This window comes from Mustela nivalis (assembly GCF_964662115.1).
Source record: "Mustela nivalis genome assembly, chromosome: 1".
Classification (NCBI taxonomy): domain Eukaryota; kingdom Metazoa; phylum Chordata; class Mammalia; order Carnivora; family Mustelidae; genus Mustela; species Mustela nivalis.
The window spans coordinates 144,840,136-144,964,813 of record NC_139020.1 but is presented as its reverse complement, the minus strand read 5'-3'; the positions used below and the strand labels follow the sequence as shown (position 1 = coordinate 144,964,813).

General features: G+C 44.3%; 1 protein-coding gene across 1 annotated transcript; it reads right to left on the bottom strand.

The window, feature by feature from the left end:
• Positions 1 to 13,237: 13,237 nt before the first annotated feature.
• CMTM8 (CKLF like MARVEL transmembrane domain containing 8) lies at positions 13,238 to 119,743 on the bottom strand. Its single transcript, XM_082724274.1, has 4 exons — positions 119,075 to 119,743; positions 27,020 to 27,193; positions 15,295 to 15,411; positions 13,238 to 13,681 (listed from the first exon to the last, which is right to left on the bottom strand). The coding sequence occupies exons 1-4, from the start codon at positions 119,219 to 119,221 to the stop codon at positions 13,598 to 13,600; spliced, it is 522 nt and encodes a 173-aa protein (XP_082580400.1). The 5' UTR covers positions 119,222 to 119,743; the 3' UTR covers positions 13,238 to 13,597.
• Positions 119,744 to 124,678: the final 4,935 nt, after the last annotated feature.

The window sequence follows — 124,678 nt, the reverse complement described above, 5'->3', positions numbered from 1 at the left end:
TTTCACTCAACACTGCATTTAAGATCTTCCTGTTGTACCTAATAAAGCTGTGGTGAACATTCTGGAAAGTTTTGTTCGTTTTGGTGGAGGTAAGCTCTCATTTCTCTGAGGTAAATACCTGTGAGCGGACTTACTGGGTCACAAGGTGAGCCTACGTTTACTTTCATTAGAAGCTGTGTAACAGGGGCGCCTGGGTGACTCAGTGGGTTAAAGCTTCTGCCTTCAGCTCAGGTCATGATCTCAGGGTCCTGGGATCCAGGCCCACATCAGGCTCTCTGCTCAGCAGAGAGCTTGCTTCACTCCCCACCCTATGCCTGCCTCTGCCTACTTGTGGTCGCTATCTGTCAAATAAATAAATAAAATTAAAAAAAAAAAAAGCTGTGAAACATACTGGGTTGTTTCCCTTCTGGATTATTATTTTTAAGATTTTACTTATTTATTTGAGAGAGAGAGAACAGGGGGAGGAACAGAGGGAGAGGGACAAGTAGACTCCACACTGAGTGTAGAGCCTGACACAGGGCTCTTAATCTCAGGACCCTAAGATCATGAACTGAGCCCCTCTGGGTTATTTTCTGAATGAAGACAGGCCCAATGGGGGTTACCACCGGCAGATATGTTATCAATGTTCCCTTTGAGCAGAGTGTTCCTTGTGACCAAACTTCTAACTTCATTTGTAAATCACAAAAAAAATCTGCCTCTCAGAAATTACAGGTTGCCTGCGCTGTCCAATTAGAAGACTGCCACCAGGCGCACCTGGGTGGCTCAGTGGGTTAAGCCTCTGCCTTTGGCTCAGGTCATGATCTCAGGATCCTGGGATCCAGCCGCGCATTGGGCTCGCTGCTCTCTACTCAGCGGGGAGCCTGCTTCCCCCTCTCTCTGCCTGCCTCTCTGCCTACTTGTGATCTCTCTCTCTCTCTGTCGAATAAATAAATAAAATCTTAAAAACAAAACAAAAAAACCCTGAGCAAGGTGCTTGGCAAATGTGCCGGCCTGGTGTGCAAGAAAAGACTCCATAGATCGGACCTGCTACCATGAATACGGAGATTTCTACGCTAGTGTGATGCCTCTTGGTGGGAAGGGCTGTCCCTTGGAGGAGCAAGGGCTTGGGCAGAGGACTCCCTAACCCCACTTAAAGATTTCACACCCTGGGAGAAAGCCAAACAGACTCATGATCTCCAAGGAGCTGGTGAGAATTCAAGAATTCCCAAGTTCTTCTCTGTTCACCTGCCCCGAGGGAGTATAGGTTCCAAGGCTTCAATTATTGTGTCACTGTCTGACTACAACTCATTTACACCAATGTAATTATGATGACTTTTCTGGTCATCATAGATTTGTTTTGCCTGTTTCTGAAAGAACATAATAAAATGAGAGTTGACTCTGTATCAGTCACAGTGCTTTTGGTTGCAAGTGACAGAAACCAAACTCAGGCAAAAAGAATTCATTGGCTTGTGTAAGTGTGGTAATGCAGACATGAGACCTAGTTCAGGCACAGGCAGAACCAGGAGTTCAAATCAGGCATGCTCAGGACTTCTGTTCTTATGGTTCTGGAGGCAGGAAGTCCAAGATCGAGGGGCCATCAGAGCTGATTTCCGGCAAGGCCGCTCTTCCTGAATCGTAGATGCTCACCCTCTCACTGGGTCCTCACATGTCCTCACCCCTCTGTGCATAGGGACTGGGGTTGAGAGACAAAGAGTTGGGTTGGGGGGAGGTCTGGGGTCTCTTCCTCCTCTTATAAGGACACCAATCCTACGGGATTAGAGCCCCACCCTTGTGATCTCATTTAACCTCAACTATCTCTCATAAGGCCCCATCTCCAAATACAATCACATCAAGGGCTAGGATTTCAACATATGAATTTTGATGGGTAGCATAATTCAACCTATAGCAGTCCCTCTGATTGGTCCAAATATAGGTCATGGTTCTCTTAAATATAATGATTATTAAATATAATGATTATTATATCCAGGGGGTAGATACATTCATTGGACAGGGCAATTTCTACCTACCCAAGAAGCTGCATGTGGGTGGTTCTCCAGGACCACAGGAACTGAGTGGGGAAGGGAAGGGTTGGTTCCCAAGAGGAAAGTCAGGGTGCAGGTCCCAGAAAGGGGAATGAATATTAGGCAGTGTTATACACTGAAGGCAGCTCCCACAAATTCATACACTGAAGTGCTAACCTCCAGTGTTCTAGTATTTGGAGATGGGGCCTTAGAGATGTAATTAGGGTTGGATGAGGTCATGAGAGGATTAGTACCCATGGCATTAGTGACCTTATTAGAGACACCAGAGAGTTCTTTCCCTCCCTCTCTGCCATGGGAAAACACAGCAAGAAGGCTGCTATCCGCAAGCTAGGAAAAGAGCTCTCAACAGAAACAGAATTGGCTAACACCTTTACCATGGACTTCCCAGCCTCCAAGACTGTGATAAGAATCAATGTACGTTGTTTAAGGCCCCCAGTCTATGGTATCTCGTAAGGGCAGCCCAACCTGAGACAGGAAGGCAAAAACATCCATGTCCATGAATACTTCAAATACCTGCCCTTTTTAAAAATAATAATAATAATATTTTATTTATTTATTTGACAGAGATCACAAGTAGGCAGAGAGGCAGAGAGAGAGGAGGAAGCAGAGAACCCGATGTGAGGGTCGATCCCAGGACCCTGGGATCATGACCCGAGCCGAAGGCAGAGGCTTTAACCCACTGAGTCACCCAGGTGCCCCTAACACCTGCCTTTTAAGTCCTTTTTGAGTTGAAGTTTTAGAAGTTTCTTAGGCTCTGAGACCCAACTGGACTTTCAGACCCTTCTGAGGAACATCAGACGTCCCTAACCTCTTGGCAACATCCAGTTGGACCAGGATGGCCCATGAGCCAGGAGCAGCCCATTATGGGGTCGGCCAGCAGCATTTGGAGTGGCCTGACATGAGAGTTTTGCCCAACAGAAGCACATCAGAGCCTCTGTGTTGAGAAGTCTGACTTGGAGGCACTGGGAGGGATTAGCAGTTGGCAAGGAGAGGCAGCAGAAGTCACAGGACCCCAAGAGATGAGGCAGAAGTTGTGAGGCTGAGGGCCATGGGAGGGACGAAGGAGGGTTCAGTGGAACAGAGTGCCTGAAACCCAGCGGATGGAGAGCAGTGTATGCCCATTATTGTGGGCCAGTAAGAAACCTGGTCCTTGGCTCTGGGTGGGACCCCGAACTCTTGTTCCTGCTACCTGGCTGTGTGGCTGAGGGGCAGGACTTGGGACCAAAGCCCCTGAGTTTGGCTCCCAGTTCCATCCCTTGTAAATATATGTCCTTGGGCAAGTTACCCAACCTCTCTGAGCTTCCATGTCCTCATCTATAAAGAGGAACAGCAGCAGAACTGACCCCCAGGGCAACCGTGAGACATGAATAGGATAATATAGACGGACAGCGCCTCCAATAGTGTTTGGCTCATAGTAATAAACGTTTTTTTTTTTTTTTTTAAGTTATTATTCCAGGAGTGTCTGAGTGGCTCTATCAGGTAAGTGTCTGACTCTTGGTTTGGGCCCAGGTCGTGATCTCATGGGTCATGGCGAGGAGCCCGTCAGGCTCTGAACTCAGCAGTCTGCGTGAAGAGTCTCTCTCTCCTCCTCTACCCTCACTCACACACACATGCACACACATGCTCTCTCGAATAAATAAATAAATCTTTTTTTTTTTTAATTATTATTTCAAGGGGTGCCTGGCTGGCTCAGTTGGTAGAACATGCAACTTTTGATCTCCAGGCTTTGAGTTTGAGCCCCATGTTGGGTATACAGATTACTTAAAAGTAAAAGAAAAAAGAAAGATAAAGAAAATTCCACGTCCAAAAGGTTGCACTGGAGAGGCCCACCAAACATTCAAAAGTAATTATTCCTTATGCCCTTGTGTATTTAAACAAGAAGACGCCACCACCTGGAGGCTGGGGGACCCCCAGTGGGTTGCTGTTTCCGTTAACCATAAGCATCAGAGACCATTTCTAAGGGTGAAATAAAAGACTTCTTGGATCTCTAATAAGATGTCAGACAATCTGAGTAACTGAGAGTTTCTGGGGGAAAATTTCACTGGGAAGGGGAGGAGAGGAAGAAAGAAGATTTACTCAGTTATTTGTGACTCATGTGTCATGACCCTTCCACATGCCAGGCAGAACAATTCATAGAAGAGGAATTCCCTTACCCAGGGAGTTTGTAGCCAGTAACAGTATGGGGGAATGGAGTCAGGTAACAGAGGGAGCTGTGATTGTCAACTCAGGAAAGACTTTCTGGAGGAGGGGCCATCTTAACCACACACGAAAGGATAATGAGCCGTTAACCAGCCACTGGTAGCTGAAGAAGAGAGTTCAGATAAATACTCAGAGGCATGATGTATCAGAGGACATGAAGTTTATTGAGGCTTGAGCACGGGGGTCCAAAGGAGGGGAAGCCCCATCATGTTAGATGAGGCTGAAGAGGTGGCGAGACATGGCAAAGACAGGCAGTTCCCCTCCTGTGTGTGCACCCAGTCCTGCACGTACATTGCAAATGTCTTTGTGCACCACACTTCAGGCTTAGCTCAAGAGCCTAGCGGGAAGAAATTACTTGTGGCAACTTTGCAGTCAAGGTCATGCTGCCTTGGGTTTGAATCCTAACTCTGCCACCTACTAGTCTGAATTTGGGAAGTTTCTGAGGCTCCCTGGGACACTGTTTCCCTATCTGTAAAATGAGGATGAAAACTTGGACCTATGCTTCCTAATCCAGTTATCACCTGTAGCATAGCCAGCAACCCAAAAGGTTAGGGACTTACAGGGGTGCCTGGGTGGCTCAGTGGGTTAAGCCTCTGCCTTTGGCTCAGGTCATGATCCCAGCATCCTGGGATCGAGTCCTGCATCAGGCTCTCTGCTCAGTGGGGTGCCTGCTTCCTCCTCTCTCTCTGCCTACTTCTCTGCCTACTTGTGATCTCTGTCTGTCAAATAAATAAATAAAATCTTTAAAAAAAAAAAAAAGGTTAGGAACTTAAAAAACATTCATTACTATCTCATATGGTTCTCATGATTTGACCTGGCTCAGCCGTGCCATTCTCCCTTGGAGTCTCATGCAGTGGGAATCAGATGGGAGTCAGAGCTTGAGTCATGTGAAGGCTCAATTGTGCTGGATGTTCTAGAAGTTTCTCTCCCATGTCTGACAGTTGATGCTGGCTGTGGACAGGGAGCTCCAGCTACGGCTGTCACATGGAGTGCCTGCATGTAGCCTCTCCATGTGGCTTGGGCTTCTCAGATCACGACAGCGGGGTTCTGAGAGGGAACACTGCAGCGAACATTCCAGGAGGCAGGGCAAGGACGATGCCAGGCCCATTAAAGGCTACACCTGGGACTGGCACATAATCGATTCCTCCATATTCTACTGGTTAATGAATTCACAGGACCTGCCCAGATTCTAGAAGTTTGTAAAATAACCTCCACCATTTGATTAGGAAGTTGTATGGTGACATTGCCAAGCCATCTTTTGAAAATACACCCTGCCATGCCTTCCATGAAGATTCGATAAATTAAAGCATGGAAAACTCTCGGCACTATGCTAAGCACACAGCAAGTCCTCTGAAGTACGCAGGCTCTTCTTGGCCTTTATCCTGACACCCCCAGCAATAATCACAATGCCCGGCACAAAATAGTGCATCTTTATTATTTTTCTATTTGATAGTAGACAAACTATTTACCACTTATTTATGTTTAATTGCTAGGCAGCTCAAGAATAATTGTGATTCTCATTAAACAGGTCAGATCAATTTCACTGTTGTATTCAAGCAAAATCAAGTCTGAACACGCATGCCCCGTCTGCATTCTTCGTTGTGCATACAGAATCATCCTCTACTTGGCAATGGGGAAAAAGTGAGAGAAACTATGTCTAGAGAGTCAAGAAAAGAGCAGCACAGAAAGAGCATTGGACTCAGAGGTAGCTGTCCTTGGTGTCTAGGCGCCTTGGAGCGCTCTGAGCATGAATCTCCGTATCGGCAAAGCGGAGGGCAACGCAGCTTTCCTCCCAAGGCTGCTGTGAGGCTACACTGCAAAATGAGATTATGCTTGTTTGGACATTTGGCACAGGTTAGTGGAATGTGAAACAGGCTGGGATGAAAGCTGGTTGGGGCTGGCAGGTTAGGGCGCTGGCAAACAGGTGCAAACAGCATTGTAAGCCAGGACCTAGCAAAAGAAAACAAAACAAAAGCAAAGACCCAAAAACCCCCACAAAAAACAAAAAACAAAAACCTCAGGGCTGCCTTTGGTTCATGATTGCCCACTTGCTTATAACCCTCATCCCATTCAGGTGCCTTGTCCCACGTCCTACAGAAAACCAAAAGAGAGGTCCGTGCATAACTGAGGGACAAGAACGACTGCTTGCGCCTGCTGGCCCAGCTGTTTGTCCTCCATTCCAGCCTGCATTTGAGAATTTGGCTTGAAACTGCACAAGTGGCTTCTCATTCTCTCCCCCACCTGCACAGCGTGTTTCTAGAAAAGCCACCATATGGTGGGTTGTCATTGAGCAGACTGATAGCCACTGATATTTGTCTACAACAATATGATTGGCGAGGTGAGGTCTGCTGTCGGCCAGTGCGCACACGGTGACATTTCACACATCAGGCAGTGAAGCCCGGTCTGGGAGAGTTTTCTCTCATTTTGTTGATTTCCTATGTGCTTGCCATGCCTCCTTCGTACGGCTGTAACTTACAGACGAGCAGGTTCCCCATGCTTTGCATCTGTGCATTTTAGGAATGGTCGGGCAGGGGCAGGACACCTTATTTCCTTATGTAGTGGAGGGTCTGCACAAAGCTCCTGGTTTTGTTTGCTTGACCTCTGGAGTAAGGGCATGGGAGTCTGGCTGCTGGTCTGCCCAGAGGTGAGGCTGTCTGAAGGTCAGCGTTTCTCTTTGTTAAGGGGATGGGTACCACCTGTCTTTGGTAATAAAGTAACATAAAAATACAAGGAATAGTTTGTTTTTCATGCTAATGTTTTCTACAAGAATCACTATTCTTTCTATGAAGTTATCAGGGGGAGGGGGACGGGAGAAGAGGTGGGAGCAGGTGGGAGCATCCTACCTTCTCCATGGAATCGTTCATAAATGAGAGACATGGTGGCCAAAGAGGATTCTGCTTCCCTTCAAATGGAGATGGACAATGCATATAGTCCCCTGAATGGTTTTCATGCAATTGGTCTGGGGACCACAGGTCCACCTTCATAACCAGGCGGTGAAGATGTTAATTCTCCCACTAATCATGAGGATCCTGGTTTTCCCAACCCCCTTGAAACCGTTGCCTGCTCTTGTTCTCGATTGAAAAATATTTGCTATTTCCTGATTAAGAATGTATTTCCTGCTCCTTATAGAAAATTTGGAGAGATTCAAAACAACGAAGAAAATGAAAATCACCCCATGATCCCACCACTCTTTATAATTTGGTTTGCTCTGCCTTTTGTCAACTCCAAGTGATACTATCGATGCACTCTAATAAAAATTCCCCAGTTTTCAGTCGCAGCATTGATTTGTGTGTTCATAAAGGACTTATTTTTCTCCATTATGTAATTTTAGAAAGACAGCCCTTTAACAACTGATCTTCAATTTAATAACCAATTTAGCAAGCGCAGTTCAGCACAGCTTGCGAAGGGTGTTAAAAATACAAAGTTAAATCATTAATGATGGCGCTAATCAATTCTGGTTTGGAATAAATTTGAGAGGGAGTGGGTTGTAGTGCATTCATTTCTAAAGGCTCATTCAATGGACTTATTTATTTAACCATTCTTCTGTTAGGGTTTTAGGCTAATGCCTTTTTAATTTTTGTTTTTATTTTAAGACAACTGTATGCCACATGCAGAGCTCAAACTCACGACCCTGCAAACAAGAGTTGCACGCTTTACCAACTGAGCCAGTCAGGCACCCTGTAGTTTTTTTTTTTTCCTGCCATACATAAAGCCAGGATTAACATCTTTGTGCATGAACCTCAGGCTCTTAAGAGAAGCATGCCCAAATCCAAGGGAGAGAGTACTTTTAAGGCTCTACATACATACTGCTAAAGAGATTTCTGGGAATGTTGTACCACCTCATTCCCCCACGCTGTGCCGTTTCCACCTTCTTCTTTTCCTCCCACTACTGATTTTTTCAGGTGGCTGGGCTGGGGGAGCTGCAGACTAGGGTAAGAAGGCCTGCAAGATGTCAGCCCAGGCTCTTCCAATTACTCGCGGCGTAACCTAGGACAAACCGCGGATACCTAATGAAGTCTCAACTGTCCTTATCAGATAAATGCGGCTGTGGACACCTGCTTTCTCTAAGACACAGATGTTCTGGGGACAACCGACACCTGTATGAAAGCAACTCATCAAGTATAAAATTGTAAGCTGACTCATATGAAATTTCTGTAGGTCAAAGAGTCTAATTTGGCAAGTTCATGAGTTCAACCCCAGGCTGTATCATTAAGTGGTTGGAGATTATTCGGTAATTAGTCATTTATGCCTTCCAGAAACCAATCAGCTTGTTGTGTGTTTTCCCAGGTACCTCGCCCTAACCTAACCAGCCAGTGGCTCTCATGACTAAAGCGCTTTCTGACATTAGTTTTCAGGCACCATGGGTGGAGCCACAGATTCAGCTCTTCACCTGCAGGGAGGTCCCTGGCTGCCCACTCAGTGCTGGGCCCCCTGCATGCGCAGAGCACTCACTTGCCCAGCCTCTCCCCTCTCCTGCCCCCACCTCTTCTCCCGCACCATCCCCTGCCCCCGATAATTTCACAGAAAGAATGCTGATTCTGGTAGAAAACATTAGCATGAAAATCAAATTATTCCTTATATTTGTAAGTTACTTTATTACCAAAGACAGGTAGTAACCATCCACTTAACATTGACAGCCCCGGCTTCATATGGATCCTTCAAGGTCTTCTGAGACTCTGCAGTCATGTCCCAGCATCTTCACTGTGGCCGGCATTTACTGAACATGTACTATGGTCCACACAACACGCTGAGCTCCAGAGGGTAGATGGAGATGAAAATGTACTACCTTGCCCATGCAACACATTGCAGACCAGATGGGAGAAAGACAGGAATAAACCACTCAGCAGTATAGCAGAGGAGGACAGGGGCCTCAGGACATTTCAAAAGGCCCCCTAGTATTTTTCTTTTAAAATTAACTTCACCTTTTTAAAAATAAATATAATAATAATAATATATAATGTCAATATAAATAATGACAGAGAGAAAGAGAGCACAAGCAGGGGGAGTGGAAGAGGGAGAAGCAGACTTCCAATCAAGCAGGAAGCCCAACACAGGGCTCTATCCCAGGACCCTGGGATCATGACCTGAGCGAAAGGCAGATGCTTAACCAACTGAGCCACCCAGGCTCCCACTAACCCTTACTCTTACTGGGTTAGTTTCTTTGGCACTAAGGGCCAACTTACTTCCAGAGAAGGAAGCCATCTCTCGATGGCTAATTAGATGACTATTGTCTTTGAGATGCAACAAAGGAGAGTTTTCATTATAAGTTAAAATGATAGGGGGTCATACTGTTCATGTTTCCTTCATAGGCGGTCTTAATATTGCAATGACCAAAGTCAGGTCAAACTCCTTTGAGTGTCCATTCTCCTGCTGTTTTCCTCTTCCTAGGATCTTTCCATGTTATCACCATCCTTAAACAACAGCTTTGGAAAGGCCTGAGTCAGTCTCTCAAGCAGATTCTCAAATCTTCCTTTTTCTCCCCCCACCCTTCTTTTAAATATTTATTTATTTGAGAGCGAGAGAGAGCTTGGGCACATGTGGGGAGGGGCACAGGGAGAGGGAGAATCCCAAGATCTCCGCTGAGCACGGAGCCCATCCTGGGGCTCAATCTCATGACCCTGAGATCATGACCTCAGCCAAAACCAATAGTCAGACGCTTAACTCACTGTGTCACCCAAGGAGCTCCCTTCTTCTACCTTTCTACTGCTAAATAGTACTGGAACTAACATTGACCTACACCATCACTACTGTCATCTCCTTAGAGCCTGTGGCGACTACTGGAAAGTACATCAGAACCAAGGCGTTACACATTTGCTTGAAAGCCATGTGCCAGGACATCCTCCTGTGCATTGGTTAGGGTGCCTGCTGTTGGAAGTAACAAGAATTAGTTTAAGCAAAGTGAGTATAATTGCTCATGTCATTGCAAAGCTCAGAGTCTGACAGCATGGATTCAGTGGCTCAATGATGTAACCAAGAAGTTTCTTTCCATCCCATTGCCCTTCTTTCCAGTCACCTTCATCCTATGACTGGCTCCCCCTTGTGCTCACAAAATATTTACCAACAATTTGCCCACCTACTCATTTCCTCAGAAAGCCCTGAGTCACATGCCCATCCCTGAACCAATCGGTGTGGCCAGGGGGTACAATTAGCTTAGAGCCACACGTCCCCCATTCCAGGGTCCTGGTGGAGTCAGCTTCCGCCAAGAAGCTGGGGCATAAGTGGGTGTGTGTTTACTGAATAAAAAAACCTAAGACGACAAGAGGATGGAGAAGAGATGTGGGCCAGGCAGTGATGAGGTCCACTACTTCCCATATTTAGTTACTCTGAATATTCTAGGGAAAAAAAAACCCCTCTGTCATTGACATTCAAGTTTTCTCAAAACATACCTTCCCAACTCAATGTGTCTTCGGTCAACAACTTTCTTGTTGGCCACCTTCCTCAGTTTCTGAAGTCATCACCTGTCGGTTGCCAAGCTTTTCCCCTCAAGCCCAGTCCTCTTCCGTATAGCAAACACCTAAGTTTACCTACCCTCTAACTTGTAAGCAGATTTGTTCTAATCTTGCCCATTACTCTCAGTCAGCCACATGGGGACAGTCCTCCTACCTTCCTTCACAGGAACCCAAGGCTGGCAGCAGCACACTGCCAGAAATTCCACGTAAGGCCAAGTGAGCAAATGCTTCTTAGGTTGTTGTCCTACAGAGTATGTGCCTGCTCACACGTCCCAGCTTTATACATCTGAATTATTTTTTTCTGCGAAAAATCCATCTTTACAATTAAAATGATAATTGTCTAGGGAATAGAAATACAGACTTTAAATTGATTTTTTACCCAAGGCTGTATCTTCCGTTAGTATTTCTGAGTGTCTGTGCTCTATGCAGAGATCACTTTATGTATTTAAATGCTTTTGTGTGCTGATAGCTTGAAGGGATTTTTCTGTGAAAGCAGCAACTTTCAAATGTACAAAAATAATTGATATTGAACAGTCCTGTCTCTAGGTTTTCTTATAGTTTTCAAATATTGGCTAAATATTTATCCTTTGAGGGCTATGAGTTGGACCTTGCAATGGAGAGAGATTAATTGCCCAAAGTGTGTCATTGATTGGCCATAAGTGAGTAAATACATCAAACTCAAAACCCACCCAACTCCACCAAAGAGGACATGATGGTTTGGGGAGGGCAGCTGGTGAGCATGGATGACCAAGAACAGTTTGAGCACATTTTATACTGTGCCTGCACTAATACTTTTCAAACTCCAGAAACCTATTCTTTTTGTTATGTTGGCTGTATTGCATGTGGCTGTTTGTTTTTCTTTCTTAGGAGAAAAACTGAAGCAGTTCAAAACTTACAGCTTTCTCTGAACAACAGAGAATCATTTTGTCTAAAAACCCACACTTAAAAATTCAAGAACAAAGTCAGTATTCAAAAGAGGAAATAAGAATTTCCTTTCAGTTAAAAAATCGTGTATTTCTGGGTTTTGTTCTGTTTTTGTAGCAAACGTTCAGGACCACACAAATAGTCAAACTCCTGAAAAACCACGAATACAAACACCAAGTGCCTCCGCATGGACACAAACAAGTACTGTTCTCTTGAAATCAATCTCCTTGGTGCTACTGGTTCAAGAAAGACCTATAGCTGTGGTCTCTTTGGAGAACATTTCAAAGTGGTTTATGGAACTTGTCACTGCAGAAGTTACTGCCTATCAATGGGGCCATGATTATAGAAATCACACACACACACACACACACCCCACAGCGGGTAGGGAGGACATAACACAGGCTTCTTTCTTGATGGCTGTTTCCAGAAGTTTCCAAAAACAGGCACATCTGGAGGTTACAGTTTGTCTGCCTTGTGTGGAGCTTTGGTTGCAATGTGACATACTTAAAAACACCCAAAGTATATGGAAGACGGATATGCCTTTGTGAGTGAGAGAGAGAGAGAGAGAGAGAAACAGAAAGGCAGAGCCCACCAATTCTGGCTAGTGATTTCAGCTTTTCTTGCAAAATCAGGCAAGTTGAGAGGGTGTCCTGGTGATAGCTGGGGATGCAGCTTCCCTTGGACTGCAGCCCAGGTCATCTGCATGTTGGACTCAGAGTGGCCCCCTGTATCCCCCCAACACCCACCCACTCCCACCCATTGGGACCCCACACTCACCTTATGCCGGATGCCCCCCCTCCCCACTAGCTATTTGGGTCCAGAACTGTGGGTTGGTCTGTGGTGGGTGTTAGTCACTGAAGCAATCTCAACTCTCCTATATAGAGGTAAACAGAACTGGGAGAAGAACTTAAACAGGAAGACCCACCAAACAACTGACAGGGGAGAGAAGAGGCCATGGGAGTTGTGCCCACAGAGAGCGAGCAACTAAGACTTTGCACTGTCGTCAACTATACTAATGTTTCTGTGGTTTTTTGTTTTTCAACAGAAGCCCACATTGAAAAAAATCACCCAAGATACACTGCCGTGCCAGCAAGAACCACCTTGCTTCAACACACACCTGCCTAGCTGCCTGGGGTTCTTCCCGTCATCTGACAGTCTCTAACAGCGTGGCCACAAAATGTAAGTTGTGGAGACTGGAGACGTCTTGGTCAGGTATTTTCCACAAAGTACGGTACACGTGTCACTGTGGGGTCAGCAGGTACCTTAAGGTACCTGCAAGTATTTATCGGTTTAATGGTTATACACTTATTTTAATATATATTAGGAAACAATAACCACACAGCCCATCAGTCTGGGCACTCGGCAGCATCACTCAGGGGGAGCTTGTTACTGAGCTCCAAGGCCACGTCTCATTAGATGCCTTCTGGGCCAGCTGGTTGGCATGTGGGAATTGTGGCCGCTGATGACCCCCCCCACCCCGGCCTTGGGGAGACGGGTCTCTTCTACTATCCTGGCCTGGTGGCTGTGGACAAGGGTGTCTGGACAATACTACCACTAAGCAGCCTTGTGAGGATAAAGATTTCCCACAGCCCCCAACCCTGGGCTTTGGCAGTAGGTCTCCTTTCTCAAATCAGACACCTTACCCCAGATTTTGAAACATTTAATTCAGAAAAGAATCTGGCATTTTAAAAGTTAAGTTTACAAACTCGACATAGTCTTAACATCAGCAATTTACCTATTTATACATTGTCTAAGAAAATAAGGTCCATGAAGACATCAACAGGATATTTAAGAGTTCATTATAAGCTACAACAATTTGCAAGTAAGTATCCAGTTTAATTGTAACAAACCACTGTAAGCAAATTTAACTAAGTATATAAAAACTTTAGTTAAATACAATTCTCTGGAAATATACATTATACCTACAGTTTGTTGTTGTTGTTGTTTTTTACAGTGAGATTCTTCTTGTTTTCTCCTTTCTTTTAAAATTCTCAAAATGGCAAATCACTGTATGGTCCTGGATCTCCAAGCTATAAAACTGAAATATGTGTTTCCAGCATAGCAGATGGTGACCAAAAAGGCGAAGAACTGGAGAAAACAGAGCATAACAGAAAGAGGGCTTAGGGCACATTCTAATTAGCAGAAGTTATCATTTCGCCTCCATTGAATCAGGCACTTATAGCATCCCTTGACTCCAGGCTTTCTTATCTAAAATTGCTTTATTGGTTCAATTACCTTCCTTCTGAAATGATCCCTGGCTATGTTGGTTGTTTCGGGGTTTTTCTGTTTTGGGGCTTTGCTTTTCTTTTTTGGAAACATATCTGGAAAGCTTGTAGTTTTGCTCAAATAACCACAGGGTGTTCACTTCAGGGTAAACATGGTGGTTGTGTATCTGAGAAAAACACATGTATTCCTAATTTAGTACAGACAGTTTTAGACCAGGGCTTAACCTCAGATTGCTATAGGGTCAGTTAAATAAAGGAGTCAAGTGTGTGGGAGGAAGTGATGAATCCACGGGGTATGAATGGTGAGCAGGGAAAATGCTGGCCCTTTGGAAGGGGCAGCCATAAGGCATTTCTGGCTGGTTCTTGCTGCATGATAGCTGGAACCCAGTGCTGTTAAACTTGTGATTTAATTTTTTTTTTTTTTTTTTTAAGTCGGCTCCATTCCCAGCATGGAGCTCAGTGCAGGACTGAACTCACCAGACCCTGAGATCAACACCTGAGCTGAGATCAAGAGTCAGATACTTAACTGACTGAACCATGTGCACCATGCTCTCTACCTTTAAATAGAGGCTTTCAAATATAAATATAAGACTATAAGAAACAGAGGAGGAGGGTTGCCTGGGTGGCTCAGTCGACTGATCTAGCGTCCAGCTCTTGATCTCAGCTCGGGATCATGAGTTCAAGACCCATGTTGGGCTCCACAATGGGCATGGAGCCTACTTTAAAAAAAAAGAAGAAGAAGAATATAATGAACGGCTGTATATCATCAATCAGTTTTAACATGATCATTTTGGTATTCCTGTCTAACCTCCATCCCCCCAACACCATCCCCACCAATTACTTCTTTTGGGAATGGAATATTTTAAGGCCAATCTTAGAGAAACTTCTAAAACTCATTTTTAAAATCGAACTACAATACACATTTATGGTATAAATATACAAAGAGTATGGAAGCACATAGAAAAAAGGCAGAAGCCCCTCAGGCTGCTCCCCCCACCATCCACCCAACCGTCTCTGGAAGGAACCTCTGCTGGCGTGTGCTTTCCTAAGCATTCTCATTGCATAAACAAACATCTCCACTTCTTAAGTAAAAATAAAATCATAGTGTGCTTTTTTTTTTTTTTTTTTTTTTTGCAACTGTCTTCCCACTTGAACTGTGGTCAGTAGAATTATTCTCAGGCTGTCTCCAATATTTTTTCTTCCTCAAACACTTATCTTGTTCTGCCTATTTGACTTTCACTCCAGCTGGATCATTTAGCCCCTGCTCACTTCAGGCCATCAGGAGGCCCCAGTAATTTTTGCAGCTTTCCAACTAACAAGATAACTGCCAGAGTGTTAGAAGCACAGGTGAGGCTTCCCTGCCCCCACAGATGGCTTGGTCCTCCTCCTGGATCACCAGCCCCTCTGGGAGGAGAAGACTGTGACCCTGACCACATGGGAGGGGGGCAGGGCAGGTGAAAGGGCTTGGTCACTCACCGATGAGGCTGCCCAGCTGTTGAAATTGTGGCTGTCCCTCTCGGGGGAGACAGAAGATGCATCCACCACAGCTGCCGAGAGGTATAAGACGAAGGCACTGCCATTAAAGCACAGACCCTGGGGGAGACAGGGAGGTGGGGAGGTCAGGGAGCGTGGAAGGGCTGGCACCTCTGGATTGCTCAAGAACTGCACACCAGGTCTGGTAAGAGGTGCATCTGGACACTTGGAGGGGGCAGGGATGAGGGATCTGAGAAGCAGCTTATCTGTGCCTCCGGGCAGAGGGGGCTTCCCACCAGCTTATACACGGCACACCCAGACACCCCTTACCTGTCCCCAAGACCCCCAGGCTGCCTTGTCCTTCGGCCACCTCTCTTTCAATTTGCTCTTGATCCTTGCTTCATCCAGATTTCAGACTTGGCAACCTACTGGCTGAGGAAGGCTGGCAGCTGGCGGCCTCCCTGTGAGGATGGTGGCCCCAGCTGCCATAGCACTTCAGCACCTGTCCCTGACCCAGAGCTGGGAGACAGCTCTTCCCAAAGCAGCCCCAGCTGATCTTCTATTCCCCTCAGGCTAAGCAGCAATCCTAGCAGCAACTTCTTAAAAATGAAGAGAACACTATACATATTAATAGAGCCCTCTGGGAACTAATCTCACCCCTGGCTTCATCTAATTTTTTCCTATTCTTAGAGAAGAGAGAGATGTAAATCCAAGTAGATATTTGGTTTTCGGTTATAGTTAAATTTCAGGAAATCATACTGTGAAATGTGCAAAACTTGATCCTGTCTGTAGAACAAGGGGGAGAAGTGGGGATGGGATGGGGCAAAACTAAGGCAGAAAACCAATGCTTTTTACAGGTAGGAAGAGGATGGCTCCTCTCCGAGGTCGGCCACCAAGGGTCTAACAGCTCTCCCTCCGTAATTCAGAGAGACAGGAATGGGTAGGGGTAAGAGGGAAGCACTATCTTTTTCTTTTAGAAGAAAGAGGCAGGTCCTCACATTCTGAGGTGGGCTGTGTATCCCTCCGACCACCTCCACACTTTGCTGATATTGTTCTGGGTTAAGGAGATTAACCTTTATGATAAGGGTCAGTCCCAGGATTCAGGCTGCCCATGAAGCTCGCCTGCCATGAGAGACGTGCCCCCTGGGGCGTCTGGGTGGCTTAGCTGGTTAAGTGTTGACTCTTGATTTCCACTAGGGTCATGATCTTAGGTATCTGGGATCAAGCCCGGCACTGGGCTCCCCACTAAGCAGGGAGTCTGCTTGAGATTCTCTCTCCCTCTCCTCTCCCTAATAAAGAAGACTTAAAAAAAAAAAAAAAAAAAAAAAAAAAAAAGTCCCCAGGAAGCCCTGGTTTCCCTGGATGATTCATTATGTTTGCTGGTTGTGGGGTTTTCTTGGTCCAGGAACACATCTGTGCCTTTTTTAAACCTCTAGTGTTTTTTTTTCTTTTTTAAATTGCACATTACCTCTAGAGTTTTGCACATGTATTATTTGCCAAGTAAAGGACTTCCTTTTTTTTTTTTTTTTCTTAAATGCTGAAACAGTTCGATGTCATTATCTTTGAGGGGTGTGAGACTTCAGTTTCCATTTTGCAGCATTTTATGGGTAGCAGTTAAGCTTATTCATTTAATAAATTAGCCATGTAGTACATTTAAAACATTAAAATGCATAAGAGAAAAAAAATGAAAAAGTAATGCACGTTCATGGTAACCAAACAAAATCCCATCTGGACAGAATAATCTGGAGTAGAAAGTCAGTCTACTCCTTTCACCTCAACCCTTTCCTCTGAGGTCTACACAAACACGCACTCTTACACAAACAGAGCCATAGAATCAGGAAACTCAGTGGGGTTTCTCTGTTTTGTTGGGATTTTTTTTTCTTCATTGAGAAAGATACCAGGGACAATTTCACACATCAGTACAAACACAGGGACCTCAATTCTTGTCATGACATGAACACCTTCGAATTGAACTTTTCACCTGTTGATGGGCATTTGATGTTCCTAGTTTTCCCAGGATTATAAACACTGCTGTGAGGAATGTCTTTACACATGGATTTGGGGGCACTCCTGCATGTCCAGTCCCCATACAAGGGGAGACAAGAGTGAGCGAACTCCTGAGAGGCCAGCCTGGCCAGGACCGCCCTGACACAGGCTCAGGCCCTTGTCCCCGCTGCTGCTGGGCTGCACAGGGAGTGGGAACACGACTCTGTACTAAGTGTGGCCCAACTGATTTTCGCAAGGAAACAAGAAATTCTATTTCCCTTGGAGAGAAGTGGGGAAGAGTTTCCTTCCCCCACACACCACCCCAAAGGGTCCCAACGGGTTTTCACAGCCTCTGTTCGGCTACTTCAGAGCCAAACCTAATGGCTCCCCCCATCTTTCGAGGACTCCCAAAATAAGTATGTCTGGGGGAACACCAGGTGTGGGAAACTAGTGAAAATAGGTGGAGAGAGGAAAGAAAAAAGAAGGGCAAAGAACCTGGATCTGAGATTGTTATAGAGGTTGGAAAAAGAGATCTGTGGGACTACAGAAGGGAAGGAGGACAAGGCAAAGCTTCAGCGGGTTCTGGAACAGCCCAGAGTGTTTCGGAAACACGAGCGTGTACTGCTCCAGAGCAATAGGACCTGAGTTGGAGACTGTTCCAGCTGAACGACCATTGAGCTCCTCCAACTCAAATGCCAGTTCTTGCATCCCTGGACCCCAGGGGTCATTGAACAAATACAGTGCCTTCTAAAAGGTTTCCAACTGACAGATGATGGCGAGGATGCGAAGAAAGGGAAACCCTCCTACACTGTTGGTGGGAATGCAAGCTGGTGCAGCCACTCTGGAAAACAGCATGGAGGTTCCTCACAAAGTTGGAAATAGAGCTACCCTACGACCCAGCAATCACACTACTGGGTATTTACCCTAAAGATACAAATGTAGTGATCTGAAGGGGCATGTGCCCCCGAATATTTATAGCAGCAATGTCCACAATAGCCAAACTATGGAAAGAACCTAGATGTCCATCAACAGATGAATGGATAAAGAAGATGTGGTATATATACAATGGAATACTATGCAGCCATCAAAAGAAATGAAATCTTGCCATTTGCAAAGACGTGGATGGAACTAGAGGGTATTATGCTGAGTGAAATAAGTCAATCAGAGAAAGACAATTATCATATGATCTCCCTGATATGAGGAATTTCAGAGGCAATGTGGGGGATTTGAGGGGGAGGGAAGGAAAAAATGAAACAAGATGGGATCTGGAGGGATATAAACTATAAGAGACTCTTAATCTCACAAAACAAACTGAGGGTTGCTGGGGGTAGGGGGAAAGGGAGTGGGTGGTTGGGTTATGAACACTGGAGAGGGTATGTGCTATGGTGAGTGCTGTGAAGTGTGTAAGCCTGACAATTCACAGACCTTACCCCTGAGGCTAATAATAATTATATATGAATTAAAAAATTAAAAAAAAAATAAAAGGTTTCCAGCTATTCCCTTTTGGGGAAGGTGGAGGGAGGCTATTCTTTTCTGAAATTTGATCCCTCTTTGGTATAAAATGTCCTCCCCACCCCATAAAGGCACCCATAGATAAAAACCCTCAAACAGCTAGCCCCTTTGTTGACCCTCCACACTGTGTTATTGGGATCTGCCACTGACCAAACCTAACTGTCAAGAATGCTTCATTCCTTCCCAGTAGAGGGGAGGCAGTTTCTTCCAGCGAATTCCTAAAGACTAGAACCAGGGCACTTGTGTCCCCTGGGAGCCAAGCAGACTCCAGGGCTGACAACTGTGGTTGGCCTCCCAGGACCTGCATCCCATTCCTACAAAAATCCTCTAATGTCTCAATTTCTTTACCCGCCAAACAGAAATAATCCAATCCCTCTTTGCAGTTAGTGGGAGGTGAAACACTTTAAGATCTGAAGGATCCAGCATGACCTCTGGCACCAGCAGGGATTTCCCAATGATGGCTGCTACTGCCCACAGCAGGAGGCCACGCCCACCGGCCTCTGCCCTGTGACCCCTGTGGTTTGGAGTTCTTGCAGCAAAGCCAACAGGGGTGAGGTGCAGAGGACGAATCCTCAGAAAAAGCTTTTGTGGAGGTCCTGGTGCTCAGTGCTCTGAGGACAAACTGTTTTGTTCTGCCTTGAAGTTTGAGCTCAGACCAGATTTGTCAGAAAGCACATCGCAGCCTCTCCGGTAGATGATACTGCCCAGGAGCTCAGAGGTGCTCTCGGGAACCCGCTGTGGTTCCCGCTCCATGTTAAGGAAGGAGACAGTAAATGTGCACCTGTATTCTCTTCAGATGTGTTAAGGAAAATGCCTATTGTCAAGCCAAGTCCAGTGCAAAGCTCATGCCTTGTCAAGCAAAGAGATATAAGGCGAAACTACCACTCTGTTTTTTGTAGTGTCCCTTGGGAGACAGTCAAGCTTCCAGGGGACTAAAAGGAATCTACTGATCCCTTCTCTGAAATCTTAGATATTCCCCAAATGCTCCGAAAGACCAAAAGTAAATCCCAAAGTCACCTGACAGCGAAAACTGTCTAGCATGGACATGGGAGCAATGCAGTCTTTATCATTTCTTTTAGCAGGAAAATGCATGTATTTTGCAGAAATATTAACATGTCTGATTACAGTGCTGCCCCCAGACTCAGGAGGAGGGGTCAACTTATGTAATGAATGCACCAGATTACTTCTTCCTAAAATTGGAAAAAGAAAAATCGTGATTGCAAACATATCTGGCCTAAAGGTTCCAGGGAAGAGGTGTGGACCCGTATTATCTGTAAACCTGTGTTTTCTACACATTAGGTGCCTAAGAATTATCTGGAAAGCTTATAATAGAGATTTCCAGACCCTCCATAGAGCTTCTGATCCAGTCGGTCTGGGGCAGGGCCAAAGATTTCCAATAAGCTCCCATGTGATGCTACTGGTCCAGGGGCTGTACTTTGAGCAGTGAAATTCTAGAAGGCTCAGTCTGGCACCAGAAGCCTATTGGCTATCTCTGGAAAGTCCCGGTCCGCCTGACCCCTGTCATGCTTCAGTTAGTGTGGGACATACAGTGGGGGCTAGCGAGCGTCCAAACTAGTCTGTTTCTACATGAGCCCCTGCTGGGCATAGGTAATAAAAGACCTGAGACCTCCACTGTTACACGTGAAAACTTTCCGCAGACCCCACTCAGGATGTCCAGTTAACACTGCTCAACCCACTCGCGACTGCTCGGAGAGGTCGCAAAGGGGCTTCTCAAAGCAGGAAATAGAAACCCCCTCAACCCGAAGTCAGACATGTTTGACCTGTAGCATCTGCCAGTAACAAAATAAGTTTTTAAAATTTGGCTATAAATATTTTAAAAGTGAAAGAGTTCACACAAAAGCCCAGATTTCTGGATTGCCTTAGGGAGGGAAATAAACAACAGATCTAACAATTCTGAGAGCCCGTTTGCAATTTATTTCTTTGGGAAGTGAAGAATATTCCCCATTTGGTTAAGATGCCTCCAAACTGTTTCTGGGTGGTGAGAATTCAGCACTCACTGAATTTACACTCACTTGCATGACCCGTCTGGTCTTGGCCCACATGTGAGTGTGCAACCTGTAGGTGGAGGCTGACGGGCTTGCTTGATGAGATGAAGGATTCAATAACTCTAATGGGTCTACAAGTCCTGGTCTCCTGACTGCTGGTTGGGTTCTTATACATTACTCAGGCAGAGGCATGCCTGGAATGGAACAAGATCAGAAAAAAATGCTGGATGGAAATAGAGAGAGATGGACCCCAGCTGAGTGTGCATCTGGGAGAAGCCATGAGGCTCTAAATCTCCATTTTCTGGCTTATAAAAGGGGGACACACTTCATTATGATGAATTCTGATCAAGCAAATCAAAGCATTTTAAAACTAGGAAGTGCCAGAAAGGAGCATTGTTAATTAAAAAAAAACAAAAAAAACAAAAAAACAATATTTGAGGGTGCCTGGGTGGCTCAGCTGGTTGAGCAACTGCCTTCGGCTCTGGTCATGATCCTGGAGTCCCGGGATTAAGTCTCAAATCGGGCTCCCTGCTCAGTTGGGGGGGGGGGTGAAGATGTGGGGGGGGAGTGTCTGCTTCTTCCTCTGACCTGCCACCTCTCATGCTCACTCTCTCTCATTCTCTCTCTCAAATACATAAATAAAATCTTGAAAAAATAAAAAATAAAAGCAATACTTCAATTTTTTTTTTAAATTTTAAATAATCTCTTCACCTAACATGGGGCTCAAATTTACATACCCAAGATTAAGAGTCTCATGCTCCACTTGATGGAATGAGCACTGGGTGTTAGAGGCAAATGATGAATCACTAAATTCTCTCCCTTAAACTAATAATACAGTACATGTTAACTAATCTGAATGTAAATAAAGAATTAAAAACTTCAAAAATTATATATTTATAGAATTAAAAATATATAATTATATATAATGTATAATTAAATATAATCCATATATTTATATACAAAATTATATATTTATAATATATAAATGTAATTAATTATGTAATCATATAAATATATATATGTGTGTGTGTATATATATATGCCAAGCCACTGGTCTGTGGACCATCCAAGCAGGCTCACAGAGAGGCCAGAGCAGTATCAGCTGCCAGAGCAGTATCAGGCCCTGGCCAGAGCAGTATCAGCTGCTAGTCATGTGATGACTCCAGCCTCCAGCCACCTTCAAGCCATCCCAGCTGATGAGGGAAGCAGAGCTAGACTAGCTAGACTGTCCTATTAAGCTCCTCCCAAATCACAAATTTATGAGCAAATCCAATCTTGTTATTGCTTAGGGGGAAAACAAAGTCTCATGCTCTACCGACTGAGCTAGAGCATTCTTCTAATTTTTAAATATTTTTAATATTAAAATTATAATTTTTTTCAATTTTTATTTTAAATTCTTTTTTTAAAAAAGATTTTATTTATTTATTTGACAGACAGAGATCACAAGTAGGCAGAGAGAGAGGGGGAAGCAGGCTCCCTGCTGAGCAGAGAGCCCAATGTGGGGCTCGATCCCAGGACCCTGGGATCATGACCTGAGCTGAAGGCAGAGGCTTTAACCCACTGAGCCACCCAGGTGTTCCTCAACTTTTATTTTAAGTTTAAATAAATAATTTAAATTTTTAAATTAATTTAAATTTTTATTTTAAATTTAAATAATTAAAATTTGAATTTTTATTTTAAACTTTATTTTTAAATTTCAAAATTTTATTTGAATTTAAAATTTACATTTTAAATTTTAAACCACTGGGTAGCTCAGATGGTTAAGCAGCTGACTCTTGATTTCGGCTCAGGTCATGATCTCAAGGTCTTGGGATGAAGCCCCATGTAGGGCTCCATTCTTAGTGGTGAATCTGCTGGGGATTTTCTCTCTCTCTCCCTCTGCCCCTTCCCTTGTTCTCTCTCTCTCTCTCTCTCTAAAATAAGTAAATAAATCTTTAATTTTAAAAAATTTTAATGTAGTAAGACATTTTAAATATTTTTAAAAATATAAAATAATAAATTAATGAAACATAAATTAAGACAAAAGAAACTATTTTAAAATATTTTGAAATTTTAAATTTTTAATGTAAAAGTCAGTGGAAGTACTTTTGGCTTAGAGAAGAGAGAGACCAGAGATGATATGGAGCAGAAGTCAGCAAACTATGGGCATAGGCCAAATCTGGCCCACAGCCAGTTTGTGGGAATAAAGTTTTATAGGGAAGACTATCACGTTCATTCATTTGCAAATTGTCTACAGCTGATCTCAAGGTGCAAGCAGAGCTGAGTAGTCATGACAGATTGTATAGCCCCCCAAAGAGAAAATACTTACTGTCTGGTCCTGTATAGTGGAAGTTTGCCCAGCCCTGATCCAGATAACATCCCTAGGAATTGAGACTCCGCAGGAGTGGAATGCAAGGTACCGCTCATTCCCGCATTTACCCACTTCCTCTCCTGTGACAGTCTCCAAGTTCTCTTCTTCCAAGTTCCAAGCACTTTGCTCAAGACACCCTTTTAAGACCCCTCTTTCTCCATAACAGCATTCCTTACATGCCCTCGCCCCCCTGGGCTGTATGCTCTCCCTGTGACTGCTACTTCAAGGGGCTCCCCTTTTTTGATTCCCCACATCCAAATGAGTCTTTCCTCCCAGTGCCCACCCAGGGAGGCAGGACCCCAAATCCAGCAAGGCTGGTTGTGCCGCCCCAGGTGGCTCTGGGCACATCGACTGGTTTTACTTTCAGAACCACATTTCTGAGAATCGTAGTGGAGAATCCTCCCTTTTGTATTTGGGAAAACCGTCCAGAGGCAGTGACTGTGCTTTGTGAAATCGAATGAGACCGGCTTTCTTGTGGGTTGACTTAGCTCTGAAGGCAGCTCCCAGGAAGAACAAAGCCAGGTACATTTTGAGCAGTGATGGTGCTGTGTGCAAGGCCTGCCAAGTTCATTTCTGTCTACAACCCACAAATACGCTATACTTCAAATCTGGTTTATCAACTAGTTATTGGGAGCTGGATATTTTTCTGATATATTGGTTGAAAACAAACAAAAAGAGAGTATCACTCTAGAGGTCTGTTTCATACAGACACGTGTGGCACTAAATGGGGTTCTTTTGTTTCTTAAATCATGCAGCTACTTCAAATTCCCCAACAAGACTGCAAATGCTCCAAGGCAAGGGAGACCTCACCTTTTATCTCTGTGAGCTCCCCTTAGGATGTGCATGCTCAGTCTTCAAGATGACACTAAATGCTGGCTCCTCCTGGAAGAGTTCCCAGCTGTCCCAGCTAAGATGGTAACTTCCGTCACACTTTCTACAGGGTACCATGATGATGGGATGATTTCATATGTTAACCTGCCTGGGCCACAGGTACACAGATATTTGGTCAAACCTTATTCTGGGTCTATCTGTAGGGGTTTCTGGATGAGACTAACATTTGAATCTACAGAGTGAGTAAAGCAGACTGCCCTCTCTAAGTGGGTGGGCTTCATCAAATCAGTTGAAGAACTGAATAGAATAAGAAGGCTGAGTAAGTGGGAAGTGCTCCTGCCAGACTGCCTTGAGCTGGGACAGCAGTCTTTTTTCCTGCCTTTAGGCTTGAATTGAAACATCAGGTCTTCTTCAGTCTCAAGCCTGGTGGCTTTCGGACTAGAACTTAGAGCATCCCTAGTTCTCAGGCCTTTGAACTCAGCCGGGAACTACACCATCAGCATTCCTGGGTCTCTGGCTTGTGGACAGCAGATCTTGGGACTTCTCAGTTTCCACAATCATGTGAACCAATTCCTTCTAATAAATCTCTTTATACACACACACAGCCTAAAGCCCGTGCTTCTCTAGAGAACTCTGACTAATACAGAATTTAGATCAAGAGTGGGGTAGAGAGATTTTGGAACCAGGAGTGGGATGTTGCTGTAACAAAGATCTAAAAATATAAAATTGGCTTTGGAACTGGATAATGAGTAAAGGCTGTAGAATTTTGAAGAACATACTAGAACTATGGATGTTGAAGCTGATTAAGACTTTATCTATTTGTCAAAGAGAGAGAGAGCACAAGAAGGGGAAGCAGCAGACCGATGGAGAAGCAGGCTCCCTGCTGAGCAAGGAGTGGATGCAGGACTCGCTCCCAGGACCCTGGGATCACGACCAGAGATGAAGGCAGATGCTTAAATGACTGAGCCACCGAGGAGTCCCAAAAACTGGATATTTAAATGGGGAGATTTTTTAAGCAAAGTGTTCCTCCTGTTTATAGTAAAATGCACAAGGAGAGAGATGAATTAAAGAAGAAACTGTTGAACTTGAAGGTTTGGAAAGTTCTAAGCCTATCCATATTGCAAAAAAAATAAGAAAGCTTGGGGTGCTGGGTGGCACAACTGGTTGAGCATCCAACTCTTCTTGGTTTCAGCTCAGGTTGTAATCTCGGGGTCTTGGGATCGAGCCCCGTGTTGGGCTGTGCACACTCAGCATGGAGTCTGCTTAGGACTCTCTCTCCTCCTCTCCCTCCATTCTTCCCCCCAACTCTCTCTCTCTCAAATAAATTTTAAAAAAAAACTACTAAAAGAAAGAGCTTGCTCCAAAGAGAACAGTACAGGTGTGGCCAAACAACCATTTGATAAAGAGATCATGGATGCAAACCACAGATCTAATCATGTGTCAGCAGAAGCCAGGAACGGGTAAGGGATTATACCTGTGAAATGCTGCCATTTGAACGAAAAGGGTGGAGATGGGACAAAATAAAGAATTGCTGCCGACTTCGAACCACAGAGCCATTTGACTGTGAATACATGCCAGTCTTCCAGAAAAAAAAATGAATCACCGAGAGGCTGATGCAGAGATGATCAGGCCCCAGGGAAAAGTTGGTTACTCCTCAGTTTCAAAAGGTTGGTCTGCCTCTCTGGGTTCTGTGTCTCAGGGGCAGGGTCACCCAACAGATGCATAGGGGTGACAATGCCACCCCAGGAGGCCTAATGGCAGAGCACTGAACCAAAGAGACTTATTCTGGAGACTTAAGACCCAATAGAATTTGTCTTGTAAGTTCCGGGTTTGCCTGGGACTCGCCTCCCCTTCCTTCTTCTCTATTTCTCCTTTTGGAAAGGGAACATCTATCCTGTGCCTGTCCCACCACTGTATCCTGGAAGTACATAACTTGTCTGGTTTCACAGGCTCGCAGCTGGAGAGGAATTCTGCCTGAGGATGAACTGTACCTCCACTCTCATCATACTTGATCTCGATGACATTTAGGCGAAACTTTGGATCTTAGACTTCAGTCAATGCTGGAACGAGTTAAGACTTTGGGGGAGGCTGAGATGGAATGAATGCATTTTGCACATTCGAAGGGCATGATTTTGGGGAGGCAGGGGCAGAATATTATGGACTGAATGTCTGTGTCCCCCCAGGTGCACAGAAGCTCTACTTGACAACATGGTGCTATTTGGAGATGCAGCATCTGAGAGGTAATCCAGGTTTGATGAGATCTGGAGGGTGGGAAGAGATGAAGGAGAGCTCATACTCTCTTTCTCTTCCATGTGAGGCCCCGGCAAGACAGCAGACACCTGCAACTCAGGAAGGGAGCTCTCACCAGAGACCAGCTCTCCTGACACCTGACTGCATCCTCTAGAAGAGTGAGAAATCCGTTTCTGTCACTTAAGCTACCCAGTCTGTAGTGCTTTGTTATGGTGCCGGAGCCAACTAAGACAGGTGCATTTGCTTATCTATATCTATTTCATCCCACACCATGTGTTCCTCTTAGTTTATCCCACACAAGCATCCAATCATCCTTGACTGCACTTGCTTCCAATTATGAAGACACCCATTTATTTGAACAGCAATTCATTTTTCGTTCTAATTCTGCACACACTGTGCTTCCCAACATCAAAGAGGTCTGTGTGCAAAAGGCTAAGGTTATGGCCCCAGGAGGGGTTCGAAGGAAGTGAGGTCTGCTGAGGCTGATGCCGTGATGTGCCTGTTTCTAGGTGATGGTGTTTATGGGGAATGAATGAAGAAGTGAACTTCTCTCTTCATTCAGTCTTCCGAGAACCGGTTTGCTATTTTGACTAAAAGAAATTCCTGGATGTTCCAGCATGGCCAGTTTCATACCCAGGTATAAAACACCTGCTGCACTGGGTTCTCCCTGGCTTTGTCCCCTGCTTTGCTGGCAGAGCAACAACCCTGAATTCCAACACTAAGGACTAGGAAGGACTAAGTTCCACCCTACCTAGTGGGCAGTGGACAAGACGACGACCCCTGGCTTCCTTACCACCGTTGTCCAAGGCACCTGGGGAATCCTGGTGTAGGTCATTGTAATGTAGATGATGAGGAAGAAGACGGTGAGGACCCAGTAAAATACAGCTACGAACATGACCCAGCCAAACGCAGGGACCCGGAAGTACTCGGTTCCAGCAATCAGCGTCCACACCAGCAGTCCCAGAACCTGTAAAATGGCAGAGGCAGTTTGAAAGAAAAGGAAGACACAAGAGGAAGGTAAAGAAGGAAGCAGGGAGAGAGAAAAAAAATGTTAGGGTGCCATTTACAGCTTTTGTTCATATTCACACACACACATGACTTACGAATACAAAACAGGGGTTGCAGACTCAAGTTTGCAGACTCACGTACCCACAAATGCCAGGGAGGTACAAGAGATGAACGTGGTTGGCTGAACAGAGACCAGAAAACAAGAAAAACTGTATCTGTTGTAAGGGGTGGTCTCTACTCAGCTCCAGCCAACTGCTCTGGGCCAATCTTTTATTAAGTAAACTCTAGCCCCCAAGGTGGGGCTCGAATTCATGACCCCAAGATCAAGAGTTACATTTTCCACTGGCTGGACCAGGCAGGCTCCCCTATTGTGGGTCAGTTTTGCTAGATTGTCATCTTTATTTTCCCCTCAAGAAAACACAGAAAATCAAATTTGTACAGGATCATCTTGATTTTTAAATGTCGGCACTAATAAGGAGTTCTGAAGCACTACGAGGGGAGAAGCTACACACACCTGCTCATAGGCTGATGCTTTCAAGGAACAAGACTGCAGGTCCACTTGAGGTGGTCCACGGAACTATCTTCTCTCAAGGGACGAACTTCTGAGGACTCCCCACCTGCCACCGCTGCCCTCTCCCCCCTGTCCCCCGGCAGATGGCAAATAATGCATGGCCTGAGAGAATTTTCAGAAAGGAGAACACCCAAGGGCCTAGTGCAGATGCCGGCATTGAGCATTTTAACATAAGCTGTGCATTTATTCCAGGAAGAGCCATCCAAATCTTCACGGCCGATGAATAAGACCAAGCCCAAAGCCAAATCAATCTCCAATTGACTAAAGGAAGATTTCTTTTTTTTTTTTTTTTTTTTGTTAAAGATTTTATTTATTTATTTGACAGAGAGAGATCACAGTAGACAGAGAGGCAGGCAGAGAGAGAGAGACAGAAGCAGGCTCCCTGCTAAGCAGAGAGCCCGATGCAGGACTCGATCCCAGGTCCCTGAGATCCTGACCTGAGCCGAAGGCAGCGGCTTAACCACTGAGCCACCCAGGCGCCCTTAAAGGAAGATTTCATCAAGGGAAAGGAAACCGATCTGAACTGTGGGCATCTTTAGTCCTGAACAAAGGAAGGCCAGCACAAAGGATGCATCTCATATTCCAGCACCTTCCAGGGACCAGGTCTTTATTCCTAGGTCATGAAAAAGTTAGTATCCCAACCATATCCCCACAGGAGTCCAGGGCTGGCTCTAGCTGTTCAGGCTCAGGACAAATTATTTCATTTCTCTTTTATCTTTCTTTGTGGCATATGGAACAAAATACTACAGGAATTTTAATCACAAATCTAGGAAGATTGTTTTCACTTATTTGTTTATAGCCTTTGAGAGCAATAAACTCTGCCAAAGCTTCCTGCTGTGAGGCCCCAAGGATGGGTGGGACACACATTGAACCAACCCTGTGGTTCATAACTTAAAGTCTAGTGGGGAGACATATCTGAATAATTGTGATTGTGGAAAATGCTATGAAGGAAAATGAAGTATGAGTGTATAATAGAGAGATACACCCTTGTTGCAGGCATGGGGAGTGTCAGGGAAGGCCATACTGCAGAATATCCTGAAGACCCAGGAAAAGCTAGCGAGACGGACAAGCAAGAAGACAGCAAGGGCAAAAGGTCTGGGGGGGAAGGGCTTTGCTGTATTCTAGAACCTGTAAGAAAGTATACTAAGTTAGGACACTGGTGCAAAATGTTTGAGAGGTCGGAGAGGGTGAGATTATATGGGCCCAGGAGGCCTAGGGATTTTGTACCTTCTCCTAAGGATGGTGACAGGTTGGAACAAGACAGTGATAGGACCAGGGTAAAGTTTTAATAGTGTCACCAGCTAGACCCCAAGACCTGACCTTTACTGCTCAGCTGCTTGTAGCCACTGACCTCTGTCCCACATTTTTCCTTAAGCTCTGCTTTCTAGCTTATCTCTTAACTGAGAAAAAAGACCGAACGGGTACAACATCCTGTGATGAAAACTGAGACTACCCCTCAAGCAACAGCGAATGCTTGGACCCAGAGTTCTGGTGGCCCAGAACCCCCAGATCAGTTTGAACTTAAACCCCACTCATGCCTCTACAGAGAGCCCACAGAGTGACCCAGGGAATGACTGACAGATACCTTTATCTTATTATAATACTAAATCTCCAGGCACCTGGGTGGCTCAGTCAGTTAAGCATCTGCCTTCAGCTCAGGTTGTGATCTCAGGGTCCTGGGATGGAGCCCCGCATTGGGCTCTGTGCTCAGTGGGGAGCCTGCTTCTCCCTCTGCCCCTCTCCCCTGCTCATACTCATTCATGTGCTCTCTCTCACAAGAATAAAAAAATCTTAAAAAAAAAAAAAAAATCTCCCCACAAGCTCCACAGAGGAGCCCCAGCCTCATTTACATAACACACAATGTATGTACAGGCAGGTTTCCTTAGGGCACACATGCAGCCTTACACTCCCCTCTACATGCAGTGACAAATCTAAATATTCATCCTCACCCTAAATAAAAGGAACCCCTCCACCCTTGCCTGGGGAGTCACGGCGTTGGAAGTGATTCCCCGTGATCTCCTTATTTGCTGCACGAGACCTCTGCCTGGTGGGGTTTCCATCCGTGTCTCACCATGGAGAGAACGCACATTAGTTTGGCTACAGTACTACTCTGGCTGCTTGGGGAGGATAGGCACGTGGAAGGGAAGGGAGTATGTGTGAGGAGACAAGCTCACAGACTGTCACAATAGTCCCAGTGGGAGAAGATGATGTATTCAAGACCAAGATGGTGGCAGCGACTATTGGGAAGTGAGGGAATTCCAGACACACATCCGAAGTGGCCAGGGCAGAACCTGAACAAATTTAGTAGGTTAGGACAGAGTGGAAAGATATGCAGTCTCTGGAAAGATGTATGGTGTATAAGAGGGCTGTCACTTCCTCACCTGAACAATGAAACAATAACAGGTGAATGGGCGGATCTACACCACAGCTTCAGAGCTCCGTTTTCAACCAACCCAGCCTGAGGCGGGCAGGACCTCCAGATAAGGATGACAAGTGGATGCTGCAGGGACAAGGGTGCAGGCCCTTACTGTGAGGTCATGAAGCCCGCAGACAGGTTTCCGAGGGACACTGCCCACTGCTCACCGCGAGGAGACCACCTATCTGCTACAGTTTGGATGCTGTGCCAGGGAGTTCAAGACAGACTCTCAGTGTTGCTGCTTCCCCTTTGGAGGCGAAAGCTGCGGTTCCTTTTATCCATTTGATACTGTATATGATTCCAAAGCAATGCTTAATGGAGACGTGTTTTTACGCTTCCATTCGTGGCAGCAGAATTGATCAAAAGTGAAGACGTGCAAAATGAGATAGAATTCCAGAAAGTGCTAAGCCTCACACAGACGGGGTTTCGGGCCTGAATTCATTTTAACTGACAGGTAATCTACACACAGAGAGATCCTCATCGGATCAGTGAGACTGATAATAGATGTAATCCAGCACGGTGGGGTCTGAAAGAACATCACGGGATTCCTGATTCCAACTGAAGGGGTCAGAACAGCCTTTTGTTGGTGATGCACAGAAGAAACATCACTGTGTGAAGAAACACAGCAAACAGGGTCAGGTTGTCCCCCAAGGGGAGTGCAAGAGTTTAAAAGTCTCCAGCATGAGCCTGTGTCCAGGTCGACCGGCTCCGCTAACAGCTCTTGGCTCTGAATGCAAAGACGTTTTTCATTATTAAAGCAAGCAGGGCCCACTGTCCAGAGACGCTTTGTTTAACGGGCTAGCAGTGCTCACCTTTTACACACGGGGACAATTTCGTTAACTGAGTCATCTCTTTAAAAGCAGGAATACCTGACCCATGACCTTACCCACAAACACAGTTAAAAGAATGCCCCCGTCAAGAAAAGAATTCTACCCAAGTGAATTTCCTAGATAACAGAAACAAGAAGCAAGCCTTTCGTCTACCACTATACCAATACTGACGAAAATCACTCTACAAAAATGTTAGTACTCTCCTGCTGGCTGTGCATGTCTGTGTTTAAGACAAACTCTAGATCTCTAGATCTTTATTTGCTTAAGACAAACGCTAAATCTTTATTTGCTTAGACTACAAAAATACTGTTTGTTTTTTTCACTGATGAGCATTTTTTTTTTTTAGGCTAAGACTTTTTTGAATAGTAAAGCTAGGACTTAAAAAAAAATAATTCCCAAAGTGATCAATGCAGGTAAAAATTTAAAAAAATATAGAAAGTATATATAAAATACACAAACAAGCAACAACCCCCAACCACTTACACATTTTCAAGAGAAACCAATACAAAAAATTTAAATCTACTTTTCTTAACTTCTTTTCCTTGCATCTGTAACTACCACCTGAACATCCTTTTCTTTCTCTCTTGAAAATATGGATCAGGCTGTACACGGGGCTTGTGACTGGCTTCTCTCTGTGAATAATATCATGAGGGACCTCCTTTCACGCCACTACATACAGATCTACACCAATTTTGACAGTTGCCCAGTTTTCTATAACTCGTGTAACCAGTTCCCGATGGAGAGAAATTGAAGTTATCTCCTTTACGCTTGTATAAAAATGCCCAGGGAACATTCTTATAATATACACCTGAATTCCAGGAAGGATTCTGAGAGGCAGAACTTCTAGGCTATTTTAAGTATTAGAGATACTGCCAAATTACTCCTCAAGGCCTTGTGCTAACTGTACTTATACTAAAGCATGCTTTTCCTTTCAACCCCAGGTACCCATGTTTTAAATAATTTAAAACCCAATTTAAAAAAAGAGATTATTGAGGCATCTGGCTGGCTCAGTTGGTACAGCATGCAACTCTTGATCTCGGGGTCATGAGTTTGAGCCCCACATGAGGCATAAAGAGGACTTAAAAATCTTTTAAAAAGAGAGAGAGAGAAAGATCTCATGTTTAACCTTGCCCTGCTTCACTGAATTGCAGCATAGAGAAAAATGTACAAATCCACAATGAACAACTCAACGAATTTTCACAAACTGCACAAACCTGTAGAACCAGCATCCACGCTAAGAAACGGAACGTGACCAGTGCCCGGAAGCTTCATTCTCACTTCTAGTTACTCCTGCCCTCCTCTAAGGGTAACAATCGTCCTGATTTCTAACACCTGAGTGGTGCATGTTTTTGAACTTCATATACATGGAATCCTACAGTAGGTATTCTTGTGGTTTGGTTTCTTTCACTGAGCATGGTGCGATTCAAGCATGACACTGAATGTCACTGGTTCATTCTCCTGGTTACGTGGAATCACTGGCCCTGCTTGTGAAACCACAGAGGGCTGGGTCCCAGTCTCTGAGTTTTTTCGGTAAGTCAGCAAGTCCCAGGTGGTGCCAATGCTGCCAGTCCAGAGTCCACACATTAAGAATTGCTGGTGTATGGGGTGCCTCGGTGGCTCAGTGGGTTAAGCCTCTGCCTTCGGCTCCGATCGTGGTCCCAGGGTCCTGGGATCAAGCCTGACCCTGCCTCTCTGCCTACTTGTGACCTCTGTCTGCCAAATAAATAAATAAAATCTTTAAAAAAAAAAAAAAGAATTCCTGGTGTATGGGGTTGTGGGGGGTGGGTAGGGAGAGGGTGGTGGGGTTATGGACATTGGGGAGGGCATGTGCTATGGTGATTGCTGTAAAGTGTGTAAACCTGGTGATTCACAGACCGGTACCCCTGGGGCTAATAATATATTACATGTTAATAAAAATTTTTAAAAAATCGCTGGTGTACAGCACTCTTTTTGTTTTAGCTTACGTTTTCCTGATTAGTGGTGAGGATGTGATAGCACTTTTTCAAATGCTTATTAGCCATCTCGAGTTCCTTCCTTATTTATTGATATGTTTTTAAAAAATCACTTTCTTGGGGCGCCTGGGTGGCTCAGTGGGTTAAGCCGCTGCCTTCGGCTCAGGTCATGATCTCAGGGTCCTGGGATCGAGTCCCGCATCGGGCTCTCTGCTCAGCAGGGAGCCTGCTTCCCTCTCTCTCTCTCTCTGCCTGCCTCTCCATCTACTTGTGATTTCTCTCTGTCAAATAAATAAATAAAATCGTTAAAAAAAAAAATCACTTTCTTCCTGATTTGTAAAGGTTTTTAGAGAAGAGGCATGGTAACGCCACATGTGGCAATATTTTCCCCACCCAAGTTTGTTTTTTAACGGTTTTGTAACAGTCTTTTGTCTTGCGGAAGTGTTAACCTCTTATGTAGTTAATGGGTCCCCCTTTAAGCCTTCTTCTATTCCCATCTTAGGAAGGTCTTCCTCAACCCAGGATTACACAAATATTCTCCTGTATTTTCTTACAGCTTGTATACAGGTTTAGGTCTTTAATCCAACTAGAATTGTGTTCTCTATATGGGGCAAGGAAAGGCCAATTTTATTTTTTCTAGCAGCTAGTCGATTGATCTGTTACCACGTATTGGTGACTTTTCATATATTGGGTTAGTTTCTGGAATCTTTATTCTCTTCCACCCATCTGGGAGACGGCGGTACCAGTGCCAGCCACGGTAGCTTCAGCATGTATTTTAGGCTTCTGGATAAAGATGTCAAATTGAACACATGAGTCTAATTTTGCTCCTTCCCCAAACCCTTCTAAAATTATCACAAGAATGGGATGGTTAGGAAAGGAGACAAAAGCGACACAGTTTCAGCAGCTTGGAACACGTGGATGAGGGATAACGAACTTGGCCACTGTGAAAAAGCTGGGGTCTAACTAAGCTGGTTGATGGGGAAAGGCAAGAACCAAACCATGGTCGCTGCAAGGTCTGAAAAGACTCAGGCACCTCTGGGACTAGAACAGTGACTGAGAGAGAAGGGGGGACGGCTAAAGTCATCGAGTTGCAGAAAGCTGTTTTAAAGTAGCTGGGTCCTAGATCGCTTTAAAAAAAAGGGGGCGGGGCACCTGGGTGGCTCAGTGGGTTAAACCTCTGCCTTCAGGTCATGATCTCAGGGTCCTGGGATGGAGCCCTGCATCAGGCTCCCTGCTCAGCAGGGAACCTGCTTCCCCCTTTCTCTCTCTGCCTGCCTCTCTGCCTACTTGTGATCTGTCTCTCTCTGTTAAATAAATAAATAAAATATTTTAAAAAGGCGGGGGGGGGGCACCTGGCTGGCTTGGTCAGTGGAGCGTGTGACTCTTGATCCTGGGGTCATGAGTTCGAGACCAAAATTGGGCACAGAGATAAGAAGGGGAAGGGAAGGGAGGGGAGGGGAAGGGAAGGAAGGGCTGAAATGACTCTTCAGTGTGAAGACTTCCCCATCCTTCCAATCCCTAACATTTCCCCTCCATTGGGTTCTTAGGGCACTGGCAGTGAAGCCTTCACTCACACAAGAGAAAAGACCTTGGGGATTCACCAACACACAGCTTGGCCCGGCCAGTCCACAACGGAGTTCAAAGTTGATAAGCCCCACCTATGTGCTTAAAGCATCCGAACAGCTTTGCATTTTCAAAACGCAGGCAGACAACCAAGGTTACCAGATCTATGATGACAAAAAAGCCGTATAATGGGGCAGGGAGCGGAGACCAAAACACAAACTGGAAGAAAGTAACTTTGAAGAGGGAGAGAAAAAAAAAATCGGTATCCTCAGGGAGAAAAGATATTACAGTAGTGAACCAGAAATAGGTTATAGGAAGGACACAAACAGTCCTGTGGGAAGAAAATTCACTTTTGAAATTACAAATAGGCTAGCAGAAATTAAAAACGCCATGAAAGTGGGACATAAAAATGAGAAAATCTTCTAGAAAAGATGACAAAAAAGACAAAAAGATGAAGGAAAAAAACAAACAGGAAAAGAGGACAATTAGAGGACAGGTTCAGGAGGTCAGGTGTCTGAATGATACATTCCAGGAACAGAGACAGGAGACAAAGGAGGGAAAGAAGTCAACCACAAGATAACTCAAGAAACCTCCAAATTTAGGACATGAATTTCTACATAAAAGAACTCCCCTGAGAAGCCAGCACAATGGATGAAAATAGACACAAATGGAAAAGGTACAACATGAAATTTCAGGATATCAGGTACAAAGAAAGGATTTTTTAAACGACCAAAGAACAAACAGGTCACCTATAGACCTGAATAGCGTCAGAAAGAAGAACAGCTTTTTTTTTTTTTTTTTTTTTTTAAGAATAGCTTTTGAACTTTACTAAAAGCAATAGGATACTAGGATATTAGAAGACACAGGCAAATGCTTTCAAATCGGAAAATGACTCCTAACCCAGAAACTACCCAGAAAAATTATCAATGAAGAACAAGAGGAGAATACATTTTTCTCCCCAGACATGCAGTGTTGGCTATGACTCACCAAAATGAGGGCACAAACTCTAAAAAAGGAAACATGTGTAGGCTGACCTGTAGACTTAGAGTTAACACAGGAGGGAGGTAAGGGCAATCCCCGAGAGGAGCGGAAATCAAGCAGGACAGGCGCCCCGGGCCAGGCTGGGACGGTGACTCAGAAGACCGGCATTACAGATGTGATCATCTCCTGCTTTATGTCACTTTACTTTCTTTTTAACCTGGCAAGGCAGCTAGGAAACGAGCTCCCTGAAAATGAGGGAGGAAAATAAGAAACAGGAAGTGAAGTGATGCCAGGAAACAAAAAATTCAGCCCAACCCAAAGGCAGAGGGAATTCCAAAGTGAAGGAAGATCCCCGGGAGAAATTCATCCAGGATAAAAATTAAACTGTGATGATCTGATGTGACTGCCCTTGGGGGAAACCTTCCTGAGAGGCTGTTATAGGAAAAATTGGGGCAAATTAGCTACCAAAAAACCCCCTAAGCAAACAGAAACAGCAAGAGAGACAACAGTACTACTATTAACTTCGGTAAAGAACAAAAGAAACTACAAAAGTGGTTTGTAGTTAGATGTTCACTACAATACTCCATCCTAAATGATATTTGCATAGAGATAATAGTAAACACTAAACATTGACTTAAATGAATTATAATACGGAGAAGGGAAACAATGGGGGTGGTGCACTGGACGGACTTGTGTCCCCCTGCCCAAATACCTATGTTGAAGCCCTGACCCTCAATGTGATAGTATTTGGAGATGGGGGCCATTAAGAGGTACTTAGGTCTAGCTGAGGTCATGAGGGCAGGGTCCTCAATGATGGGATCAGGGCTTATAAGAAAAGGTACCAGAAAGCACCCCCAACCCCACCTGCCTCTGCTATGCACTGAAGAAAAGTCATGCAAGGACTCAGGACGAAGGCAGCTGTCTTACAACCCAAGGAGAAAGGTCTCACCAGACACCAACCCCACCAGCACCTTGATCATGGAATTCTGGATACTGGAAGCCACCCAGTCTATGGTCTATTGTTATGGTGGCCCAAGCTAAGGCAGATGGCAACAGATAGTTACCAGTTAACATGTAACATTGAGTCAGAAGATGGCACTGCCCACATTATTTGCAGCTATGGATATGAGTAAAGGCAGAGGTGTCCCAAGTGGCAGTCTCTGGGGAGGGAGACCCTGGAGTAAGGAGGTATGGTGGTGAGAATGTTTGTTATAAGCCCTTCTGATCTCAATTGCTTCCCAAGAATTTTCTGGCTAAGCCAACTACAATAACCAGTTCTGATGTTCTCCAATATTTCCATTACTTGTTTTTCTTGTGTTGCATTAACTGGAATCTCCAGAGCCATCTTCTACCACATGATAGTGACCATCCTTTTTATTCTACTTTATTGTTCATTTGATGTTTACATTTGTACAAGGTCTGTTTTTGACAGTGGATGTATATACCCTTGGTCAAGCTGAAGAGTTTCATTTTTTTAGCAAACTAAGATTTCTTCTCCAACCTCCCCCACGAACAAGAAGGCAATGCACTCAGTTTAATGGATTTTTTGTATCTCCCTTTTACAATTAAGTGGAGTATTCCTAACACAGCTAAACCTTTTAATGACCCAACCCAGGTCGTTAAGAGCACTATTTTGATTACTGCCTTGTGCTTTGGCATGAGCTTGCCCATCTCGACTCTAAATGGTACCAGACACCTGTGATTTATTTTCATTGAAATCATCAATGATCACCTCTTGAGGCTCTTAGTGAGCTGATTCCAACAGCCCCTCCCCTGCCCTTCATTTGTACATGCCCACACGTTATCTTTATTGAAATATCCTATGAACCCAAGAAAATCACACCGAGGGGCACCTGGGTGGCTCAGTGGGTTAAGCCTCTGCCTTCGGCTCAGGTCATGATCTCAGGGTCCTGGGATTGAGTCCCACATCGGGCTCTCTGCTTGGCAGGGAGCCTGCTTCCTCCCCCTCTCTCTCTGCCAGCCTCTCTGCCTACTTGTGATCTCTCTCTGTCAAATAAATAAATAAAATCTTAAAAAAAAAAATCACACCGAAAGGCAAAATAAAGTTTGTGAGGCTTCTCCTGTGAAGTCAAGTCTACAAAGCCTGTGAACTTTGGGACAGTCATTCTGCCACTCAGAGGAATTACCGGATGGTGACGCTAACGGCTTCCATTTATTCAAATGTCCACTGGGCATCTAAGATGAGCTGGGTTTCTCTAGTGCCTCTAGTAGGGCAGGGGCACAGGTGGCGGGATTTATTTCTGCAATCAGTCTTGACTGGTACAAGCACCATCACTGCGTCTGTATTCAGCCTCGAAGGCAGATAGGTGACTTCTGATGATTAACGAAGCTACCCTAGGAGCAAGGTACTGGTTGTTTCCGGCTGGCTCTGCCCTAGGGGGGGCTGCCTTGCTCCAGGCGTGAGCTCAGCACACCTGTGCTACACCTTGCTGCGCTTTCAATCATTTACCATTTTAATTCCTTGCAATGGAGTGGCACTGGAAATCTGCTATTGTCCATCCACCCGCTGACCCCAGAGTAGATGCCTCAGTGAGTATTTAACTACAAACTGTGTGAGTCCTATATAACAAAGGAGGCTGATACAGCAATGTCAAAGCCTAAGGACCCAGCCAAGCCTGCACGGTCAGAGGAGATCTGACACTTATCAGTGAATGGGAGTCAGCCAGGCAAAAATGTGTAGGGTAGAGGGCCTGTGAACACGGAGACAGCTACCCCAGCTGGCCTAGCGCTGTGAATCTCCCAGAGCTGTGAATCTCCCAGAGCGTCTGTCCGAAAGCAGGAATATCAGCGGGAGGTCCAGCTCCAGAGCCAGCTGACCTGGGGCCCAGCACTTGGATAGCAGTCTCCTCCAGACAGCACCCTTTCTCAAAGTCAAGGCTCATTCTGAGTCTGCGGGCCAAAGAACGCTTGCCCTGGAAGAGAAGCGTAGGAGATGCTCAGAAGCAACGAGCTTACGATCACAAAGCTAGGCAGCGGTCAAAGCAGAACCAGCATTCAGTTGGGACTTCCAGTCCAATGATGCTTTAAATTAATTGTACTGTAAGGTCTTGATTTCTTTATTCTCCCACTTCTTCCTTCTCCTTCCCCATTGTTAGAGTGACGCTACCACTCGTGGTAATTCAGACTGAGAGGCAGAGTACCTCAGTAACGGAATCATGGACTCTGGAGTCAGCCAACTGACGTGGAGAACCAAGGCCAAAGAAAAAAAATTAAATCTCCTTACACTTTACAATCCGCTGACAAGTCCTGAGACAGGCGGAGTGACCTTCCTTTAAGAGCTCAACTGCCTCAATGTTGATCTTTGCTAAGTGCAAAAGGCAATCTTAGCTTAACATTAGCCTGACTTCCGGGATCCTCTAAGTCTTCTTTAACATATAAAAATTCCTTTGGGAAACTTCATCTCCTCCTCCCCCTCCAAGATACCTGTTGGCAATCATGCCCCAAGCATGTGACCCACTGATACATATCTGAAAGGTCTCATAACTCAGGTTTTACTAGGCAGTAGTAAATGACCTTTTCCTAACAACAGTGAGATCCTGGTCCAGAAATCTTGCTTCCAAATTCCTTAGAGACTTACGCTGTCCCCAACCCCCTCCCACCTTAGAAGTATATATAATCCGACACTCCTTACAACCCCACTGCAGCTCTTTCTACCCATGGGTCCTGCCCCCATGCTTTACTAAAACCACCCTTTTTGCACTGAAGACTCCTCAAGAATTCCCTCTTGACCATTTGCTCCAAACCCCAACATTTTCACATCACTAACCAGAGCCTCGGTTTTCTAATCGATAAAATGGGGATACAGAAACACGCCTCACAGAGGGTGGGAAGACAAAAGATTTAAGTAATACCCACACAACAGTGCTTGGTACAAGCTAGGTGTTGTGTCTGTTATAGCCATTATGCGAGCATAATGTTAGGAGGTTTACAAAGACTCAGGAGTGCCATCTCTCTTCCTTTCTTAGGCAAGAAGCAGCTTTTTCTCTGTAATTCAGGATCTTTACACTTGCATGGAGCCAAGGAGCCCTATCTCTCTTCCAGCTCCCTGGATGTATGGCTTGAACTTGAGCGCTCTCCCATAAGCACAAATACCAACAAGATGGCAGGCTAAGTGGACTCCAGCTCTGTCCTCCCTGTCCAGTGTGGACACCTTCAGTGTCACCATTACTGTGTCCTGTGCGGTTCACTAGTATGATGCCATGGCTGTCTGGCCTGGTAGAAAGATTCAGGCTTTGAATTCTTACCAGCTGTATGACTGTGCAAATTAATTTATTTACCCAGTATATATGGAGCAGTTACTCTATGCCGGTCCCGCCTCCCCCCCCCGCCCCCCCGCAGGAGTGCCATCATGAGGTTGGCACGGAGCTGGTCAAGATCAGGCCTTTTTATCTACTTAAGTCTCACATGCGACACCTTGGCTCATCTTAAAGAAGGAAAAGTAGGAAGAAAATAGGGATGGCAGCAAATCCTATTTGCTCTGATGGTTTAAACTCCCAATTCAAAGAGTGTGCTTTTAACTCAATGAATTCCAAGAAATCCTGGAAGAAAGTTGCTACCCTATAGAGGTCGACAAAAGAGCCAGCTTGGGTCAGCAAATGTGCTCTGAGCCCTTATTACATGCCAGACCCAGTGCTGGGTGGAGGGTCCAAAGGTGGGCAAGGCACGCAATCACTGCCCCTGAGCAATGTACCATCTAGCGTGAGACAAACACAGCTCAGTACACTCTTCTTCACCAGGGCGTTGAGAACTATGGCCTGTGGCCTCATGCCCCCCACCCCGGTGTGTGCAAGACTTCAACACAGCCATGCTATTTAACCTCCATGTTACCTATGGCTGTTTTCGTGCTATGATGGCAGAGTACCATATGTGGTCCTTGGCTGCAAAGCCGAAAGTATTCACAATTTGGCCTTTTATAGGAAAAAAACAAAAACAAAGAACGAAAAAACCTAGACACTCCTGTTGACCAGCACCCACACCACCCTCTGCCCCGGAAAGATACATGCACTTAACAGTTTTGGTTCCTGCACTGTTTCAAAGAAACAAGATTATTACTATGTTGAGCCAGAAGAGACGATAGGATAAAAGCCTGTACCCTTTCCTGCATCATCAAAGAATGACATTACCCTCAAGCTGACTGCTGCCTACACCTGCTCAGTATTTTCTTTATGGAGTCAAAGGTATCTTTAACCCAGGCATTTCCATGCCCCCTCCAGATTATAATCTGCCTCCGAAAAGCAAACTCTTCTGTTCAGCAAGCATGTGATCTTCTCCATTTATCCACTAGAGGGTGGCCAGACACTGCTTATGAAAGATGAAGGCGCTATGCTGCCTGTTCCTCGGAGAGCCAGCAGAGTCACCATCAGTCTGCATGAGTCCCTACACTGACAGCACATTCCAGAGGTGGCAGGACTTGGAAGAATAAACATGGTCTGGTACTCACCCATTAGAACCAGACGTTGCCTGGAAACAGATCTGACAAGAAATGTAGCCACCCAAATGAGATACAGATTAATTGGTCAAAGACTCAGAAGGACAAATCCACCAGCTCATGGCCTTCTTCGTATCCCCTGGAGATTCTATACGCAGTGTGTTTATTATTCTCCAGGAGGAACTGTGGGGAAGTACTCGCTAGTGCCGCCAAGGGGGCTCAAACTCTGCCGCTTTCTCCAGGAAGAAACTTGGCCTCTCTGGGCTTCTTTCCAATCAGGGAAATGGGAAGAATGGAATAAGAAAAGCAGCTTTTCCATGGGAGTGGGGAGGCCAGCATGGAGGAGGAGCATATCTGAATCACCTGGGGAACTTCACAGCATGTGGTCTTCTTCCTACTTTCACACACACCATCGGAGTGTCTCCTTCGGCCCTCCTTGAGCCTTCCTCAAGTAGCATGGTAGGAAATCCCTGGGTGCTCCAGAGCAAATCAAAGCTTGAGACCTAGGTGTGGCTAAGATTTGGTGACTTGACCTTGCTCTTACTTAGAACTTCATTCTATGATCAACTAGACCTGCCTAGAGATAAGAACTCAGGACCCCAATATTCCCAGCAGGCAATGGAATGGAAATCTGCAAACCAGGCTGGCTTTCAAATACAACCACCAATTTTTTGACACACCCCTAGAGTGTAGGCTCCTCTTGAACGTAATGACTTGCTTCTGATGAACAAAGCATAGTAGACATGATGCTATGTGACTTGGGGGCACTAAGTCATCAGCTGTCCCCCTGTGGTCTCAGTCTCAGAGAGTGTGCTCTACAGAAGCTAGCAGTCACGCCAGGAGGACACTCAGGCAGCCCTGTGGGCAGGCCCACGTGGAGAGGAACTGAGGCCTCCCACCAACAGCCAGCACCTACGTGCTCCCCAGGTGAGTGAGTCGCCTTGGAAGGGGATCCTCCAGGCCCTAGATGACATCCGACTGAGCCTTAGGAGAACACCTGAGCCCGAATGGCCCAGCCACACTGATCTCGAATTCCTGACCCATGATAAAATGTAAGCCGTAATAAATGTCTACTGCTCTTTAAAGCTAAGTTTGGGGGTAACTGTTACATGTATTAGATGACTAATACCCCAAGTTAAGTGCAATTTGGGCTCACACGCAAGAGGCAGTGTGGTAGGCAGAAAGGACAGAAGACTTAAGTTTGTCACTAACTTGCTGTGTGAACACAGGTAAGCCATTTCTCCTCTGGGCCTCAGTGTGCCCCTCCATAGGATGGGTACAGCACCAGCTAGGTTGCTGCGGGATCTCGAGGTGTTTTGTGATATGCAAAGATCTAGGTGAACAGCAATGACTACCAGTCTCATGGTTTTTATTCCAGGAACCATGACTTCATGGTCAGGATCCCTGGCAACCTGACAGTGAGGGACCTAGAGCACTAAACCAGTGAAGGGGATGGGGGGGCCTGGGCCTGTAACCAGAACCAGGGTACTCAGGGTACTGAGGGGACTGCTAGCGCAGGAGTTGGCAGACCTTTTCTGTAAAGGGCCAAATAGTAAATATTTTTGGCTTTGTAGGCCATATGGTCTCTATCCCCACCACTCAATCCCACCACTGTAGCAGGAAAGCCACCACAGACAATATGCAAATGGATGGAAGTAACTGTATCACTAGAACTGTATTTACAAAAACAGGACGGGCCGGATTTGGTAGGCAGGCTATCATTTGCCAACCTCTGCCCTTGAGCCTTTGCCTCACGAAGTGTGTGGTCCCCGCAGCGGCAGGATCAGCATCGCCAGGAGCTTGCCAGAAAGGCCGACACTCGGGCCCACCCAGCTCTGCCGAATCAGCCTTCGTGGGGAGGGGGCCACCCAATGGGTTTTCCCAAGCACCCCCAGCAGCTCAAGCTTGAGAAGCTCTCGCTCCCATCCCTGCTTTCTGCCTGGAGTTCCAGGCACCAGGGACTTTAGAGGACTCTCAGATGGCAATGACCTGACCAAAGATCTTTTCCAGTCTCACCAAGAACACAAAATATCTCAATATTCTCCACGAATCACTGAAAAATATTCATGGTCCCGGGGCCACCAAAGCAAGGCAGAAGCCAATCCTAGCCGAACAGCTTAGTCTTCAAGGAGCCAGAACAAGCTTTGGGGTGGAGACACTCTGGAGGCCAGGGGATGGGAAGTGGTGATGGGTCAAGGTCATCTCTGACCCCATGACCTGGAGGCAGCCCTTTGTGGTCAGGTGTCAACCTGGCTCCCCGCCCAACTCGCTTCTTTAGGCAAATTTAGGGGAAGGCTGGTTTCCTTCTGTTTCAGTGAAGTGTGGGGATATTAAAGGCAAAGAGGGAAAGGACAAAGGATGTCTTTTAAGGAACAGGAGATGAAAGGTTGATAGGAAAGAAGCAACAGGAAGGGGGATGAACGAGAAACCAGGGCAAGTAGAGCCATAGTAAAATCACATCTTTCATTCTCACGTAGGAGATGCTGGATCCCAGGACTCTCACCGTCTTGCCTCCGAGCATTGGATCTACCTAAAGTATGTTACACACTCTCATCCCATTTAGACACACAGCCGCCCCATGATGTATACAGTCACTGTCTCCATTAGGGCTCTGGGGCTCGGCAGTGATAGGCCACGTCCAACACCATACTCCACACAGCGGGTGGCGCCCTGGGTCAAAGCCAGGTCCAAGGACTCCTTTCTGAGACAGAACCTCCCGGCACTGCCCACAGGCCCACAGCTCCCTCGTAGGTCAAGGAGAACGCTTACAGGCACACACCTTGATCTGTGCCGCCGGCACTCCATCACAGGTGCCCTGCAGGGACGGCTGGCAGGGTGAGCCTGCTTCCACCGGGGACAGCTCCACCCCTGGCCTTACCTTTAGGCACCAGGGAAGGAGGAGATCAGACCGAAAGGTTCAGAGGCAGAGTTAAACAGTATGATATCAGAAGTCACACAGCCACACTTTCAAGTTGATCTCAAAAGGACTGAAATAAAAATCAAACAGGGAGGACTAGAATATGCTTCCCTGCACCAAAGATGCTGGGTGTGAAGGGCCGAGCCCTCAAGTGGAGAACTACCGTACCCCAGGCAGGAGGCTCTCTAGCCCTCTCTGTCTGGGCTGCTGTTGTCTGGGCTCTGCTCACCCCCAGCCCTTTAACCGTCTCTGAGTGTGGAATAGAAGATGGTTCTTCTTCGAGTGGCAGCTCTGGTTTCCTGTCCTGCAAGCCTCCTTGCCTCCATGGAGCTGAAAGGGCCCTAGCCAACACGCTTGCCTCTCAGGAGTCTACACTCCTTTGTTGTGTCCGTTCTTCTTAATTCTGTGCTTCCTGGATTAGCAGGCCTTTCTGTTTCAAACAGCAGGAAATGTAGGTAGCCCTAAACCATATGGTCTGTCCAGGAAACACCTGGAAACAGGCCATCTTCAACACATCTGTGCCATCCATCTCTGCCCCAATGGCAGCAGAAGCAGCAAGCTCAGTGGGGCCAAGGGCATGTGCAGTTATGTCACAGCAGATATGGAGAAAGGTAGCCATCTGGCCCTCCAAAACAGGTTTAGAAATGTCAAGGTGTGGATTAAGGTGAGTCTGACCTCCGTATTTTTATACAGCTGGTTTGCTTCTGATGGGAGGGCCCCACTCCTTGCCAGCTTATGCTCCTGACCCCAAAGTAATAGAATTCTTCAGTGAAGCCACTGGGCCCTAGACTTTATTTTTGTTGGGAGGTTTTTGATTATTGACTTAATCTCCTCACTAGTCACAGGTCTGTTCAGGTTTTTAATTTCTTCATAATCCAGTCTTGGAAGGCTGTGTGTTCCTAGAAACATATCCATTTCTAGGTTATCCTAAACGTGTTGACATACCATGGTCCTGTCATCCTTTTCATTTCTGTGGCTTGTTTTAATGTCTCCTCTTTCATTTCTGACGGTTTTATTCGAGTCTTTCCTCTTTTTTCTTAAGTCTAGCTAAGGGTTTATCACTTTTGTTGAACTTTTCACAACACTAATTAGGTGCTGCTTTCTTGATGGCAAAGATCACATGCCTTTATAACACAGTTATCTGTACATACCCACAGGTTCTAATGTTCGGGCAGGAGAGAATTGCCACGAGAAATCAGAATCTGTGTGGAGAAGGTGGCCAATTTGCCATATTACTGAAGACTGCCCAGGCAGTTTCCTGTAGTCATATATTCCACACTTCAGTCTTTTCGACCTGCCATAAAAAATGCGATTTCTACCTTCATTAAGGGCTAGGAGAGGCTTCGGTATGGTTTACACCATTTTGTAGTTCAGAATGGAAACCCCCCAGTTGCCCTTCAAAAACACCTCATGTGCCAAATCTTCTAATTTGCAACTAAGAAAAACTCAGTTGGGGGCACCTGGGTGGCTCAGTGGGTTAAAGCCTCTGATCCCAGGGTCCTGGGATTGAGCCCCATATCAGGCTCCCTCCTCAGCTGGGAGCCTGCTTCCTCCTCTCTCTCTGCCTGCCTCTCTGCCTGTTTGTGATCTCTGTCTGTCAAATAATAAATAAAACCTTAAAAAAAAAAAAAAACCTCAGTGGGGTAATTTTGGCAGTTTTGCCTGAGAGTCTCAAATTCAAACTTCAGGGGTACCTGGGTGGCTCAGTCTGTTGAGTGTCTGCCTTCAGCTTCGGTCATGATCCCAGAGTCCCGGGATCAAGTCCCATGTCAGGCTCCCTGCTTAGTGAGGAGTCTGCTTCTCCTTCTGCCTCTGCCACTCCCCCAGCTTATGCTCTCTTTCTCAAATAAAATCTTAAAAAAAAAAAAAAAAAAATCAAACTTCACTCCCAGAGTGAAAAATCAAACCCTTCAGGCATTCAAAACAAAATAAAACAAAACAAAAAGTCAAAGTAAGACAACCTCCTTAAAGATAAAATTCTCCTTGGCAGATAATGACTAAAATAAGCAGGCAGCTTTTCACATTCAGACAAATGGTTCCCCTACATACTACTTCCCGGAAGCAACTAGAGACAAAATTTTATCTTCTATGGCTCCCGCTGTTGCAGGAGGGGACTGCCAACAAGAAACTGAATAGTCACGGGCTGAGGAGGGGACCCACCACGATGGCGGGCACCACTGGATTCTCAAGGTGAAGGGTAGCATGACACTTGACAGAGGAGGCATTCGCCCCCAGCACATAGACTGGTGAGAGCCCCAGGCGAGAGGCCCACCTTCCCCATGCTCTATACTCCAGCCAGCATTCGGAAGTTCAGACAAGCCACAGCTCTGCAGTGAGAAGCCAACAGAGCCTCCACCAGGAAAGGAACATCTCCCACAGCGGTGTCTTCCGGATTCAACACTGTCCTGATTACAGACTGGCTTGGTTTCTCTCTGCTGGGACCTCGACTGGCTGTGAGCCCCAGGATCTTGTCAGGTAGGGCTTCTCTGGCTGGCCATTTTGTCAGACTCAGCACGTGCACCCCGACAACTTGTGTGAGTTTGGGAACTTTGTTTTTACTTAGAAGGGAGGCAGGCAATGATACGGTAGAAAACTTGGAAAATCGAGGAAAGCATTAAGAAAACAAAAACTAATCTTCCATAAACTTTTTGAGTCGGAGAACACTCTGGAAAAGGCGCTTCAAATGCTTGAGAATGTTTCCAATAGGGAACATTAGGAGCACAATACTTAGTGCCACTCTGAGAGGTAAGGGCTGGTATTTGTAAGGCTCTTGGGAACCACGTCCAGTATGGCCACTTGCTGGGAGATAATGGGGGCATTATTAGAAATGCAGATATCTGGGTACACCCCAAACCACCAAAGCAGCATTTCTGAAGGCCTGGGCATCTGCATTTTTTTTTCTTCCCTTTATCATCCTAACAATCAGTTGAGTTGAAGCGTTCAGCATTCAGGCTGCTACTGGAAGCTACTGTTGGCAGCTTCCTAACGAAGTCCTTTATCTAAAAATGCCTATTTTGCCTTTATACTGCAGTTACAATCTGGCTGGGTAGAGAATATATTTTGCCCCCAATAACAGCTTTGAGCTACAATTCACATAACACAGCACACAACTAAAAGGAGCCTACAATCCAATGCAGTTTCGTATATTCACAGAGCTGTGTCAGCAGCACCACAACCGATTTTAGATCATTTTCGTCAGGCTAAAAGGAAATCCTGTGGCCACTAGGAGTCCCTCCCCATGGCCCCTCAACCACACTCCATCCCAGGCCCCAGTCAACTTTCAATCTACTATCTCCACCCATTGGCCTGTTCTGAACCTTTGTCCACATGGTAGCATGTAGCACTACTTTCCTCCTTTTTATTCAAGAATATTCTCCCCCACCCCCATGGACATGCCACATGTCATATATCCATTTATCAGACAGCTGATGGACACTTGGGTGGTTTCCTCATTTTGGCTATTAGGCGTAATGCTGCTATGAATATTTGTGTGTACGTGTTTCAATGTGGACAAATGTTTTCAATTCCCTTGAGCATGTGCCCAGGAATGGAATTGTTGGTCATTAGTAAGTAACTCTATATTTAACCTTTAGTGGTAACGAAAGTCTGTTTCCCGAAGTGCCTGTAGCGTTCTACATTCCTACCCCAGTCAGTGGAGGGCTCTCATTTCTCTCCATCCTTGCCAACACCTGTTGTCTTTTTGATTCTGGCCATCATAGCGGGTGTGAGTGCGATCTCACCATGGCTTTAATCTGCTGTTCTCTGATGGCTAAAGATGCGAACACCCATCCTTTCATGTGCTTACCGGCCATTTGTTTATCTTTGGAGAAAGGACTCAGGTCCTCTTCCCATTTTGTAGTTGGATTGTCTTTTTATTATTGAGTTGTAAGAGTTTATTTTTAAATTGAATGGTCATTAACATTTTCCTCCTAATACCTTTCAAAGATGCGCCAACAGCTAGGTTTTAAATATAGGGGAGCCCCAACCTTTTAAGAGCATTTTTCCTTGAAGATGTTTACAGGTTGCTGTAAATCAAAATTTATTTTTAAAAGCCTTAGTGAAGTGTTATTCACAAGAGGATGCATAAAACCCTGTTTGGGAGAATAATTGCCTTTCTAATTTAGCTCCTATGTAAATTCAAATTTTCCTGGATGGCATCTATTTATAGCACATCTGCATAAAACTCTATTTTTCATTCTCCCAGCAGCTGAAAGGAGGTCACAGAGGTTACCGGACACCAGGAGAGCCAAAGAGACAGGCCCTGCACGTGGGCTGGGCACTTGAGAAAGAGGACATGGTTCTTTCCCTTGAAGAATGCACAGTGTGGTCAGGGAGATAAACAGAAAACATACCTCACCTGTGGCACAGCCAATGGTAAGGATCAAAGAAGTACAATCATGTCATGAAATGCGGGATGATTCCTTCAAGGGGAGCAGAAGAGCAATAAATATTCTGGATGCTCCGAGGGGACTAAGGGCATCAAGGAGGACAGACCTCACAGGAGTAGCTGCTCTCTAGGCAGGGGTGAAGCTGGGAGGTACCTATCTGCTTTAAAGATATGGGAAAAAGACCAGAGGGTTGGCGACACTTGGGAAGGCAGTAGGAGTTGTAGACGGAGAGGGTGGTGGGGGTCACCCTATGGAGAGCTTGGAATGGCAGCTTAAGGAGTTCAGAATTCATTCACCAGGGGCACCTGGGTGGCTCAGTGGGTTAAGCCATTGCCTTCGGTTCAGGTCATGATCTCAAGGTCCTGGGATCAAGCCCCACATCGGGCTTTCTGCTCAGCAGGTAGCCTGCTTCCCTTCCTCTCTCTCTGCCCGCCTCTCAGCCTACTTGTGATCTCTCACTGTCAAATAAATAAATAAAATATTTAAAAAAAAAAAAAAAAAAAAGAATTCATTCACCAGAAAGGCATGATGGACCAGAGGCAATTTTTTGAAATGGGTATTTCTGGCATCAGCTTTTCAGAATTAGCACATCTTTAAAGGTTTTATTTGAGAGGCAAAGAGAGAACCATGAGCACAGGGGGTGGGGCAGAGGGAGCAGACTCCCCACTGAGTAGGAACCCAGCATGGGGCTCGATCCCAGGACTCTGGGATCACAATCTGAGGCAAAGGCAGATGCCTAACCGATCGAGTCACCCAGTCGCCCCGGCACGTCTTTAAAATCTTCTTTGGCGGGCGCCTGGGTGGCTCAGTGGGTTAAGCCGCTGCCTTCGGCTCAGGTCATGATCTCAGGGTCCTGGGATCGAGTCCCACATCGGGCTCTCTGCTCAGCGGGGAGCCTGCTTCCTCCTCTCTCTCTGCCTGCCTCTCTGCCTACTTGTGATCTCTCTCTGTCAAATAAATAAATAAAATCTTAAAAAAAAAAAAATCTTCTTTGGCAATGGAAGAACCAGTCACGTGACTGAGGGTGGGCTAGTCCTCAGGAGGCTTTGTTTTCATGCCATGTTGCCTCGAGGGCCAATGGATGGGCAGAGTGTGAAGCGGGAGCTCTGCCAGGCTGGCCTCTAGACTTCTCCTGCCTCTGCAGACATGAATTCCTGAGAGAAGGTTCTAAGCCAGATGTCCCAGGTTGGCTCATTTCACAGGTCCCAGTAAGGGTCTCCACTCCGCTCCTGGGGAAGTAACACTCCTCCGTCTGGTGGGTTCAGATGCTCAATCAAGCATTTTATCATGAGCCCCCGGTCTCTAGAGACTTCCCCTGAGACTGGGTGATGAGAAGGAAGAGCGTGCAGCACACAGCTAACCTTTGGGAAGGACCTGACAATTTGCTGGGAGTATGGGAAGCCACATCAGTGTCAGTTTAATCCAAAGATCTGGGGGTGTGATGGGGAAGAAGTACCATCGCAGATAAATCCCTCCACAGCATCTCCTCAGATGGGATCTCTGTGCTTCTCTAATGGTCCCAAGTGGATGCCTAATCCCCAGCAGGACAGTGCTTGGAGCTGGGGCCTTCAGAAGGTGATTAGGCTCCACCCACATGAATGGGATTAGCGTCCTTGTAAAAAAAGAGGCCCTAGGAAGCTCTACTCTCCCCTTCTGCCCACAAGGACACAGTGAGAAGATGGCAAACATGAACCAGGAAGTAGGCCCTTTTTAGACACCGAATCTGCCTTCCTATTGGACTTCCTGGGCTCCAGAACTAGGAGAGGGACATTTCTGTTGTTGGGTGCCTGGCTGGCTCAGTGGGTAGAGCATGCTACTCTTGATCTCAGGGTTGTGAGTTCGAGCCCCAAGTTGGGTGCAGAAATTACTTCAAAATTTAAAAAAAAAAATCTTTTTTTTTTTTTAAGATTTTATTTATTTATTTGTCAGAGAGAGAGAGAGAGCGAGCGAGCGAGCACAGGCAGACAGAGTGGCAGAGGGAGAAGCAGGCTCCCTACAGAACAAGGAGCCCGATGTGGGACTCGATCCCAGAACACTGGGATCATGACCTGAGCTGAAGGCAGCCACTTAACGAACTGAGCCACCCAGGCGTCCCTAAAAAAAAAAAATTAAAAAAAAAATATTCTGTGGTTTATAAGCAACCCAGTGCATGGAATTCTGTTACAGCAGCCCAGACTAAGGGCCTCTTCATTGGAAATCAAAACCAGAAATATTGCCGAGGCAAAGACAGCTCACAAGAATTTAAAAATAAAATACCAACTCCCTTCCCAAGATTTTACCTGGGCAGCTTCGGGCCTCATCGTCAGATCCCTGAGAGAATGAGTTCACTCTCAGAGGTTTGGGATATTTTGGTTGAAAACCGTGATTAAACCCAGGCTTACAGAAACAAGACTCGTTAATTTAGACACCTGCTGTGACATTTTTCTCCCACTGAATGTGGAGAGAAGACAAGCCCCCTCTCCGACTGTAGGAGCAAGCTTATTATTCATGGCTCAGCACAGACTTTTCTCAGAAGAACAGGCGATCGTGGGGGCTTTTTCCAGCTTGCCAATGACAATGCATCTCTATTATTGGAACTTCTTTCTCCCCCTGTGACTGAGTTACACCTCAACACCCCTGGCTCTGCTTCACAATTTAAATAGGCATGTAATGACCCACTGGGGATGATCATAAATCAGTGCTCCCATTAAAGCTGAGACAAGATGCTGCCGCCAGCTGGGTTGAGATTTTAAACGATTTGCTAAACTCCTTCCTGGGCAACACAGTGGGGGAGACCCCAGTCTCCTTCACCTTAGATGAGTTTAACAATAAGAATTCCCTAAAGGAGGGAGTAAGTCCCGAAATGAGACTGCTATCTTCTTCCTCTGTCTCTGAGAAGCGTGGGGCACAGCTCCGTGTCAGAGAAGGGCCACCCCACAATGAGCCAGGAAACTCGAGATGACTACACTAAACGGTGGCTTGCCCACTGGAGGCAGAGGATTCTAACAAATACATAAAGCAAATACATTTAATGCTGTTGTATTTCAGAACACACGAAGTACAGGTACAGCTCCCAGACTGGAAACAATGGTTTTATGTTATAAGCAAACAGCTTTACAACCAGACTCCGGACACCATACTTTATTGTTCTTTGTTTTTTTTTTTTTTTTAAAGATTTTATTTATTTATTTGACAGACAGAGATCACAAGTAGGCAGAGAGGCAGGCAGAGGGAGAGGAGGAAGCAGGCTCCCCGCTGAGCAGAGAGCCCGATGCAGGGCTCCATCCCAGGACCTGAGATCACGACCCGAGCTGAAGGCAGAAGCTTAACCCACTGAACCACTCAGGTGCCCCAATACTTTATTGTTCTTAATGGTACAATACCACCGGTGAAATTAGAAGTCTGGTCATTGTAAACAATATAGACATGAAGGGAAGCAACAAGGGGGCTGGCATATCAATCAAAGTTTGCCAGAAATCCTCAAAATTCACTTCACAGGTTTCAAAGTCATTCGTGACTGCATCCACCTAAATGTTTGTAACTAGCAAAACTGGTCAGCCTTGGCCTTGGCCTGCCTCATTCTATAGAGGAGGAAAAAAGAAACAGCTAGCTATTCCCTGAGTCCATACCATTAACTGAGGATTTCCAAGTATCACCACCACTTACTGCAAGAGCTTGACAATGTGGGTAATTCTGTCCACATTTTAAACATGGAGACGCAGAGGCAAAATTGGCAATTTGCCCAAAGCCAGCAAAGGTGGAGGATCTGCACCTGATTTTTCTGACCTCTAAAGGCCATACTCACGTAGAAGATCTTTGACCACCTCTTCTCAGTTATGCTCAAAAGCCAGAAAGGGATATAGCAGTGTAGACTTCTTGGGTAACAGACACCATTCAGGGCAAACTCAAGCAGGAAGGGGACTCTTGCCACAAAGCTCTCAGAGTCTCTGGGTTATAGAGCAAAGCTTGGGATAACTTGGTCTCTGGTTCAGGAACAACAGGGAACTATTTACATGCAAGCATGATTAGGAATAAAAGCCATAGGGGGCACCTGGGTGGCTCAGTCGGTTGAACATCTGCCTTCGGCTCAGGTCATGATCCCAGGGTCCTGGGACTGAGCCCTACACTGGGCTCCTTGCTCAGTGGGGAGCCCGCTTCTCCCTCTCCCTCTGTCTGCTGCTTCTCCTGCTTGTGTTCTGTCAGATAAATAGATACAATCTTAAAAAAAAAAAGAAAGAAAGAAAGAAAGAAAGAAAGAAAGAAAGAAAAGCCACAGGCCTACATTACGGACAAAAGCTACCAAGTTTGAGAGTCAAAGTCTGGCCATGCTGACAGTAACTCAAAAATTCATTTTATACACCTAAACATAAACAAGCTTGTTTTTATGAATTACCTAAGATAGAGATTGAGAATCGGGGGGACATGGGGAAATGGTTGTTTCATCACTGCTGTTTACTCCTGGAAATCCATGCCAGGAAGCAAATGAGCCAGGAGGCCTGACCAACAAGTGGCTGGTGGAAAGCTCTCAGGGCTGGCCCACAACAGCCACCCAGCTGTCCCTATCACTCCTGTTCACACATGCTGGCTTCGGGAGCTCAGAAGCTGCCAGACATGCAGCCAGAAGGACTCCCCTCTCAGTCTTCCAACCAGACCATCTGAACACCCTCTGTCTTGGCTTGAGCATCTCCGGGCCACTTGACAACCACTTCGCTGGAACTCACTGACTCCCTGCTTATAGGAAAGCTCAGGGCTGGCACCTGGACCAACATCTTTGGTGAGAGCGCACGAAGTTCTCCACGAGGTCTAACCCCACCCAGCACCCAGAATGTCTAGACTGGAGAAGTAGGAACCAAGATCTACCAAGATGCTGTGGGGAACACAAGACGCTCCCTCTACTGTCTCTGCCTTGGGATTTCTCTGTATCCCAGCCACACGGAAGAAAAAGGCCACCTGACTTGTCAAGGTCAGGGCTCTAGCCACTTAGGGAGAAACTATAGCAACAGTCTCAAGTTCAAATTCCTGGGGCACACTGTAATTGGCCCAGGGTCAGGGGGCTGCCCCTCCACCATAAAACTGTAGCCTGGGCTGGGGCAGGATCTGTGGGGGGATATCACAGTAAGTGAATGTGGCTGTTCCTGCTACCACCCTGTGAAAAGAGAAGGACTGACAACTCCTAGAGACTCTATGAGCAAAGAACTCAACAGGTTTCCATGACCAGGACAGCATCAAAAGTGGCCCAGACAAGAAGCTATTTACCTACCTATGAGGAGGTTAAAATCCTTATGGGAAAAATAGTAAACTTGGGTCATACAATATTTAAATTATTCTCATATCAGCCAGCACAGACTCCAAATGCTCCCAGTAAATGATGAGCACACTACTAAAGAATCTTTGGAAGATGACCAAATACTTGCCTTCCAGACCACTCCACAAAGGGAACCCTAAGAAACCTTCTGATTAATACAGAGCTAGTATGCCATGTTGGAGTAAAAATGGATTGCAGGTTGACTTGGGTTCTTGAACCCCTGGCTGTAGAGCTCTGAGACCTGTGGGTTTTTTGGGTTTTTTTTTTTTCTCAAACACATACTAGGCTCACGTTCTAAGTACCATGAATAAAGGCCTGTTCCCCAGGAGAAGGGAATTCTGGCTTTTAGCACTGAGGTCAGCAAACTTATTCTGTAAGGGGCCAGATAGTAAATATTTTAGGCTTTGCAAGACAGTTTCAATAACTCATCTCCACGGTGGAGGCCTGAAAGCAGCCAATGTGTAAACAAATGGGCATGGCTGGGTTTGAACAAGAACTTCTGAAAACAGGCAGTGGGCCAGACCTGGCCCCTAGGCTGTAGTTTGCTGACTCCTGATCTAGCAGATTCCAGTCTCCCTTCATATCCCATGAGAAGCTGGGGATAATGCGGTGGGGCTCCCTCCCCCAGGAAGGCACATTCCTCCTCACAGCAGCATTTCAGGGAAGAAGTCAGGACTTGCCTCTCTTTATTCCTCCCAAGGCTCTGGAGAGGGGCCTGTCCTCATATTCCGTCCACACTCACACACACTCATGTGGTACACACACTCATGTGGTACACGCACACTTTTGCCAGCTCTGTTTGTCCCTCTCCTCCTACACTGGTCTTCTGTTTTTGGCCAATTTTCCAGTGGGCATGCTGCTGTATGACCCGAGCCTCATGCAGGTCCCCAATGTTTAAACAGCGCCACTGCGTTTTCCTGGGAAACCATGCTGGCGTGGTGGCTCTTTTACCAGCAGGAAACTACCCCTTTGACTTGAGTGTTGTTTTTACACCCTTCCTTCTGGTTGGGCCTTATAAATAAAAGGGCCCATCCTTAGCAGATTCCAGTACTGGTTTTTGAAGACCAAAGCAATTTTCAATGCAGGAAAACTCCAGAAAGGACAGTCATTGGCTGTCATCCAAGAAGGATAATGATGCTTTAAAGTAAGTTTGGCGGGGGCAGGGGTGGGTAGAGAAGGAAGGAAGTTATTATCTGCTAAAGGAACTCTCGTAACCCCAGATGAAGGACTGGAAGTAAAATAAGATGCTGGGGTCAAATAAAGTCACTACTGTTTTCCAGGTGATCTTTCTGGGAGAGAAACTAAGTTTACAAGGAGTTTTAAAGGTGAAAGGAAACCACACCTCCTCCCTCACCCCGGGAATGCACCACACCCCAACTCCAGGAAAAAACAAAGACAAATGCCAAGAGGCAGATCCAGGTACATTTTGAGGCATGGCAGTATGTTAGTCAGATCCTACTTTTATAACAGCTTTACTGAGATACGACTGACACCTCATAAAAGTCACCCATGTGACTTTTTTTAAGCTACAACTGAACGGATTTTAGTGTCTCCTCAGAACTGTACCATCATCACCACAGCTGTGGAACATTTTTATCACCTGTAGAAAGCCCTGACCGGCCAGAAGCCACTCTACATTACCCTGCCCCTCCACCAGCCCCCCATCACCACCCTTGGCCCTAAGCAACCAATCATCTGTCTCTGTGGATTTGCCTATTCTGGGCACTGGTGACACACAGCCCTTTGTGTTGGGTCCCCTTCATGTAGTATAATGCCTCCAAGGTTCGTTTGTGCTGGTGGCAGGTGTCAGTGGTATGGATTCTTTGATGGCTGAGTGACACTCCATTGTAGGATGTACTGCATTGTGTTTGTCTCCTCAGCTGACGGACATCTGGATTGTTTCCCTATTTTGGCTTCTGTGAATAATGCTGCTCTGAACCTTCACGTTCACGTTTTTGCGGGAGCATACATGTTCATTTCTCTTAAATCCAATCATATTTCAGATATATGAGAGAAGCTTGCTGAGGATCCGAGGGAGTAGCCTGCTGGAGTCCGTTTAGATTTTTAGGTAACAGGCTTGCTGGACCTCTAGTCAGAAGGAGCAGAAGTTTTTCTGGGCACCCCCTCTCCCACACAGCTGCTCGGAGCAGAGCAGAACTATAGGAGGAAATGCACAAGGGCCTCAACTTTCAAGTTCAATTTTTGCACGTTACTGATTGCAACCCTCAAACGCTTTCAATGGTAAGCGTCCTGACATCAGCTGACAAACCAATATTTCCACTGAGGGTTGTTTTTTCAAGGGTGGTTTGACAGCTCTGTCATGCCTACTTTTACAGCAGAACTAGTCTGCACCAATATCTGAACATTTCATAGTCTTTTACCCTTACTAGATTTTTTTAAGCAGGTGGGAAGTGGAAAATTGGAATTGCTGGTGCTAGTGATAGTATTGTTAACTACTCATTCACAGGATGAAAGCTACCACATGGGTCAACTGAGAAGGACAAGCTTAACATGTAGGAGATGTGGAAAGTCACTCTCTGAAGAGCGTCTGAAATGTAAAGCAGAGTAATGGATAAAGTGGTGAAAACTTTAAAAGTCCGGGTTAAGGATTCATATTTCAAAAAATAATCCAGCATGGTCCATTTTCAGATTTAGATTTTAGAATGATTTTATGTATGATGAGGGAGAGGGGAGAGAAAACTAATTTTAAAAATTCACAGCATTTAAAATATAACATTTACAAAATATTGAAAGAAAATTCCTGCCTTTTAGAGTAACGTACTAAAATATTTATAGATGAAATAACATGTCATCTAGGATTTCCTGCAAAATCCCCATGGAGGAAGAATGCGTAGAATATAGATCAAACAGAGGCGCCTGGGTGGCTCAGTGGGTTAAAGCCTCTGCCTTCGGCTCAGGTCATGATCCCAGGATCCTTGGATCGAGCCCTGCCTCTGGCTCTCTGCTCCTCGGAGAGCCTGCTTCCTCCTATCTCTGCCTGCCTCCCTGCCTACTTGTGATCTCTCTCTCTCTCTGTCAAATAAATAAATACAATCTTAAAATATATATATATAGATCAAATAATATTGATCATAAATTGGTAATTACTGAAACTGGGCAGTGGCAGATGGGAGTTTATTATGTGCAGTTTGCAATTTCTCATAAATAAGTAAAATAGAACCACATATTCCTGAAACCTAAATGCAAAGAGAAAGTCCCAGAGTCTTGGCACCGCTAACAGGGAGACAGCTCACTGCAGACACCCTGTTATCAAAGGAGGAAGACTAGGGTTCGAAATCTTCATGATTATTCAAATTCTTCCAATAGGTAATATACTGATATGGCTCAGAAATTAAAAAGTTGAAGAACTTAGACTGTGAGAAGTCTATCACCAGTCTCCTTGTGGGTCTCTCTCTTGCCACGGCTTTCCATCCTTAACCCACTGAGGCAAACCCTGTTAGGAGTTTCCGGTGAATCTTTCCAAAATTTTACTTAACTTCTTCCCCCTTGCTATCCCAGCTTAATGCATTTTGGAGACCTGTTGTAAGAACCTAGAAAGCATCCTTATTTCTCACTCAACTGCTACATAATATTCCCAATAATATACAGCGTCTCTGCTGGTCTACATTTTGGTTGCTTCCAGTCTCATGCTATTGCAAACAGCGCTGCAAAGATCACCTTGTACAGATACTATTTAGTATGCATTCAGGTTTGCTGTTGCCAAGTTTATACCGAAGTGGAACTGCATTTTCCTTGTGATAGCTATTGTTAAAATGGCCCTTCATAGTAGTTAGACTTTCATTTACTTCTGTGTATTTTGCCACCAACAATACATAAGTTTAAAAATAAAACATGCACAGGGTTATGACCATCTCCTGCCTCCTCTTCAGCAGCAAGTCCTTCTTCCAAAACGAACATTTACTTTCCTAATGCCATTTCAAGTAAGATGGACCAAGTTAGACATGAAGAATGCACTTCAGAAAAGTAATTCCAACTGACCATACAGTTTAATCTATGTTTTAAGTACTCACATAAAAAATAAATTAACATTTACTGAGCAGCCCCTAAGAGCCAGGCAGTGCTCTGAGCTGAATCCTTACACTGTCTTGAGGTCAATTCTATTGCCAACCTCAATTCAGATGAGGAAAGAAGCCCAGGCGTGAGTAAGTGTCCCAGGTCACACAGCTTGTGAGCAACAAGCTGATGTCAGGGGCACTGCACACTCTCCCTCCATTGCCTGTCTGTGCACAACTCCCTAGAGACTCAGAAAACTTCCAAATTTAGATCCCAGGCCACTTCCCAATAGTTAGGTCTCTTACAGTAATATGGAAGTCTGGTGTGTTCAATCTTCAAACACTGGTTTGTCCTACATTTTTAGGAATAAATTAAACACAAAAGCATTTTCTTTTTTTTTTTTTTTTAAAGAGGTTCTTTTTTTTTTTTTTTAGATTTTATTTATTTGACAGAGAGAGATCACTAGTAGGCAGAGAGGCAGGCAGAGAGAGAGAGAGGAGGAAGCAGGCTCCCTGCTGAGCAGAGAGCCCGACGTGGGACTTGATCCCAGGACCCTGAGATCACGACCTGAGCCGAAGGCAGCGGCTTAACCCACTGAGCCACCCAGGCACCCCACAAAAGCATTTTCTTATCCTAGGAAATTATCTACCATATTGGCAAACGGACCTTCAAATCTGGGCTCACAGTCAGTCAAGGATTTGATCCCAGCGTTAAGCCCTGAAATATTTATAAATGGAAAATGTTTCACAGAAAAAAAACAAAAAACAACAACAAAAAAACACAACAGTCCGAATATTCTATGACTTAGAAAAAGAAAAAAGTTAGCCCTGAGGAGTTCTCTTGCCATATAACCAACTGGTTTCTGAAAACTTTATGGAAAAATTCAGCTTTCAACTCAATCATTCAACTTGTCTTCCCACCTCAACCCCAAACATTATGCCCTTTGAATACACTTTGAGTCTCAACATGCTGTTTGTCTTGGAAAAAAGAACCCCAGAATTAGCAAGCAGGCACTCCTCTATTCAGCTTTCATTTCGTATTCAGATAGTGTAGCTATCGACAAATAATTCAGTGTCTCCATAAGGCCTTACACATTTAGCCACAAACCTTCTAACAATAAAGGTCACATTCTTGTCATGCCTTCTGTTACCCGTCTTCTAGGTTGCTCTGAAGAAGCTGCCCATCTGTCAAGTCTTGAGACCCAACATGTAAACACTGGGCATCTGGAAAAGTCTGAGTTAATCTCAGAGGAATTCTCTTTTCAAAGACAATGGCCAAAACTTTATCAAATCTGCTTCACCAGCTGATGGACCTGAGCAAGTAAAGAGGCAGAATCACAGAAGTTTCAGATTTCAGCGATTTCCTTTTGTAACATCCCAGAGGATGCCTAGTTATTTCAAGGAATGTCAACAGATTCTCAAAATAGAGTTAATTCATTTTTAAAAAAGAGAGAGACTGAGAAGCATTTGGCTTTCTTAAAAGGAATGAAGCACAGGTTGTCAATTCCAGATAATTTAGGAATTAGTATCTGATGCCAAAAGCCACCAAAAAATATGCCACTTGCTCCATAAGCCACCATGTTTCAACGTATGTTCTCAAAGGTCCTCCAGGAACACAGGTGTATAGTTAGATCCATTTGGGAAAAGAAGACTCTAGCCGTCTCTTAGAAATGTAGTAGATTAAAGGGTCTGAAGGGACTCACAGTAATAAAATTAACTTTGTCTAACCTGGCCTCTTCCTTACTTATGTGGTCGTGGGGCCCCTTTCACTTGAAACCCAACACTCTAAGAATTCTCAGTGTGCGGAGTCCTCCTGGAGCATCCGGCCAGTCACACCTCTGTTCTACCACTTTCTTCGCCCTGCCTGTTGGTCATGGTCACTGTCCACATCTCTTTCCCCTTGAAAACTGTAAAGTTTTGAAAGTAAGACTATGGTTGAGCTGCATGTGTTTTCCCCACAGCACTCGGTTTACCACTGAATGACCCCTGAGGCTCACTGCAGCACTCAAAAGTCAGGAAGCATCAACAGAGAATCCAGAGAGCTGAATGGGGATTTCTAGCACTTACTAAAGTGTTAAGCTATGCTCCCTAGAACACACAATTCAAGATCTCTGTAAAAGGCTGTCAATATCCCTATCGGCAATGCCTCAAACAAATCCACAAAGCCCACTCCAGACCATTCTCCCTCCTTACCCATAATGAAAAGAAAGAAAAAGAACATATTAAGAAAAAAGCTCCCATCTGACTCTTCTTACCCACGCTCCCCCTGAGCCAGACCTGTCCTCACACTGCCAGGCCCTGAAGACTCATTCTGACTGTCCCTCAACTTTGAACAGAGTGACTGTGGGTCAGGTGCCCCCAAAAAAGCACCTCGCTCATCCCCTTCCTCCCCAGGCATCCCAAATACAGTGTTGCCTCTCACCCCCTGCACAGCCATAGAATAACAAAGCTGCCACTTTCTTCACTTGATTCCACTGCTCTCCCTTCTCCAGAGGGGCTACTAGCTGACGCAGAACAAAGCATTAAGGCTCTGCTTCCGTGGGGCTGGCTGCTCCTGCAGCTGTACCAGACTCCAAGATGAGAAATAAATCCTGTAGAACCTTCTGCAGGAACTAGCCTCAGGAGCACCTCTGAGATTGAACTGCCCTCCTTTAAAAAGGTGATGCTTAAAAAGAAAAGAAAAAAAAAAAAAAAAAGCGATGCTTACACTACCAGCACCCAAATGTCTTGGTGAGTTTGTTAAAAATGCGGGTGCCTGGGCTCCATCCCAGAACTCCTGTGTAGAATCTCTGGGTGGGTGTTGGGGCCAGGGTGGGGTTGGGGGGCAGAGTGCTCAACAATCTACATTTGACAGCTTAAGTGTGAGTGATGGATACATGGGACTTTGAACACTGCTGCTTTGAAAGACTACGTGAAGAGGGAAAAGTGGGAGAAGTGATGATTTTGTGGTTAGAAGAGTAATGGCCTCCAAGAGGCATCCACATCCTAGTCCCCAGAACCTGGGGCTGTTCGCTCACAGGGCAGGTGTGATTAAGTTAAGGGTCCTGAGACAGGGAGGTTATCCTGGATTATAGGATGGGCCCAAGGGTCCACAAGGGCCCCTAAAGGTGAAAAACAGAGGCAGGGGAGTCAGAGAGAAAGATCTGGAGATAGCTCTAAAGATGGATGAAGGAACCATGAGCCAAGGACTCAGATTCTCCCTCTGAGCAACCAGAAGGAACCAGCCCCACCAGCCCCTTAACATTAGCCCGTGAGACTGATTTTGGACTTCTGACCTCTTACAGAACTGTAAGAAAATAAATCTGTGTTGCTCTAAGCCACTAAGTCCATCAGAGTTTGTTATAGAATCGACAGGAAACTAACACACACACACACACACACAAATGAGAAACCCCAAAAAACCCAGCACTGCGCTAAGCCTGTAGCCCAGACATCAAATATATCTCCTCCCTAAGAGGCAGATATTTTAAGTGAAAAATGCCAGCTGGCAAATGCATCTAAATGCTTCTGCCCCAAAAGTGGAGGAGGAAGACTGAGGCAGGAACAGCTTGTGGAGTGTGGCAGGGGCACGCTGATGGCGGTAAGCACCCGTGGGTTCTTGCTCCATGCCAGGAGCTGTCCTCAGCTCTCACATCTGTGACATTGCTTCTTCCCCATTCCCTCAGACAGTTTCCGCTGGGCAGGGCAGGAGACCACCTCACCAAGAGGAAAAGGGAGGTGTGATGGATGGAGGCAGTGACAGGGACCTCAGGGTCCCAAGAGGTGGGCGGGGCTAGCAAAGTGAGGAGAGGGAGTTGCTGAGGATGGAGGTGCCAGTGGGGAGCGAGGAGGTCAGAGGTCTAGGTCAGGGAAGCCGCAGACAGCAGGGGGTGGAGTTCAACCTAGCTGCCCAGAGAGTGGAGGGGACAGTCAGGTCAGACATGGAAGCCACAGGTAGGAAGGGGGCAGAGCCACCTTGACTGGCCACCAAGCAGAAAATTCTAGGATGGCTCTGAGGACTTAAGGGCCACATGCCCAGACTCAGCCAGACTCCTCTTCAGCTGGAAAGCAAAACTGCGGTGTGGGGCCTGAGTGCCTTGGGGGACAATCATGGATTTGGATTCAGGAAAGCAACTTTTGAAAGCATCATCCTAAGTTAGGAGACAAACTTCCTCCAGCACTGACCCAGGAATGGGCGCAAATGAATGAATATATTACAAATACCTTCAAAAAATGATGTGCTTTATCATCCCAACTGCAGAAAATATTTATACATCTGTATAAAGAGGAAGGAACTCAAAATTTAGAGTTACTGAATTACCACGGGAGTGGGGAGATTTGGAGTCAATTTTTTTTTCACAACTTCACTGAAGTACAATTTACATACAATAAATGACACCGACTTAAAGTACACAGCTTTATAAGTTTTGCCAAATATATATATCACCACGAGATACCACCACACTCAGAACTCACATTTCCTCTGCCCTCAAAGTTCCCTTGGGCTTATTTCCAGTCCCACCTTCCAGCAGCCTACGGTCTGTTTTCCACCCTATTGATTAGTCTGTATTTGAATTTCATATGGATAGAATCATACAGCACAGGGGCCACAACAGCTTTTTCTGTAAAGGGCCAGACAGTAACTATTTTAGGCTCTGTGACCCGTACAGTCTGTCACAACCAGCCAATCTGTCTGAAGAGCACAAAAGCAGCCGTAGACAGTACAAAAATGACACGTGGCTGTGTTCCAATAAAGCTAGATTTGTGGACACAAATTTGAATTTCATGTCATTTTTACATTTCACAAGATAGCATTCTTGTCTTAATTTTTTCCCCCAACCACTTAAAAAAAAGGAAACGTCACTCTCGGTGTTTTTGTAAAGACAGGCAGTAGGCCCAATTTGGCCTCTAGACAGGGGTCTGCCAACCCCTGGTACAGTGTAGACTCTATTGCGTCTGGATTCTCTTATTCAGTGTAATGTCTGAAATTCATTTGTATTGTTGTATATAACATTAATGCAGATTACTACGCAGTATCCCAGTGTATGGTTACGCCACGGCGGTTTATTCGTTTACCGGTAGATAAAGAGGCCCGACTACTTACATCTTATTGAACATAATTTCTTAAACCATTAAGAACATACCCTACAAAATGTTCAGGATGAAAAGCATACAAGCATAGGTATTTCCTTTTTTTTTTTTTTTCCTGATTTCTAAATTTCTATAACTTTTTTCCAAAATTTCTAACTTGTATAACTTAAGAATGCAAATCAGGGGCTGGCTCAGTTGGTAGCGGGCGTGACTCTTGATCTCAGGGTCGTGAGTTCAAGACCCACATTGGGTATAGAGCCTACTTAACTAAAGTAAAAATAAAAATGAGATCAAATAAAAAAATGAGGAAGAATGCAAAGCAATCTTATAAATTGAGTCAGAGTATTTCTTAAATAGTTTGCAGGCTCAGAGGCACACCTGGTACCTGGCGTTGCTTGAGGCCTGTGCCTTGATTATGAGGTGACGATAAAGGATTACCAACACATAATCCTAGGCAGCTAAATTCTCAGGCTCACAACGGCAGTGTTGCCCCAGCCCTATGATTTCTTCCTCTAGTTGCAGGAAAATAACCCTAGAAGAAATAACCCCAGAAGAAAGTGGTAAAGGGCTACCTTCAACTTCAATCTGTTTTCATTAAACTCATTTCTTCCTTTGGCACCCTTCACAGGCAAGGACAAAGCCTCCTAATAAGAGGTTACTTATTAGAGGCTCCCGGCTGGCTCAGTTGATGAAGTGTGTAACTCTTCATCTGGGGTTGTGAGTTCGAGCCCCATGTTGGGTGTAAAGATAACTTAAAAATAAAATCTAAAAAAAAAAGATGTTATTTATTGGATGAGAGATCTCTAAAGAGCCTCCAGACAGCATTTCTGCAGCTCAGGTATAATTTTCCTTGGAACAGAAACACAGCTGGGCTGTAAATTCGAGCTGCAGCCTAACAGTGCTAGCAGAATTCCTCTGCTCCACAGCTGCTGTGAGAGCTTTCTGATGGGCCCTTCCTCGCAGAGACCATCTCCAGAACCTTCCCCCACAGATGAGTGCAGATGTGGCTTCTTCAAATCTACCCGTCTACTTGACATGCTTGAGTTATTCAGGGGGGAAAAAACCCACAAAATTTACAAAACCATGCATAACTCCCCCACTCTTTTCCACATGTGTAACTTGCATGGTAAACATTGGGGGGATGAGTTTCCTGCTCTATCTTGGCTTCGTCCTGTTTTGAATGCCATTTGCTTGCTTCCTCTTTTCCCTTCTGAACACTGGGCTAGGAATCGAAAGACCGGCTCTGAGAATCTCAGATAATCCTGCAGAAAGCAGAGCCAACCAAGCACAGTCCCCGGCAACCGAAGGCCATCATCGGATGCCCAGAAGAGCGAACACATTCTTCTGTCATGGACACCAAGAGCCCACGGTGGGTGTGGGGTCACCTGCAAAGCTCCCATGCCCTGTTGTGAGCTGGGAACTCACAGAGCCCAGAGCACACAGACAAGGTTAGCATGGGATCTGAACATCCATTCTGCACTTCCTAATGGACCAACGGTTCAGTTCAAAGAGCTGAATGACTCAAAAACTCTCACGGGGCTGGCCTTTTAAGGAAATTGAGATACCAGATGCCCTAAGTTTGGGACATTTTGTGGGCAATGAGTCCCCATGAAGGCAAAAGAAGAAACTGGTTTTCAGCTTAGGCACGCATGAGCCTTTCCAAGTTTGAACTCAAATTAGCTGGTCTTGCTGCTGTACCAGGAGAAGATGAGACAGGCCTAGGCAATGCTTTGGAACCACTCAACATTTCAGTAGGTCAGCAGAGGGTTAAAAATGTTTGTTTAGAAATAGGTATTCCCCAGCACACACAGCTGTCCTGTCTATGAAATATTCAAACGTCCTAAATCCTCCCACCCCCCTAATGCCATCACCCGGAAGGCCTTGGCTATTCCAGGGTGGGGGTCACTCATCTCTAGTCATTGTTGGTTAAAGAGGACAACTTCTCAGCAGACAGTATATGGACAAAAGAGCATCTCTAACTGACGGGGCTGCTGGGATCCCAAAATGTGAAAGTTCTGAACCCTAGATTCCTAAAGTTGCTGCCACCTTATTTCCCTAACAGTTTACACCATGCGATCTAACAGAAAACAAACTACAATTCATTAAGACACACTGTGTCTATCAACCCACATTAAAATATAATCAAGGATCATGTTGATTTTAAGTACTTACTATGTGCCTCGCAGTGTTCTAAGGACTGTATACATATCTGTATCGTCACCAGCACTGTCAGGTAGGTACCATGATCAGCCTCATTGTACAGATGAGGAAACCGAGGCACACAGATTAATACCAAGGTCATGCACAAAGAGTCTAGCTCTTCCCGCATCCCTTCCACTGTTCCACCCAGTGCTCTCCGGCTCCGCTCTAGGGAAGAAGCTGTGGGGTGGAAATGCCCACCGGGTATGCTAAAGAGCTCTCTTGCAAATTCCTTTGGTTTCCATTAAGCAAATACACACATAGATGGGACGGGAGAGTTAATATGTTTATTTTCTCTTATATTGAAAACTCAATGTACTACCCTTTACAATCTATCTCTAATGGCCCTGGCAATCTATAGTCACCAAGCTGCTTCTGTTTTCCGATGCTGCAGGGGGCAGGGTCGTTTAACACAAAGGTCCCCTCGCACCCATGCCCACGTGCAGCAGTGGGGTAGTGTCTGAGGCAGGAGTGACTCTTCACATGGTTCTTAATTTTTCTTAAAAAGATGCTTAGGTGTCTTCTATCCTAAAATAATGTTACTATGAATAAAAATGAAAAGGCAAGGAAAATATGCTTCTTACCTTCCCTTTTTCTATGCCCCTCTCTTCCTTTTGAATTGAGATGCTAAAATGAATGGCCTTAAGGTGCAGCTCAGTTCCTTATTAAAAAACTATTCTCTGGTCTTCTAAGGGCTCACACTGTCTCAGGTTCCTCTGAGGGCTTTGTAGGGTTTTTGTGGGGAGTTTTTTGCCCCTTCTTTGACCATGGGCCTTCCTGGCCTTTCTACATTCGTGCTCTTGCTCTGCACTGTCCTCAGACGGTGGTCCCCAGACCAGCAGCAGCATCACTTGGAAGCATGTCACTCTGGCTTCCCTCCCCACCCACTGAATTAAAAATCTCTGGTGGTGGGATCCAGTGGCGTGTGATTTAGCCATCTTCTAGGTGATTCTGACGCATGTGAAAGGTTGAGAACCACTGCCTTTGACGAACCCATGCCTGGCAGGCACCTGCCCCCACTGTCTGGTGATTCCCAGTCCCTCACCCTGAACCCCAGCTTATTCTCCAGCTGCACATCCACCCAAGTGCACACGCTCTCCAGACATCCTGGCCTTGCCACTCCATAGGGTTTTAAACTTAACGCTGTCCCAAAAGGACTTCTCTTCTCCCCTAGGGTCTGTGCATTCTCCCATGTTTCCCAACAACTCATGCCAACACCGCATCCCTCCCATCCAAGACAGATTCCACCAAGACATGCTTTTTAGACCCTGCTTTCCCTTCACCTCCCCGCTCTGACCAACTAGGTCAGGTAGATGCACCTGCCCTCTTCCTTTCTGTGGCCTCCCCTTGGGACCATATCATTTCTCAGCTGAACTAAACCAGCTTCCAATGAGACATCCTGTGCCTACTAGTGGAGTATCTGTCCCTTCGGATCCTTTCATACTGTTGTCAAGAGGACCCCTCTAGAACAAGAGCCTAAAGGCAAAGGCCTCACCTCCAACCTCGGGCTGTCCGCTGCCCTCAGCACTGAGTCCCTACCTGTCAACAAGGGAGTCTTGTTTCAGTCCCTAGCCTTGCTTCCTGCTGGTCCTGCAGCCATACCAAAGAGATGTCACCATGTCACCACCGGCCCCACATGGCTTCTCTCCTCCGTGTCTCTGCCCAGGAAGTTGGCGGGCTAACAGGCATGGGAAGAGATGTCCCCACTCAGTCATCAGGGCAATGCACAACAGATCACAGCAACCAGACACCACTTCACGCATAGTAAGCCAGCCAACATCTCAGAGTTGGGCAGTGCTAGGAGTCGGCTGCGGTGTGGAAGTAGAGCAGCCCTGAGCAGTACTGGTGGCAGGGAGGACTACAGCAGGCGTCTGGGAGGAAGTCAGTGTAAAGTAAGGACAGCCGTGGACAATGCCTTAGCAGTCCTATTCTTGGAAATAAATCCCCACGGTTTTTACTTAGGTCCATAAGGTCCATCCTTGACACATACAAGGATGTCTGTCACAGAATCCAGTAACTGGAAGCAATATGGACAGGTGTCATTGGGAGGCTGGACAGGTGAAAGTCGGCGGATGCAAGCTTTGGGTGACTACTTGTATCAATGGCCCCAGTGAACTTCCCCATAACCACACCCTTTGCAATGTGACATTTCAGTCTATACCATCAAGAGGCAGAATCTTTCCCCCAACACTCCAAATCTGGGTCAGACCTGTGACTTGTTTCAGCCAATAGAGTACGAGAGAAATGACTGTGTGTAGGTTCCAAGTCCCAACTCGTGCATTTTCCCTCTCTTGGACTCTTGCCTTGCTACTGTGTGACCAAGTTTGGGCTGGCCTGATGCATGACATCAACGTGCCAAAGCCCTCTTCAATTATCCCACCCCTAGCAGATAAATGAGCGACACCAGCTGAAATGAGCAGAACCAGACACAGATCAGCCAAACCACTTCACCAATGACGATGACACATGAAAAATGAATGACTGCTATTTTAAGCCACTTCATTTGGGGTGGTTTATTGCGAAGCGTAACTAACAGATACACACCCCAAGGAGTACTATGCAGCAATTAGAGGTAACAGGATAGATGGGTCCATGGCAACATGAATTGGTTTTTCACAGTATAGAGCTAACTGGAAAAGAAACGGAATGAGATAATTTATACAAATGTAACTGTGTTAAGGTAGCCATACAAAGCAGTAATGCCTATTTTATTTTTAAAAAACCATGCAAAATTAAAGATTCACGTGTAACCCATAGACATGGCTGCCAGTGGTTTGGTGGAACAGGAGGGGCAGGTGGGGAAACAACACAAGGCCCATGATCGCAGTGTGAACTGAGGAATTCAACTTCTCCACTGTCCACACCTAGTAACGCCCGCTCCTCTGGTAAGCTCCAGCCCAAGTGAGGCTTCTCTTTGGGGCTGGCTGCTTGTAGAAGAAAGAGAAAGTGCATTTACCAGTCTTGTGATTGTCTACAGGTCTGTTTTCCTAACGAGATGGTCACTTTGAGTGTAGAGCCCTAGTTTTCCGGGAACACCCAGTGTCCACACAGCAAGACACTGCACACACTAGTGATTGAAAGAACTCTATCATTCTGTAAATGAGAGTCTTCAGCCTTGGAATGACTGACATTTGGGACTTGAAATTTCTGTACAGATAGTGGTGTATGTGTGGAGGGGGCACTGTTCTGTGTCCTGCAGGCTGTGAAGCCTCCCTGTCTCCTCTCACTAGATGCCACTAGTGCCCTCCCACGTTGTGACCATCAGAAATGTCTCCCAACATTGCCCTCTGTTCCCTGATGGCCCAAATCACTCCCTGATTGGGGAGCACTGACTTAAAGGATTGGGCTACACAAGGCTGCAATTCTGAGATGGCACTTGAGAAACACTGAACAAGTCTGACAGAGACATTGTTAGAGTTTATAACTCTAATTACATCATTCTTCATATAGCAGCTTCCAGGGAGGACTGGGATGACCAGTGCAGTTCCTCCTTGCACGGTTCTCACCCACCAGCCCGAAGCAGTTTTAGCTCACTACCCTACAGGGAAAGACCAAATACAGAATTCACGTGAGTCTTCCCATCCACACAGAAATGTTTCTCCTCGGGAGTTTTAGTCAAACCCTTGTTTTGCCAAGTTTAAATCTGTGTCTTTAAGTCCATGAGCGACGCTGCTAAGTTTTCTCTGTGACGCTGCACAGGCTGTTCATCGGCTGAGGCCGCTGAAGCAGACCTTCCTGTTCCGTGTTATTAACTAAAACCTGAAAACCAATGTGTAACCAAGCTAAAAGAATTCTGGCTTATTGGTCTTGTGTGTGCCACTAGGGCAAACATTAGGCATTTTAATAAGTTCATTCAGACCATCGGTAATCACTGTAGGCTACTGACTCCAGACAAGTATTTGCCTTGGAGGCCTCTCTGTAGACAGACGGAGCTGAACTACACTTCCTTTGTTCATGGAGGTGGAGGGTGACAAAGGAAAATACAGAGCACTCCCGTCATTCACTCCCTGCAATGCCACAAGTCAGGATGGCTCTACAAAGATCTGAGTGGGGCCTCTTCCTTTATTATTTTCACATTACTCCTCTGCCACCTCCAACTTTAAATTACAATGATGCTAAGATCATCAGTGGATGCCTAAATCAGTGGGTAAAATGGTGTTGGCAAAAAGTACACTTACATGGTCTCAAAACTGGTCCCCACTGACTTATTAAAAGGGTCCCTTTTACAAGATCCGGCCCATATCACTGTAACCAAGTGACCAAATGGTGACGCCAATATGGAAGCAACCTGCTAACGTCTGCCTCCTGGATCAGAAATGTCCAGCATTGCCGAGGTTGTCTGTTGTCCAAACTGTCTAATGTGAACCTCATCGTAAGGAAAGAGACAAACCAGGCTGTGAAACATTCTAGAAGAAACTGGCCTGGACTCTTCTAAGATGTCAATGTCATAAGGCAAGAAAAGGCTGGGGACTTTCCCAGATTAAAAGTGACTAAAAAGACATGGTGACCAAATGGAATTTCTAGATCCTGACTGGATCCTTGAACAAAAAGCGGGGGCAAAGGACATTTTGGGAAATCTGAATAGGGGCTGTACTTACGTACCATTAAATCAATGATAAATTCCTTCAGTGTGATGGAGGTACCGTGATTATATAAGAGAACATCTTTGTTCTCGGGAGATATAAACTGAAGTATTTAGGGATTAAATGTCATGTATGCAATTTACCTCATAGTGATGTAGCAACAACAAAAATAAGTGAACACACACATACACACAGGGAAATAGAGCAAATGTGGCAAAACATTAGCTGGCAAAGGCAAACGGAGGAGTCTACAGAATTTAAGTGAGGGAGAATTAATTGTTCTTTCAGTTTTCCCACAGATTTGAAATTTCTCAAAATTAAAGTTGGCCGGGCAGAGAACACTAGGTACAGATCTATTACTATGATATATAATTAAGCCAGAATGTTTCAGAGATGCATTGCCCAGGGGAAAAGGTATCAAAAACCAATTATTAGGGGTGTCTGGGTGGCTCAGTTGGTTAAGCATCTGCCTTTGGCTCAGGTTATGTTCCCAGAGTCCTGGGATGGAGTCCGCACCAGGCTCTTTGCTCAGTGGGGAGCCTGCTTCTCCCTCCCCCTCGGTCCTTGCTCACATTCTCTCTCTCGTTCACTCTCTCAAATAAATATAATCTTTAAAAAAATTAAAAATAAAATTATTTCAAAAAGAATCCCACATCATATTTTGCCTCACATCTGAAGTACCTGAGTTAATTTGTTTGGAAGCATAAGGTTTAAAAAAAAAATCTCTGAATCCAATCCAACATGTTTTGACTCTTGTTGTCACATTAACAGTGAGGGGAAATCAGAAGTTTTGATGAATCCGAGCTCTTAAAAACCCTAGAAACTTCTCATCGATATGATAATGGGCTTGAAGATTTATGCACACACCAAATGAATCCCAGGCAAAGATTAAAGTAATCTTTGTAATTTGTTAACGCAAATGCTCTCAAGAGAATATAGAGAAATCTTGCCAGGAAAGGCCTGTGCTTCCAGCAAACAGTAACAATCAGCAACTTAGAATAAAATGACAAAGATTTTTGTTAGTACACCTTACTTCTTCAAGACCCGAATTCATTTTTTTTTTAAGATTTTATTTATTTGACAGACAGAGATCACAAGCAGGCAGAGAGGCAGGCAGAGAGAGAGGGAAGCAGGCTCCCTGCTGAGCAGGCTCCCTGCTGAGCAGAGTCCGATGCTGCGGGGCTCGATCCCATGACCCTGGGATCATGACCTGAGCCGAAGGCAGAGGCTTTAACCCACTCTGAACCACCCAGGCGCCCCACGACCCAAATTCATTTATTTTTGGATTTTGGACTTGTGCAATTTGGGCATTCAGTTTAGAGTTCATGTAAGAGTCAACAAGAACAGTTTGCTGCAAAAAGGAGAAAACTGCACAATCAAGCATGTGCTTGTTTGCAAGGGGGTTAGAGAGAAAAAATTAGCTTAATATTTTAATAAAGCCACTTGGGTGTTAAAACTTTGAGGCCAGGTCCTTCTTCAAAGACAAGTTTCTACACCAAATGCTCTGATCCCTTTGTTCAAATTTAGAGAGCCATCTCTTTGTGTCTGGGAGCTCAAAAGAAGATCCTGAAGTTAAGAGAAAACTCGGTGGGGATGTGGGGGTGGGACTGGGCGGTGGGGGGAGTGGGGAGACACATGCATATGAGCACATGTTTATGAGAAAGGGGACTTTTGCTTTCCGCAGTTCTCAACAGATCCCTGACCTCCCAAAAAGGTGAGAGCTAGTGCCTTTTGAGATATGCGGTAACCTCTTCCCAGGGCTTGAAACACCAGGGAATTTCAAGCACCCGCATGTGTACTTTTACATTCAAAGGGGCCCTGGATCCCTTATCTTCTATTTCCATCTCTTTCACCAATGTGCTGGCCTGTCAGGATGCCAACCTGCTATTCTGGAGCTCTGTTTCATTGTTTCCACCCTTGGCCAAGGAAATCTTTGCTCTCAGACATAAAACCAACTTTGCACAGGGAAGTGACCCTAAAGTCTAAGTAACAGAAGGGTCCTGTTGGAGGCACTTGGCACCATAAACTGAATAGCAAACAAAGGCAGGCGATTCACTCTGTACTTTTCCACCACAATTTGTTCCAAGGAGAGAATTAACTTGAAAGTGGTTATCTTTCCTATACCATTTTACTCTATATGATTATTTTATTTTTTTATGAGAAGTCTTTTATAGGTTTTATTAAAAAAAAAAAGTCAAATCTGGAAATCTAGATTCTGAAAATAGACTATTTTTATTTAGGAAAAAAAAAAACAAGAATCAGTCACCACTCAATTCCACCAAATGGAATTTGAGTCTACTTTTGGTTGTGACATTTCAGCACCAGAAAAAATGTCAGTGACTAGAGAGTGTAAGCTGTTCATTTTACATTTGCAAAAATAAAAGTCCTATGATAGCCAATGTCATACAGTTAGTTGGTCACAGACTCCAAACTCCAAAACTCTTGACACTTAGTCCAATGTTCTTTGGGGACCTCACCTGGCTTCTTCACATTAATGCATTCTGCAAGAAAAAATTCCCTTTCTTCTTCTTTCTAAAAATATATCAGTAGATAAGAACCTCTCACTGGAAACCAAAATTGTTCCAGAAAATTGTATGAGATGTCAAGCGTCCACAGTGCATTGCCTCCACTCTGCCTGGAGTAGCAACGCTATGACTCCACCAAGTCCAAGTGGGCACAAGAGGGGACCCCACCTTCTGTCTCTGCCCCCCTTCAGCCACCTTCACCCTCCCTCGATGACTTCCTGCATTTAATTGACAGGAGGGAAGATGAGGTGTAAACCTTCTACCCTTATACTGAATGATTCATAGAATTGCCCTGTTCTTAGTTCTAAATATCAATGAACTGAAATCTATATGTTTTTCAAAACGTTCCACAAGTTTTTGTATATGTGGCTGTCTAACTCTCATATTTAAAAAGTTAAACATTTTTCTCTCATATAAATGTATAGAGGCACACGACAGATTTATTTTACTAGTGATGGCATCAACAGGATGTCAAAACTGGCTCAAAGGGGGTTACAAACACCTATGTGAAGTAAAGAACCTGTGGAAAAAATAAATGCTTAAGAAGACTGGAAACTCTGTCACACAATTAAAGTAATACCCGTCGTGCTCCTTTTCTACCTGGGAGAAATCAACTGTATCTCAACGGGGAAAAAATCATTTGCAACTTATTAATATCAGCCATCTGTTTTCATGGCCCCTGTGAGTGAAGACGGATTTCTGTATTTTTAAATGGCTGAAATTTTTTAAAAGATATTTCACAATGCATGAAAATCATATTAGATCCCAATGTCAATGCCCATGAATAAAGTTCATGTCACATGCATTTGCTGATGCTTTACCTAGGGCTGCTTTCACAATACAATGGAGGAGTTGAGTAGTTACCACAGAGACCATATGACCTACAAAGCCTAAAGTATTTACTATCTGGCACCTTAAAAAAAAATTTCTGACTTCTGCCCCAGAATATCAGGTGATCTTTGGTGAACTTGTTAAACAATGTTCTGGTAGAATACTAAAAGGGCACTCAGAAATCTTTTCTTGCCTTATTTCCAACACTGACATAATTTAAAAAAAAAAAAAAAAAAAAGCCTCTCTACCAATTTATGTGTGCTTTTCCCCTTGAGTCATTGACTCCTATGGAAGGGAAACCCATCTGCAGAGTAGGGAGAGCGGAGGAAACAGAAGTCTGGCATTCCAACAGGTTTACAAAATACAGGGTAACCTAAGCCAATATTTTCATCGACTCAAATCAATGTTCTCTTTTGAATTCTTCTCCAAAAAGGAGGAGGTAGAGAGAAAAGCATTTACATTTAGAAATGGTGCCTTGACATTTCTCTCCCTTCATATGATATGTCCAGGTCCACAGAATGTTCCACACAGGAACAGCACTCTCTGAGATGCTGAACCTCATCTGATGAGGGGCTGGATGGTAGGAGAGCAAATAAAATATGCAATCAGGGTTGTTTTAATATAATAAGTGGAAGCTGAATGTAAGGAAAATTCCTAGCTATGGTCTCCCTAGAAACACACCAAGAGTTCTTATTCTGAAAAAAATTTTTAAGAGAATAAAAGATTTCAAAAAGCAAAAAGTCACGTGTCTATAGCTTTCTCCTACTTTAGATATTCTAATATCCACAGAAAGCTTGTAGTCAGTTAGGAGATTATAAAGATTTTGTTGGAATTCTATGAGCAATGAACACCGCTAATGACCATGAACCCTGCTGGAGAACACAAACCAGACTTCTTTGCCCTTGAGTTTCTCACCATCTTGACTTTTAAAATGTTATTCTTATCCAGAGCTTTTTCATAAACAAACACTTCAAGTCCTTAAATTAGTCCTCGAACGATTTCCCCAAATCCTTCCCACATACAGATCTTATTTTCCTACACACAGGCCTTTATTTTCAACTGCCAAATCCCCCTCCCCCCAACAACGAGTTTAAGAATTTTATTTTTCCTTAACTCCCACAGCTTGTAATTAGACGTTCCTCCAGATAAGGCTGGTGAATAGAAGAAATTGTTATCTTTCACCGTTTTGCACAAGATGCTGTGATGATACTGGTGGGCTTAAGACAGAGCAGCCTCCAGTGTCTGTCCTAGCAGCAGACTGGGCTGACACAGACTGGGGGCATTCTCTGTGTGAGGCCACCATGTACTCTACAAGGGGAGGTTTGGTCACAGACTGCTGGCTCACAGAAGAGAATGGCTTAGTACAAATTTAGGTAGACTGCATCCACTCAAGGTGAGGAAATAGTGTGATCCCTCTTCAAAAGCAGAGAGCGACTGTCCTAAAATCCTCTTCTTACATTAACACATAATAGGAGGATTTATTCTCTCTGTTCGGTGGCTAGACCACAGATCTGCCAGGAAAACAACCATGTTTTGGAAGCAAACTAACACAGAGGGTGAGTTGAAAAGATAACCTCATGATAGCTTATCAAAATAATTAAAATGTAAGGGGCAACTTGGGCAGCTCAGTCAGTTAAGTGTCTGACTCATGATGTTAGTTCAGGTCTTGATCACAGGGTCAGGAGTTTGCGCCCCACCTTGGGCTCCATGCTGTGTATGGAGCCTACTTAGAAAAAAAAAAGGATCATCCTTATAAAGAAAACAATTACCTGAGCACCTGGGTGGCTCAGTCGGTTAAGCACCTTCCTTTGGCTCAGGTCATGATCCCAGAGTCCCAGGATCAAGCCCCACATGGGGCTCCCTGCTCAGCAGAGAGCCTGCTTCTCCCCCTGCCCCTCACCCTACTCATGCTCTCGCTCTCAAATAAATAAAATCTTAAAAAATTAAAAGAAAAGGAAAGAAAAGAAAAAGTTAAAATGTGGACATTACTGTGGGCTATTCAGGTTCAGGATCAACAGTCACACAAAGGCCCACCCAGGGGTGCACACACACGTCCCTCCTGTGTTTGAATTAGGCACTGGTTTTCCTGAAAAAGAAATTAAAAACAAAAACAAACAAACAAAAAAAAACCTAGGTGGGAAAGGCAGAGGCCTGACCTATGGAACCTCAAATCCGGCAGGAACGTGTGAAGCAACACAGCAGATTATGCAACCCTAAGGACACCATTCCCATGGAACGTAATGTCAACAGAGCTCTCAGAGTTAAGCAACACTACAGCCCCAGCTGGTCATTTAATAAAGACTGCAGAAGAATAAGTGATCTCTCAAGGGTCATCAGACCAGTAATAGGGCCAGAAGCAGAACATGTTGCCTATCTCAAGGGAGTGGCAAAGAAAAACCAACTTCCCACAAAGGAAAACAGGTTCCAACCGGGCTGACTTGAATAAGACAGGTTAGAACACGTATCCATGGCCCATTCTAGGCTTCAACTATCCATCCGTCCATCCAACTCATCATCAGGCACTCACTGTGGACATACTAAGAGATGAGAGACGAACACGTCCCTACTCCCGGGGGGCTTCACAATTAGAGGGACTGAGACAAGGAAACAGGCAATTTCAAAAATAAGGCTGTGGAAGTCTGCAGAGAAGGAAATCCTGGTTATTACTAAAACACGAGCCTGGCATGTGACCCAGACTGGGGAGTGGGGAGATGAAGAATAGCTTCCCGAAGGAAGTGACATCTAATGGAGACCAGGACAACACTGGCCAGGGGCAGCAGGCAAGGAAACTACTCCAGGCAAATGGAACGGCACACACAAAGCGGCCGATGTGAGACAGCATGGGCCATTCTAAAACATAGAGGTCCAGGGGAGCTGAAGCCTGTACCGGGCTTAGGCGCAGGCAAACTGGTAGGTGATAGACAAGGCTGAAAAGCAGGCAGGCCCCAGAAGGAGGATGTGAAATGCCAATTGAATATTACCCCCACCTTAAAAGACCACCAGAGATGTGAGTCAAAGCCAATCAGCAAGGGTCGTTTATTGCAGGTTCGAACCTGGACCTCTGCGCCGCTCGTTGCCGATAACGCCGAGAGGTCCAGAGCTGGGTTGGTGCAGGGTTTTTATACACAGGTACAAACAAGTTTCGGGTGGGGCTGAGCTGATTGATTGACAGTTTGAACAGGCATACTTGGCGTCAGTGAATTGGGTCAGGGGACCCCGCGCAAAAGCAGACAAAGCAATCTTTCAGAAGCAGAACTGGCCGGTTAGCCCACGCATGCGAAAAAAGCACTATCAGGATATTGAAGGCCTGGTTACTATCAAGTAAAGACAATTGGGAGTCTCCTGGTGGAAAGTTACATTCCTGCTATCAAGCATCCTTGTTAGTGAGAATTAGGTTTAGAAGAAATTTAACTTTATTTACTTTTCCTTCTACCTCCGCCTCCTTCGGTTTTTTATGGAGGGGAGGGTGACATTAGGGCTATCGATAAGGTAACTTCTTTGTTGTAATCTCAAGGACATTTGCAAACCAAGGGAGACTCCTGTCTTGCAGGATTGTGATCTCAGCAAGTTAACTATTTATCGTTTTATGGCAGTCAGGGGTGCCTGAGGAATGCTACACATATGGAGGGGAGCGGGTGAAGGGGGGGGGAGGTGCAAGGCGCCAGCTTTTGCTTTGTCCTCAGCCAGCCTCCTGCTCCTTCAGATGGATGGCATTGCTTTGGAGGGGTTTAAGCAGAGGACAGAAACGAATAGATTTGGGTTTGGGTTTCTTCCATCAGACCAGGCCCCAAGGAGGTTCTGCCAAAAGCAGTCATCATTCCTGCCCCCAAGCACCTTACCATGAAATGAAGAAGAAATGAGTAATTCTTCACGCAGTTAACACAAAGATGGTGCTACGGGATTTCAGAAATGTTATCAAGTAGGTGTATCTGTATTTACTATGTACCATTCACTTCTGTTAATTGTTTGTCACTACAACTGAATGTAAGCCACACAGGAAGGGATCTTGTCTCTTTTCACTGCTCAATCCTCAGTTCTGAGATCAATGCCTGGAACACAGGAATACATGGAAAACACCGTAGAAGAGAAATGGATGGATCTGCTCTCCAGGTAGGTCGGAGGCAGGGTGCTGGCATTTATTAAATGCCTGTGTGCTGCTGCAGACTTCATGTGGGTTCTCTGGTTGCTCTTTCCCATAATTTTAGAAGGAAGCATGGTTCTCATTTTACAGACCTGGAAAGGGAGGTTCAGGATTTTTTTTTTTTTTTTTTAAGATTATTTTATTTATTTGACAGAGAGAGAGAGAGCACAGCAGGGGGCGCTGCAGAGGGAGAGGGAGAAGCTGACTTCCTGCTGAGCTGGGAGTCCACTGTGGGACTCAATCCCAGAGCCCTCGGAACATGAGCTGAGCCGAAGGCAGATGCTTAACCACCTGAGCCACCCAGGCGCCCCAAGTGAGGCCCTGCGTTAAGAAATGTGAACAAAGACATATAGATGGTAAGTGGCAAAGCTGGAATTCAAAACTGGACCTGTCTGATGTTGGAATCCCCCCAGACTCTGAGCAACATGACAGCCTTGTGGTGGGCAAGCACAAGGCAACTGTGGGAAGCCAGAGGGGATGGGCGGCGGGGGGGAGGACGAGAAGCACGAGGAGGAGGAGGAAGAAATGACTGCAAAGTGGGGTAGGGAGCAGAATCAGGAAGTTTCTCAGGGGAGACAGGACTTGGAAGCCTCAAAGAACAGTGAAAAATTGCAAAGTAAAGAGGAAGAGCATTCCTGGTGGAGGGCATGGCAAGGGCAGAGGCCCTAAAACAGACCAATCTAGGGCACTTGCCACTCAGGGGAAAGCAGAGAAGGCTGAGTTTCACTGAGCTCCTGCTCAGAATGAATAAGACTATCAAAATAAATGTGCTGGTCTATTAGGAAACAACGAGGCATTTCTCACCTACAGAACTGGCAAGAATACAAAGGCCTTATAACATGTCTGGTGAGGCCCTGCGGACACAGGCCTCTCCATCATTGCTGATGGGAGTATCAAAGGTCTTGGCCCTTGGGAAGGGGAAATCCACCAACAGTGCATTTACCCTTGATCCAGAAACTCTGCCTGGGGGAGTCTATCCCACAGATGCCCCTGCGCAAGCCGAGCACAGATGAATGACAGCAGACTGAACGAAAGTGCCCAACAACAGGGCACTGGCTGAATCAATGGCATCTCCGCAGCAGGAAATGTCATGAAGCTGCCAAAGTGAGGACAGCCTCCGTGGACTGACCGGGGATCCCTAGAACATCCATACATGTAAAAGGAAAGAATACAGGTCGGCATTTCAGGAAGAAGAGCTGTGTACAGCTGGCCCCTGAACAATGCGGGGGTTCAGGGCCCCCACCCCTGACACAGCAAAAAATCTGTCTGGAACTTGTGACCCCCTAAGACTTAACTACTAATAGCCTACTGTTGACCAGAAGCCATACTGATAACATATACATCCTGTTAACATATATTTTCTATGTTCTACGGATTCTATGCTCTATTCTCACGTTAAAGGTAGAAAAAAATGTTATTGAGAAAATCATAAGAAAAATACATTCACTGTACTGTACTGTATTTATCGAAAGAAGTCTGAGTATAAGTGGACCCACATCAAACCCGTGTTGTTCAAGGGTGAACTGCACACAGACTGCCACCTTTATATGAAAAAGGGGTGGGAAATAAAGATAGATATATAGATATATATATATCTATATATTCACATTTGCTTCTATTTGCCTAAAGCAGTGGTTCTCAACCAAGGACAGGTTTGCTCTCCAAGGAGTATCTGGCAGTGTCTGGAGGCATTTGTGATTGTCACTGCTGGGGGAAGGAGGGTGGAAAGGAGCCTACTAATATTTGGTGTGTAGAGGCCAAGGATGGTAAGCTCCCCACAGTGCCCAGGACAGCCGCCCACAACAAGGAGTTACCCATCCCCGAATGTCAGGAGTGCTCAGAGAAACCCTGGCCTACAGAAACAACAGAAGGATAAACAAGAAACTCAAAGCTGACCTGTGTAAGGGGGCAGGTTAATGGGGCAGGGAGGGGAGGAACAAGAAGATATCTGTGTCTCTTTTCCAAATCTCACCTTTTGAACCATGTAGACATAGTACCTAGTATATACCTATTTGGAAATTAAGGTGAAGAGAGAAGAACCCCAAAGAGGTGATCTATGAGCATCAGGAGAGCTCCGGGACTAGGAGTCAGGAGCCCGGGCTAGGGATCCAACTCTCAGAAAGAGGCAGTGTGCCCACCTCCAGACCCCAGCCTCCTCAACTGTGAAGTGCAGCATCTTTATATGAGAAGCTAACGGTCTCCTCAAAACCCGCTCCGATTTCAGGCTGCCCCCCCACACACACACGAAGGGGGCGGGGGTCACAATGCAAGGTGATGTGGGTTGAAGGAGGGAGGCAGGCCTTTCTACCACACACAACCTCAAGCACAGGAATGTTTTCTGAATATTTCCCCCAATAATCGCCTTGAAAGACACAGAACATTCTCGGTTTCCAGACGAGATTGCTAAAAATCAACCACGAGATCAATCTGGGTACAACAGAACGCTGGAGAGGCTGGAGAATAAATACATAGTGTTACCTGATTTATTCTTCCAACATCCAAGAAACAGTTTATATCCTGTGTTCAATCACCAAATATGGGCTGGGAATCTCATCTCCTACTGGCCGTTCCGGTAGGAGCAGAGGCTGCCTCTGCTCCTCTAGAAAGTAAATGCACAGGAGAGGAATGTGGGCTAAGGAGAGGAGTTCAAGGAGCACGCCTCACAGAGCTGGGGTCACTGGCTGGACTCATCCTACACCAGGCAGGTGCTGGGTACCTCAGATCTTTACGTGGGGGAAGGAAAATTTAAGATAGAACATTTCCAGATTCATTCCCTTCTCTGGATTCAGCTGTGACTGTCCCCATGAGGTCACCATTCATCCCTGTATGGTCATTTAGTAGAAAAAGGATACAGTCGGAACTGACATCCTATTCACTTCACTTCTAGCTCTGTAGCTCTGGTCACTTAATTTTTCTGAGTCTCCGTTTCCCCATTTGTAATTTTTGCCCCCCCCCCAAAAAAAGGAAATTAAGTCACAGGATTGATTCAAGGAGATTAAATGAAATGCCTCAACCTGTCAATAGTTGACCTTGAGCGAATATTCTTCTCTACCCGAACTTTCTTTGCCTCTCACCTCCCCTCTACCCTGCAAAATGCCAGCAGAGTAACACAAATAAAATCTATATCCTACCCCAGCCCTGCTCAGCCTATTCCAGTATTTTTCAAACTTGAATAGTGCATGGGCCTCTTTAAAGTGAAAATAATTTTTTTAAAGATTTTATTTATTTGACAGAGAGAGAAAAATCACAAGTAGTGGGCAGAGAGGCGAGGGGTGGGGGTGGGGTGGGGTGGGGTGGGGATGGGGAACAGGCTCCCTGCTGAGCAGAAAGCCTGCCGCAGGGCTTGATCCCAGGACCCTGAGATCATGACCTGAGCCAAAGCAGAGGCTTAATTCACTGAGCCACCCAGGCACCCCTAAAGTGGAAATAATTCTTGAAACAACCTTCAGTCATGGCTAAATCATGGAGGGTCAGTAGGAACAAGACCTAAATGTACATACTTTACTTACCATTCACAATGATAAAAACAAATCAAATCTGCAGATTAAATAGAACAAAACCATAAATCTGATGAAATTCAAATCAACATTAGGAATTATTAGGTAGTAAGGCTTTTATGAAACTGGACCACTATTTGCAACTCAAATATGGTACAGACAGCAGTCATCCTTTGTGTTTACTATACCAGTATCATCTAACATATCCTATGTGATATGAATTCTTCAATCGGGACACCTGGGTGGCTCAGTCAGTTAAGTGTCTGCCTTCAATTCATATTGCGATCCCAGGGTCTGGGACTGAGTCCCATGTTGGGCTCCCTCCTCAGCAGGGAGTCTGCTTCTCCCTCTCCCGCCCCCCGGCTTGTGCTCTGTCTCTCTGCCAAATAAATAAATAAAATCTTAAAAAAAAAAAAAAAAAGGGTTATTCAATCACTTTTTTCTAGTGGCTGCAAGCCCCTTACTGGACGGTCACCCTATAAGGCTACTCTTGGTCTAACCAGACACTTCCATAATCAGTCCATTTGTTCTTTTCTCCTTAGCCTAGGACATATTCCTATAACAGCACCAAGCTGAGTATAAACATAACTGTCTGCCCTGAAGTCACCTGGAAGCCCTTGGGAAAATTCGGAATGTCCAGAATTTGCTTATCATGTTAAAATAACACAATTTTTTAAATCCCTGAAAATACAGTGACCCCAGCCTAAGAAACACTGACATTTAACGTTCAGATCAGACCTAAATTCCATCTTCTGGCAACAAAGTCCTCTAAATTTGGCTTCAGACTGCTTCACATACAACACATTTTAGAAACAGCTTACATTACACACCCTTATAATTACCACAGAAAATTTTTGTGACTTGAGTTATAATTACTTTGAATGTATTTATTTGGGGAAGAATTGGCATCTTTATAATATTTATGGTTCTCATTCATAAACATGGTATAGCCTTCCATTTATTTAGATCTTTAGCTTTCATAGTTTTGCTCCATAAAGACCATATCTGTTTTAAAAATCATACATGCAAACCATTTGCTGCTTGTATTTAGAAATGCAATTGACTTTTGTATTATACTCTCCTATCAAGCAACCTTCTAAACACTGTAATTCCAATCACTTGTCCATTTTCTTTGTAGACAATTAATGACTATGAATAATGACAGCTTGATTTCTTTCTTTTCGATCCTTACATTTGCTATTTCTTTTTCTTGTCTACCACACTGGTTAAGGCTTTGAATATATGGTTATGATATATATAGGGCTATGAATATGCTGGTTAGGGCCATGAATATAAATGTGATAATGAACACACTTATGCTCCTGATTTCAGATTACAAATTTTTTAAAGTTCCATCATTGACTATGCGGCTTGCTCAAGGTTTTTGGTTGTGAGCCCCACATTCTCCATGCACCCATTTCAATCAGAGTGGCTTTCCTGCGTCTATGGCATTAAGAGCATACTGGCACCACTGTTGGTATTATTCCTTTGGCTAATATTTTGAGTGTCATGGTGCTCAGCACTTACTGTACAACCTCTCTCCTTTCGTAGTACCTCTCCTAACCTGGAAAGACCTCTCCCTCTTTCTTACTATCCATCCTTAAAGCCCTCTTTCAGATTCCACCTCTTGAGGAAGGCTTCCCTGATGCCATGGCTGTCTGAAGCTTCCTGACTTCCTACTTATTTGGGGTAATAAAATCAGAGTTTATCTTAGAGGCCACAGAGAATACAGCAGACTTCATTCTCAAACTTAAAGACCAATGGCCAAATCTGTTTAGCACACATAATGTTTTTCCAGAGTGTTTTTTTTTTTACCACCATTAAAAAAAATTGTGGTAAAACACACACCATCTGAAATTTACCATCTTAAGCATTTTTAAGTGCACGGTTCAGTACTGAATACATTCACATTGTTGTGAAGCCATCACCACCATCCATCTCCAGAACTCTCCTCATTGTGTGAATCTGAACTCCATACCCATTAAATACTAATCCCCATTCCCCCTTCCCACAGTTCCTGGCAACCACCATCCTAACTTTCTGTCTGTATTATTTTAACTATTCTAACTACTTCATCTAAATGGAATCATACAGTACTTATCTTTTTGTAAGTGGCTTACTTCACTCAGCATGAGGTCCTCAAGGTTCATCCACATTGTATGTGCACATCAGAATTTCTTTCCTTTTTAAAGCTACATGATATTTCACTGTATGCACATACCACATTTTGCTTATCCATTCACCCGTCAATGGACACATGGGTCTTCCATGTTTTAGCTACTGTGACTAATGCTGCTATCCAAGTATCTCCTTGAGACCCTGCTTTCAATTCTTTCAGGATTAAACCAGAAGTGCAGGATCATATGGTAGTTCTTTTTTAATATTTTTTAAAAATATTTTATTTATTTATTTATTTATTTGAGAGAGAGAGGCAGAAAGAACACAAACTGGAGGGGGTGAAGAGCCTCTGGCAGAGGGAGAGAGAAAAGCAGACTCTCCACTGAGCACAGAGACTAATGCAGGGCTCGATCTCACAACCCTGAGATCATGACCTAAGCCAAAATCAAGAGGTAGATGCTTACCCAACTGAGCCACCAGGTGCCCCTATTTTTAATTTTTTGAGGAACTCCCGCTATACTGTCTTTCACAGTGGCTGTACCATTTTACATTCTCACCAACAAATACAGTGGTTTGATAATTTTTTAAAAGAAGGTTGGTAAGAAATTTTATATGAAAATTCAGAGTATGGCTTCTCTGGAAAATCAGCAGGTCGGCTACTGCTAAGCCTTTCCTTTCTCTGCAGCAACAATCAGCTGCAGCCCAGACACAGTGTCCGCAGATGCAGGGTGTGATTTCCCCAGCTCACCACAAACCCACCGCTCCGTGCTGCCTGAGGACCAGCCTGCTTTGTTCCTTAATGCTGCCTGTCTGGCTCCCGTCTGCAGCCGCTTTTAAGACTGCTGGTAGGAAGGCAACTGTGAGAGACAGAGCATCAGGACTCCAGCTGTTGCTTGCTGGTATGACCTTGGGTCAGTCACTAATTCTTTGAGTTTTGGTCTCCACACCAGGAAAAAATGAGCTAAGGGCACAGGTCTCAGTTAATTTATAAATGCAGGAAATTCAAATGCGATAGCCTGTTTGGAAAATTAAAAGGGGGGGGGGCTTTAGAAATTATAGACAAATTGTCATCTTGTTACCATCATGCACGAAAGTCAGTTCCTCAGCTAAATTCTTAGCCCATTGAGGGGGGCAGGGATTCTGTTATCTATCGTCTTGTGGTCACAGACTCCTGGACACAGAGATGTTGCAAAAAGATCATGAGTTGTTCAGTCTGGCTGTGTGGCTAACTATTATCTGGAAAGTGACTTCATCTTTTAGAACCTCAGTTTTATCATCCACAATAAAATATGTCATGTCAAGTGAATAGTATAGATCACGTGAGTTAAGATTTCATAAATTTTTTTTTTAAAAGGCCCTGGACAGACTATCTCTTTCATTGCCAAACCTCAATCCCAGAACACTGTCGCTTGGTGAACATCAACTGGCACATAAGTATATTTCCAGCTTCTCTCATGGTTTTCTCTATAATCCTATCCACAGCCTCCAAGTGATTTTCACATCTCTTTCACTCATAACCAAAGTCTGAGTCAACAGACTTGTGCCATCCTTTTTGATTTGGCTGTCTCTGTAAGGTTGAGGGAACATGTGACATAATGTACATTTTTATTTAACCAATAATTTTCAAAAATATTTGTTCTATCAATCTAATCAGCCTTTAAAAGCATTCCAAGAGACATTTATATATTCCACTAAACTATTATTTTCCTAATGTTCTAATTTAACTTTATTCTGAATTAGCAAAAAAAACCCTATAATTCCTAGCATACACAAAAACAAAATAATACCTTTACTAGTGAAAAATAATTCAGCTAGGGGTGCCTGGGTGGCTCAGTCAGTTAGGCATTTGACCCCTGATTTCTGCTCAGGTCATGATCTCAGTGTTGGGAGACTGAGCTCCTCATTGGGCTTGATACTGGGAATGGGGCCTGCTTGGGATTCTCCCTCTCCTTCTTCCCCTCCCCAAGTCTCTCCCATTCTCTCTCTCTCAAAAAAAAAAAAAAAAAAAGAAAAGAAAAGAAAAGAATTCAGCCAGTAATAATAGTATTAACAGCTAAAGTGTTTCATGATTTTTTAAAGAAGATCTTATTTATTTGAGAGCGAGAGAGACAGAGACAGAAAGTATAAGCAGGGGGAGGGGCAAAAGGACAGGGAGATGCAGACTCCCCACAGAGCAGGGAGCCTGATGTGGGGCTTGATCCCAGGACCCTGAGATCATGATCAGAACCAAGGCAGATACTTACCTGACTGAGTCACCCAGGCACTCCAGTGTTTCATGATTTTAAGAGTAAAAGCAATATCACGTTGGTATTCAGGAACAACATATCTGAGAGGTTTAAGTAAAACTTTGAAAAAAACATTATGACTACCTGTCAAGCTAATTCTGATAAAGACAAAATACTGAAGAAACCCTTTAAACTGAGAGACCTGAGTAGCTCTGTGTGGGAGCGTCTAAAGAATCTTACCTTATTCCATCCTAGGTAGGCAGTCCCTTACATTATCTGGGTTTAAATATTCAGAAGGTGCCCAATGAACACGGTGGGTTAAGTGTTCAGTACCTTAGTATATTGTTTTGTGCCAGATCTCAAACAACCTTATAATGTGCTAAGTGAACAGATTACTTTAGGCAGAAAAGGAATTTAAGGGATATGACCCAGCCCAAAATACAAGATGGGAAGCGGCCACAAAGAGGACATGACTATACATCGGCATTCTGATTTTTAACTAGAAACAGACGAGTTTCAGAGTAACCTGCCCAAGCTCATGGAGCTGAAGAGGCTGTTCCAGCAGGGTCTGAGCCTAAATCTACTCGACCTTTCCACTAGACAAGGTCACGTGGAGAATACTCTAGCATGCCCAGAGCAAGAGGGTTTTTAAGAATCCACGTGGGAAACGGAGCTTCCGGAGTACAATGCAGGCTGGGTTGATTCAGGCCACGGAAGCAGCCCAGAGGTGACCCAGGACATAGACCCCTTTTTGGGAGGGAACACTAACTTTGCCACCACAGTGTCTGATTTCCCCAGCATGTGTGTGCCTGTGGCCAGCAATCCAGGGAACAGACTTGCCCGAAAGCATGGTGTCTGTCCTACTGAGCGAGCTGGGGCCCATAGGCCCAATGGAGCCCACAGCCTAGTTCTGTGTGGCCCTTGAGCAAAGGGTGGTTTTTATATATATATATTTTTAATCTTTTTTCTTTCTTATTTATTTATTTGACAGAGATCACAAGTAGGCAAAGGCAGGCAGAGAGAGAGAGAGAGAGGAGGAAGCAGGCTCCCTGCTGAGCAGAGAGCCCGATGTGGGACTCGATCCCAGGACCCTGGGATCATGACCTGAGCCGAAGGCAGCGGCTTAACCCACTGAGCCGCCCAGGCGCCCGGTTTTTATATTTTTTAAATGGCTGCCGGGGGCGGGGGGGTGCGGGGAAGAATACCTCGTGATGTGAAAACTATATGAAATTCAAATCTCAGTGTTCACAAATAAGATTTCATTGGGCCACGGCCACATTCGCTATTCACATAGTGTTTATGATTGCTTTCGTGCTGCAGGGGCGAGGGGAGTAGGGACAGCAGTGACGAGGCTGTGTTGCCTGCAAAACTTAGCAGGCGGCCTGTCTGGTCCTCTACAGAAAGTCTGCTGACCCCTGGAGTTGAGCATCTGCCCTCCAGCGGGCCCTGAGCTTTACCAGTGTTATATACATGTAACTCATACATGTAATTCTCCCGAGATCCTGAGGAAGTGGCATTGTTCTCACTGTAACAAGGACAGAACAGTCTCACAGAGTTTACATCAGCAGTGCTAACTACACTCAAACATCTGAACACCAAAAAATGGGTGCCAGGCCCCATGGTAGGTACTGGAGAATTCAGCAGTGAATAAAACAGACCCACTTCTCCTTTCCAGGAGTTCATATTCCAAGGGAAGAAGGGCAAAGAGCAAATATGCAGTTTCCAGATGTGGGGAATGCTAAGACAAGAGTCTCCACTCAGCATGGGGTAGTATGGGACTGAACCCAGCTCTGTTGGTGGTGACCGGGAGCCCAGCGGGGTGCTTGATCCCAGGACCCTGAGATCACGACCTGAGCCGAAATCAAGAGTCGTTCACCTAACCGACTGAGCTACCCAGGAGCCCCGTGACCCCACTTTTTAAAAAATGCTTCAATTTGAATTGATCGTAAACACACAAGAAGGTGTAAAAAATAGGACAGAAGTCCATGGCCAGGCTTCTCCCAACAGGGGCATCTTATATAACAACAGCACTTTGCCAAAACCCAGACACAGATAACTGCACAGTGTACTTAACTAGTCTATGCAGTTTACGGATCTCACCCACTTTCGCATATAGTCTTTTTTGGGAGGATGGGGGTGTAGATCTGTCTAAGTCTGTGCAAGGTGCCTGCTCTTCACTGCTATGTTGCATAACCTCAAAGAGAACCACCTCCGGTGTGTACACCACCGTGCTGGAAGCCGCATATTTAAGGACGGCTCTCCAACCCCCCTACGGGTTCTAAGCTTCATTACTGGATCAGGGCAGAATGACCAGAAGATATGCACCAACTCAGACTGCCTTAGCTGGGGCCTCTGAGACTCTCCTCCATTAAATCCATTAAACTGCCCTTCCGTGTCAGACTTCAACTTCCCTTCCATGAGTCAAGGCCACATGAATTCTGAGAAGCTTCTCCCAAGTTTTCCTGAGAACAAGACTCAGGACACCCTTTAATGTTCTTGTTATAACTGCTCACACGAGGGGCGCCCGGCTGATGCAGTCAGTGGAGCGTGTGACTCTTGATCTCGGGGTTATGAGTTCAAGTCCCCTGCTGGGTGTAGAGATTACTTAAAAAATAGAATCTTCAAAAAAAAGGAGTAACTGCCCACATGGAAAACTCTCAGAATAGACCTAGGGGTGAGGGGAGGGTGGGGAACAACTCTTTCTCAAACACTCGACTGGTTTCTTCTTTTCCAGTAAGGAGAACTGTAACACCATTCATTTATTTAATAAAATATTTATTGAGTTCCTCCTGTCTTCCAGGTACTGGAGTACAAAGAGGAATAGACACAGTTTGTGGCCTCTGGGAGCAGTGATCACCAGCTGGTGTTGAAGACAGACACAAATTGTTTAGAATGTCTACTTAAATGCCTAGATCCACTTTTAAAATAAGGTTATAGGATCAGTTACTTAGGTTTTTCAATTAAAAAAAAAAAAAAGAGCGGGGGAGGGGCACCTGGCTGGCTCAGTGGATGGAGCATGCAACTTTTGATGTCAGGGCCATGAGTTCAAGTCCTACATTGGGGTGTAGAGCTTACTTAATTTTAAAAAAATACAATGTGATAAATAAAATAATTACAGGCATCATGAGGAAAGGGATAGTGGCCGCGGAGGGGTGGACCCCCCAGCTCGTGTCCCGGGGCAGGTGTGGTAGGCAGAATGTGGTCCTCCCCCAGAGGCCCTGTCCCAGCCCGAGGGCTCACTTTCCTGCTTCCTCCTGTTGGCTCAAATTCTTTTTTCCACTTCTATTTTGTTAAATCTCAGTGTCTACGTGCATGGGGGATTATATGTACGCATAAACACTTTTAATCCTTTTTAGAAAGAAGTGGGCTGCACTGACAAATTATTACGAATGGCTTCAGAGAAGATACCAGAGGCACCTCAACATAGCCAGAGCATCGTTTTCTGGCCACAAACTCATAGCGCATTTGAGTCTCCAAACGGATTGCCTTCATTTCTTCCTAATTCCTCCTTTGCTGCCTCAGCTCCCAAAGTTGGGGGGATGTGTGCCCATGGGTGACACACTGAAGATGTCTTTGGTGTCGAGATAAATCCTGGGAGCCCAGAGATGCTAAAAATCCTGCCCTGGAGGAGACAGTCCCATACAACAGCCAATTGCCTAGCCTAAAATGCCAAGTGCCCCATGGATTTTGGCACTTCAGTAAACTCCCCCAGTTACTGCTCCACATGCTCCAGTTCACATATGGGGAAGAAAGCAAATGGCCCTACTGTGCACTGCACGTCTCATATACACCTACTACGGGTGGGAGGAGCCTTGTCTCTGCAAATCTGAGACTTCTCCAGAGGGCAAAGCATGCCAACGTCTCCTGCAGTTCCCCATGGCAACTAGTAGAATATTAGCCATACCGTAAGAGCTCAAGGGGTTGTGGTTTTGTCCAAAAAGAAGAAATTCAAATGACCTTTCCCCAGTGAGAGGCATTTAGCAAAACTCTGCTGTCTGACAATTAGACATCATAGATAAAACAACACAGATTGTCCCAATGATGGGAGAAGAGGAAAGAAAGATTCAGGAACAAGAGCAGGCCTTGGATAATCATGTCCTTCCTCGTGGCTTGGGCTAAGGCCTTGATTTTCAACCTTTTTTCCCTTATTTCCCCTCACCTCCAAGGAACATTTGCAAAACCATTTTTTTCCTAATGCCCGGCACTCCTCTTCCCATCAATTTTTTTTTCCTTAAACAAACATTTACTTAGTGCCTATTATGTGCAATGAGCTATTTTAAGCCCTGGGGATACAGTAATGAACAATAGAGTCTACTCTCACATAGCTCACATTCTAGGGGAAGTAGCAGAACAAAAAGGGGGGATTGTCAGATGGTGATAAATGGTATGGAGAAAAGTAAAGCAGACTGGAGGAGGCCAGAGTGGCTGGAGGGGCTGATTCAGGAGGGGAGTGGGGCATGGGGTCTTGCAGATTGAACAGAGTTGGGGTCTGACTTCAAATGAGCAGAAAGTGGCATAATATGACATACCTTAGAGAACAGACTGGGGGGCCAGAGATGGGGGCACAAGCAAGGAGGTCAGTTAAGAGGGCACAGTTGATTAAGCATCTCTTTTTCTTAATTTAAAAATCTATTAATTAACATAGAAGCATCTGATTCTTGATTTCAGTTCCAGTCACGGTCTCAGGGTCCTGGGATTCAGAGATCCAGTACTACCCCCCCACAGGCTCTGTGCTTGGTGGGGAGTCTGCTTGTCTCCCTCTCCCTCTGCCCCTCCTGCTGCTTGCTCACTCTGTCTCTCAAATAAATAAATCTTTTTAAAAAAGAGGCAATTGCCAAAATAAAACAAGAGAGGATGTTGGTTTGGCCAAGGGTGGAAATACTGGAGGTGGTGAGTACTGGTAACATTCTAGGTACATTTTTTTGGAACTTTTTTTCTCACAAAACCAAATCACTGTCACAGCTAGGGGGAAAAAAAAAAAAACAACAATATTTAACTTCAATACATATCAATATTCAAATATCCCCGACTGTCTCATAATTTCTTTACCATTTGTTTGTTTTAATCAACATCCAAATAAGGGCTATATATTGTATATTGCAACTGACTGACATTTATCCCTTAAGTCTCCCTCATCAGTAGGTTTCTCCGCCATTACACCTTTCTGGTTTTTAGTTTAACATTGGGTTTTTCGTGTGTTTTTTGTTGTTATTGTTGTTTTTAGGGAAATTGTCCTAGTGACACAGTTTGGATTTTGCTGATTGCATTCTCATGGGTCCTTTTCCATGTTTCTCTGTCCTCTAAATTTCCTGCAAATTGGTACTTACAGTTGAGCTGCCTGTGAGACACCCAAAGAGAGATGGTGTGCAGACAATTACAAATCTGGGACTCAGGGGAGAGGTCCAGGATGGAGGTAGGAACTAGGAGTCCTGGACAGACAGCATGTAAAGTCATGTTCTGGGGAGCACTGTGGGAATGAGGCTGGACAGAGAACTGAAAGGCTAGAAGGCCTGAGCCCTGGCACTCCCAGGCTTACAGCTAGGGAGATGAGCGCATCCAGTCAGATAAGAGAAAAGAAGTTTAAGCCAGTGACCCTAATGGCAAGAAAAGAAGGTACTTGAGGAGAGAGTGGTTAACTGTATCAGTGTAGTCCACAGGTTCAGTGATGAGGATGGAAAGTTTACCATTGGGTTTAGCAAAGTGGACACCACTGCTGGTCTTGGAAGAGCCGGCTGGGTGGGTAACTGACAGACTAATTGGGGAGGGTTCAAGAGCAAATGGTTGAAGAGAAAGAGACAGGAAACAATGACAAGTGTGTCAAGAAATTTTGCCTCAAAGGGGAGCAGAGAAAGGAGGGGACCAAACATGACATAGCCTCCTCATGCAAGTTTAACACTACAAACCACACATTTATATACTATACATATATATGTACTTTATACACAAAAAGGATAAGATGTTTCTTGTCCTCTCCCCAAGAATCAGTTTTGCTTCCTTGAGGGCAGTATCCCACGCGCTAAAGGAACCAAAATGCTTGAAGAAATGAGAAGAATCCAGCTACCTAACTCCTCCCACTCTCATCAACGTGAACGGAATTCTGCTGGCCAACGAAATGTTTTCAGGCACAGCCACTGCAGGTGTTATGGGGAAAACAGAGCTCACAGCTACATCTGTATTTCTACATAAAACCCTGCCCTGGTGGAGCTACGAGATCTTTCCATATTTTGACTGCTACACACAGGAGCATCAAACCTCAGAGTTTTCCCCACACAGAGACAGGAGTTCCAGCATTATTCATTCCAGAAAAAGCTGAGGGCGGTAAATGAAGAACCTAGTACCACCTGGTGTCAGAAAGACCTGGTTCAATTCCTACCTCTGCTACTTCCTGGTCTGACCTTAGGTCACCACCCTTCTTTTAGCCTCAGGCACCATATCTGTAAATGGGATAGTGACAGTTCCAAGTGTAGCAGGCTCATGTTTCTGTAATGTAATTTGAGCAGGGCTGACTCCACACCCTGGTACCAGAAGGAGACAGATGATCCAAGTATGACTAGTGTCCTCTATCTCCTTGGTCCTGCCGAATGGACTAGAAATGGCCATGGGGCCTGAGCCAGGTCAGTGAGGGGCTTCCTCCAGCACTTGGCCACCACAACGAAGGAATGGATTCACGTCCTTTTTTTCCCGGAATCAGTAAACTATAAGGATAATACAGAATTATGAGTGGCATCTTTACTATCATGCAGAAAAAGTTTTCCTGAGGACAACGTCTATAAGGAAGAAACATGACCAAGAGATGGAAAGAGATCTAGTGCTATCATTGGCGCTCCTGGTCCCAGCCATACCCAAAGCTAGACCCACATCTCCACTTGTCAGAGATATGAACTAACAAGGGCCCCTCCTTTCTGGCTGCTGCTCAAACTGTCTGGGCCACATTTTCATCATCTACACCTGCAAAAGCCACAACTAACACACAATTTCACTGTAGGGTATGAAAAATAGTTTATAAAGGTTTGAGAATGGGTCTTTGAGAAAGGGTCAGTACCATTTCTCTGGTCAGTAAATGGTACTGATCATTAGTCTTTTATGTGCCAAGTGCTTTGCCAGGCACTTGGTATACTGAATATATAAAGGTAAAGAAACTAAAAGGTATTATATAAAAACGAGCATTTGTGTATTAGGATGAGACAACAGAGAAAGAAGTCATTTTGGGAAGGGAAAGAAGGGGCACGTTATCCTGAGGAAGAGTCTGCCAGGCCTGAGGGGAGGGAAGGGAATTCTAAGCAGAGGCAGCAGAAAGTAAAGAGGAACACACACACACACCCAGGAATATTACTCAGTCATCAAAAAGAATAAAATCTTGCCATGCTTAATGACTTGGCTGGAACTAGAGGGAATTATGCTAAGTGAAATAAGTCAGTTAGAGAAAGACAAATACCACATGATCTCACTCGTATGTGCAATTTAAGAAACAAAACAGATGAACATAGGGGAATGGAAAGAAAAATAAAATAAGGTTACAACAGAGAGGGAGACAAACCATAGAGACTCTTAACTCTAGGAAATGAAAGGAGTGTTGCTGGAAGGGATCGGGTAAGTGGGTGATGGGCATTAAGGAGGGCATGTAATGTAATGAGCACTGGGTGTTACATGCAATTGAGAAATCACTAAATTCTACCCCAGAAACTAATAATACAGTATATGTTAACTAAATTGAATTTTTTTTAAAGATTTTATTTATTTATTTGACAGAGAGATTGAAAACATAAGTAGGCAGAATGGCAAAGCAGAAGCAGGCTCCCCACCGAGCAGGGAGCCCAACCCAGGGCTTGATCCCAGGACCCTGGGATCACGACCTGAGCTAAAGGCAGACATTCAACCAACTGAGCCACCCAGGTGCCCCTAAACTGAATTTAAGTAATTTTTTTTTAAAGCACGGAAGTGTCCTGCCTGAGAGTATCAGGGCAGAGCTGAGAATGGAACCTCGACTGTCTACAGGGACCAAAAAGGTAACATCAATGAATGAAACACATCAGGTATAAAGCAATGAATGGCCATGACTCTTGGCCTGTGGTGGCACAGAACACCAGCGGTCCATGACACCAGCTCTCACCCTCTCCCTTTAATGAGAACTGGATTTAAGCTATGCACATGGCCATAGACATGGAGACCACGCTTCCCCAGCCTTATCTGCCACCAGATGTGGTCACACCAGGACATTCTGCCCAAGGGGTGGGAGAAGAAGTGATCCGTGCAGCTTCCAGGCTAGGGCTTGAAGGCAGGCATCCTCCACTTCCCCCTTCCTACTATTCCGACTGGAGCGGACGTGATGGTGGGAAACAAAGCACAGGGGCCACAAAATGGAACCCAATGTGCATGAAACAGAGAAAACAAGACAGAAGCAGCTGGAAATCCGGCACCACGGAGTCATCCTCTCTGCCCTGGACAATTGTCGCTTTAACTTTCAAAGGAGAGAAAAACAAGTTCCTATCTTGTTTAAGCCACTTATTTCGATCTTGGTCACAAGAGTCAAACACGCATCTTGGCCAACACTCTTTTTTTTTTTAAGATTTTATTTATTTATTTGACAGATAGATGACAAGTAGGCAGAGAGGCAGGCAGACAGAGAGGGGGAAGCAGGCTCCCTGTTGGGCAGAGACCTCAATGTGGGGCTTGATCCCAAGACCCTGGTATCATGACCTGAGCCAAAGGCAGAGGCTTTAACCCATGAGCCACCCAGGAGCTCCTTGACTAACACTTATATGCAGATGGCAGCCACTGCTTGGTTCCAAAGGATTATCGCCGTGAGGGATTATGGGGCCAATGCTGCACATTTGTCCAATTTTCCAAGAGAAAAGAAAATGTAAATTTCCTTAAGATATCTGACTTTTACATACTGGCAAGTAACTCTGATTTCCAACACTATACAAGCCAAAAAAAAAAAACAACAACAACATTCGAGAGGCCATGGTCATTTCTGTTCTGCAGGCTTTTCTGAAATGAAGACTTTTTATGGGAACGAACAACATAATTTAGGGTGATAATACCGACAAGATATTCAGAGTCCTGAAAGCTTGGGCAAAACAAGAGTGTTCCGACAAACACTCACCACCTTCAAATATGGTCTCCCTGGTGGCTCCATTCTCTGGAGAACTGACTGCCCAGGCCTGTAAGGCAGCAGCAGCGACAGCCATCAGGTCTTACCTGCCCGCAGCCCACTGCACAGCCTCTCTGGAGACCAGTGCCCTTTATCAGGCTGAACATGGTCCCTTCCCCCTCCTTTTCAAGATTAAGGGATTTCTCACGAGATGGGGATAGACAACGGTACCAGGCAAGTGTCACCTATCCGTGCAAAACAAAATCGAAGGTGAGAAAGGCATCCCTCCGTTTCATATGAAGGTCTGGCAGCCTCACCAAACAAGTTCACCCAGACAAACCACTCCCTGGAGAAGGAGTGCACAGTGACAGAAGACACAGAGGATGCGACATCCAATGCTCATTCAGGGGGGACCTGTCGACGAGACAGGTAACAAGAAAATACCCTAGGTGGCCTCATCACTCTGCAGGGTCCCAGCTTACACGCGCTTCTAAAAAAGGAAGATCCCATGTGAGGCAACTTCAGCTGAGCTCATCTTTCTGCTGGAATTCCGGTTTAAATGTCTATGCAAACGTCCATGGCTAGCCACAGGCGACTGATCGCCCCAACTGCTAGCAGGGCAGTGGCTCCATGAAGATTCTCCCCATACAGGTCAAACCACTCACTGTCGTCACAAGCCGATTGGAAGATAAGAGAAATACTGTGGCATCACTGTTGCACAAGCAGCACAATGAACAGATGCCAAAAATTGTGTTCCAGGAAAAGAGGTGCCTTCTCATCAAACCACCTGCCTTCTAGGGAGCTAAGGTGGGTGCTAAGCCTTTGTGGTGCTCCCGCCGGGTAAAAGACACAAATTTGGAGGTAGGAGCTGGAGAGTTTCCCCGAATGGAGGGAGAAGGATTTGGATTTGGAGGTGAGGAGGATGAGTAATCTGGGAGGGAAGGTGACAAAATGACGGGGAGGAGAATGGAGTGGGATGTCTGTGTGCATGTGCCAAGAGCCTCTTGCCCATCATCAGTCAATGCCTAAAACTAACCCAAAAGTCAGGCAAGTGGGCTTCTTAGGGGCACTGGAGATGTGCCATAGCAAGGGGGCGAGGAGGTGGGTGAGAAAGCAGAGAAGACCAAGAGAACACTGGCTCTCTGAGAATTAAAGAGTGTAGGAGGCTTGTGGGCTCCTTTACTGAGGTTCTGAGTAATTTCACCAATAACCTCGAGGGCCAGGGAGGCTCCTAAGACACTGAGGTAACATTGCCTCTCCCAAAACAAGAGTTAGGAGTTCCTCCTGTGCCAGTCACCGTGCTCAACAACTTACACGATTTGCATTGGATTTTCCAATAGTCTCAAGAAGTAGGTGTTATGGGACTTGTTTTACAGGTGGCTTTTAAATGTTATATATTTTGCTTATGATCAGAGAGCTAACACCTGCTAGGTTAAGACTGAAAGCTGGATCTGTTTGATTCCAAATTCTGCCATTTCTGCTCTGAAATATGCCATGTTTAGCGTTCGGAAAAGGACTCGGGTTAGATTCACTCATCACTAGATGCAGTGCAATCCCGTGCCTCCCGCTACGCTGCACCCGGAAGGACACACATCACGTCGGTGGTATTTCTGACAACGTAACCGGAATCTATGGAGGGATCCCCAGACAAGCCCAATTCGAGAGCATTCCACAAAGCAACTCCCTTGATTCTTCATAATTGCCAAAGTCGTGAAAGGTAGAAAGACTGAGCAAATCTTCTAGGTTAAAAGACACTAAAGAGACAGGACAGCTAATGTAACACATGATCCTGGAGTACATCCTGATAGGGAAAAAAGTGATTAAACATAGAGGGCATTACTAGGACAAATGGTAAAATTTAAATATGAACTGTCTTTGTATCAACGGTACATTTGTTGAACTTGACAGTTATATGGTGGTTCCATATACCCCAGGTATTTTGGAGACACATCCAAAATACCTGGGGTATCTGGGGTTGTGAATTTTGTAACCTAGTCTAAAACAGTTCCACAAAAAATATTAAGTAGACAGACAGGGAGGAAGGATGAAGTAGGATATTTACATTTGAGAAATCACACTGAAGGGAGGAGGAAATTCATTATATTGTTCTTAATAATTTTCCTCAGCAACTTGAACTTTTTTAAAATTAAAAAATTAAAAAGATTCTGCCTTCACTTTCTAGTGGTGTGACAGGTTTCCCAAATGAGACAAATACAGATAAAACATAAAACATTCTAAATCATGTTGCTGAGCTGGCATGAAAAGAAAGAACCCTAAGAGGCCAAAATGGAAATAAAACAGGAATCCTGGGGAATTATCAAATGCCAAAGCCAGTTTTCATGCTGACAGTTTGTTGAAACTCGTGGGGATCCTGAGCTTCCTTTTTTTTTTTTTTTAACAGTTTTTTTGAGATCCAATTTGTACACCATATAATTTAGCTTTTCAAATGTAGGAGTCAGTATTGTTTTGGGGTTGTTTTTTTTTTTTAAGTATATTCACAAAGCTGTGCAACTATCACCAGTATCTAATGTCAGAACATTTTATCATCCCCAGAAGAAACCCCATTCCCACTAGCAGTCACTCCCTCCTCATTCCCCCACCGCCCCTCCAGGGCCAGGCTCCAACAGGGTTCATCTGCTTTGTGTTCTATGGAGTCACCCATTCTGGATACTTCATATAAACGGAATTCTACAATATGTCGCGTCCTGTGTCTGGCTTCTGTCATTGAGCATAATGGTTTCAGTGGTCATCCATGACGTAGTCTGGATCAGTGCTTCATTCCTTTTTATTGCTAAATTAATAATCCATTCTATGGAGCCAACTGGGTGGCTTAGTCAGTTAAGCATCCGACTTTTGGTTTCAGCTCAGGTCACGAGCTCAGGTCTGCTCTAGATTTTCTCCCTCTCCTTCCCTGTCTGCCCCTCCCCCCACTGGGTCCTTTCTTGCTTGCTTTCCTGCTCTCTTGCTCTCTTGCTCTCTCACTCTTTCTTTTTCTTTCCTTACCCAGAGAGAGACTGAGAGAGCACAAGCAGGGAGAACAGCAGGCAGAGGGAGAAGCAGGCCGCCCGCTGGGCAAGGAGCCCAGTGCAAGATCTGATCGCAGGACCCTGGGCTCATAACCTGAGCCGAAGGCAAATACTTAACCTAATGAGCCACCCAGGTGCCCATGTTCAAATTTTTTTTAACAGAGCTTGTTTTATTAAATTATTTTGACCATATGCCTGGAAATGGAATTGTTGGGTGATACAACTCTGTTTTTCCTTTGAAGAATTGCCAAATTGTTTTCCAAAGTAGCTGTACCATTTCACGATCCTAACAGCAGCACATAGGGGTTCCAATTTCTCCACATCCTCACCAAACCTTGTTATTGCCTGTCCTTTTAGTTATAGCCATCTTACTGGCTGTGCACAGGGATCTCACTGTGCTTTTGATTTGCATTTCCCAAAAGACCAAGGAGAAAAAGTATCTTTTCATGTGCTTATTGGCCTTTTGTATACTTTCTTTGAGAAACTGCTATTCAGATCCTTTGCCAAGCTTCCATCTTGGTGCTAGATGGCAGAAGATAATTAAAGCCAAGGGGCCACCCAAGGCGTAAAGTCTAAAGGGAAATAACCTCTCACCCCCATTCCACGTAGAGCTGGAATCTTAGAGGACCATCCCGTCAATGTCAAGGTAGATAAGAATTAACTCACTGCCCAAAGGAACCAGCAAGATAACAGCTATCTCAGTCTTGGCAATGGGTAGAGAGCAAAAAATACCTTCTTTCAATTCAGAGCCACACTCAGTCTCTCATTGGGTTGGGTCTGAGTCTATGCAGGCACTAAAGAACACAGGTGATCTGAAAAAGTTAAGGAATTTCTAGAAATGTAAAGAATTGAATTTAAAAGTTGAATGTAAAAAATAAATTAATTAATTAAATAAAATAAATAAAAGTTGAATGCATGGATTAAACAGCTAAAAAAGAATTATTAAAATAGAAGATATAATACATACATACCTACATACATACAGGCCAGGAACACGGAGTCGGAAATTATCAATTTTAAAAACAGAAGACAGAGCCTGGGGATCTAATACATATTTAATTAGAGTTTCAGAATGAGATGAAATAAAATAAGACAAATATTTCCAACATTTTAAGAGATAATGGCTGAGAATTTTCCGATATTGTTGAAAGATGGAAAATTGGATCCAAGAATCCTGTTAAACCCAAGGATAAATAAAAAGAAATTCTCAGATATACAAGGAGATTGCTGCATACAAAGACAAAAACCATTTTAAAAGAAAAAGAAGCCAAATTAAAAAGGAGGCAAATTGCAACTTGACTGCCAACTTCAACAGCAGCCATGGAAACCAGTAAGACAAAAGAATGACACCTCTAATGAATGGAGACAAAAAGGACTGACAGCTTAGAATTCTATAATCTGTGCAATTATCTTTCAAGAATGAGGAGGAGAAAGATTTTTGTAAAAACAAAAGCAGATGGTGGGCCTGAGTTATAAAAAAAAAAAAAAAAAAAAAAACAATGAGCAAAGAAGTTGGGCAACCATGTGGGTTGTGGGTAAAACAAAACTGTTGACTGTATACAATAATTATAATGCCTAACATGTAGGTGGAAAAGAGTACAATATTATAAATTGTGAGGGATGTCATCTGAATTAGAGTTCTGAGGTCTTTTTTTTTTTTTTTCCTGCTTAGGAGCACGTTAAAAATACTTATTAATTTCAACCCGTATACCAGACTAAATATGAATGTTAAGATAGCTAAGGAATCCACAAAGGATAGTTAGAGCTGAACTTCCAAACAAACAGAAGAAAGTGGATAAGAAATACAAAATGGAACACCGAATCATTCTAAAACATGGCAATCCAGGTGGTCATCAACATAGAAGGGGCCAATGGGGGATACACGTTTCTCTAACAGAAGCAGCAAGTAACAGAAGGTATCACCTGATTCTGTATTCGGTAAAGTTCAAAATGAGCCAAGGCTAAACAATGGCTGGAACACTTTGAACTTTATAAGATACAAAACTAGGACAGCGTTACCTCTGGGAAGTAGACAGGGCACACATGGGGCCTCTAAGATACGGTAGAGTTCTAATTCTTAAGCTGAGTGATTGGCATATACTTTTTTTTTCCACCAAAAATACTTTATTATTATTATTATTTAATTTTTTAAAATTATTCTTTACTTTTATAATTTTTCTTTAAATCATATATAAGTTTAGTACCATATGACATTTCACATACAAAAATGTTTTAAGGAATCTTAGTTCTGGGGGCATGGTACAAGTCTGCAGACGACACTACTCCCCAGCTAATGCAAGTAAGCCACTGAACTACTGTGGCCCAACCTTTTCAAATCCTCGAAGGAACAGGAAACACAAATGCCACCTCCCATCTGAGCTCCCTTTCCACAGGCTAGCAGCTAAGCCAGCCTGGTATTAACCAGTGACTTAGTTCACTGCACTTTGGTTTTCCACCTTTCACTAAATGAACCTAGCCACATAGAGGGAAGTTAAAAAAAAAAAACAAAGAAACAACCAACATTAGCATCCCAGGGCAGGAACAACGTAAGCTCTTGATCCGAAATGTGAATGAAAAGGAAAACCACTCAAGATTCATCATGTCACAGTTAAAGAAACCTGAGACATGATTTCCAAAGTATAAGCTAGTAGAATATTAAATACAGCAACTACATAGGTCTCCTCTAATGTCTCCATCTCTAAGGAAATTTCTGGGTTCATGAAACCAGAAGGAGGTCAGAGACTCAAAGCACACAAATCTTTTTTCCCCCTAAAGTAAACCTAGAGTTGAAAGCAGATGAGCTGACAAGTCCTGGATATCTTCTCTTCTTGACCACCACACAGAGTAGTGTCAAGGAAACACAACTGTTTTCTGTCTCTAAAGAGTCTATTCAAGAATGCCCCTTCAGGGAGACCTGAGTGGCTCAGTGGGTCAAAGTCTCTGCCTTTGGCTAAGGTCATGGTCTCAGGGTCCTGGGATCGAGCCCCGCATCGGGCTCTCTGCTCAGCGGGGAGCCTGCTTTCTCCTCTCTTGCTTCCTGCCTCTCTGCCTACTTGTGATCTCTGTCTGTCTAATAAATAAATAAATAATTTTTTAAAAAAAGAAAAAAGAATGCCCCTTCAAGCCTGCTCATAGTTTAGTGATTATGACAAAGTTCTTCTCTTTCTGAAGTGATCTTTGAAGCCTGTCAATCCTTGTTGATAAAGATTATATAGATTCTTTTTTTTTAAGGTTTTATTTATTTACTTGATAAAGAACACGAGTAGGGACACAGGCAAAGGGAAAAGCAGGCTCCCCACCTAGCAGGGAGCCCAATGCTGGGCTCAATCCCAGGACCCTGAGATCATGACCTGAGCTGAACACAGATGCTCAACCAACTGAGCCACCCAGGCTCCCCTAAAACCACAATTAAAAGACATCTGTCCCACCACCAGTCCTCTCTGGAAACAAGGCAGGTTACAAATCAACAATAAAGATGTCTTTCTCCTCTGAATTATTTTCTCCCCAGAAAGTGGCACTGTTTATAAATAGGTTTTAGATAGAAGGAAAGAAAGGAAAGGCAAGATAAGAAGGTCGGAACTTTGCATGTTTTTCCAAAACAGGCCATTAAACTCAGGCCTCCGGAAAGCTGACCTACCTTATAACTTCTTAGACCTTTATTGAATAGAGTGTACACAGGAACATAAACGGATGAAATGTTTCCACTGCACCAACAAAGCTGGCATCATTCATAATTGTAGCTAGGTCATTCTTCTACTCATAGTCTAAGTGAACTGATCATGTTAAAAGGTAAAATACATGGGTCTTTGTAGTTCTCACTGTAGCCTTTAAAGGTTTCTTTAGTCAGAAGTATCATCATAGTCCTAACCTCAGCACACCACAGAAGCTCAATTCTATGTTCATGCTCATTGCTGGGTACAAAAAATTCACCAGAAGCTAAGATAGGACCATCCATTCTCAATGCAGCCCTGTCCAACTGGGATTAATCTATATAATCTGGATCTACTGAAGGAAGAAAGACAGAAAGAAATCTATATTTAGCCAGGAAATAAACCAATGTTTACCTCTGGGACAGGGCTTACATGTAGCTCATTTCATCTTCCGCTCTCTCTCTGCTAAGTCATCATTACCCTTCTCATTATTATAGATGGAAGTTCAGGAAACATTAGGTCAGTCATACAAGGACATAGAGCTAGAAATTGAATGCATGTCTGAACTGAAAAGGGGCAAGTCCTTTGAATGTCCCAGAAGTGTGACAAGTCACAGGTCTTTCACTTCCAACACAATGAGCCTAGTAGAATCCAATGAAAGTGGCTGTGGTAAGTACAGCACATAGACCCACTCACTCCACTCAGTTTCCCCTTGCAGTATGTCTTACTGCTCACCAGAGGCTGGAAACCAGATTATAGTCCAGGTTCCATGCACGGTGTAGCTTGGGCAGACACACTCATATGAACAAGGCTTGAAAAGCAAAAGACAACACCATCGGGCTAGAAGATATGCTTTCCCTGCTTTTGTGTTCCCACTGCAAACCAAGGAGTGATTTCCTTGTGGCCACTATACTGAAATCCTAGTGTCCTGTCCCTTGCTTTATAGTGTTGAGAGACAAGTCAGGGGGAAGCCTTTGAGGCCGTGTGTCATAATGGAGGCAATGGAGCCCCAGGATCCAGCAGTTGTGAGAGTAAATCCTACTTCTTTATGTTTTTACCCATGACAGTGGAGTTCTCAGGGTGATTCTGAAAGGTTGTGCCAAAAGCTTCGCTTAAAGTCTGCTCTTCCAGCCCTACAAAAAATTTTGGAAGTCGTCTAATGATGCTTAATAAACCTCTTGCTGCTTCAGCCAGCTAGAACGGATATTGTCATCTGCGACTGAACCATGACCAAGACAAATGGATATCCTGCTTTCCCACTGAAAGGAGATTTTACTGATAGGCTAGCATGAACTGATGGGTGGGTATGGAAGAGGGAGAAGCAATCAGGTGAGACTTGTTTCAACCTGTCTCTCCACAAGTATGGCTGACTCATTTGTGTATTATTTAGGAACCGTTTCCTCAAATCAATGCTCAACTAGAAAGTAAAGGTAAGAGGATTCCCCAAAACTTGGACTGGCTTAATATCAATTGAGATAATAAGAGTGAAAATTCATTTTATTTTATTTTTTTTTTAAAGATTTTATTCATTTAACAGACAGAGATCACAAGTAGGCAGAGAGGCAGGCAGAGAGCGAGAGGGGGAAGCAGGCTCCCTGCTGAGCAGAGAGCTGGATGCGGGGCTCGATCCAAGGACCCTGGAATCATGACCTGATCTGAAGGCAGAGGCTTAACCCACTGAGCCACCCAGGCGCTCCCATCACCAGCCCTTCTAAGAAATAGAAAAAAGCAAGGAATACCTAGAAGGCTTGTTTCTATCAACCAGCTAAGCATTTAATAATTCAGATGGAAATATGGACATTTAAATGTCACCATAGACAGCCTATAGGATTTTTTGTCTTTGCTTTTGTTTTTAAGATTTTATTTATTTATTTGACACACAGAGATCTCAAGTAGGTAGCAAGGCAGGCAGAGAGAGAGAGAGAGAGGAGGAAGCAGGCTCCCTGCTGATCAGAGAGCGCGATCCATGTGGGGCTCGATCCCAGGACCCTGGGATCATGACCTGAGCTGAAGGCAGAGGCTTTAACCCACTAAGCGACCCAGGTGCCCCAAAATTCATTTCATTTTAAATGAAAATTACTGATGGGGCGCCTGGTGACTCAGTCAGTTAAGTGTCTGCCTTGAGCTCAGGTCATGATCTCAGGGTCCTAGGATGGAGCCCCTCATTGGGCTCTGCTCAGCACGGAATCTGCCTCTCCCACTCCCTCTGCCCCTCCACTTCGTTCGTGCTCTCTCACTCTCTCTCTCTCAAATGAATAAAATCTTAAAAAAAATTTTTTTAATGAAAATTAATGGTGGGGTGCTTGGATGGCTCAGTTGGTTAAGCATCTGACTCTTTTTTTTTTTTTTAAAGATTTTATTTATTTATTCGACAGAGAGAGATCACAAGTAGGCAGAGAGGCAGGCAGAGAGAGAGAGAGGAGGAAGCAGGCTCCCTGCTGAGCACAGAGCCCGATGCGGGGCTCGATCCCAGGACCCTGAGATCATGACCCGAGCTGAAGGCAGCGGCTTAACCCATTGAGCCACCCAGGCGCCCCAAGCATCTGACTCTTGATTTCAGCTCAGGTTGTGATCTCATGGTCGTGAGATTGAGCCCCATGGCTGGTTCTGTGTTCAGTCGTGAGTCTGCTTGAGATTCTCTCTCCCCCTTCTCCCCTTGCCCCTCTCCCCACAAACAAGTAAATAAATCTAAAAGAAAGTAAGAGAGAGAGAGAGGAATTAATAGTAAAATACTCATCTAACGAAAAGTACTGCTACCTTCCTGGGAATAGTTCTAGTCACAAATCTTAGCAAAAAAAACAAACTATAATTTGCATCTTTTATATTTTAGATTTTGAGATGAATAATGGACCAAAGGCCTACAAGGAATAAATGCCTTTTGAATTTCAGCTCAAACTTGAAAATTTGAAGCTTTAAACTCTCCTTCAGTACCTCCCTAAGCGTATTTTCTTTTTATGTCTTACATCCTATTACTGATCATTTGTTATAATAAAAATAGAAAGGTGCTATTTACCACCACATTCTAAATGCCAGATACAGATTCTGGCACACAATAAATATTCACATACCTGATGACTGAATACATAAGAGATGCATTATTAACTTACACTGGAAAATACCTTGAAGAACGTGACAATCAATCCTAACACATCACTGAAGACAAGGGAATGGTTGAGAAGTCGTCTTTGTAGGAACTAAGGTAAATCCTTTGTCCCAAAATTAATCTATGCATTATATAAAAATTTAATCAAAGTGCAATACAGTTTGACAAGAGAGAGGGGACACAGCAGTGCAGGGCTTTAAAAAAAATTCTGAAAGTTATATCTGAGGTGGTTTACCCTAGCAGATGTTAAAATGTTATCCTAGAACTACAGATGGTAAAAAATGGGAACAGAGACTGGAATAGAGTGGAAAGTACAGAGTTGAAGGTAAGAAGATACAAGAATTAGTTAAGTGAAACAAAGAAGCAACCCAGGGACGCCTGGGTGGCTCAGTTGGTTGGACAACTGCCTTCGGCTTAGGTCATGATCTCGGAGTCCCGGGATCGAGTCCCGCATCGGGCTCCCAGCTCCACAGGGAGTCTGCTTCTCTCTCTGCCCTTCTCCTCACTCATGCTCTCTCTCCCTGTCTCTCTCTCAAATAAATAAATAAAATCTTTAAAAAAAAAAAAAAAAAAAAACAAAGAAGCAACCCAGATTAGTGAAGGAAGAATAGAGTTGTCAATAGATCATGCTGGGACAACTGAACAGACATTTGAAAACAAAGTTAGAGCTCAAATTTATACCTTCTACTACAGTAAATTTCAATATGAAGATTAAACATCAAAAAGTCTTAAAAAAGTTAAATACAATGTATTTGGGTTTTGTTAGTGAGGTACAAACTTCAAAGCATGATGGCAAACGTGGGGTCAAAATGAAATAAATCAAAGATAAACTTTGGATTTTGTAAATAAAATCAACATAAATAAAATTATGGTGTGATAGGGCAGAAAAAAATTTGCAATACAGAAAGAAGGTCAATATTCCTTCTGTACATCAAAAATACCTCTAAGTAACAAAACAGCTGAACTTCTCTTTCAAAGTAGCTGACCAGACCTGCACGCTTACCTCTTCATCCTCCCTATATCCCACTGAAATAACTAAAAAACAAACAAACAAACAAACAAACAAAACCCCCAAGTAATTTCAAAACACAGAGTAGTGCAGGGGCACCTGGGTGGCTCAGTTAGCTAAGCCTCTGCCTTCAGCTCAGGTCACGATCCCAGCAGGATTGAGGCCCACATGGGGGCTCCCTGCTCAGTGAGGACCCTGGCTTCTCTCTCTACCTTTGCCTGCTGCTTCCCTGCTTGTGCATACGTTCTATCTCTTTCTGTCAAATAAATAAATAAAATCTGGAAAAAAAAAAAAAAAAAAGTACAGGGTAGTGCTGAAAAGCTGGATAGAGCAGCAGCAGTGCCTAGAGTAGTGAGGGATCCCTGGGAGGGACGTGGGAACAAACTAATGACAAACATGCAGTTTCTAACCTATAGCTCTAGAAAGGAAAATTGAGGACCTATCAAAAAAAGGTGAGCTTCCAAACAGACCCTCAGAAAAATCCAGACTAGAGTTAACAACAGAAGTGGGAGAAGGAATAAGCCAAGAGTAATCTGCTAAGTATGAATTTGAAGGCTTAGAAGCTGCCAAGTTAATCATCATCTCCCCGATTCCCTCCAGCAGTTACTTCTGGAAATAGCCCCCAAGACAAAGCTTCAAGACAGCCAGATCCTTCAGGAAGCTATGTGCACACCTCATAGAAAAGTCCACACGGGTACACTGTTCCTTAATGTCCCCCCTTCACCGGATTAATATGTCTCTTCCTCTGGAAACAAAACAAAACAAAACAAAACCCACTAGGTCTAGGTCATGTGATGAAAACCCATGTTCACTGCCAGAGGCACAGGATTCTCACTCACACTAAGCAAACACTCTCCAGCCATCTCATCTACAATTACAAACCGACAAATATGAATCACCAAATGACTGAGGAAATCAGCCAGAGAAGGAGCCAACAGATTCAACAAGCAGACAAGGTCTCTCTGCAAATGAAGTGTAAAAACACCAAAGGGTCCTAAAATAATTCAATTAAAAAAAAAAAAAAAAGAAATGATCAGGCTACAAATGAAAAAGAATGATAAACTGTTGTGAATTAAAAATATCAAAGCCCAAAAAACCATACTCCACAGAAAATCTGAATTGGGGCTGGAACTGTTATTTCCCAAAACTCTGCAAAAGAACAAAGAGAAGGAAAGTTTGGGTGAGGCGGGGAGAGGGGGGTGAAGCAAGGAGATACTGAAGACAGTTTAATCTCTCCTGGAACTTCTGGATTGAATAAAGAGTTTTGGGGGAGGAAATGGAACAGATGCAGGAAATAGAAAAAAGTTCTCTGTGCTGAAGAGAGATTTCATTATTATTTATATAGGGTCCCATGAAGGCTGATAAATAAGGAATGCTTTTCTAGACACACAGTGGTAAAGTATATGGTCTCTACAGATTTATAAACATAGGGAGAAAATTCCAAAAGCTTCTAAGGAGATTTTTTAAAAACACCATTTGGTTGTTTAAAAGGAAATACGAACATTATTCCCACCGAGAAGTGGGTTTATAACCTAGGACAAACAAGCTCTCTGACTTAAATATTACAAAGGTTCTATTCTGCAAGAGATGCAAAGGACATAGTCTCAGCAGGGATCACCAGGGGCCATCAGTCTAGAACCACCCTGAGAAAGGACCTTCAAGTCCTCTCCATCCATCCCAGGTTGGGGCAACAGCATTCTGTCTGCCCAGGGAGAGAAGCCATCAGGACTCAGGAAACTCCAAGTGAGGGTTTAACAATCTTTAATTCCCAACCATAACAATCTGAAGGCCTACTATAATTACCAGATATGGCCGCAAAATGACCTTTCACAAACCATTTCACCCCAATGAAACATTCCACCCCCAAGTTCTTGCCATACCACCAATGCCATCTTTCTACATTTTCCTGCAATGTGCAAGTCACTTCATGCAAGGCTGTGCTGCAATGAAGTCTGTGGGAATGCACAATCATGAATGGACAAGGCCTGGGAGGGACTAAACTTCATGGCCTGTCTAGGGTCTACCAGACCACCAGGTCTCTTATTAACAGTACTAGATGCTTGAAGACAATGAAAGGTCTTCAAAGAATTAACGAAAAGAAGTGTTAAGACCTATAATTTTATACTGAATTATTATTCAAGTATGAAGATAAAAGAAAAATGTTTTTTGATGTGCAATAATTTAAAACGTTTACCATCTTCCCACTTACTAAAACAATTACTCAAGGAGTTATCTGGAAATTGAAAAATTAGAAAGTAAATGACACAAAAAATTGACAAAAGAGTGAAAAAAATCTAAACTTGTTAAGTTTAAATAGTTGTTCAGTGATATCGGCAGGAAGCTTCAGACAACCAGCAAGAAACAATTCCTAAGGGGCATCTGGGTAGCTCAGTGGGTTAAAGCCTCTGCCTTCAGCTCAGGTCATGATCCCAGGGTCCTGGGATTGAGCCCCTCTCTGCTCAGCGGGAAGCCTGCTTCCCTCTCTCTCTGCCTGCCACTCTGCCTACTTGTGATCTCTGTCAAATAAATAAATAAAATCTTAAAAAAAAAAAACGAATAAATAAGGAGGACAGTATTGTTTTTTTAATGGTTTTGAGGTTAAACATCTTAATTTTCTGGGTGGTTAGAAAGATATGTTTAGGGCGCCTGGGTGGCTTGGTGGGTTAAGCCGCTGCCTTCGGCTCAGGTCATGATCTCAGGGTCCTGGGATCGAGTCCCGCATCGGGCTCTCTGCTCAGCAGGGAGTCTGCTTCCTCCTCTCTCTCTCTCTGCCTTCCTCTCTGCTTACTTGTGATCTCTCTCTGTCAAATAAATAAATAAAATCTTTAAAAAAAAAAAAGAAAAAGAAAGATATGTTTAGGTACTTTAAGGAAAACTTAAAAACTAAACTCTAAACAAAACAGAATTTATAATTTCGTTCATTAGAGGAAAAAATAAGGAAAACTAAAAATACTAAGTAAGTTATCACAATAAATGTAAATGTGATAACATTTCCATGTGGAAAACAAGTTCTCAGACTGGGTGTATAAATAAAATTTAGTTATACGATGGGTATAGAAGATGTACTTATAATAAGAAGAAAAAAGTGAAAAATAAAGGGAGGATTTCCTTTTGGGAAGATTAAATGTTTTGGAACTACACAGAAGTGGTGATTGTATAACACTGTGAATGTGCTAAATGCCATTCAATTGTTCACTTTAAAATACTCAATTTTATTTCAGCCATATGTGGAATTTGAGAAGTAAAACAAACAAGCAAAGGGGGGAAAAAAGAGAGCATGAGACAAAATAAGAAAAAGACTCTTAACTAGAGAGAACAAATTCATGGTCACCAGAAGGGAAGGGGGTGACAGGATGGGTGAAGTGGATGATGGGGCTTGGGGCAGGCACTTACTCTGATGGGTACTAGGCAATATGTGAAATTGCTGAATCACTACATTGTACACCTGAAACTAATATAACACTGTATGTTAACTGGAATTAAAATAAAAACTTAAATAGTTAATTTTATCTTTTGTGACTCTCACTTCAATTCAAAATAAAGGGACAAGAACATAACAGATAAACGTTAGCCAGAAAGCTTGTATGGCAATATTAAAATCAAACAAAATGGATCACAGCAAATGAATCAAAGAGGCTGGTCTTGGGACGCCTGGGTGGCTCAGTTGGTTGGACGACTGCCTTCGGCTCAGGTCATGATCCCGGAGTCCCGGGATCGAGTCCCGCATCCAGCTCCCAGCTCCACGGGGAGTCTGCTTCTCTCTCTGCCCTTCTCCTCACTCATGCTCTCTCTCACTGTCTCTCTCTCAAATAAATAAATAAAATCTTTTAAAAAAAAAAAAAGAGGCTGGTCTTACATGAGTGTAGAAACAATCAGATAGAATATTAACAAATAAAATTAAAGAGTAAAAAAAGTTTTAAAATAGAATATTAAAAGAATATATTATAACAAAGTAGAGATTTATTCCAAGATCTCAAGAATGATTCCATGTTGGATTTCCTAATATAACTCACTCCATTAGCGAATTAAGGAAAATAAAATTCTGGTGATCACACTGACAAACACTCCTCCCCCCAAATCCTATCTTCTAAATTCAACAATAGTTTTTGATTCAAAGTACAAGTTAAACTTCCCTTCTTTAACTCAATAAAGAATATCTACCAGAACCTATAGTTAAACCTGTACTATCATTGATACATTGGAAAGCGCCCAACTAAAGTTATGAGCCAGCCAAGGACACTCATACCATCCCAATCATTCAACATTATACTGGTAGTCCCAACATACACAATAATGGAAAAAAGAAAAAGTATAAATATAAAAAGGAAAAGAAAACAATCTAAGGTGCCTGGATGGCTCAGTTGGTTAAGCATCTGCCTTTGGCTCAGGTCATGATCCTGGGGTCCTGGGACTGAGCCTCACATTGGGCTCCTCATTCAGCAGTGAGTCTGCTTCTCCCTTTGCCCCCTCCCCTTCTTGTGCTCTCTCTCTCATGTTCTCTATCTAATAAATAAATAAAATCTTTAAAAAGCAAAAATAGAAAACAATCCTCATTCACAGACAGTACTATAATTTACTTATAAAAGAAATAAAACTGTTAAAACTAGTAATGTAAATATGATAGCTAAACACAAGATAGAAATAAGAAAAATAATAGCTTCCTTATAAACCACAAATAATTAGAAATTGATAAATCCCATTAATTTTTATAAATATCCCTTATCAAAATTGAGAATTCCTAATTCTAGTAAGAAATACATAAAGGGTGCCTGCGTCTCTCAGTTGATTAGGCGTCTGCCTTCCACTGAGGTCATGATCCCAAGGTCCTGGGATTGAGTCCCGAGTGTTGGTCTCCCTGCTCAGTGGGGAATCTGTTTGTCCCTCTCCTTCTGCCCTTCCCCCAACTCATGCTTTCCTTTGATCACTCTATCTCTTGAATAAATAAATAAAATCTTAAAAAAAAATATTAGATTCATCTGGAAAAAACTTAGGACTTCAAGAGCATAAACTGACCCATATAAATAGAAGGGTACAATATCCCTAGATTGTAAGATTCAATATATCAATTTATAATATTAATTATATTAATTTATACATTATTGAATTATCAAGTTAATTTATAAATTTAATACAACTCAATCAAAGTTGTAAAGGGGTTTAAGGAACGCTGATTCTGAAAATCACTTAGTGTAAATATACAAGAACAGCAAAGAAATACAAGTCTGTAAGACTTACTCTCCTGAATATTAAAATTCACGATGAAGCTACAGTAATTAAAAGGTTATAAAGTTAACTCAGGAATAGAACAGATTAGGGTCAAGAAATAGTTACACATATATGGGGATATGATATGATTAATGGTGAGACAACTACATATCCATTTGAGGAAAAAAGTGAAATCACATTCTTTTTTTTTAAGAGTTTATTTATTTATTTCAGAGAGATATCACAAGCAGATGGAGAGGCAGGCAGAGAGAGAAAGAGAGAGAGAGAGGGAAGCAGGCTCCCTGCTGAGCAGAGAGCCCGATACGGGACTGGATCCCAGGACCCTGAGATCATGACCTGAGCCGAAGGCAGCGGCTTAACCCACTGAGCCACCCAGGCGCCCTGAAATCACATTCTTAAACATACAAAAGGAACTTATGGCTTAAGACAGTAAATACTTTTAACACTAAAAAAAATTATCCTATATTTCCTTCAAATATCTGCATAATCCTGGGGGTAGGGAAGCCATGTTTAAGCAAAGCAAACCCTAGAAGGCTAAATAAAGATAACAGGCTTAAAGATTCTATTTATTTATTTATTTAGAGAACATGCAAGCAGAGGGAGGGGCTGAGAGAGAGGGAGAGAACTCAAGCAGACTCCGCCCTGAGCAATAAGCCCAGTGCAGAGCGTGCTCTCATGACCCTGAGATCATGACCTGAGCAGAAATCATGAGTCCAACACTTAACCAAATGAGCCAGCCAGGTGATTCAAAGATAACAGTTTAGACGGTGCAAATCAGAAAATTATTTTAGTGAAAATGGCATGACTGATGCTATTAACAAGTGACAGAGGAAAATTAATAACCCTTAGTATATAGGAAACTTATAAATCAACAAAGAAGAACATAGAAAAATATTAAGATATTATTAAATGATGAAGCAGTTGCAGAATGTATGTAATATACTCATTCATGTATGTGCAGCATACTGTATGTTCGCATGTACATACGAGAAAGGTCTGGGAAAAATGTGAATGGTAAGCACATCTAAGCAGACGGGTAGATGAGGGATGGAATGAAGGACGTATGTTAGCAGAGACTTTCAGTTTTCATTCTATATATAAATGATATGAAATTTACCTTTACAGTGAGCACTTATTACTTTGCTGTAGGCTTCTTTAATTCCATTAACTCATAAATATATCCTTGTTATAGAAAAATGTAAACCTATAAAAAGATAAGCAGCTACAAAGCAAACAACCCATTCAAACACATTCCCCATACCAATCTTATCTCTCTCCTGGGAGGTAATTTTCATTTAAGCTTTCTCTCTCTCTTTTATATCTTTTAAACATTTTCTTAAAGAAAGAAAGAGCCCATGTTTTAAATGAAGAGGAAAAAATTACTAGTTATCAAGAGAAGAAATAAATGGCTAATGAGCATATTTAAAATATTCAACTTTAATAATCAGAGAAATGCAAATAAAAACAATTTGTTCTTTTTCACATGTCCAGGGTTCCCCTAAATATTAGCTGATGTTCTTTCTGACTAGTGTTGTCTATGCCAAACTAGTTTTTTTTATTTTGAGTATCTCCCACTCTAACAGAGCTGGCAAATATTAAAACAAAGTTTGAGTATTTGTAGAAACAAACCCTGTTACACACTGAAATACCACTAGAGGAAATGTAAATTGGTATAAACTCTGTAAAACTTGGCAGCAGAATCAAAAGTCTTAAAAACACATATGCCAAACCACGAAAAAAAAAAAACTATTAGAATCAATATATGAGGTCATCAAAATTGCAGGATACAAGATCAAAGATATAAAACTCAATTGGATTTCTATGATCTAACAATGAAGAGTCTGAAAATGAAATTAAGAAAATAATTCCGTTTGCAAGAGCATCAGATAGAATAAAATACTTAGGAATAAATTTAACAAAAGAAAAATAAGACCTGTGTGCTGAAAACTATAAAACATGTTGAAAGAAATTAGAGAAAACCTAATGAAATGGAAAGCCATCCCATGTTTATGAACTGGAAAATTTAATTTTGTTAAAGATGGCAATACTCCCCAAATTGACCTACAGATTCAACATAATCCATATTGAAATTTCAGCTGCCCCTTTCTATAGAAACTGACAAACTGATACTAAAAATATATAAGGAAATGCAAAGGACCCAGGATAGCCAAAAAACAATTTTGAAAAAAGAAAAACAAATTTGGCACACTCACAACTTCAGACTTCAAAACTTTCTACAAAGCTACAATAATCAGTACAGTGTGGTACTGGCATTAAGAACACAGAGATCAATGTACTAGAACTGAGAACCCAGAAATAAGCTCTTATAATACTACATTAGATTTTTGAAAAGGGTGTCAAGACAATTCAATGGGAGAAAAAGTCTTTTCAACAAATGGTGCTGGGACAACTAGATATCCATATGAAAAAGAATCAACTTAGACCCCTATTTCATACTGTATAAAAGTAACTCAAAATGCATCACAGACTCAAAGATAAGACAAAACTATACAACTTTAAGGAGAATACATAAACATAAATCTTCATGACTTCAGATTAAGAAAGTCTTCTCATATATGATATCAAAAGCATATGCCATGAAAGAAAATACATACATAAATTGCATTTTACTAAATTAAGAATCTTTGCACTTCAAAGGACGCCATCGCATAAAGTGAAAAGACAACTCACAGAATGGAAGAAAATTATTTGCAAGTCATATATCTGATAAAAGACTTGTATCCAGAATATGTAAAAAGAGATCTTCCAACTCAACAATAATTTTTTTAAACGATAAGGGATTTGAATACACATTTCCCCAAAGAAGATAGACAAATGACCAATAAATACATGAAGAGCTGCTCAACATCACTAGTTGTTAGAGAAATACAAACCCAAAGCACAATGAGATACCACTTCAAACCCTGTAGGATACCCAGAATCAAAAAGAGAGAAAATAAACAATCTTAGCGAAAATACAGAGAAATTGGAACTCGGATTGCTGGCTGGATTGCAGGGCAGTGCAGACACTTTGAAAAGTCTAGCAGTACTTCAAACTCTTAAACAAAGAGTTACCCTGTGACTCAGCCATTCCATTCCTGGGTAACTGCCCAAGTGAAAACATATGTCCATAAAAATACTTTGTTCATGAAGGTTCATAGCAGCATTATTCATAATAGCCAAAATGTGGAAACAACCCAAATGTACATCACTTGATGAATACACAAAATTAAATACATAACGGAATATTCTTTGGCAAAAAAGGAACTGAGTATTGATATGTACTACAGCATGGATGGCCACTGAAAGCATTAGGCTAAGTAAAAGAAACAAGACAGAAAGACCACATATTATAGGGCCATTTTTTGAGATGTCCAGAATAGACAAATTAGAGAGACAGAAAGTAGACTAGTGGTTACCAAGGGCTGAAAGGAGGGGAGAATAGAAGTAACTGTTAAGAGGTATGGGGTTTCTTTCTGAGGTGACAAATAAGTTCTAAAATAGTGGTACAGCTCTGTGAGCATCCTAAAATTCTCAAATTGTACATGTTAAAAAGGTCAATTTCAGGATCTGAATATCTCCATATAGCTGCATTTTAGGAATGCACATGCTAAAACTCACAGAACTCTACACTAAAAAGGGTGAGTTTTACTGGATACCTCAAAATTGACTTAAAAGAAAATTCAATGACCTTTTATTCACTTCTAAGTACTCACTCTTAGTAAACATTAAAGAACCACCAGAAAGAATCAGCATAAAGGAAGCTTGTTACATTTTTAAAGGGAAGAAACATAACCTGAAGAGTAGGAGCCTGAATATTTATGGAATACTATGTGGCCATTAAGAATGTCATAAGAAATTAATTAATGAGGAAAGGTGATTTATCAGGACTCGGCAGGACACCCGGCACTTTCAGATGAGTTTAATAAAGGTGTTATTTATAAAGCAGGGTGCAGGGAAACCACAGTGATAGTGCAGGGCCTGGCAGTGGAGAGCAGCTGGGAGCAAACGGCTGGCTCTGAGAGCCAGGGAAAACAGCTGGGTGCGCAGCGTTGCCAGACAGCCTTCCTTCCACCGAGAGTCAACCTGCTCAGAGTCAGCAGGCAGGAATCCCAGGGACTGAAAACCCAGAACCTGCTCTCCTCTCACCGCCAGCCTCCTGCGGTTATCACTTCTGGATGAATCCAGTGAAACATCAGAGGGGAGCTCCTTGAGACTGTCCAAGCAAGTCAGCCTTCAGGGTGGAGGACAGAGTGGGGAAGGGTGTGGAGTGGGTCTGGAGGACAAATGGGAGATATCCAGCGCAGATGGCCATAGCAGTAAACGAAAGAATAGTTTGTGACTGCATCCAAAAAAAAAAAAAAAAATACAGATAAATGATACATAACCACTTGAACAATTCTGGAGTGGTTTTTTCCAAGTGCTAAATAGTGATTCACTCAGCGTTCTTTAACAGTGGTGCTGTTGGCAAATGGTAAAGCAATTCGTTGTTGGGGACTGTCTCATGCACTTCAGGACATTTAGTGACCCTGACCCCCAGGGCACAAAACACCAGTGGACGCTTCAATATTACAATAACCAATTTTTTTTTTTTCAATTTTAAATCCTATACTCTCCTAGTACCATGCCCATTAGCAACCACCATGGGAGCTAGAATTACAGGGGGGTTTTCTTAACTGCATTTTTCTATATTTTTCTACAAAGACTAGGTATTGTTTTGTGAACTGGAAACTATGGTCACTGAGTTTTTCTTTTTTAAAGAATTCAACAGGATAATATGATTTACATTCCAGCTCTCGGTAAATTCTACTCATCCCTCCCCACCCAAGTCTGCTTATGACAGTAAGCATACGAAAGGTGACCTGACATTATTACCCGGATGCTGTAATTCATTTTGAAGTCACCAATAACAGGAAGGGTGCAATTAGCTCAGCTTCTGACAAACCACTTTAATTCTTCAAGTACTCGTAATTATTATAAGATCACAGCATCCTACAAGTCACGGGTCAGGTACTGGATTGCTTCTAGCTTGTTATAAAACTTTAAACGGAAGGAAATGACTACAATTTGGTTTCAACACAATGTTACACTGGCACAGCCCAGTGTTTGAGCTACAACCACTTGCTCCTGTGGGAAAGCCAGGGCTAGCGAATTTGACAACAGATTTGGGGAAACATTTTGTTTTGTTCTCTACTACTTCATTTCTCCCAGATTCAAGCAGGAAGCCAAAGTCTTAGCAATTCTTTGTCCCGGTATTTGGTGTTTATTTTTCGAGGCAGAAAATAACATCCTTCTCGGGACAGGTCTATCTGAATGCCAGGGTGGGGAAAGCAATAGTTGGAAACCTGCTCCCCTCACAAGCGCCCCCCCAATAAAGACTCAGTGGTACCATATTGCTTTACCTCTAAGAAACCATCGACAATAAGCCACATCCTGATTTAGACATTAAAACACGAACCAGAAATATCTTAGATCAATAAAGCATATATCATTTAAGATAATTTTTCAGATTTTTATTTTAGAAATTCTCCTAACTTAAAAAAAAAAAAAAAGTATTTTTAGTTTGATAGGTTCACACTACTGATAATAATTTAAGCCAGCAGAATTTTGTGGAAAGATAATTTCAGAATATGTAACAAACCTTTAATTTTGTGCACTTTTTGACACACAACTGTACTTTAAAGAACTTTCTCTTGAGAAAATCACTGCATAAATGTGGAAAGAGGGACAAAGAAGGAAAATTGCTATAACACTGGCTATACTAGTAAAACCTAGAAACATGTTGATTTTTTTTTAACTTTTATTTCTTTTTCTTTTGAGAGAGAGGGAGCATGTGGGCATGTGAAGCAGGTGGGGAGTAGGGCAGTGAGGGAGAGAGAAAGAATTCCAAGCTGACTCCACACCCAGCACAGAGCCCAGTGCAGGCTTGATCCCACAACCCTGAGATCATGACCAGAGCCCAAATCAAGGGGCAGACATTCAACCAAATGAACCACTCAGTCACCCCGAAACATGAAAACGGAGGAAATCAAATATGGTACTTCCTTACAACAGAAAACTATAATCATTGAGAGATCCGAGATCCTGAGAAATGCTTAGGGCATGGTAAGTGAACACAGAATGTCACAAACCCATGAGTAAAATTCTAAGAAAATACATGAATAAACAAAAATAAGGGATAAATGGAGTTTCAGAAGAAAAAAAAAAAACCAGAAAGGTAAAAATCACTTTAAAAAAATCTCCTTACACATACATGAGCTTTCCTGACAGAGAAGACATGAGGTCCCCTGTATAATGGAAGAAAAATGGACTCAGAAGAAGGCACATTAGGATGAACTGAAAGATTTTTTGGGGAAAAGATCCAGAAGGTAAAGAAAAAAAAAGGATGAATAATTAAAATTTATGAAAACAAAAAACAGAACAGCTCAAAGAGAGTGGAGGACTACTTTCAAAATGCTGAAGGAAAACAATTTCCAATCTAACATTCTTTACCTAAACAAACTATTAATTATGTGTAAGAGTTAAATCAAGATATTCTGAAAGATGTAAATCTCTATTCACACATATATCCCTTCTCAGGAAACGACTAAAGTCTGTACGGTTCCCCCACAGTAAACTACAATAGTAATAATAAAAAGGTTTTTGTAAGGCAAAACAGAGAGGAATACTGGTCAGGAGAAGCAGGAGACCCAACCCAGAAGAGAAGGGGAGAGAAAGAATCTCCAGAGTCTTGCTAAGACCCCATGCTGTCACCTGTGCCAAGGTGAGAGGCCTGGTGGGACCAGGGTGGAGGCTCCCAGAAAGGGTCGGTCGTGAGATGACTTTGACAGACTCCCAGATGTCTCTCACTTGCCTGATGGGAGATTTTGACAATTAAGGTAAAATTAGTGCTAAACAGCTAGAGAATGAAGAAATGGCATTAGTGCTAAACAGCTAGAGAATGAAGAAATGGCAAAAGAAAATTACTAATTCCAGGGAAATAAATTGGGCTGGAAAGGAAAAGTCCTCACAGACCACTCTCGCTCAACTGTGAACAGCATTTACGGTGTTGTAAGGTCAACTCTGGTCCTTAGTCTAACCTAAAATACTGTGAGAGACAGGAGGGATATATGTATAACAAGGGGTGGGATGTTATGGGTAAAAGGTGGTCTGAGAGGGCTAAAGCCTCATCTCTCACAGGGGGAAGCCAGTGGATAACACCTACAACTGGGGAAAAAAAAAAAAAAAATCAAGGAACAGATTATAAACATTAATGGCTCTAAGAGATTTGAAAGTGAGGAGACGGTGGGGCAAACTTAAAACTCTGCCTGTAAGACTGATAAACGTGTATATATAGCCAAAAATAAAAACTAGGGGTGCCTGAGTCGCTCAGTCGTGAGGCGTCTGCCTTCTGCTCGGGGTCATGATCCCACAGTCCTGGGATGGGGCCACACATCGGGTTCCTTGCTCCATGGGAAGTCTGCTTCCCCATCTCTTACTCCCCCTGCTTGTGTTCCCTCTTCCGCTGTGTCTCTCTCTGTCAAACAAAAAATTTTAAAATCTTTTTAAAAAATAAATAAATAAAAATTTAAAAAAATAAAAATTGAACTATTATAGTGGTATGAGTAATTTTTCTCACCTATTTTTCCACCTTAAAAAAAATTATTGAAATCTAAAAAGATAATATGCCAAAATATCAATGACTCATGGTTATTTCTAGGGATGGGATTGTGGGCCATTTACATTTTGTCCTTCACTTTTCTATTTTCTGAAAAAGCATGGAACAGGAGAAGCAGCCCCCATCTCTGACTTCAGCTTGTTTGTTTTGCTGGAGCAGGGGAGCCTGCCAACTACTTCATTCACACAGCAAATATTTGTTGAATTCCTATAAGCCAGGCCCTGCAAGGTGAGTCCAATACCGTAATCTTTTTTATTGGTTCTCCTGAAGTCCTCTCAGTACCAGCTGGGGGAACCAGCTGCGGGAGGGGGCGGGGGGTTGGGCTGAGCCAACCTTTCTCAAACTTTAGGTGCTAGGAAATCCATTCCCTAGATCTGGAATGGGGTCTGAGACTTCCCAGGAGCAGGGAAACTGCTTGATATACACAGGTTTTGTTGGGGACTTCTCAGAGAAAGCATCTGCGTCTTCTGCCATGTCTTTACCACCACAGCCCACATTCTCTTACCCCATAAAAGCTAGATTTCAACTCCACCAATGTGTAAATGAATGTGTGTGACATATGATGGAGAGGGGACTGGTTAGACAGCCAAAATATCAGTATCACCCCTCTGCAGTGAAGAGCAGGGCCCTAGAGTCAGGCTTACCCTCCACCCCCAGGTGGGACTGACTTCCCCTCTCTACACCTCAGTTTCTTCCCATGGAAAGTGGAATTAATTGAAGACACCTTCACAGGGTAGGGCTGTTGTGTGGGTTACAGGAGGGCACAAAGGCATCTAAAGGTCTTGAGGGAACCCCAGCCCCAGCCCATGGACCCTCATGGAACCCTCATGTCCCATGAGGACAATAAACAGTACCCACTACTAGCCCTGTGAACAGGGCTCCAGACAAGGACTGGCTGGGACTTCAGAAGAAATCGCTTGATCTCTCAGCCTCCATGTGCTGTGAAGAGGAGAAGGCACAAGCCAGGCCTCCTGTCCAGGAATGTTCTGAGCCTCAACCAGGATGTGCACTGCACCAGGCAGGAAGCCTTCCAGTCCTCAACCGGGCTGAGCTCCTCAGATTTTACTCAGTAAAAGTTTCTTCATTCACCTCAATTTTACTGCCACGGAGATCAATCAGCAAAGAAAAAAGTCTCCTCCGCTCCGAGTTTTAGAAAGCTTTGCTTTTAGGGAGGAGGCCATCCACGTGGAGGTCAGGCAAGGGAGGCATCAGGTGTCCGTGACACTCATTAACACAAACTCAACGCCCCCCAAGCATTCCGCTCCCAAGGGACGCCAGGACCACCTAGAGGGCCCAATGAGTCGGGTCTCTGCCCGAGTAGACACCCTGGGTGAGGGTCAGGACCCTCTTTCCCAAGAGAGCGCCAGGTGATCGGACCTCGCTCGGAGACGCGGTCTCTGAGTTTTGCACTCTGGGAAGGAGGCGAGACGGAGCCAAAAGGGTTCCCTGGAAGCGGATCTGCGGAGGCACGACGCCCGGGTCCACCAGCGCCTCCCCGCCCCCCCGCGCGCCCGGCACTCACGATCTCCGCCACGATGAGGAGCCCGGGCAGAGTGCGGAGGAACTCCCGGTCGTAGGCGAAGCTGCTGCTGCTCGTGGAGAAGTTCTCGGCGAAGGAGCTGGCAGTGGTGGTGACGGTATGCGAGCGCGCGCGCTGCGGCTCCTCCATCGCCGCGCCAAGGCCGGGCTGGCCCCTCCTCGGGGACCCCCCGCGCGTCTGGGGCTGGACGCGCGGCCCGGAGTCCTGGGGACACCGGCGGGGGGGAGGGGAGCGCGGCGGGCTCGGGGAGGGAGGCGCGCCGGGGGCGCCCCCCGGGGCCGGTCCCGCCGCGGCGCGTGTTGTACGAGTGCGCGGCGCCCCCCGCTCCTCCGCGCGGGGCTCTCGGCTGCGCTGGGGCCCAGGAGGAGGAGGAGACCGCGCGAGGGGAGACCGCCGGCCGGCCGAGCTAGGCGGCTGAGGCCGGGAGGAGGGGAGGGGGCGTGGAGAGGGGCGGGCGCGAGGCGGGCGGGAGAAGGACCGCCCCGGGGAGGCGCCGCGGGCCGGCGGCCTCTTCACCTGTTGCCGGGGGCCGTGCGGCAGAGAGGGCGCTGGTTGGCGGTGGGGGTCACGGGGCTGGCTGCCCGGCGGGCAGCGCGGAGGAGGGGGCGCGAGGGTCCCGGGCGCCTGCCGCAGCCCGCCCGCGCAGCCTCCGCCAGGCCCCGCCTTCTCGCGCGGGCGGCTCCGCTGACCTGTCTCCTTCCACCTGGCGGCTGGGCCAGGGCTGCGAGGCCCCCGGGAAAGCGCGAACTCTGGGGGCTCCGCGGCCCCAGGAGTCCGCCCGCTCCGCGATAACAGAGGCCGGGGGTCCCGGGGTCGGGGGTGGGGGTGTGACTCGAATGGGAGAAAGAACGGCCGGAACTCTGACCTGGCCGGACCTTAGACCGGAGATCGATGGGAGGCCGCCAGGACTGCCCAGGAGCCGGCCAGAGCTTCTCCCCCTCCCTCTGCGGCCGCCACCGAGGGCGGGCGTTGTTTCCTGCCCCTCCGGTTGGGAACAATTTGAGGAACCGACTTAATCGCTGGGCTTCGAGGGCGAGACTCTTACAGGCGCTCGCACTGGCTCTATCTGGGATTCGTGGAGTCTGAGTGACGGCGCCTGGCCGGGAGACGGGACGGGGGAGTGATTCGGCGTCACTGGTGGAGATGAATCAGTGCGACCATCCCGTGGTACTCGGAAGGAAAGCTCGAAAGGTGTGGATTATGCAAAGCGAAGTTTATGACCAACGGGCTATGCTTTTCTGGGATGGGGGAGGGGATGAGGGTGCCGGTGAGTGAGACAGCTTGTTACAGGGTCAAGTTAGACCTGAGCTCCAACAGGGAACTTCCATTTTTCACCTGTGTGACCACGAGCCAATGGCTCCACCCCTTTCGGCCTCAGTGGGGCCACCTGTAAAATGCAGGCTCTGAGAGACTGGTCCTCTTGCCAGAAAGGGGATCTTCTGGGTGGTCCCTCCCTCTCTTTTGTAAAAGGCTGGCAAGAAACGAGTTTTATTGGGAAACCACCAAAAGGAAAGGAATAGTAATTTAGTCACAAAGGGCTGCTTCCAGGTCACTGGAAAGGCCTTCCCTCTGATCAGCTGCAAGACAGATCAAAAAAGAGGTCAGAAGGGACCTTTTATTCACCATGTCCTGTCAGGGGAGAAGAAGGCAAAACTGTATCTAATAAAACGGGGAGTTCGATTCTTTGTAAGTCTAGGGTCTAGTCAGGATCACCTCAGGGAGTAAAAGTTAAGGCCTCAACAGCATTATAAACATGAGGATTTGGAGAAATTCCATCCATGAGCATTTACTAAGCCCCTTGCGCTGGTAGGTAAATACAACAAAAATTGAAATAATGGCACTCTTCCCTAGAGCAATGGTTCTCTCACCCTAGGAATCTGTCAGAAATACAAGTTCTCGAGCCCCACCCTAGATCCACTGAGGCAGAAACTCTTGAGGACAGCCCAGGAAGCTGTGTTTGAACAGGCCCTCCAAGGGGCTCCATATACACTTAGGTTTGAGAACTTCTGCTTTAAAGAACCTGGCCGTGCAGCTGGGGAGTTCAGGGGTGCACATACGAAGTGGCTGGGAAAAACTATGGCATCATGCACGACATTTAGGGAATGCAGGAAGACAGGAAGGAAGTCTAGACAACTCTATTTTTGTAATACAAAGGACAATTCTTCTCAAAAAACAAAAACAAAAACAAAACCCTTGGGCCCACGTGGATTTCAAAATTCAGATTTTTTTTTTTTTTTAATTTAAAAAGGTAAAATATACACAGACCATATATACTACATAACACCCTCAGTGAGGTCTAGAGTGGCACTTTTGTCCAACGCAGTCATGTTCTGCAATAAAATATATGTATATATGACATAAGTGTGTGTTTGGGTTATCTATGGCAATGTAATAAACACTCCCCAAACGTGAGTGGTGTAAAATAACCATCTTATTTGCTCCTGAATCTGTGGGTCAGGAATTTGGGCAGGGTTCCGCTGACAGTTTCTTCTGCTCCATGTGGTGTTGCTTGGAGTCATTCATGCAGCAGCTTTCAGCTGCGGCTGGACAGGCCTGAGAGTCCGAAGAGGCTTCACTGATGTTCTGTTGGCTTCCATTATGGCACTTCAGTGCTCCTCTGTGTAGTCTTTCTCTTCATGAAAACTGGGTGTCCTCACAGTATGCTGGGCTTAGAGTAGCTGGACTTCTACATGACGACTGTCTTCTAGGACATTCTTGGCCTTCTAAGAAGGCCAAAAGCTGAAGTTGTTGATGTCTTTTTTTTTTTTTTAAGATTTTATTGATTTATTTGACAGAGAAAGATCACAAGTAGGCAGAGAGGCAGGCAGAGAGAGAGGAGGAAGCAGTCTCCCAGCCAAGCAGAGAACCTGATGCAGGACTTGATCCCAGGAACCCAGGATCATGACCTGAGCTGAAGGCAGAGGCTTAACCCACTGAGCTACCCAGGAGCCCCTGAAGTTGATGTCTTAAGGCTCAGCCTTGAGAGCTACACAGAATCATTTCCAGCACATTCTACCAGTTAAGGCCAATGACAAGAGCAGGCTGGATCTGCATGGGGGCGGGGAATAGAAGCAAAAAAGAATGTTGGCCATCTTTTAATCCATGAAGTAGGATAAATGAAAACCATAGATAGCATCATATCAGTTTGGGTCAGGTTTTCCATAAAATAAATTTTCTGCAAACTTTAGCAGACACTATTAGTTTTTAGCCTTTTAGTTTCCAGATTTGCAAAGAAGCAATTGTACAACAGATGCTGACAAAATGGCTGCCCCTTTCCAAATGCTGCGTAAGGTGCTCTTCTTAGGTTCAAGTGCTCCTCTTCTGCCTGGAACCATCCTGATCGGTATTCCTTCCTGTAATAATACCATTATCCAAACTGCCCTCCTTCTTCCTGCCTGAAATCCCAGGCTCAAAACTGGGTTCACGTCCCTCTGTGCACATTGGCCTCTATAGGGTGTCTCAACCTGTCTCTTCCCAACCAGTCTAGAATGCTTTCCTTTCTAGCCCCAGATACATTTTCTTATGTCTCTGTAGGTGAGACCACTTTAAAACCAGCTTAACTCTCAGCCTAGAAAGCTTCCGACCTTTACCCACAGCTCAAATCTGCATCCTTCAAAATCCAGTTCAAATACCTCCTTTTCTGTGATTTCCTCTGGAGATCCATAAATCTTCTTTTCTTCTTTGCCACAGAATTCATTAATTGTGTACATTTCTCTTTTCTACGTCTTGAGGGTCTATGAATGAACCTTTTGTTGGCTCCCTCCTGCCATAGGAGGTACTAAATGAATATTGAAACCCAACTTTATTCATTAAGTGCAGAAAAATAACAAGGAAAGAAAAGATAAGCCCTACCCTCCCATAAAAGACTTCATGTAGAGCAAAGCTGTGAGTGGGGACTTGTGGGAAGCATATAACTGATAAAAATGGAGGAGAAGGAGCCTGCAGGAACAGCCCAAGTGACAGCACAGTGCCAGGATGAGCCACCATGTGCACATAGATACAGAAGAATCTAAGGGGATCTCTTTGCATGGAATGAGGGAGATATGTGAAGTGTAACACGGTAGAGGGCATATACAGAGTCTGAGATACAGTTTCCACAGGACTGTATCACCCAACAAGCGTGTTTGGAGACCTACACTTCCAAGGGTCTGTGGAGCCCAGGCCATTCTGTGAGGACCCAAGGCTCATCAATGATTTAATAAGTGGACACCTTGTGATTTCTACCTGCTGTCTCAGAGAGGAGCAAGGGCATTCTCATTTATAAAGTCATTTTCTGTTTTTTATTACTATTGAAGTACAGCTGATAAACCATTCTATATTAGTTTCAAGTGTACCACATAGTGATTTGACACTTCTGTCCATTACTGCGTGCTCACCATGGTAAGTGTAGTCACCATCTGTCATTGCACAACATTCTCACAGTATTATTAACTATGCTCCCTACGCTGTACTTTTCATTTTCGTGACCTCTTTATAACTAGAAGTCTGGGCCTCTTAATCCCCTTTACTTATTTTGCCCATCGTCCCACCCATCTCGCTCTGGCAACCACCAGGGTGTTCTCTGTATTTAAGAGTCTGTTTCTTTTTGTTTGTTCTTTTGTTTTTTAGATTCCCCATATAAGTGAAACCATATGGTATGTGTCTTTCTCTGTCTGAATTTTGCTTAGCATAATTCCTTCTAAGTTCGTCATATGGCAAATAGCAAACTTTTGTTCTTTTTTATGGCTAAGCAATATTCTGTCCATATCTATTCATCTATCTATGGACATTCGGCCTGCTTCCATGTCTTGGCTATCATAAATAATGCTGCAATAAACACTATATCTTCAATTAGTGTTTCTGTTTTCTTTGTATAAATACCCAGTAGTGGAATTATTGGATCATATGATAACTCTATTTTTAATTTTTTGAGGAACCTCCATATTGGTTCCACAGCAGCTGCACCAATTTACATTCTCACCAACAGTGTGTGAGGGTTCTCTTTTCTCCACATCCTCACCAACACTAGTTGTTTCTTGTCTTTTTTTTTTTAAGATTTTAAAAAATTTTATTTTAGAGAGAGTACATAGTGGGGCAGGAGGAGGCCAGATTTTCTGTTCAGATTTTCTGTCCATTTTTGAACCAAATTATTTAGGGTGTATATGTGTTGTAGAAGTTTTTTTAAATATATATTTTGGATATTAATCCCTTATCAGATACATTATTTGCAAATATCTTTTTGCATTCAGTAAATTGCCTTTCTGTTTTGTTGATGGTTTCCTTCACTGCACAGAAGCCTTTATTTTGTTGTAATCTCAATAGTTTTCTTTTGCTTTTGTTTCCCTTGTCTGAGGACACATATCTATAACTATGTTGCTAAGGCTGATGCCCAGGAGATTACCGTCTTTCAGGAGTTTATGGTTTCAGGTCTCACATTTAGAACTTTATTCCATTTGAGTTTATTTTTGTGGATGGTTTTAGAAAGTGGTCCAGCTTTATTCTTTTGCAAGTAGCTGTCCAGTTTAACCAATACCATTTATTGAAAAAAATCTGTCTTTTCCCCAGAGTATACTCTTGTCTCCCTTTGTTGTAGATTAATTGACCATA

Bases quoted from the DNA above. Each gene is read 5' to 3' on its own strand.
- CMTM8 (XM_082724274.1), bottom strand. From the start codon at position 119,221: ATGGAGGAGCCGCAGCGCGCGCGCTCGCATACCGTCACCACCACTGCC. The intron at 15,412-27,019 runs GTAAGGAAGCCA...TGTCTCCCCCAG, and splicing joins AGGTGCCTTGGACAACGGTG to GGTCTGTGCTTTAATGGCAG. The intron at 13,682-15,294 runs GTGAGTGACCAA...TGTTTTCTCCAG, and splicing joins ACAGCTGGGCAGCCTCATCG to TTCTTCGCCTTTTTGGTCAC.